This window comes from Hemiscyllium ocellatum, chromosome 19 (genome assembly GCF_020745735.1).
Source record: "Hemiscyllium ocellatum isolate sHemOce1 chromosome 19, sHemOce1.pat.X.cur, whole genome shotgun sequence".
In the NCBI taxonomy this organism is placed as follows: Eukaryota; Metazoa; Chordata; class Chondrichthyes; order Orectolobiformes; family Hemiscylliidae; genus Hemiscyllium; species Hemiscyllium ocellatum.
The window spans coordinates 54,335,978-54,480,156 of NC_083419.1; the positions used below are offsets into that span (position 1 = coordinate 54,335,978).

The 144,179-nt window shown below is 41.8% G+C and overlaps 2 protein-coding genes across 2 annotated transcripts; one reads left to right on the forward strand and one right to left on the reverse strand.

The window, feature by feature from the left end:
* Positions 1-19,611: 19,611 nt before the first annotated feature.
* On the forward strand, positions 19,612-110,352 carry LOC132824766 (ADP-ribosylation factor-like protein 8B-A). Its single transcript, XM_060839481.1, has 7 exons — positions 19,612-19,772; positions 35,239-35,319; positions 62,963-63,036; positions 63,172-63,265; positions 96,206-96,273; positions 97,300-97,370; positions 110,007-110,352. The coding sequence occupies exons 1-7, from the start codon at positions 19,644-19,646 to the stop codon at positions 110,054-110,056; spliced, it is 567 nt and encodes a 188-aa protein (XP_060695464.1). The 5' UTR covers positions 19,612-19,643; the 3' UTR covers positions 110,057-110,352.
* A 4,959-nt stretch (positions 110,353-115,311) lies between these two features.
* Positions 115,312-116,459, reverse strand: tmem229a (transmembrane protein 229A). The gene has a single exon (XM_060839550.1). It carries the CDS (start codon positions 116,457-116,459, stop codon positions 115,386-115,388), a length of 1,074 nt encoding a protein of 357 aa, XP_060695533.1. The 3' UTR covers positions 115,312-115,385.
* Between the last annotated feature and the right edge of the window lie 27,720 nt (positions 116,460-144,179).

Here is a 144,179-nt window from a genome sequence, read left to right on the forward strand (position 1 = left end):
CACCATTCCAATGTGAAACCATTTCCTCTCTGCATGACAATAATATGATTAGATTAGATTACTTACAGCATGGAAACAGGCCCTTTGGCCCAACAAGTCCACACCGACCCGCTGAAGCACATCCACTCATACCCCTGTATTTACCCCTTACCTAACACTACGGGCAATTTGGCATGGCCAATTCACCTGACCCGCACATCTTTGGACTGTGGGAGGAAACCGGAGCACCCGGAGGAAACCCACGCAGACACGGGGAGAACATGCAAACTCCACACAGTCAGTCGCCTGAGTCGGGAATTGAACCCGGGTCTCAGGCGATGTGAGACAGCAGAGCTAACCACTGTGCCACCATGCCACCCATGAATATGATGTGGAGGTGCTGGTGTTGGACTGGGGCGGACAACATTAAACATCAGGTTGTAGTCCAACAGTTTTATTTGGAAATACCAGTTTAAAAGTTGTGTGGTATTTAACTTTGACAATAAAATGACAACACAACAGTTTTGTGGAAATTTCACTTGGTTTGTCTGCATGTGGTAACATGAGGATCAAATTCATCATTTTAACAGTGTGGTGTTAAATTTTGTCTGATGACCACCTTTTGAAGTGCCATGTGACATAGTAATTGGTTAGACATGCTACATAAATGCAAATTAGTTTTGTTAATATGTTAGTCTGGTTTGAGCAGTTGGACTTCTGTGTGGGTATCTTGATAGCTCCATCTTGTGGCCCAAATAAAGACTGGCAGAGATGTCTGCTGAGGACAAGAGATGTCAATGACAAGTGGTGGAATTCTGGGCTGTGGATCCAAAATGTGCCTTTGCAGAAGGGAAATAACTGTCTGCCAGAGAAAAAGGAGGACTATGCAGGTACTGTAGGAATCCCCTGAGTGTATTCTTGTCTCCATGCAACATTCAGCTTTAAATAACTAGTGACAATGATGGCTTTTGTGGCAAGTCCATCCAGAGTCCACTCTGATATGCCCTAGGTACCTCAGCCATAACATGGTGGGAGAATGAAGGTTAGAAGTGCAATCATTAGGAGAAAAGACAAACATTTCTGCTGACAGCATTCTGGTATGTTGCCTCTCTGATGATACCAGGATGCTATGTTGCCAGGGTCACTGATTATCTGCAGAACATTTTGAAGGGAAGGGTGAACAAGCAATGGTCTTGGCCCATATTGTTACCATATTGAAGGAGTGATGAGATCTCACAGGCAGATTTTACTGAACCACGAAAGGAATCATAAGCAGGAGCTTAAATACAGTAATCAGAAATATTCCCAGTGCTATGCATCAATGAATGGCTGAGTGGAGAGATTTTGCAGGAGGACGTCCTATGGATTTCCAAGACCACTGGGATTGATTCTGCTGGAGATGCAACTTGCTTGAGTTGGACTGGTTGGATCCTAATAAGACTGGGTCCAATATTGTCATGGGCAGGTTCACCAGTGATGTTGAGAAGAGTTTAAACTAGTATAGCAGGTAAATGAAAATATGAGTATAGATTCAAGCTGGAAATGGAAGGTCAAAAAACAGTAAAGAGAAGTATATGGAAAGAAGAAGAAACCAAGGCTAGAAAATAGATAACAAAGGAGTTTGGTAATACAGGTGTACAGTATATAGCAATGTAAGGATTCTAGTGAACAGATGGATGAGCTGAGAACACTGACAGACACTTGAATACATGATAATATTTCTAAAACATGAGTTAAAGAAGGCCAGACATGGCAGGTCAGTTTTCCAGTTTTCAGACTAGATACAAAAGGTAATATAAAGGGGACAGGGGTTGCAATATTGGTTAAATAAACAATTGTGGTTGCGTAAAGGGAACAGATACAATCCATCACGACTAGTGGCATACCATGTAGGAAACAAAGCATCCTTTCCCAGAGCCATTACAGAAATTAAAAATTTTCTTAAAGATGCAAAATTCTCCAATGTATGTGTCTTCTAGACCCAGGCTGACAGAAAGCCTGAACTAGGTTTCTGTACTTAACAAAAATTATGATTGATTTACAAGTAGTTAGACTTTAGCCATGGATAAACATCTATGAAGTGTTGGCAATTCTATTAATTAAAACTCTAATCCCATTATAAGCTCCCCCTTATGCACACACAAAGAGAAAGACAACACTTAGAATGCAGATGCAGGTTTCAATTGATTAATATGTAAATCCCAGAATTTCTTTCAAGTCACAGTCCCGAGATAACATGAGGTTTTGTGAAAAAAAAAGCCGACATCTCAGCTCAGACAATGTATTAAAGGGGTGAGGTTAGAGTCTGTCTGTATCCCAAACTTGAGTCAGACCGGTTCTATTTCCAAAGTAGCAAATTGATAAAATGTCACATGGCCTGATTGCCTACAGATTGTGTGCCTTTTGATCAAAAGAGAATGTATCTGCAAATACAAGTCTGCAAATACAAATTCATCCCGTAGACTTATATGTGTCTGTGTGCTTTTGTGTGTGTGTGTATATTTGGTAACGTATATTTGAGTGTGACTGAGAATATACCTGTGAGAGGGTGTGCATGTGACTGTGAGTGTGTTGGTGTATGTCTGTGTGTCTGAGAGAGTGTGTGTATGAGAGAGGGTCTTTGTGAGTGTGATTGTGTGATTGTGTGTAAGAGTGTGTGTACGTGTGCTTGTGTGTGAATCTGCGTGTGAGAGTGTATAGTGTAGAGGGGTCACCTGTAATGTGACATGAACCCAAGAACTCAGCTGAGGTCTGTTATGAAAGTGAAGGCATGTACTGTACCTTTAAGAGAGAGTGAATGTTCTGCACTGAGAGCTCATAAGAGCAGTCTCAGAGTGCACTGGAAAATTGAAAATATATAATATTTGGCTGTGAAATAAGTACCTGTTTTGACAACAATTCAAATATAACCAATCAGTTTGAATTATGCCCCAGAATACTAAAAGCCAATTGAGTTTGAAATTTTTTTTTTGCCAGCATTAAAGCAATGAGATGATCTGATGTTGGGAATATAAAAAAAAGCAGGGATTTCGAAAAAATCAGGCAGAATAACTACCATTGAAACAGACCCAAGAAATAAGGAAACACGCTTTACCAAAGGTACCTTTTCATATGAAACATATTTGCAGTAAAAGGAAACAAGACAACCCAGAAACATCTTCAGCTAGTAGAAGACAGACACTGAAGACGGCAGCCACTGTGTGGTTTTGAAATGCAATATTGCATGCAATTCTGGTCTCCTTCCTATCGGAAAGATGTTGTGAAACTTGAAAGGGTTCAGAAAAGATTTACAAGGATGTTGCCAGGATTGGAGGATTTGAGCTATAGGGAGAGGCTAAACAGGCTGGGGCTGTTTTCCCTGGAACATCGGAGGCTGAGGGGTGACCTTATAGAGGTTTACAAAATTATGAGGGGCATGGATAGGATAAATAGACAAAGTCTTTTCCCTGGGGTCGGGGAGTCCAGAACTAGAGGGCATTAGTTTAAGGTGAGAGGGGAAATATATAAAAGAGGACTAAGGGGCAACGTTTTCACACAGAGGGTGATACGGGTATGGAATGAGCTGCCAGAGGAAGTGGTGGAGGCTGGTACAATTGCAACATTTAAGAGGCATTTGGATGGGTATATGAATAGGTATGGTTTGGAGGGATATGGGCCGGGTGCTGGCAGGTGGGACTAGATTGGGTTGGGATATCTGTTCGGCATGGACAGGTTGGACTGAAGGGTCTGTTTCCATGCTATACGTCTCTATGACTCTATGATATAATTTTAATCAGTGTTTTATTGGAACAGTATATTGTTATAGAGTTGGAGGCAGGTAATAAGCAGTTAAGTGAAAGGGGGACTTAGAGTTGTGAATAGTTGTTGTTTAATGTTCACTTTTAGAGTTTCTTTAAATGATGGAATTTGGGAGTTCGCTGTCACACATATTTTAACAGATTATGAGACAAGGTGAGCTTTTCTGGGTGTTTAGTTTGATTAACAGAGGGGTTCACCACCATGTCATGATGGGCCATACTCATGGGCATCGAACTTGGCTATCAGCCTCTGTTCAGTGACTGTGTTGTTGCTTATCTTGAAGTCTGCCTTGGAGGATGATCACCTGAAGATCTGAGGCTGAATATCCTTGACTGCTGAAGTGTTCCCTGACTGGGAACATCCCTGTCTGGCGATTGTTGTGCGGTGTCCATTCATCCATTGTTGTCGTGTCTGCTTGCTGTCACCAATGTACCATGCCTCTGGGCATTCTTCCCTGCAGCATATGAAATAGACAAGGTTAGCCAAGTCACATGAGTACCTGCCATGCTGTGTTGGGTGGTGTCCCCATGTGTAATGTTGGTATCCATGTCAACACTCTGACACGTCTTGCAGTGGCTGCCATGACAGGGGTGTATGATGTTGTGGTTGATGTTGTCTTGAAGGGTGGGCAGTTTGCTGTGAACAATGGTCTGTTTAAGGTTTGACAGTTGTTTAAAGCTGAGAATTGGAGGCATTGGGAAGATTTTGGCAAGTTGCTCATCCTCTTCGATAATGAGGCTGTGAAGAAGATAGTGCCATTTCTCTGCTCCCACCACACTCAAACACATTTACCAAGCATGCAAAAACTCACACACACACACTCTCAAACACTCTCTCCTTCTCTCCTACTCACATAATTCCTCTCACTTTCCAGATTTGTATTTGCAGATCATTGTACTTTGTTCGAAAAGCACACAATCTGTAGGCAGTCAGTCCATGTGACATTTTATAAATTACTATTTTGGAAATAGGACCGGTCTGACTCAAGGTTGGGATACAGACAGACTCTAACCTCACACCTTTAATGCATTGTCTGAGTTGGGATGTCACTTTTTTTAATACATCCTTAAGTTATCTCGGACTGTGACTTGAAAGAAGTCACATGTTAATGAACTGAAACCTGCAATCCATTCTAAGTGATTAAGACTTAACAGCAATGTAGGTTTGTTCAATACATTGCATCAGTTGTATGACACTTTGATCTCTGTCCTATGATCCTGCCCCACTAGCTACCTGACTAAGGAATAGGTTGTTAAGATTATATTCCCTACAATATGGAAACAGGCCCTTTGGCCCAACACATCCACACCGACCCTCTGAAGAGTAACCCACCCAGACCCATTCCCCTACCCTATAATTACTCCTGACTAATGCACCTAATATGATGGGCACTTTAGCATGGTCAATTCACCTGACCCGCACATTTTTGGATTGTGGGAGGAAACCCACACAGACACAGGGAGAATGTGCAAACTCCACACAGACAGTCACCTGAGTCAGGAATCAAACCTGGATCCCTGGCATTGTGAGGCAGCTGTGCTAACAGCTGAGCCACCGAGCTGCCCATTACTTCTAAATAAATCTGTTCAATGATAACATGTTGTTGTGTCATTCTTCAGCTGTGGCATTCTTAATTACAGCCAAACAATTTACACACAGCTAGAAGCTCACAACAGCAGTGACCCCCTAATTTGTTTTAGAGTTGCTAGTTTTAGTGACGAACATGTTATGAATTACTGCCTTTCTCCCTTCAAGAATCTAACTCCAAAATTCTTCCCAGACCTTTCTGCAATTTACTCAACTTAATTTGCCAAATTAACTAGTAATGGGACAATGCATTGCCCCTCTAAAATTGCTCATGAAAAGCAACTCATTATTAAATTGCATTAGTTATGTCTGAAGACACATCCTCTTCCAGTGCCTCTGTACTGTCCTCCAGCTGAGTGCAACAGTACTCCTCAGGTTCCATTCTTATTTATTTAATTGTGGCCAGAAAATCACTGGCCGTGGCTCTCTTCTTACTCCTATGCAGTTAGATCTGAGTACCCAAGCATGTATGGAAGCATCATCCTCAGTGACACCATTTGAGGACCAGTCACTTTCCACAGGTACATTGATGACTATCCACTCCATCTCATTCTATCTCTTTCAAAGCCTCCACTAGACTGTCACACTGTTTGATGCAGTACTGGATGAGCAGGAATATCCTTCTTTTGTCATTGTCCCTGCAACAAATTCCATTCCCTAGCCATTGTCTCCATCTCTCTCATTGTCAAATGTCTTTGGCAAAACCAGACAGCTCATAATATTGGTGTCATATTTGACACTGTGATGACATTCCAGCCACATGTTCATGCCATCACCAGCTAGCTACATACCAATACATTGCCTCTGTCTCAAATCCCATTTGGTGCCTGTGAAATGTAGGTAAAGCAGTGTTTCTTATGCAGCTATAATTGCTTCTGCAAGGTGATAAACTAACTTACACAATTGCGTAATTGTTTCATCAAAGAGCTGAAGTTACAAAGAGCTGAGTTAGCTAAAACTTGCATGCAAACATTAAGATTAGGATGAACAACAATGGAATATGTTATGGACAAGTAAATAAGGAGGAAAAAGAACACTGAGCCATGCCAGCTCAGCAGATTACCCTCACGTAGGCACAAGAATGAACCGTGTTAGTTGCAAATAAGGGATAAAACAAACAAGAGTGAGGGGTGCCAGGCTTAGAATAGTGGGAGAAGTAAACAAGAGCGGAGTGCAGCTGGACAGGGGCAGAACACAATAAGGAATAGTGATAGGTTTGACACGCAATATGCTAGGCCAATGACTAAAATGAGGAAGTACTGAGAGAGACTCAATTAAACTGTATAAATTGTGAAGTAATCTTTGGATCGGCGTGCCTACTTGTTAGACACCCATCTTGCAAGAACATTTCAATAAAATTCGCTGCTTCAGAATTTGACTTGGACTGAAATTTATTGATATGTGAGCTTTGTTTCTCATAATTTGGGGGCTCGTCCCCATGATCCATGCATTTGTTTTGCTCGAGATTTGTCTATTCTAACATAATTTTGGACAACCATTAGTACGGTTGTCTATAACATGGTTTTCATTTCCGAACATGTACCAAATTCCATGCATCCCTGTGGTGATTAAGATACATTTGTTTCTGGTTAAGTTTTAAATTTCCAGCCTTCCTTTCAATACCACCCATGGTACTGGTCCTGTCTACCTCTGTAGTTTCCCCTAGACCTGCAATCCTCTGTGATATCTGCTCCAATTCTGTTGTTTTTCCTCCAGGTGCAGTTTATTCTGTTATGGATTAAGCCAGACCACTCAAAACATTCTAAAGCAGGCAGCTCAGCCCATAACTTTGCAATTTATTTCGGTAAGTGTACAGTGAAAATTCCCCAGATTAAGTTAGCTAGGTTGACGACTAGATTTTGAAACAGGCAAAACTTCATTCACAAAATTACACAATGAAACACAAAGAACAGAATAAATAACCCTTACGCAACTCAGCCTATCCAACCTGACTTAATTTTTCTGTTCCGAATATACACAACAGTCCTAAAAGCAAACTCCCTTTAAAGACCTATAAATGGAACACATGTTTACAGGTTGAAGTTGAAGGGCATGAGAGAGAGAGAGAGAGAGAGAGAGTTTCCACACAGCTCCCTGTTGACCTTCCAACCAGTTCAAGACTGAACTAAAACTGCCCAGCTAGAGAGCTGACCTTGCCCCTTTCATTATACAGGTCACTTGTAAAACATGACCACCTTGGCCTGAAGTCTCATCTGTCTACATATAAACAAAAGGCCTCTCAAAATCTTTTTCATCTCAGTACCAAACCAGACTGATTGGAGCCCGGCCCTGTTTCTTACTCCTCTAAAGAAAATGAAGGACAAAATCTCCTTGAGCCAAGGAACAACTTTTACAAAAAAAAGGGACTAGCTTTGTGACAGCTCTCCCATTAAAAAAATGAACCAGCAATACCAAAAGATGGCTTCATTTTTAACCCTTCAAAACCCAGTTAGTAGTCTAAACACACATATACCCTATACTAACTATAAACATGCAAACATGCACAACCACATGCGAATTCAAATCGTGGTACACCCACCACCAAACGCCTCCATATCTCATTTGAGTCTCGATAATGCATTGGCAATCATGTTTTCGCGACCTGCCACATGCACAATTGTCAAACTGAATGGCTGCAACAACAAACTCTATCTAAACAGTCTGGCATTTTTGTCCTTACATTTTTCTACAAATGTCAATGGATTTTGATCAGCGCATACTATTGTCTCAGATGCATCGCTGGTAATATAAACATTGAAATGTTGTAAGGCCAACACCAAGCTTAAAGTCTCTTTCTCCACCATTGAATATTTCTGTTGATGAACGTTTAACTTCCTGAAAAAATACCCAATGGGTTTTTCTATTCCCATGTCATCTTCCTGCAGGCGCACCGCACCAACATCCACATCACTGGCATTGTTAGCCACCTTGAAAGGCTTCATGTAATCCGGTGTGGCTAATACTGGGGCAGTGGTTAACACAGTTTTTAGGCTGTCAAATGCCTTTTGACAGTCCACTGTCCACCATCTTGCCCTTTTTTAACAATTCGGTGAGTGGAGCAGCCACACTGCTAAAGTTCGGCACAAACTTTCGGTAAAATCCACTCAATCCCAGGAACCATAGTACTACTTTTTTTGTCGACAGCAATTTCCCAATTACTTCCATTTTCACATCCCATGGGGCCATTTGCCCATGTCCAATAGCATGGCCCAGGAAGGTGATTGGGCTTTGGCAAATTCACGTTTACCTAGGTTTACCACCAAACCTGCCTTCCGAAGTCAATTCAACAAGTCCGATAAATGCTGTAAATGTTGCTTCCATGAGTGACTAAAAATCACCAGGTCATCAATATACACCACACAGTTGAGTAATCCGGCAATGACCATATTAGTCCGTCTCTGAAATGTGGCTGGAGTGTTCTTCATACCAAATGGCATAACTTTGAACTGGTATAGTCCATTTGATGTTACAAAAGCTGAAATTGCCTTTGCTCTGTCTTGCCAGTAGCCTCTGAGCAAATTCAACTTAGAAATGTAAGTTACCTGTCCCACTTTTTCGACACAGTCCTCCAACTGTGGAATTGGATATGCATAAGTCTTTGTAACGGCGTTAACTTTGCAATAGTCCACACATGACCATTGGGTACCATCTAGTTTTGATGCCATGACTATGGGTGAGCTCCAGTCACTGCAACTCACTTTGATTATGCCACCTTGGAGCATGCGTTCTATCACCTTCTGAACTTTAGAGGGTTATACCTATAAGAATGTTGCTTAATCGGAACAGCATCTCCTATACAGTATCTACATCATGCACAATTATTTCCGCATATCTCCCTATATGATAGTAATAACTCTTTCAGGTCACTTTGATTTTCTTGTGGAAGGTAACTCAATAACTTATCCCAATATTTGACAACTTTCTCATTGTCCAGTTTGACTTGAGGATTGTCCAATTCAGAATCCTCTGAACTTGGTTCTTCCTTCTGTGCTGTAATTATTAATAGCTTCTCCTCTTGCTTTCCTTCCCTATCAAAATACCTTTTGAGCATATTCACATGACACACTCTGTGAGATTTCTTCCTGTCTGGAGTCCTTATCAAGTAGTTCACCTCACTCAATTTCTCAATTTGATACGGTCCACTAAACCTGGCTTTTAAAGGCTCACCTGTCACTGGAAGTAACACCAAAATCTTATACCCAAATGCAAAATTGCGAATGTGTGATTTCTTATTTGCTTCTTGCTTCATTGTTTGCTGTGATACATTTAAATGCTGTCTAGCTCTATTTAACTCTGTCTAACTCTCCAGCTCTTTTTAATCGTTCTCTAAAATTTGATACATAATCCAAATGGGTGGTCTCTGAATTCTGACTTATTAATTTCTCCTTAATCGACCTCTGATCATCTTGTACACTCTGAGGCAGTTGTCTAACTTCCTTTGTGCTTTTTGTTACTATTCCAACAAAACTTCCAGGCTTGTCTGGTTTTCCTACATCTGGCTTTCTCCTAACCCACCAACACTGTGACTTTGTGTGGCCCACTTTATTACTGGAGCTTTTCAACTTCTTTGTCCCCCTCAAGGGTTTGTTTTGTTACCCTGTGGTAAGTTACCCTTATGATTTTCACTGAGATCTACCTTTCCCTTTCCACATGAGGATTACTCTTTGCCCCAATTTCTATCCCTCATGGACTGAGATTGATCCTGGAAGCCAAACTGTGTTTTATGAACCAGCTCGTAATCATCAGCCACTTCAGCTGCTAACCTTGCTGTTTTAACTCTTTGCTCTTCGACATGACTTTGCACTACTTCCTCACTGAGTCTACCCTCAGCTTTTATCTTCAGCCTTTTTAATTGATTTTCCTTTTATAGTGTCAATTTTTGAAGTTCAAAAGCTCTCTCTTTTTCATTCGCTTGACTCTCTTTTTCCCTCTCTTATGCTTTTAATCATGACTCAAATTGTTTCATTCTGCTGCCCTTTCCTTATCTCTCACCTCTAACTCAAGCCGCTTTATTTGCAATTGAATTCTTGTCATCTCTATAGATTCTGATGGTTTCTCCAGCAAGTTTAAATGCTGAGCTACTGTAATAATTATCTCTCCTTTCCTCACAGAAGCAGACAGTTCCAATTCCAGCTTCTCTGCTAATTCCTGCAACTTAGTTTTATTCATTTCTTGCAAAACTTCCAAAGTCACTGCATTCACATCCAGAAAACTTTTGGTAACTGAAAGAGCCATTCCTAGCCCAAGCTTTGTCTACCCAAACAAACCAACACCAAAATAAAGGCACTAGCATCTACCACTTGCTGTTTAAAATCCCGCAAAGAGCCCCCAATCTGTTGTGGGCTAAGCCAGACCACTCAAAACATTCTTAAGCATGCAGCACAGACCATAACTTTGCAATTCATTTTGATAAGTGTACAGTGAAAATTACCCTGATTAAGTTAGCTAGATTGACTACTAGATTTTAAAACAGACAAAAATTTATTCACAAAATTACACAATGAATCACAAACAACAGAATAAAGAGTCCCTACACAACTCAGCCTATCCAACTAGACTTAATTATGCTGTTCTGAATATACACAACAGTCCGAATAAGCAAACTCCCTTTAAAAATCAGTATAAATGCTGATAGGTTGAAGTTGAAGAGCAGAAAGAGCTCCCTGTGGAACTTGCAACCAGTTCAAGACTGAGCCAAAACTGCCCAGCTGGAGAGCTAACCACCCCCCCTTTCATTATACAGGTCACTTCTAAAACCCAACCACCTTGGCCTGAAATCTCATCTGTTTACATATAAACAAAAGGCCTCTCAAGATACTTTTCATCTCTGTACCAAACCAGACTGATTGGAGTCTGGCCCGGTTTATTACCCCTCTGAAAAAAATCAAGAACAGAGTCTCCTCGAGCCAAGGAACAGTTTTTCAGAAAAAATGGGACTAGCTTTGTGACAGTTGTGGATTATTTATACTAATTATTCTCCCCTTAATGGTTGTGATTTAGGTTAACTGGGATTTGGATTTTCCTTTCTCTCAGTTTCTTGACCTCACTTTCCGACAATAAGGTATTCCTTAGAACACAGCTCTTTGACCAAGCTTTTAAATATTTGGTTCAACATTCCCTTATTTGGCTTGATGTCACAGTTTGTTTTTCGTTCTCTTGTGAAAATACATTGGGTCCTTTTGTTGAAGGTGCCATATGAATATCAGTTATTGTTGTTTTTGACAGCTTCACCCTTTTATGACTTCAAGGCATTTGGTTATTGGGATTGCACTGAATGACACATAAACCTGTGCAATTGAATTTCCTGGGCCATTGAAACTGCTGTACTATTAAGTGCTGAAATGGCATTTGACATTAAAGACTGATTTTTGATGAAATGTTCTTTCTCCAGCATGTGGGTTTTGATTCCAAAGCTGATCAGGAAGCCTGCTCTATATATTTAAATTAAGTCACTGCTGTGAACATAATTGACAAGATCAACATTTATTGCCAATCCCTGAATGTCTTCAACACGGTGATGATGATTTTCTTTATTTAACACTGCAGTTCGCATGATGTAGATACATTCACAGTGGAATTAGGGATATTGACCAGTAAAATAATACCTGATTCGCAAAAAGCCATTATCTTTACTGCCCAGCAGTAAGCAGGTAGTGTTTACTCACTAAACTGGTCAGGGAGCTCATTATCTGATTTCAACTGTACAGTTTCCCCTTTGAATGTGGAACTTTCACCTGCAATGATAAGGGACACAGATGAGTAAAATATTATTCTGATTTGACATGTCTTTCAGCTATAGTCACAGAGTAATGATGTGGAGCTGGGACCCTTGCTGGTTTATCCCATTTCTAGCCCAGTGGACATGCCTAACACCTCAGTGGAAATGAAATTAAAACCCAGCATCTTCAAGGTCATTATTTTGCCATATTTGACTCGGTATCATATCCCATTCAAAACTGTGTCAATGGGGAGGTCTCATTTTCTGAGGTCTACCAGATAAGTAAAATCATTGTTAAGAAGTGCAAATACTTTGGCAGTAAGTATCTAACATAAAGGGGAAAATGGTACCCTGAATCCTAATTATGTATTGATAAGGTGACAAGAAATGTACTGATGTTTGGTCCATTTTTATAAAATATTTTAACTAATACTACTTGCTGGGTTATGAAAATACCATGACTAACTCTCAAAAAAAATGTGATTTTAGAGATACCCTGAGACAAACAATCTAAAATGTTGAGATTATTTTAAAAAATATAACCTATGAGATGTATCTCAATTTAAAAAAATTAGATTTCACTTGGAGCGGTTTTTTTTCTGTATTGTGCTTTTGTTGAGAATTTTCTCAATTTACCGTGCTCCTCCCTTGTTATTGGGACGGACTGGCTATGTGGGAAATCAAGACATTTCGCATATATTCCTGTGTATAGTCCCCCACAATTCTTCTGAATGCCTTCTTTTTCATGAAAATCCTAAATATCGCTGTGTCTTTTTAAGGAAGCTTATCCCACTAATGCTTCTCACTGAAATGCAGTTCAGTAAGCACCGACATCTTCGAATGTTTGAGGTATTTAAAAGCAAAATATAAAAGCCTACATTGTTTTCCTAAACTGACATAGAATGTTAGTCCAGCCTCAGCTGAAGTATTGCAAGAAGGATATGAAGCCCTTGGACAGGAAACAGAAGAGAATTACTACGACGGTTTCAAAGATAAGGCTTAGCAAATACATGAAGATTGGCGATAGTGTGGTTGTTCCCTTTAATATAAGGTTAGGAGGAAATTGGAGAGAGTTCTTTAACATCGTGGGTGGCACGGTGGCACAGTGGTTAGCACTGCTGCCTCACAGCGCCTGTAGACCCGGGTTCAATTCCCGACTCAGGCGACTGACTGTGTGGAGTTTGCACGTTCTCCCCGTGTCTGCGTGGGTTTCCTCCGGGTGCTCCGGTTTCCTCCCACAGTCACAAAGATGTGCGGGTCAGGTGAATTGGCCATGCTAAATTGCCCATAGTGTTAGGTAAGGGGTAAATGTAGGGGTATGGGTGGGTTGCGCTTTGGCGGGTCGGTGTGGACTTGTTGGGCCGAAGGGCCTGTTTCCACACTGTAAGTCTAATCTAATCATGAAGGGTGTAAGTAGAGTAAGTCAAGAAAAACTGTTTACAACGATAGCAAGAGTGGCACAGATTTATGGTGCATGGCATAAAAAAAACAAAAAAAAATGACCTGAGGAAAAGTTTAAATGTTAAAAATCACACAATACCAGGCTATAGTCCAACAGATTTAATTGGAAGCACTAGCTTTCAGAGCGCTGCTCCTTCATCAGGTGTTTTTTAACAATGAATGGTTGGAATTTGGAATGCATTACCAGGTAGGGTGATTGATACAGATTCAGTAGTAGCTTTCAAAACAGAATTGGATAAGTTGTTGAGGGGGTGAAAATGCGGGGAAGTGGAAAGTGGGTGAGTGCTATTGCATGTGCAGACAAGCACACTACATTACACAAGCTGCTGATCATGAAGAAACTTGCTGACACCATCCTCTTTCAGTTTCAATAAATGGCAGGGGCTGCTGGTGGTTTTTGGTGGTCTATAGAATCGTAGAATTGTAGAGTACAGAATAGGCCCTTCAGCCCATCAAGTCTGTACTGCCAAACATATACTATTACCTACATTAGTTCCATCTTCCCACACTAGGCCCAGAGCCGTGATTGTTATGACATTTCAAGTGCTCATCCAAGTACTTTTTCAAGATTGTGAGTTTTCCCACCTCAACCACCCTCGCAGGCAATGCATTCCAGAACCTCACCACCCTTTGGGTAAGAATGTCATCCTCAAATCTCTTCTCCACCTCCTGCCTTCCACTTTACATGCCTCTGGTGTAGGTGGGTCGTGAACCCAAGCCACTGAGATTCAGAGGTAAGGACACTACCACTGCACTACAAGAGCCCTACTGCCCCCCTTGGATTGACCCTTTGACAAAGGGGAATAGCTGCTTTCTATTTACTTTAGGCCCTTCATATTTGTATATACCTCTATCAGGTCTCCATTCAATCTTCTCTGCTCCAAAGAAAATGATCCAAGCTTATCCAGTCTCTCTTCATAGCTGAAATGCTCCACCCCAGCAACATCATGGTGAACCTCCTTTGCAACACCTCCTTCCAATAGTGCAGTGAACAGGACTGCACACTGTGCTCCAGCTGTGGCCCAAGTGAAGTTCTGTACAGCTCCAACATGACCTCCCTGCACTTAGAATCTATACGAGGACAGATGAAGGCAAGCCTCCTATTTGCCTTTCTAACAACCCTGTTAACCAATCCCACCACCTTTAAGGTTCTGTGTTAAGCAGCACAAGATCCCTCTGTTCCTTTGACCTTCCTCGTGTCTTCCCATTCATTGAGTACTGTTTAACTCTAAGAGTCTGATTTAGTTAACAAGATCCAGTTTATTGCAAGTTAGCAACTAGTACTGAGAATTGAGGTGGACCAGATGTTAAGTTCAACTCCTTCGAGATTCTAAGCTGACAAGTCAACGTGATATCCTCATGGTGGGTGGTGCTGATGGCATTCCTCACTCCTTGACAAATCTCAACAGACTGATTCAATTTTATTTTAGCCCTTTCAGACATATTTGCACCTCTTTCCAAACTTCTTTTCATTATTAATTTACACATTTGTATATAAAATTTCATTTACTGCTGCCTCCACACCCCCACACCCCTCCAACCATAATGTTACAAATTCAGGCAATTGGAGGTTTCACTATCCACCCAGAACCCATTCTCATTGGATTTGGAAGACTGGTAGTTTGCTGGGTGCAGGACCATTGATTTTGATTCTATTCCTGATAGACTAAGACTTTTGGGTCAGCTCATTGTTGCATTCCCCATTGGATTTGTCTAATCAGTTAGTGGTAGACAATTAACCTGCAGTGGAACAAGGTTCTTACAGTTCCTTTATGCATTCCTTTTGTTACTATAAACTAGAGACATAGTCATAGAGAAAACAGCACGGAAACAGATCCTTCGCTCTAACCTGTATATGCTGATCAGATATCCCAACCCAATCTAGTCCCACCTGCCAGCACCCGGCCCATATCCCTCCAAACCCTTCCTATTCATATACTCATCCAAATGCCTTTTAAATGTTGCAATTGTATCAGCCTCTACCACTTCCTCTGGCAGCTCATTCCACACACGTACCACCCTCTGCGTGAAAACATTGTCCCTTAAGCCTCTTTTATATCTTTTCCCCTCTCACCCTAAACCTATGTCCTCTAGTTCTGGATTTCCCCCACCCCAGAGAAGAGACTTTGCCTATTTATCCTATCCATGCCCCTCATAATTTTGTAAACCTCTATAAGGTCACCCCTCAGCCTCTGATGTTCCAGGGAAAACAGCCCTAGCCTGTTCAGCCTCTCCCTATAGCTCAAATCCTCCAACCCTGGCAACATCCTTGTAAATCTTTTCTGAACCCTTTCAAGTTTCACAACATCTTTCCGATAGGAAGGAGACCAGAATTGCACACAATACTCCAACAGTGGTCTAATCAACGTCCTGTAAAGCCGCAACATGACCTCCCAACTCCTGTACTCAATACTCTGACCAATAAAGGAAAGCATACCAAATGCCTTCTTCACTATCCCATCTACCTGCGACTCCACTTTCAAGGAGCTATGAACCTGCGCTCCAAGGTCTCTTTGTTCAGCAACACTCCTCGGCCCTTACCATTAAGTGTATAACTATGTATTATCTTTTCTGGCCTACAGCTCCTTGGATGGCCGTATCTGTTCTATTCTGATCCATGATTCTCACCGGTCATCCCTGTTCTAAATGTGTTAATTGTCTTGCATAGCAGCTCCTATTGAGTGGTTTATACTGCATTCAGGACCACTCCTCATTCGATATGTGTCAATAGTTCAGTAGGCAAAGTATGCAGTTAACTTGCTTGATAGAATGGGGAGTTGGGTCTTCAGTTTCTATCCCATCAGCAACACTGGTGTTACTAGATCACATTTAGCAGTGTCAAATGGAAGTGGGTACACAAGTGAGTGACTGAACTGCTATGCTCCTGTATATGGATTTCCAATTTGCTTTAAATTACACCAAGTTCCTCTCTTGCATTAACCTCCAGATTTATGGGTATTATTGGGATTTTTTTTGTGTTGCCTATAGTGAAGATAGAAGAAAAATATTTATAAACTTCATCCACAATTTGTTTATTATTCATTAGCTTCAAATGCTGTAAGCCAATACAGACACAAGCACACACAAACATACATAAAAGCTTTGTAAATTGATGCATTTATTTTTATTCTTGCATTGTGTTAATAACTTTAAATCCTGTAACTGTGCATTTATTTCTTTTCTATTACCGGGTGCACACTGGCTGTGGTGGTGTTGTATTGCTTGGTTTGTCTCATGGCAGAAGAAATGGCTCAACGTTTTGACAGTAGGAAAGCATAATGTGAAAAAGCACGAGTTTTAGCCAAATTTTTGTTTGTGACGTTAAAAAGAAACACTGATGGAAAACTGCGCCCCATTGTTTCTGTGACCATGAAGATGCTAGAGGTGGATAATCCAGTAACTGAAATGGAACAGTGGACAAAAGGTCCACTTATACACCAATCCCCATATAGACAGGCACATGAATAGGAATGATTTAGAGGGATATGTACCCCAAACGCAGGCTAATGGGACTAGTTCAGTTTGGGAGACCTGATCGATATGGATGAACTGGACTGAAGGGTCTGATTCTGTGTTGTGTGACTTTATGACTCTATAAGACTGTGGAGAAATGAAATTTAGGAGTCAGGGAAGGGTCATAAGAATTGGGAACACCAAGTAATCTAGACTGTTGTTGAAAAAAAAGAAGACAGGGAAATTACTTATATGTAAGTCTCAGCTTTGTGTTTTTCTAGAGGACTGTCCTGTTCTTTGTGTGTCTGCTTTTGAGAGCCAGCAGAATGTATTAGTCCTCAGTGGTTTGGTCTTATTTATTTTAAAGCTGTTGAGTGTTTAATGTGTGTGAACTATCTCTATCCAAACTACAGGAAAATTGGTCCAATTATAATTCACAATAAAATATATTTTTCAGTTGTTGAACTCAATTGCTTTGCTTGATCTGGATGGAATTTCTAGGAGGATCACTATGGGATGAGGTCGTAAAAAAGTCCAAACTGAACAAGTAAGAAAGTTATGTTCATCCAACAAAAACTTGGAGACATTGTTTTCTTTCCCCCTGAGGCTGTAGGAGACTAATGTTAGTTACCAGTTTGAAAAATCTTTCTTAGAGGAAAAAATGTTGTTAATTTGAATGAGTGCTATGGAGATTGTGTGGTATGTGTAAGGAAGTTTCCAGCAGTAATTAGTTTTTGGCATCAGAAAGTCACCTAATGTTCTGGGGACCTGGGTTCGAATCCTGACATGGCAGGTGAAGGAATTTAAATTCAATTAAAATATCTGGAATTGAGAATCTAATGATGACCATGTAACCATTATCAACTGTTGGTAAAACCTATTTGGCTCACTTCATTCGTGGTGAGAAATGTAACCTCATTTCTCGGCATATCCCCCATTCATTCATGATGAAGGGCTTTTGCCCGAAATGTCGATTTTCCTGCTCTCAGATGCTCCTGACCTGCTGTGCTTTTCCAGCACCACTCTAATCTAGACTATTAAGAGAGGGGATCAACCCTGATTCAATGGAGAGTACAGGATGGCATGCTAGGAGCAGCACCAAGCATATGTAAAAATGAGGTGTCAACCTGGTGAAGCTACCAAACAGGAGTACCTGCATGCCCCAAACAGAATCGTCAGCAAGTGATGGATAGAGCTATGCTATCCATTATCAATAGATAGAATAGCTCTGTCCATTTCCAATGGGTCAGATCTGAGCTCTACAGTCCTGCCACATCCAGTCATGAATGGTGGTGGACAATTAAACAACTCACTGGAGGAGAAGGCTCTACAAACATCCTCATCCTCAATGATGGAGGATCCCAGCACATCAGTGCAAAGGATAAGGTTGAAGTTTTCACAGCAATCTTCAGGTACAGAATACATTGAAAAAGATAGTCATTGTTCCAGAGAATTTGAGGAGGACCCGACATTAGGTTCAACTCCTTTATCCTTCTAAACTATTCTGTCCACAAATCTGTTTGATACCATCGTAGTGGGTAGTGTTTATGGCACTCCTCAGAATGAACCCTTTCAGACCCATATGCAAAGTTCAATCACCTAGATTGGTCTTTGAAAAGGTCAGTGCAAATAGAATTAGATTAGATTCCCTACAGTATGGAAACAGGCCCTTTGGCCCAACCAACCTGAAGAGTAACCCACCAAGACCTATTTCCCTCTGACTAATGCACCTAGCACTATGGGAAATTTAGCATGGCCAATTTACCTGACCTGCAGAGCACCCGGAGGAAACCCGAACAGACACGGGGAGAACGTGAAACTTCACACAGTCACCTGAGGCTGGAATCGAACCCGGGACCCTATTGCTGTGAGGCAGCAGTACTAACCACTGAGCCACCGTGCTACCCTCGGATTGGTTGATGGGCTTCCCCTTCTGAATTATTCCACAACATCTAAAACATGTACAGCTAATTAGATACTTAATTAGGTAGACCTTGCAACGTAGGATAGATGGTATGCACTGCACACACATTGATGCCCCATAGTCAACGATGAGGCAAATCAATCTGTTTTTGATGTTGTTTGAATGATAAATAATGGCCAGCACATGGGGGAGAAGTCCAATGCTTTTTAAAATCTGATGTTAGTGGAATCTGTGATTGAGCTGAGGGAGCAGACTGCACCTTGGCTTAGCACCTCCCAAGAAGGTAGCATCTCTGACAGTGCAGCACTTCCTCAGATCTGCAGTTGGAATCTCAATCTAAGCTACGTGCTCAATCTCTTGAATAGTACAACCTTCCAGCTGAGGTTGACAGTTGGAACATTTACAAATAAATGAATTTAAGAATCCTTCGTTTTAAAAGAAATACATGGATTACATTTTCCATTGTTTCATGATTTTAATAAAAAATATGTGCACCTGCTTTCAGTTGTTTAGAGTCTCTTTTTGCATTTATTTGTCTTCTGGAGTGTGCCTAAAGCCGTTGACACTTGGACACATTCTCCTCCCTTTAACTGGGCGCAGCTGATGTTACGCTTCTCTCTTGCTCAGATGTCATATGATCACTGGCTGCGGAGCTGCAGACATAAGGCAAGCTGAAGCTGACTTGGGAGAGCAGCAGAAAGTAGAGAGCTGGAACAAGGGAAGATGAGCATGCTGGTGCTGATTAATAAGTTGCTGGACTGGTTTAAGTCCCTGTTCTGGAAGGAGGAGATGGAGCTGACCCTGGTCGGGCTGCAGTACTCGGGCAAGACGACGTTTGTGAATGTGATCGCGGTAATAGTCAATCTACTTAATCGTGAAGCAGTGCCTAACTGTTTCATTGTGTGTTTGTTAATTATTATTGTTATCATTACTCATCACTTGTCAGTCACCTTTGACCACCAGGAGGGGAAGGAGGCCCTGACTCTAGAGCACAGCCTCTCTTTCTCTCTCTCTTTTCACCTCCCCCTCTACCCTTTACCATTGAAACCACTTCGTGTTCAAACGGAAAGCTTGCAGAGAGCTGGCGCTTTTCTGGATGGGAAGCAAGCACTGGACTGGGTTTCTGTTCTGTGCGGCCTTCCAGGGTTTAGTACCTTGCTCAGGCGTCAGTGAAGAAGAACAGCCCAATTCCCCTCAATTATATATGCCCCTACTAAATCTGTCCTGGAAACAATGTTATCATTTCCACTCTGATTGCATAGTGTAGTGCTTTTGCTGTTTATTCCCGTGCCAAAATTTTACAGCTTTTAGTGGATGTAGATGTACATTTTCCTAGCAGTGTACCCCACCCATCGCTAATGTGATGAGCATCATTTTGTTTGTGTGTACACACATGCACATTATGCTGTCATGTGTGGTCCAATTGATGAGTCACCTGATATTACACAAGCCCTTCCCGGGAAATATGAACAAATCCTGTCAATCATTCACATGTATAACTGATTAGCAACATTGCCAATAATTTTCACTTGGAAATTTGGGGTTGATACTTTTGAGAAGTTAATATTTGCTGCTTGTCCTTTTTCAATATTTAAAAGTCTGCTCTGGCTGTTCAGTGATTTAATTTTTCATAAGTTATGGGAAGAACAATCAGCTTAACAGCAAAAAAAATCCTCTGCTTCCTCAGGAACTTGGAGATTTCTGATATTCTTTATAAAATTTCAGCTGGATGTCAGGGAGAGAATGAATAACGTTCTTTGTACCGCAATGGAAAATTTTTAAATCCATTTTGGAGCAAATTACTTGATGTAACTCATTGTTATTTGCCAAGCAGGTTATGAGAAAGCTCACCTCTGTGTTAAGTATAGGTTGTCATTGGGCAGAATAGTTATTGTAAAACTCTGAATATGATGTTCTGAAAATGCTCCAAAATCCATATTTGCCTGCAGATGCAAAACTTCTTTTCATTTTGGCATACCTTTTTTAGTTCTGTATTTTAAAAAGAGCATATATTTTAAAATATGAAGCTGTGTTGGTGACTGGTTTTTAAAGTTTCAATAAAAATGATGCAATAAGTTTGTCACCTCTCAGTCTGGTTGAAAAAATAAGTCAGAAGGCCTAAAGCATTCTTCCTATTATCTTTGCTTTTGGTTGCGACCTGATCTCCAAATGCTTCCAGGATTTATTTCCAAATCACAATAGCACATTCTATCTTTGTTTTCATAGGCCAGTCCTTTGCTTTTCACCTGCCTCTTGTGGAGATGCTGACTCGGCAGCTAAAAGAAAGATAACCATTTGGTCATTATTCCATATGAGTATGAGTATGACTGTGACTATGGTAAATCTGTTCCTTCTCATTGTGTGCTGCCTTGTTACATAGTTAACCACACACCATTCTCTTACAATATCTTGTCTGTGTCATCCAACTGTGCGGCATTGCCATCACCTGGTTCCACTTCTAATTATTCAGTCTTCGCTGGAGAATGATCAACATTGATTTCCCTCCCATGTCAGGCTCCACCCTTCTGCTGCCCTTCTGTCCAACTTCTCATTTACATGGTGCTTTTCAGTAATTAGATTAGATTCCCTACAGTATGGAAATAGGCCCTTTGGCCCAACAAGTCCACAGAGACCCTCCAAAGAGTAACCCACCTAGATCCATTCCCCTACCCTATATTTACCCCTGACTAATGCACCTAACACCATGGGCAATGTAGCATGGCCAATTCACCTGACTTGCGCATCTTTGAATTTTGGGAGGAAACCAGAGACCCAGAGGAAACCCATGCAGACACAGGGAGAATGTGCAAACTCCACACAGTCTTCTGAGGTGGAAATCAACCCCAGGTCCCTAAAGCTGTGAGGCAGCAGTGCTAACCATTGAGCCACCATGCTGCCCAATACTTAATAATACTTAACACCAATGTTTCCCTGTTGGATGAACAGAATTTCCTGTTAACTGAACCCTGGATATTTGGGGTCAAACACAGACTTGACTCCCTAGTCATTGACTCCACCCCTTTCCTTGGGAGCTCTGTGAGCTTGGACCATGTTGTACACAAACACCTACTTCTGCCTCTAATTTTGACCATCTTCAATCTTTCCTCAGGCTATCTTCTGCAGAAACCCTCATCCACATTTTATTACCTTTTTTTAATTCAACTATTCTAATGCTTGATGGCTGTCTTCCCACTTTGCACCCTTTGTAAATGTGAGGTCATCCGAAATTCAGATACCTATTTCTAAATTAAAGCAAGTGACGTGCCCTGACAAACATACCTGGGCTCCTTGATAAGCCACGTGTTTATTTTCATATCCCTTTCTACTTGTGTGGGGCAGATGTCGTTGTGGTGATAATTTCATTTGGCTTGTCACCTGGTGCTTCTGGTAAATGATCTGGGCCCACTATTGGAAATAGTGAAATTTGGAATTTAAAAGCTAATGTAATGGCGACTACAAAACTTGTTGATGTGTCTCATGTCATAAGAATTGGCTAATGGGCAGGAAACAGTGAGCGGGGATTAGGGGTTTGTCCTCATGCTGGTGACTTGTGACTAGTGGGGTACCACAGGGATCAGGAGAAAGTGAGGACTGCAGATGCTGGAGAGTCATAGTTGAAAAGTGTGGCACTGGAAAACTACAGGAGATCAGGCAACATCCAAGGAGCAGGAGAGTCGACATTTTGGGCACATGCCCTTCTTGATGAAGGGCTTATACCCAAAAATGTCATCTCTCCTGCTCCTTGGATGCTGCCTGACCTGCTGTGCTTTTCCAGCACCACAGGGATCAGTACTGGGACCCCAACTGTTTACAATATATATTAATGACTTGAAGAAGGAAGTGAATGAATGTCCTGTTAAGTATGAGGGTAAAAAAAATTGGCAAATGGCGTATAATGTGGGACAAATGAAGTTCTTCATTTCAGAAGGCAAGACAAAAGAACACTACTATTTAAATAGAGGAAAAACTGCAGAAAATTGCAACACAAAGGGACATAGCGATACTTGTACGTGAAACATAGAAAGCTAGCATGCAGATGAAGAAGGTCATCATGAAAGCTAATGGAATGTTAGCCCTTATTTTAAGGGGGTTGGAGTATAAGAGTCAAAGTTGTACTGCAACTGTACAAGGTATGGGTGAGACCACATCTGGAGTATTGTGAGCAGTTTTAGTCTACTTTGTTAAGGAAAGATAGTTCACTGGAGGCAGTTCAGTGAAGGTTCACTGGGATGATCCCTGTTGTATAAGCAAAGCTTAAGTGGGTTGGGATACTGTTCTGGAGTTTAGAAGAAGGGGAAGTCACCTCGTGGAAACTTACAGGATCCTTTAAAGGGCTTGACCGAGTGAATGTTGAGATGATGTTTCCCCTCATGATAGAATCGAGGGCCAGAGGGGATACTAGTTTAATACTGAGATGAAGAGGAGTTTCTTCTGAGGATTGAGAACCTTTGGAGCTCCAGAGAAACCACAGAGATCTGTGGGGGCAGAGTCCTTGTGTATATTTAAGGATGAGATTGATAAATTCTTGATCAGTAGGGGGAATGAGGGTAATGGGAAAGGGCAGAAAAGTGGGGAATGTTGGATCAGCCATTCTATTAAATGGTGGAGAAAGCTCGAGGGGCTGAATGGCCTACTCCTGTTCCTATTTCTTATGGTCCTTGAGAAAAGAAGCTCTGTTTGTATTTATCTGCTCTGGCCATGTGACTCCATACCAATGCCCTCTGAAACAGTCAAGCAAATCATTCAATTGTATAAGGAAAAGGAACAAAGCCAGATGGAGGAATTAGCATAATCCTAGGATCCAGAAGTGACCGTGGCACGTGAAAGATGTCGAAGGAACAAATACGGTCATAAATTGACAACATATTTTTGTTTCTGTGCATTATATACGCCCTAAATAGTGAATATGACTCCATCCAAATCTATTGCAATGATATGTTATTGTAACAATGCTGCTCCTTTAACAATGTTATGTTGTCCTTTTGATTTTCTTCAGAAGGGGTAGTAAAAGGCCAAGGTGCTATCACGGCAGCCAGCGACTGCTGAAGTCAACAATTGGGAAAGGCTTTTAGGGTTTTTTTAAACAGTTGTACAATGAAAGGGAAGTAGCCAGTTCTTCTAGTTCAGGGATTTTTTTTTTACAGTTTAATTTTAGCAGTTAGAAGTTGCTGAGGATAGAGAAGCAGCTATAGTGAAAAGAGGTTCCATGCTTCAGCAGATGATCCCTGGCTGATCCTCTCTCTGACATCTCTCCTGTAAGAACCTAGGTTTGAACTTACTTTCTCTGCCAAGTGATGTGTTTATAGGGATGTAGCAGGAAATTGGAACAACATCATTAAGTGTCAGTTGGGTTTTCATGGAACATAGAATAATGTATCTTGTGTTATCTTTGTGATTCATTCGGTAGTCTGTAAATACATTCTGTTTATGTTTAAAACTGAGTGGTTTGACTAGCTGCATTGCTCCTGGAATATCTACCTTGCATCTGCCTAAAACAACTAAAAAAAATTAGGATCTGAGCTATCTTCTGAAAATATGAGTGATGAAGGGCTTTTGCCCGAAACGTCGATTTCGCTGCACTTTGGATGCTGCCTGAACTGCTGTGCTCTTCCAGCACCACTGATCCAGAACAAGTATAGTCTGATCAAATGCTTAATAATGCTAAAGGGTTCTGTCTCATATTTTCTTGCTTTATAAACTGATCAGCACTTTGTCTTTTACCTTTTTTTATTTGAAGTATATTGCTAAATGTTGATTTTGAAATTATTTAATTTTTCTTGTGAAATATCGTCTTGTGAAAAACATCCATCAAATTTACGAGCAGAATTATGAATTCTTTTTCTTTTTGAAGGCTTATTTTGGATCTAATTTGTTGATAATAAGTTTGCAATTCTGGCTCACTTTTTGTCATTTGTCATTTTGATTTTCTCTTGATTACTTTTCCCACAATAGCTGATCTACTGTTCTTCCAAGGGTTTCATGGAGACTCATAATGGTCGTATCTAGTCTGATTCTTCAATGTAGGACTGAGAGAGTACTGCTTTGCTTGAGGTAGCTTTTTAGATCAGATGCTAAATGTGGATTCTGTATTCTTGCTTGGCAACTTATGACACTATATACATATACAGTATCTCAGTAGGGGATTTGGCTGTACTGGCCATCTTCAGCTAACCTCATTTTAAGGTACGTTTGAATGATGTTAATTGAACTTTGTCAAGTGTAATTTGACTGTGTAAAACAAGTGGAGAATTGGTACTTTTCTGCTCCCTGCTTGGCCAATTGGCTGCTTATCCGTTCACTTTGACAGGATTGGCTTTTGCATCAATTCCTGATCAAAGATTAAATCATCATAAAATATGGTTGGATAAGCCATTACCTGGCAAGGCCAACGTTTGTTGCCTATCCATTGTTCTTGGACTGAATAGCTTGCTTGGCCATTTCAGAGTGCTGTTAAAAGTAAGCTACGTTGCTGTAGGCCTGACGAGATGAGGATTTCCTTCTCTAAAACACACTAATGACCCAGATGGGCTTTTACAACAATTGATGGTAGTTTCATGGTCACCATTAGCTCTATATTCCAGTTTTTCTTTTCCTTATGAATTGAATTTGAATTCCATTTGCTGCAGGTATGGGATTTGAACTTGTGTTCCCCCCAGAGTATTAAACTGGATTACTAGTCCAATAATTGTAAACACAGGTGATTTTATGAAAGCCTTACTTTGAGAAAGATTACAGATGTGTAACAGCTGTATTATCTATCTGGTCAATGTTGCCTCTCCATGTATAAATGAAGAAGAAGCGACAATGATGGATTTGATTTACTCTGGAAGTGAGTGGGAGAGTCTAAAGAGAGGAGAAGTTAGAAAAAGTCTTTGGGTGTTAGGCTTAGCGGTAGCACTTTCACGTGTCAGAAGGTTGGAAGTTCAAATCACAAATAGGATCTTGTGTGTGTTCTGAGCTGCTATGACAGTGCAACACCCTCTCAGCACTGCACTGCCTGAAGTGCCATCTTTAAGATTGAGGTGTTCAACTGAGCGACAACATCCTCTCTCCAGGTGAACATGAGATATCATGGTGCTGCTTGAAGACAAAGCGTTCTCTCTGGTGTCCTGGCCAATGTTTTGTCTTCAATCCACATCACTAGAATTGATTATATGGCTTTATTGCCTGGGGATTTAAACACCCAGGGGATACTATTTCTTGATATTGCATGGGATAACTCAAATTGATTGAAGGCTGGCATTAGTGATTCTGGGGACCTCTGAGTGAGGCCAAGATGGATCATCCACTCAGCTCTTTTCACCCAAAGACTGTTGCTAATGCTTCCTCTTTTATCTTTTGCACAGCTATGCTGGGGCTCTCCTGTCATGTCAGCATGAGGATACTTGACCTCTAGTGTCCACCATCATTCATAATTGAATTAATAGGACTGCTGAACTATTTGTTGTGGAATAATTTTAGCTCTATCACTTACTGTTAATATTCTTTAGCGCACAAGTGGTACTGAGGTGCCATTTGTAAAAGCCGCAACAAAGTTTAGATGTGCCTGCTCCCTCCAGTACTCTTCTTTGAACCAGTGTTGATTTTCTGGCTTGATGGTAATGGTAGATTAGCAGAGATTTCAGGAAATAAGGTTGCAAACTGTGCAAATTATGAAATAGCCCTAAAGTGTTTTGAGCTCAGTGTTTGTTTATTTTATTTTAAGTTGCTCTAGTGTTTTTGTTTGATTTTCTTCTGAATCTTTCTCCTTCATTGTGGAAGTTTGTCATGTATGAGTCCTGGCAGGGATCTGCTACACTGCTCGTGACGTCATGTTTTTCTGTGTGAGCCTGTTATGTTTGGAGCATTTGTTTAGTGTGCTGAAACAAACTCCTGATTTTCCTCTACTTTCGAGTATTAAGTTTTAATTTGTGCCTGGAAGCCCTTTTGCTTTTGAGCCACTATCACTGCCTACTTGCAGCAATGGATATGCCTTCAGAAAGGATCATTTTGTCTAATTCTTGTGATGTGTACACAATGACTTTTCTTTCTTTGGCTATTTCCACGGTCATGAATGTGAAGATTAATGACTGTGTGTGGTTCAGCAAGCTTTTGATGGACAGACTATATTTACACAGTGAATGACTCTTGTATGGCTGAGAGCAAATGTAGCTATTTTGTACATCACAACCAACTATGCCTCAGGTGGTTCAACATCTATGTACCCCAGTACCAAGGTTACAATCTTTTTGTACTCTGCATTATGTAAAATGCAATCTAGGTGTGGAACTGAAATTTGACTTGGGGACATTTTGAATATTTGCGGTAGAAAAATATTTTGCCCCGAGTTTCCTCAAACACTTGCACCCAAATGTCAATTTTGTTGGTTTTGGGGTCCATTGACTTGAAGCTTTCTCCATCCTTTAAACTCCAGGTTCGAATGTAATGTTTCTGCTGACTGTGACCCCCCCCCCTGGCGGGGGGTAGGGAATCATCATCCAATCCTCTAGGAGACTGACACCTACGACCATAGATGTCCAACATTAATCACTGAACCTGCAGTGACCACTGACCTGTTTCTACTCTTGCTACACTTACTTTAGATATTGTAAATAAACCTGTTCTGAAATATGATGATCTGCCACTGGGAGTTTTGCCTGGGCCTCCTGGCTCAGATAAGGTCATAAGCAACCCTCTTGTAATTTATTTTAAGCTAATATTAACATTCAGCCAGTTGACCAAGTTGGGATGGACCTGTGATCAATAGTATTTGAAGCCAGTTCATTTAGGCCACAGATTACTCATGGTCTCGCTGAATGGTCTTGAGGGGCTCCTGTACCTGTCTCTAAATGTATCCTTATTGATGTAGTGTTAGTTAATTAGCATTAATTTGTTAATCAACTCTCCGCTTTTGCCATAGGATATGAAGAAAAGGGTCTTTCCTTGTAACCTTCAGTCTTACTATCAAGGCAAAATGTTTTTTCTTTATGGACCAGTGTAGCCTTCACCTCAGGAAAACTGGCATATCCAGTGGCTTCTGAATATATGTTTCTGTTGGCATCTTTGGAAGAGACACAAAACACAGTAAGGATCACGAGAGGATTCTTCACTGGCTAACTGTACCTCACACAAGGGAAGATGTGGTTGTTGGGAGGTGATCAGGACAGCCTGAGACTCCATGCAGTAGTTCCTCAGTTGTTTCACAAGTCCAACCAAATTCTCTTGTTTCATCAATGACCGTCTCTCCAAGATATGGTCAGACACTGGGATGTTCGATCATTCCAGTGTACAGTGTTATTTGCCATCTTCCAATAATGCAACAGACATTATCCATTTCAAGCAAGACTGGAGTTGATCAGTCACAATGTTTGTACCAAAAGTGCCAAGTAACTAACATCTCCAGCAAGAACAAATCTGCTTGTTGCACTGAAATTCAATATTGTTGACTCCTTCACTATCAATATTGTTGGGTTACCATTTGAGATGAAACCTAACTGGACCAGCCATAAATAATAACGTGGCTAGAAAAGCAGGTCAGAAGCTAGGAATTCTGTCGAGATTAACTCAACGCCTGAGTCCCCAAAGACTGTCCACCACGTAAAAGGCACAAGTCAAGATTGTGATGAAATACTAGCTACATACCTGGATGAGTGCAAATGGAATTTTGTCCTTCATTGCTATAGGGATTGAGATTAAAAGCAGAGAGGTTATGCTGCAGTTGTATATGGTGCTGGTGAGGCCACACCTGCAGTACTGTGTGCAGTTTTGAGAAAGGATATACAGGCACTAGAGGGGGTGCTGAAGAGGTTCACTAGATTGATTCCAGAGTTGAGGGGGTTGGCTGATGAGGAGGGACTGAGTAGACTGTGATTATATTCACTGGAAAGTGGAGAAATCTTTATCAAAGCAGATAAAAGTTTGAAGAAAATAGGTGAGATAGAAGTTGAGAGGATGTTTCCACTGGTGGGTGAAACTAGGATGAGTAGGCAGAACCTCAAAATTAGGGAGAGCAGATTTGGGACCAAGCTGAGAAGGAACTTCTTTACCTAGCAGCTTGTGAATCCATGGAATTCCCTGCCCACTGAAGTAGTTGAGGCTTTCTCAGTAAGTGTTTTTAAAGCTAATGGATGAGACCTTTTTTTTTGGAGAGTAGGCCACGAAAAGATCAGCCATAATCTTATTGAATGGTGGAACAGGCTCGAAGGGCCGGATGGCCTCCTCTGATTCCTGACTCTTCTATTCTTCTGTTTAGTCTGGTGTGAGGCATAGAGGAGTCTGGTAATATGCCTAAACCTTTTTAATATTTTCTAAGGCTTTTAATTATTTGATTGGAGGCTTTCTTATTGTGTTATAAAAATAATATTTCTGTTTGGAAAAAATTATACAAATAAATATTCTTATGCTTTACTTACTTGAGGAGCAAAATAGAGCCAATATCTTCAGTGTTTGAAAATAGCCATTTGCAACCTGTTGTACTGGGTCAGACAAAATTTGACCCCATACACAACTGAGTTGGTTGTTGGAACTACCTGAGGTGTTTAGAATTCCTTTCCTCCAAAAAGCTGGGTGCAAAGTCTTTTTAAGGTTGAAGTGGGTAAATTCTTGATTACCAAAGGTGAAAGATTATCAGGGGTGGGGTATGCAGAGATGTAGAGTTCAGGTTAAAATCCGATCAGGCATGACCTTACTGAATCCCATGGCAGGCTCAGAGGGCTGAGTGACCTCCTGTTGCTCCTTGTTCATCTATTCATATGTTACTGATTTCCTGCTGTGACAGGATGTGAAAGATGTTTGGAAACTCCATTGTGATCAGTGTCCAACATATCTACAATACCCATTCCACAATGGCATTTATCATGTTTTCCCTTTGATACTACCTTAGCCCCTCAAAATAATGCATTTTCTAACTACTGAGTATCGAATGAAAAGTTGGACTCTTCAGCACCTTTTCCAACATAATGACTTGGTTTTATTTTCCACACCTGGACTTTTTATGTTTAAAAATGCTTTGGGTTTATTTTAATTTCAAAACAAGTCTAATCTTGAATCTCCTTGTTGTGTTACATTTCAATCCTCTCAGTTGGATGCTGTTTGAGTCTGAGGCTTCAGAATACGCCCACTCCCTCTGTTCTCCCATCTCCCACTGATTGCGAGGCCCTGCTTTGTATCAAAATGATGCCAAATTTCTCCCCTCAGCCCGTCTTCACGTCTGCTCTTTCCAGTGGGAGGGAGTGGGCAGTAGCTCATTGAATTCAAACTGGGAGAGAAAACCTCCCACCCTTAATTTCCATTTCCCCAAAGAGGCAAATCCAATTGCGCTGCCCACATTTCACGTTATCAGTACCATTTGCAGGGGTTCCATTGGCAAAGGACCAGCTTTACCACATCAGCATGGTACATCTCGGACTTGCTTAGTACAGGTCAGTTGTTGTGTATTTTGGAGCTCATTGACACCTTACATGGCAATCTTGTTGCCAGGTCACATTGCACTCTCGGACAGGCCATCTCATGTATTGGAATAGGGTGTATCTCCAGGCTCTTCACGTGCTTGCTTGGAGACTCGCACATCTCTCCCTTTTTGCACATTGCTGCTTTGTTTAGAAATGAAAGGCACATCATAGTTCTGTCCTGTCTTGCCTTTTGGTGCAGACAGAAAGCCAGGCTGATAGTCATGTTTACCAATATTGATTAGTCGAAGGGGGTTGATATGTTGTTTTGGCACTAGGATGTCATATCAGTATCATACCTCCAATCTGTAGCAGCTCCTTTTTCAAACAAATGTCCATGTTTGAAAGTTAAAGAGAGGTAGTCCTGATTCCAGTCACAGGGGACAATAGTGAATGAGGGGGTGTTGTCACAGTTATTGAAGGGCAGCATCTGATCTCAGTGCACCAGGTTGGCCCAAGGCCAGTCAGCCACTTGGCATGATCAGGACTGGGGACTTGTACCATTACAGTCCAAGGTCATCTTCTACCTTGCAGGCCGAGTCTGTCAGGATGTGTAGAGTTCAGTCAGGGCTCAACCTCCAGTGATGGCCTGACAGCTTCCTAATGCAAAGGTCACAGCTGCGAGTCTACTTGGGATGCAGAGCAAGTTCAGGAGACCACAATCTTCTGACCCAAATGTCATTTCCACTGGACAAACTGTGTGACCCTGGAGGAGCAAGGGCCAGGCATCTCTATAGTGCCTTGTGTGTGTGGTTCCTCCTCTGGTTGGATACGTACAGTCCCTACCCTGTCCCTTGAGACAAAGGGGTACCTAGAGTGAGGTTAGTGTCCCTCCATCATCCTGTTGTCTCGCTGACGGTACCGATCAGCAGTGGTTAACTGGATGAATTGCAAATCTGAGAGCATCTCCCACACCCGATATGCATTCTATTGGACCTGGCTCTCCATGATGACTGGAAATTTGTCCATGGAGGCCGCCAGACCATGCATACACAGACCAGAGCCAGCACAATACTGATGAACTCATCCATCCCTTAATCCAGTTTACCAAGTGGCTCTGTCAAACCTACTTGCTGTTCCAGCAGTTTGTTGCATTTTTACAAAACGGACAAATGGACAACACCATGGGGTCCTCTTCTGCCTAGGTCTGAGAGGATGTCTGGCTTTCAGCAATCCTCTGAGGGTCAGTGGCCTGGGGCACAACTTCCTTGGCCAGCTGTGGAGATGTGGCATTGATATACTTGCCAGAACGTGTCTGCAAGTCTCATTGAGCTCAAGTACCCACTAAGATGACAGCATCTGAGCTGGTGGCAGGTTCAGGAGATAGCTCTCTCAGTAGGAAGCAACAGCAAGGCTGTGACTTCTTTGTATGAGGTAGTGGAGGAGCTGATGAACAGAGGAGATTGTCTTCCCACAAGACACTTTGGTTGCCACAGGTGCCTGGACAAGACCAGAAATGGGATGAGTTGCACAATTGGGGGTGGAAGTTTGAGTTTAAGAGCATCCACAGTGGTGGTAATGGGACAGTAGCACAGTGGAACACCATGAAGCTGACTAGGTTGCTGGAAATTGGAAATCACTGCATGACCCGGCTTAAGCCTCCCAATAATTTAAAGGTCCTCACCTCATAATGGGTGAGAAGAAGATAATGCCGACCAGACCCCCACACTTTAGTGTGGGCTAATTTTCTCCTGCAGTGAGACAAAGGGAGGGATTGTGTTGCTGGTTAAAGCACAGCAGGTCAGGCAGCATCCAAGGAATAGGAAATTCGACGTTTCGGGCATAAGCCCTTCATCAGGGCTTATGCCCGAAACGTCGAATTTCCTATTCCTTGGATGCTGCCTGACCTGCTGTGCTTTAACCAGCAACACATTTTCAACTGTGATCTCCAGCATCTGCAGACCTCATTTTTTTTACCCTAAAGGGAGGGATTGATTGATTTGGAAATAGTTGCTACATGGAGGAAAGATGGGTGAATTAGTAGAAAGTGCAGAGGGTAGGAAGGATAAGTAGTCTGGGGAATGCAGTGGGTGCGAGGTGCAGCATGCAGTCGTGAGAGCTGCAGACTATTAGTCTCAATGGGTGGTGGGTGCAGTGGCTGATTTTTGAGTGAGTGTGAATCAGCAGAGAGAAGATGATGGCACCAACTGCACCTTCCTATTCTCCGTGGAAACAGCACAGGCCTGGATGGCAACTTCACAGCAGTCTGGCAGGGTCGGGCAGCATGGTTTTCAGGAGAAAGGATGATTCTCCTCCCCAATAGGACCGCCAGGTTCCCATCTGCGAAGCAGGGTTCCAATTGGCTTCTGTAAGACATCCTCTTCACAATTTCTGAGGTACGAACAATGAAGAGCAGTTCCTGGCTCTGTTTGAAGTAGTGCTCAGCTGGAGTTTAAACATTGCCACCAGTGATATGAATGTTGGAAGTTGCTGGCATCTGGGAGCCATCCTTATTCTAGCAAGCAGTTCTACTGTTTGGCTGCTGAGTGCAAGAGACCATGTGACAGCCCTATGGTGCTTACTTAAAGAGGTGAGCAGTGTAAAATTACATGAGAAATGTTGCCTGGACTTTTGTGGAGGGGAACACTTCATAAACTCACATTTTGGCCTCCATTTTAGGAAAATCTTTAACCATTGAATCACTCGTGTCATAAAAGGAAGCTGTTCATCCCATTCGGTTTGTGCCAGCTCCCTGTACAGAAATTCCATTAGTCGCACTCCCTCACTCTATCCCTGTAGCCCTGTGAGTTAATTTCCTTCAAGTGTCCATTCAATTTGCTATTGAAACATGCTGATTGCCGTAGTTTGTAATCTTAGGCAGCGAGTTCCAGATCATGAGCATTAACTGTTTTAAAAACAAATAAGCCTTGCATGAATCCACCCGCACCCATGCCCCACCCTGTTATTTACCCTAAACTTACATCTGCTAGCCTTTGTACTGAGGTCCATAGGAAGAGGTGTGTGTCTGCCTATTGTTTTTGGGCTGGTGAAACACAAATTTGTCTTGGTAATAAATTGTGGCCTTATTTTCATTGGAAATAATTACCACAAATTCTTTGCAGCTGAAGATACCTTGTACAGGAAAGCTAGTGCTAGTTTCTTTGGAATCCTTCAAATGGCAACATTACTTGGGAGTCCATTTGGCTTATCACTGCTGTATGGCTGCTTGCACCACATTAGAATGGTTCAACTTAATCCAGCCCTGCTTTATCAGTGTTTAATATTTTTCTTTTCCCACAAAATGTTGATCTAATTTTCTTCTCAGCCCTGATTTCAGTTTCGCTCCTTACTCATTTCGAAGCGGTTGCTCTTTCGTGGATGAGGGTATCGCTCGCTAGCCCAACACTTATTGACCATTCCTAATTGCCCAAGAGTCAACAAAATTGCTGTGATTCTGGAGTCATGTGACAAGGATCACAATTTCCTTCCCTGAAGGACAGATGGGTTTTTTCCAACAATCAACAATGGTTTTGTGGTCATTATCAGACTCTTTAATCGCAGATTTTTATTTAAGTCCAATTCTACCATCTTAATTTTATTCATTCATGGGTTGTGGGCATTGCTGGCTAGGCCAGCGTTTACTGCCCATCCCTAATTGCCCAGAGGGCAGTTAAGAGTCAGCCCCAGTACTGTGGGTCTAGAGTCGCATGTCGGCCACAAAAGATGAGGATGGCAGTTTCCTTCCCTAAAGGACATTAGTGAACCAGGTGGGTTTTTCTGACAATCAGCAATGGATTCATAGTCATCATTAGATCCCTAATTCCAGAATTATATTTTTGTTTAATTCAAATTCTACAATCTCCTGTGGTGGGATTTGGACATAGGTCCTCAGAACGTTATCTGGATCTCTGAATTAGCAGTCCACCGATCATCCCACTAGGCCATCGCTTCCCCTAACTTGAATAATCCCTTGAACAAAGTTCTTTCAGCTGACTCTTTTTTTTTTGCGTCTTTATTGTATTCGTTGCTCCCGATGCGGTCTCCTCTACATTGGGGAGACTGGACGCCTCCTAGCAGAGCGGTTTAGGGAACATCTCCAAGACACCCGCACCAATCAACCACACTGCCCCGTGGCCCAACATTTCAACTCCCCCTCCCACTCTGCCGAGGACATGGAGGTCCTGGGCCTCCTTCACCGCCACTCCCTCACCACCAGACGCCTGGAGGAAGAACACCTCATCTTCCACCTCGGAACACTTCAACCCCAGGGTATCAATGTGGACTTCAACAGCTTCCTCATTTCCCTTTTTTCCCGCACCTCATCCTAGTTTCAAACTTCCAGTTCAGCACTGTCCCCATGACTTATCCGACCTGCCTATCTCCTTTTCCACCTATCCACTCCTCCCTGACCTATCATCTTCATCTTCTCCCCCATTGTACTCTATGCTACTCTCTTCCCCACCCCCAACCCCCCCCAAGTTTATCCCTCCATGCTTCAGGCTCTCTGCCTTTATTCCTGATGAAGGGCTTTTGCCCGAAACGTCGATTTTACTGCTCCTCGGATGCTGCCTGAACTGCTGTGCTCTTCCAGCACCACTAATCCAGAATCTGGTTTCCAGCATCTGCAGTCATTGTTTTTACCTCTTTTGCGTCTGTTGCCTATCTCAAACGAATGTTTGTGTGTAAAATAACCACTCGTGTCTTTTTCAGATCATCTGACCGGTTTAAGCTTGATGCTGGCATTAGAATGCCTGAGAGGGGAGATATTCTCTTTCCTAACATTAATACTGTGGTTATGCACAAAAAGAGCCTTTGATTTTCTTTGAAGAATCGAGCTGAAGACAGCACAAATATCCATCCTTTTTCTAAAATGTTTGACTAGATATGTACTAGTGGTCTTGCCTTAATATAAATATGAATATTGAGACTGATATTTCTTTTTTTTTGTGTAGTCTGGTCAGTTCACTGAAGATATGATTCCAACTGTGGGTTTCAATATGAGAAAACTAACAAAAGGAAATGTCACCATTAAGGTAAGCTGCAGGATCAATGTCTACAAATGACAGCAGCTATTTCTGTGTATATAAACATCATAGGATTTTACTAATATACTGTAATGATCTTTAACTCTCTATCTTTTCCACCAATGGTTCACTTCATTTCAAGAAATGTAATCTGTTCTTGTTCTTATGGTTTCCAAAAAGAATTTAGTGAGTGCTTAATTGGGTAACCAAAGCTGTAGGATGTGTTCAGGTGAAATTAATCTTGTCTTCACAGGATTCACATTCTGGAAAGCGTCTGCTTATTGAAAATCCCATACCTGTAAAATATGCTTCGTGTGTTTATTTGCAGTTACCTGGGGGCCTGAGGATAGTGTGACTCTTGTCACTTGGATTGTTTTTTGTGTGTTTGTTTTATAATTTCAGTCTCTTCCATTTTGTACCTCTGCAATACTTGGAACTGAACTAGTGGAGCGCGAGCAACATATTTGCTTTGTTTGTAGTGCAGATGCAGAGGCATGTTCCTCATGACACCAGTGAGAGTGGCATTGGATCATCTGGTGACATGTCTAATCCATTCTGATAAGTTAAATAGCATCTGAAGTGAACTTTGTGCAGCCAGATGCATTTTACAAAGCCAAGTGTAACAGCTGGGTGACTGCACAATTGAAAGACACCTCTGTTTCGGGAAGATTTAATTTGCTTGAAATTTGAGAAAATTGCTGAAACAGAACTGCTTTGTAAGAACATGTATAAATTGGAATAGCATTTGGGCATAATAACTTTAAATTGTATAAAGATGAGTGCTTATCTTTCAATCCTGAATTCTAAAGATGATATCATTTCAGCAAACACAAAATTGAAGCTTGGAATTTTTTTTGCTGTAATGTATTGCTGTCTCTTACACCAGCACATTGTCCTGCGTGGTTACAAGGTCATGGAGCATCATCAGTTTTCCGATACAGTTACAATTTTCAGAATGTTAAAGAATTTTAAAGACATTTCCTGTCACTGCTTCTGGATTTCTTGGTGTTTTACCTTACACTTTTCAGTTTTGATGTTGTCATTCTCCATGCCTTTTCATGAGGATTTCTCATTAATATTTAATGCCAGCCTTCACATGAAGTGAAATCTTTAGTGTTGGCATAAAATGGCAGCAACATCAGCTCATGGTAGTGTCGGTTCAGACCGAGAAGCCACAGTATAAGAAATTTGAATGAAGCGCCCTGTACAGACATGTGAGCCACACCACACCCCCCTCAACTTTTAACTGCTTCAATGAACTTGGAAGGAATGGAGAATGGAGACTAGTCTAAATCCAGTCCAGCACAGGAGAGAAGTGGCAGGCCGGAGCCCGGAGTGGGATGCAGTTCAAGCTTGGTTCAGCCTGGGAGCTGTGTCCAGGAGAAGGGTCCCGGAGACAAGTGCCTGGAGCCAGTGAGGCCTCATGTTCTGTAACTTGCTGAGCACAGTCTTCGTGAAAAGGATGATAATTTGAGTACTTTTTAAAGATACTACTTATTCTGAACTTTCAGTAAGTCAAGTACTCTTTAAAACCTTGTACTCCTATGCTAAACATTTTTATTTTACTTTAAGTGTTTGTCACAGAATTGAAAAGAGTATCTGTACCTAGGTACCCAGTACCTAAAATGGAACCAAGGCAGTGACATTACAAACTTTTGACTGCACTCATTCATGTGCATGTGACAATAAAGGGTATTCTATTCTTTAGTAATTCTCGTACAGCTACAGGGAGGGGGAGAAGTTAATGATAGCTGAAATGGAGATCTGAAAACCACACTCAGAACATTAGACATAACAATTGAATAAGCGGAAATGAAGATTGATCAGCTGGGAGAGAGTAAAACTGTTTAGATCCAATTATATATTGATTGTGTGCAAGTACTATGACCAGGAAATGTTGATTTTTGTATCCGCCAACTATTCGCAATAGGTAGAGGATAAACTCTATTTTTAATTGTATTGACTTGGACATTTTTACATGTTTGCAAATGAGATGTCTATGGGATGATTGTACCAGATGAAATGCATCCCTTTCACTTAAAAAAACAAAGGGATAATAATACTAATTGCATCTTTCTTAAAGAGCAGTGCATAAGGGGTAGAAAATGGCGAGCTTTATTGTGATCAAATGATCACTTTAGTTTTCAGAAATCAGTAGCAATGTCTTAATAGAGAACACCAGCCTTGCTTATTGTCAGTGAGTTAAGGAATCGGAGATTGACACTTTATCAGCAATGTAAGGTAGTCTGTCCACTTGCTTTCTCGACCCATATTCCAGTTCCCCTCCTCACTTTCTGCTGGATCCCAGCAGGATCTATAAACCAAAATAATCTTATTGAACACTCTCAAAATTGAGAAATTACCAACAAGATTCCACTTTTTGTAGTTTTTACTTTAATGTGTCTTGGACCCAATGAGAATTAAACATGAATGAACAGGCAAATGACACTTCAGCTAAAAGCATAAATTTCACTCTAAATAGTTGATTCAACAACTATGCCTGTGTTGCACAAAACATTCTCCTACAGCATGTATTCTACCACAGTGCTCCACAAAATGCTGTTTCATGGGGGGGTAAGTCAGGAGTTCTAGGAGAAAGTGAGGACTGCAGATGCTGGAGATCAGAGCTGAAAATGTGTTGCTGGAAAAGCGCAGCAGGTCAGGCAGCATCCAAGGTGCAGGAGAGTCGACGTTTCGGGCATGAGCCCTTCATTCCTGAAGAAGGGCTCATGCCTGAAACGTCAACTTTCCTGCACCTTGGATGCTGCTTGACCTGCTGCGCTTTTCCAGCAACACATTTTTCAGTTAAGTCAGGAGTTCTGTTTGACATCCTTCACCTCCTGAGTTTCACAGGTACGTTAATTGTCAGAATGGCACACTTCATTTCACCATCCTCCTTTTCCCTTTGGTCATGTCTGTCCTGATGGCATAGCTCTCCAGAGTTCCTTGTTAACTAGCCAACCAATGATGCCCTGGTTTATGGTTTAGCTATTCCTGGGAAGCACCCATCTCTTCAACGTCTGAGCTATTGACATAGCTTTCCAGGTCTTTAAGTTTCTGAGCCAGCTTGCACAGTGCTTCTAAGAGCTCTTGTTTCCCTTTCAAACAATATCCTTCAGCTGCTCAGCTTGTAGCTATCCTTTGCTTCTGTTTGTCAGATGCAAAAAAAACTGCAGTTGCTGGAATCCAAAGTCGTCGAGCAGGAGGCTGGAAGAACAAAGCAAGCCGGGCATCATCAGGAGGTGGAGAGATCAATGTTTCCTGAATGGTTATACCCAAAACTTTGACTTCACCAACTCCTGATGCTGCCTGGCTTGCTGTATTCTTCCAGTCTCCTGCTTGTCTACTGTTTTGCTTGTCCGATGGCTTATTTTTCAACTTGTGTCCTGTTGTAGGTCAGAAATCCCCATGTCTTATGAAAGACCTTCTGGTGCTAATGTTTTTTTTGATATTTGAAGGTTCTGCGAAAGGACTGAGGAAGGTATGCATTTATTTTTGTTAAAAGGTCACTAAAAGAGCATGGACGTACCGCTAAGGACGTTGGAAGTCACATGACAAGCTGACTGCTCCGAATTGTTTACTGGAAATCATATATCGGAGTTATGATTGTATGGAATTGTTTCTTTATTTTTGAGATTTTAAGAGTTCGATTTGGTGTGTAGTCTGCTGTAAGAAGTCACCCAAACCATCCTCTTCCACATACTTTGGAAAGACTGCTCTGAATCCAGTGAGAGAGCTAGAAGCTGAAACATCTGCTACTTCTGAGAATCCTCCAGAAAGCTCCCTCTCAACATCTCCTGAATGACTGGCATCTGTAGAAATATTAGATGTAATCTCATGTGTCTGGTGACTAGCATCTATGGGTCAGTGACACCAGTCTACATGGACAGGAATGCCAGACTGAAAGTTGTCTGGAACCTTCAATATCTATCTTTCACTTCAAGAACCAACCACTATTTGGCCACAGTTTTTTTTTCTCTAGACCTAATCTCTGCAGAGGGTGTGTGTGTGTCATGTATTTTACACGGTACATTCCAAAACAGTGTTAATAAATTTTGCATCTTAATTGAATAGGCTTCCTTTTTTTTTCTAAAATGATACAAAGAGAACTTCTTAAGATTGCAAACAAACTGCTGAGTTCATTATGTTCAAGATTGTTAATTATAGGGTATATGTGAAAGTTCTCATGGTGCAAATTAGGCAGAGGATGAAGAACGTCTAATGCTTCACAGGGGAGGGTAGAGGGAAGGAGAGGAGATGTAGTGTGGTGACTGGCTGAATTGCCTTTAGATAAAATGTTGGTTTCAACTCCGACTCTGTTGTGTAATCCACATTTGTTTTTCATGAAACCTGGCCAACATGCAAAGGTCAGGTTATGTCTGCCATTTTAAGTAAGTGCTTTTGTTTTTTTGTGTATGAAAGGTATTGGATCAGCAGATGGAATTCTAAATAAATAGTTCATACTTTGAATTATTGTGGCACAAATTATTTCAGTCAAAAGTAACAAGTATTGGAATTTACAGTCCTATATTAGAGTTCAAAACCACTTGTAGCTGTCAAACAAATTATAAAATGGAAGGCACCCCACTATGGTAATGGATGATTGTGACACTAATCATGCAGCACTAATCCAGTCATAAATCTTCAAACTTTTTTTTTAGTTTTAATACCTCTAGGTATTGTTGACAAAATTTAAACAGCCGCACATCTAACTATCTTGACACTTCTAACCGGTCCTTTTATCCACATCCTTCAGACACGTTTTGACAGGTACTTCTGCCAATTTTGAGAGTTGATTTTGAAAGATCGGACACTTGCAATTAGCTCATTGTTTATGTACACTTTTTTATGCTTGCTTTTATCAATCACCAAGGACACCGCAAAAAGATTTTGTATGGAGCTAGTTCATGATTTAACTAACTTGCAAACTCCACAACTTGAAGATCTGTGAAACTCAACTCATCCTGCCTCCAATCCTACCAATTAGTGATGCCAACTTTGGGGACAGGATGTCCGGTTTCTAATTACTTTCAGCAACTTTAATGATCAAGCCTGCCTTTGTGTGGAACCATAGGAGATACTAAATGAGTATTATACGTAAGTGTTCACTGTGCAGAAGGATATAGAAGATGGAGAATGTGTGGAAATAACTAGCAACATCTTGTAAAATGTCCATGTTGCAGAGGAGCTGGTGCTGAATGTCTTAAAATGTGTAAAGGTAGATAAATCTCTAAGATCTGATCAGGGGTACCCTAGAACTCTGGGAAGCTAGGGAAGTGATTGCTGGGCCCCTTGCTGAGATATTTGTATCCTCAATAGTCACAGATGAGGTGCTGGAAGACTGGAGGTTGGCAAACATAGTGGCACTATTTTTAAGAAAGGTGGTTAGGAAAAGCCAGAAAGCTATAGATCAGTTAGCCTGACGTCAGTGGTGGGTAAGTCGTTGGAGGGGATCCTAAGGAACTGGATTTACATGTATTTGGAAAGGCAAGAACTGATTAGGGTTTGTTGACATGGATTTGTGCATGGGAAATCCTGCCTCTCAAACTTCTTTGAGATTTTAAAGATGTAATGAAGAGGACTGATGGTGGAGCAGAGGACATGATCTATATGGATATCAGTAAGACATTCAATAAGGTTGACTGGTTAACAAGGTTAGATCTCATGGAATACAGGGAGAACTAGCCATTTGAAGATAGAACTGGCTGAAAAGTAGAAGACAGAGGGTAGTGGAGCAGGGTTGTTTTGCAGACTGGAGGCCTGTGACCTGTGGAGTGCCACAAGGATCGGTGCTGGGTCCACTTCTTTTCCTCATTTATATAAATGATTTGGATGTGAGCATAAGAAGTATAGTTAGTAAGTTTGCAGATGACCCCAAAATTGAAGGTGTAATGGACAGCAAAGAGTTACCTCCGAGTACAACAGGACTTTGATCAGATGAGCAAATGGGCTAAGGATTGGCAGATGGAGTTTACTTTAGATAAATGTGAGGTGTGTGTGTTTTGGAAAGACCAATCCGGTCAGGACTATTTACACTTAATGGTAAGGTCCTAGGGAGTGTTGCTGACCAAAGAGACCTTGGACTGCAAATTCATGGTTCCTTGATAGTGGAATCGCAGGTAGATAGGATAGTGAAGGCATTTGGTATGCTTTCCTTTCTTGGTCAGTGTGTTGAGTAGAGGAGTTGGGCTGCACAGGGCATTGGTTAGGCCACTTTTAGAAAACTGTTCAGTTCTGATCCACCTACTATTCGAAGGATATTATAAAACTTGAAAGGGTTCAGAAAAGATTTGCAAAGAGATTGGAGTTATAGGGAGAAGCTGAATACACTGGGGTTATTTTCCCTGCAGCGTTGGAGGCTAAGGGATGACCTTTTTATAGAAGAGTAAAAAATCATGAGGGACATGAATAGGATAAATAGACAAGGTCTTTTCCCCAGGATGGGGGAGTCCAAAACTAGACAATATAGGCTTAAATTGAGAGGGGAAAGATTTTAAAAAGGGTCTAAGGGGCAACTTTTTCATGCAGAGGGATGGCGCTTGTATGGAATGAGCCGCCAGAGGAAATGGTGGAGGCTGGTACAATTACAACATTTTAAAAGGCATCTGGATGGGTATACGAATAGGAAGAGTTGAGAGAGATTTGGCCCAAGTGCTGACAAGTTGGACTAGAGTAGATTAGGATATCTGGTCAGCATAGGCGAGTTAGACCAAAGGTTCTGTGTCCATGCTGTAGAGGTCTATAACTCTATTTGTTTCCTATTGGAAAGAGTCTCAAATTAACAATAATCTGAGCCTTTTAAAACATTTAATGACTAATTAAGTTCTGGACACCTCTCCATCATTTAAGACCATTTATGTTCACTTCCCTAATAGCACTCAGTTCTGACCTTCCCTCAGTTTATCTGCTCCTGAAAGCCTCTTTGATACCCATTGCTACTTAGAGACTTGGCTATTCCAAAGTGCTCTGTGCTGACTTCCCATCCTGTTATGTGTGAAGTTGTGATCAAAATCTCTGCTGAATGTACCCTTACTCATACCATGTCCCATTCATCAAAGATCCTACTGCTTGCTGACCTCACTTGGCCTATGGTCAGGCAACCCCTCCAATTTAAAATGTTTCATCCTTGTTTTCAAATTCATTCAGGATTTTGCCCCTCCCTATTTCTATAATACTTCAGCTGAAGTCTTCAAGTTTTCTGAATTACTAGCTTGTGGGACATTGATTTTAAAATTTGCCTGCTAAGGGTCTCCGTCCTAAGATTTTAGAATTATTTCCCAAAACCTTCACTCCACTTCACCAGATCTCTCAGTAGGTTTCAAAGGAGCATCTTAAAAGATACACCTTTGAAACCTACTGCTTTTACCAAGTTTTTAATCATCTGTCCTGACTGCTTCTGTGTTAAACCCCGTGCTTGATGTTAAACCTTGATTATTGACATTCTTAACTCATTGGGATATTCTACTGAGTTAGAGGAACTAAATAATTGCAAATTGTTGTTACTGAATTGTGAAAAACGATGTTAATACTACAGAGGTACCTTTAATTATCCGAAGGACACAGGTGGGTCGTATTTCGTTTGGTTAACTGAATTCCAGATAATCGAATGCCGATAACCTAGTTTAGCTGAACTTCGGGATCTTGCTGGATAATTTGATATTTGAATGCCAGATAATCCAAGTTCCTCTGTAAATAGTGATAGCTTGGCCAGGGATCTGTGTATTTGTAGCCTAAGGATTGCAAGTTGGTAGGTACTATATAATCATCTTGAAAAGTTAAATGTTATTCGTTTAGTGTCACAGTTAGATTGCTTTGTACTGTGCTTCATTATATTTATGTGGACGATCAGGCATTTGAATTGAACTGATCGGTTTTAATTTTCTAAATCCAATAACGGGTAAAACCTTTCAATCCACGTGGGGAGGATACAAACCATTAATAATGGTCTAGTTAGGATTTTTTTTCCATAATCCAGCACTGACATAATCCAGGCAAGAAGTGGCATTGTGCTGTGGGAGCTAGTTGGAAGAAGGCCTTTGTAGTGATTGGAACAGGGCCAGATGGATCTCGTGAACTGAGATTTTTGATTGGCTGAGATTAACAATGCCAAACATGGAGCCTTGGCTGACAGACAGCTATAAACAGGAGATTTACATTAGAGCCTGGGTGTCCTCGGAGAAGGAGCATGCGGTGTCCGCCAACACCCTGGACTAGTTCAGGGAGAGGTGGGCACCGCAGGGAGTGGAGTGCATTATTTTCCTCCCCAACTCTATTTTGATTTAACTCCTGCCCTGCCCTTCATTGTTTGATCATGCAGTCTTGCCCTTTTGCTGTGAAAGGGCACTGCTTGTCACTGGCCACTCTGGTTTCCTTTCTTCCTGGTGGTGGAAACTCAAAGATTCGTGCACCTCGTGTCTTTCACGGTGTCTCATATCTGCGCACACACAATGTGGGTGCTGGGGAAAAAAATAAGCACTACCGCAGTTAGGCGGTAGTGTGGGGGTAATAGAAAGAAAAAGAAAACCAACCTGAGGAACTCTTGAACTTGAAAATGACATCAGCCAGTGAAGGAGAAAAAAATAATCCAATAGGAGCTTCAGAGAGTCCCTGATTCTAAGGATCAGCTCTGAGCTGGCTGGACAGAGCCCATGCACTGTACACATGTAAATAAAGTGATCTGGTGATGGGATACCAGCCTATGTGTAGTTATTTCCCCTTGAATTTCCAGGCATTTAATGAAATGCTTTATCTCTCATATGCGACAAAGAGGGAATCAACAGTGAGTTGGCCACGATCTGAGTTTCTGGTTGAGCACATGCAAGCGTTGTCTTCATGTCGCAGGTCGATGGCGGAGTTTGGAATGAGTTTTTTTTTTGTTTTAAACTGAAAACAGCAATGGTTGAGCAGTTGTTCCTCTGTCCAGTAGATTATTCCATGCCTATGGGTAATTTTGCTAGGGCGCGGTGCAGTATTACCAAACTTTACCATCCAAAACAGAGAAGAGAGCTGGCACAAGAAGCATTTTTGCAGAAGTCCAGCATCTTTGTCGACTCTTGGAAGACCCTGACGAGTGACCGACCAAAATGGAGAAAGGTTACTCAGACTGGCACTGAATGGATCGAGAGACTTAATCAGAAACATGCAAAGGAGGTCAAAGTTTAGGAAAGAGTGTATAAAACTGAGCTACTGATCTAGCTGACCCTTCAAGTGCTGCATACCCTATGCCTGACAGAGTTGCAGATCACGCATTGAACTTCTCAGACACCTGAGAGTTTATTGGACTGGAATGGAAGCAAATCATCCTCCATCCTGAGGGATTGCCTGTGAAGTGGGTTGTTCTCAAAAGATTTCCTATTAAATGGATTGTTTATGTCATCCCTTATGTACCAATCACTGTATTCTACATTCTAATGAGCACCCCATGGGATCAATGCTTCCTGCCTGCTATTGCTGTAGGAAACTAGGTGTTACAGCTTTGTGGACAGAAATGCTGCACCCATCTTGTGAAGCCAGGTATTTTCTCCTGGACACTGTTTATTTCCTGAAGTGAGATTGAGTTTAGGGACAAAGCAAATCAGGAAATAGCATTAAACTTGGAAGATGGCTGAATTGGAGGCAGAAAGCCTGTTACAATGAAAGAAAGCAGAAAGATGGCAGCGTGAATTGGGGGAGAAGAGTTTCGTGGGCAGTGGAGGGGCAGATAAGTCAATGTGACTGACAGCAGGAGGGAATGAAGTGTCAACTGAGGGAAGATCACTTCAAGAGAGGAAGGACAAAAATATTCTCCTTCCCGATTTTGGTCGTGTTGAAAGGATAGCTAAATAGCATGTGTCAATGCAGTTTGACAGTTTTTCTGATGGAAATGAGCATTTCTGCAGTGCGGGTGTTGCAGGATTAGCATACCTATGAGTTAAATTTTAACTCGTCCAGGTCTTGCTGTATTTTCAGGATAATTGCACAACATAGGTTCCTCTTCAAGGCTATTTTAGTTTTGTCTTTGAAGAAATCAGCTTTGCTAAACTTTCTAGCTTGGCCTGAAAGTAAATCTATATGCTTCACTATATGCATTAGTGAGACATTAGAAATCCGATACAAGACATTGTAAACCTGTGTAGGAGCAAAATGTGGGCAGGATAATCAATTGGTGTCCATGGTAATGTAGTGTTTTGTCTTTTGTTGATGCCCTTAATCTAATTCAGGGGATACATGAACTAAAAAGCAAGTGACTGGTGGTGGTTGAACCTGAAGGTCACCAAACCGTAGATGAGGGGAGCGGTTGAACTGAAGCCTGTTGCCTCCAAAAGCATATTAAAAACTCACCGAGTTCATGAGTGTACTGCACTTTTAAATCTGCTGGACAGAAGGTCTACCAACTGTCTCCTAGATCTTTTCTGGGTCAATGAATGAAAGACTAGAATCTAGATCTAGCAATATTCCTGGTGTTGTCTTCCTGGAGTACTTGGTCATGTTTATCTGTACTTACCCTGCAATCCCATGCCTACCAGATGCAATTAGATATTTATGCAGTTTTGGAGGTAGAGTTAACCAGCAATTTGTTGATTTATCTTTGTCATATTGCTACTTACCAGTGGGGATGGTGGTCGGTGAATTAAATTTGAACTTTGTGCAATGGTCTGCACAGATGAATTCTGCCATTTTCATCACTTGCTTTTAAGACAAGTGTAACCTTACTCTGCACATCATTCAGTACCAAAATGGGGAAGAAAGCGGTTCATGAGTATCTTGGTATGAATATTTCCTGTAGCTTAACTATAAACCCATACATGCAATTTAAATTATTAAAATCTACTTGCAGTTATTAGAAGAGAACTAAAATATATTAAAGCTGTCAGAATTGAGGAATGTGGTATGAATGCAAAGATAGAAATGTGGAATGTTGTGACTGAAATTGAATCAAACAATATTAAAAAAACAACAAATGATCACTTATTGTCAGACAAGTACCACACTATTTTTCAGAATCCTATCAGTGCTATTCTTTTAAAAAGTACATGACCACTAAAGGTGTCCAGCATAGTTTTTAAAAATTGTGGCCTTGCTTTGAGAAGGCACAATAATTCCTTGAGCACAGAAATAAATTAGTAGATATTATCCATGATAACCTGAACTTTCAGAAGCATTCTTAGTTCCAAATGAGCAGCTTTTAAAAAAAGCTTAAGTCAGGTTCAGTGAATTACATTTTTTTGAAATGTAATGAACAGGCAAATGCAGCAACAAATTGAGAAAGATTTGGAGGGGTGCAAACAATGCAGTTCCTTTTGTATCGTTAGTATTCTCTGCCATCTGTATTATGCAGGGCATATAAGAATTTGATAATATTTATGTAATATCTTTGCTGGGCAGAGTAAACCAGTGTGCAGAACAGGAAAGTCATTGAACAAAAAATGGTTTATTCTGATATATACAAATGTATGAATGACTGACTGACTGCAGGAGGGTGTTAATATATTCCTCCCTCCTTAAGAAGTTTGGACACATTGTTCAAAGTGCCAAACAACTTTGGCACCATAGATTGATCTCTCATGAGAGAGGGATGACTGGTGGTTTCTCCTGAAAGTCAGTATATGCCAGGCGAAGAGAGACATTTTTGAATGTGTCTCTTTCATGGTAATTGACTCCTAAACAATTTGCGTACATCTCTTGTTGGAGAATTCAGCATGCTGTGGATTTGGAATAAGAGATCAGTTACTCGGTGTGGATAATGGAGAGCTTATTGTGACTTTGAAAAAGTTGCTCATTCACTGCAACTTTGGAGAAGTTTAAGACCATATTAGGCCTGTGCATGTTAATCATGCCTTAATGTCCAGGCTTTAGGAAGGGAAAGGGAACTGGGAAGAATCTTGAGTCTGATGTATTGGAGAACTGGCATACAGGTAGTCTGCCAATCATTGTTTTAATGGGTTGTGTCTGAAGCTAGTTTAGATCCATGGCAGAGCCTTATGGAGACGTCTGACAAATGGGGAAAATTCAATTAAAAGTCAAGAGCAAAATCCCTCCTTGCTGGAGAAAACATCTTAGACTTGGGCCAAAACCGGTCAAGGTCATACTCAAAATTCTGAAAGCTCAAATCAAGAAATAAAACATCCACTTAGGGCTATGAATTCAGCAATAAAATTTAAATTTGAAAATAAATGGGAACACAAGCAACTTGTATACAATGGTTTGGACTGGTGGTGCTGCTCAAGCCTTGATAACAGCATGTTCTTTTGACTTAGCAAAGTCAAGGCCTTGGGTGTTTCACAGATTCTTGGGCCTGCTTCAATTGTAATTATCACCCTTTTCCTTTCCCATGTAGTCTGATTTAATTGCTCATTATCAGAAAAATCCAGGATGTTATCATTAACTGTTAATATCTCAAGCCATTCCATTTCATGGTGTTTGAAGATACCGATTACATAGCCTGGGCAATGCCAGGGGTATTGCATAGTCAGTATTTACAGCTTGTATTTACAAATTAAGAAGCAAAACTTTCAAAGGTCATAATTTCTGTATTTTTACCTAAGCCATGTGCAAGTTGGCTTGGGGAAGACCACAGTAGAGAGATGAATGTGTGGCTCAAAGGCTGATGTGGAAGAAGTGAGTTCTGGTTCCCGAAGCACTGGATTCAGTCTTGGAAAAATATTTCAGGTGATTTGTACAGCAGGGACGGTCTTCACTTGTATTGGGGTCTGATATTTTTGCTAAATGCATGACTAGAGAAGCAGAGAGGATTTTCATATGAAGAACAGGGGCAAGGGATCAAGTTTCGCTAAGATGTGGTCAGCCAAAGATTAGAGTCCAGGCCAAAGAGCAAGGTACTAACTCTGGAAAAGATAAACGGACCATACAACAAAGGACAAGCAGTAAACCAACAGTTAAGACTAGAATTTACCAACTGAGTAAAAGGTTATAAATAAAGTCTTTTGTACCTACATTCAGATGGACTAACAGTGCAACGTAAATGAATAAGTAAGAGCTCATAGCCATTACAGAGATATAGCTGCAGAGTGATATGGATTAGGACCTGAGTTTAGAAAAGGTACAGGATATAGAAATCTAGAAACAAGGATCAGAAGCAGGCCATTTGTCCCTTCAGACTTTCTCCGCTAGTCATTGTGATTAGTGGATGATTATCCAAGTCAGTAGTCTGTTCTTGCTTGTCTCCTATCCTTTGATCCCTTTTCGGCCCAAATGCAATGTCCAACACCTTCTTGAAATCCTACAGCGTTTGGCCTTGACTGCTTCCTGTGGTAACAAATTCCACAGGCTCATGACTTTCCAGGTGAAGAACTTTCCCCTGACCTCCCCTGATAAATGGTTTATTATGTTTTCTTAAACTGTGACCCCTGGAACCATCTTCCACATCTACCCTGTCTAATCCTTTTAGAATTTTTGAAGGTTTCTATGCAATGCCATTCATTCTTGTGAACCCCAATGAATATAATCCTAAGCGATTCGATCCCTCTCTTCATAGATCAGTCGCATCTTTTGAGGAATCAGGCTGGTGCACTGCCTCTATGAACAAGAACACTTATTTTTATTTTTTATCCTGATGATATCGGAAATGCCCAGAATATTCCAGATGTGGCCTCTTCAAGGCCATGTATAATTGCGGTCAGACATCCCTGCCCCTGTATTTGAATCTTCTCATTATGAAAGCCAATATACCATTTTGCCGCCTTCATCATCTGCTGCACTGCATTCTTATCTTCAGTGACTGGCCTATGATGACACTCCGGTCTAGTTGAACATTTCCCCCTCCATTTATAGCCATTCCGATAACAAACTGCTTCCTGTTTATGCCCATAAGATGGATAACCTCACATTGATCCACATTATACGACATCTGTTATGCATCTGCAGACTCGGTCAACTTATCCAAATCACACTCCACGTTTAGGAATGACAAGAAGGTAGGAAGAGGTGAAGGGAAGGGTCTATTACTTGATGATGGTATTAGTACAAATGAGAGGGAAGATGTCAGTCCAGGAAACTGTGTAGAAATGAGAAATGATCAAAGCAAGAAGTCGCTTCTGGGAGTGGTGTACAAACTCCTAAGGGTAACCATCCAGTTGGGTGAAGTATTAAAGGAGAAATAATGAGCTCCTGTCAGATGGGTACAGCAATAATCATGAGACATTTAAATTGACATATTGACTGGAAAAGTTAGATGAGCAAAGGTAGTTTAATCAGGAATTTTAATGTTTTCAGGATATTTTCTTAAAACACAATGTTCTAGAGCTGACTCGACAGCAGTCTATATTAGACCTCATTTTTGCAATGAAGTGGGATTAATTAATGATTAGTAAGGATGCCTTCTGGTAGGAGCAACTATAATGTGATTAATTTTTTTTCCATTCTGTTTGAGGAAGAGAGGACTGGATTGGAGACTTTTTAAAAATATAATAAGGTGAATTACAAAGGCGTAAAGCCGACCTAGCTGAAGTGAACTGTTAAATCATGTTAAAGGATGAGTCCATTCAGCTGCAGTGGCAGACATTTAAGAAGGTATTATAGATTGGAAGCATTCCAACAATAAGAAAAATTCCAAAGGAAGGACCCACTATCCATGCTTAATGAAAAACTTTAAAACCAGTATCAAACCAAATGGAAAAAGCACATAATTAATAAAAGTAATGGGCACGGTAGCTCAGTGGTTCGTTCTGCTGCCTCACAATGCCAGGGACCCAGGTTCAATTCCAACCTCAAGTGGAGTTTGCACATTCACCTAGTGTCTGTGTGGGTTTCCTCTGGGTGCTTTTGGTTTCCTCCCACTGTCCAAAGATGTGCAGGTCAGGTGAATTGGCCATGCTCATCTGCCCATACTGTGTAGGGGTGCGTAGGTTAGGTGCATTAATCTGGGGTAAATATAGGATAGTATGGTCGGGGAATGGGTCTGGGTCTGGATGGGTTGCTCTTTGGAGGGTGTATATGGACTTGTTTGGGCTGAAAGGCCTGTTTCCATCCTATGGGGATTCTATATTTCTCTAGGCAGCAAGTCAGAAGATTGGGAAAAATATAAAGTGATAAAAAATAATGAAGAGGGAAAAATTTAAAGTTCTAGAGAAAGCCATTCAGAAATATAAGATAATAGGAGATTCTAATAAATATATAAAAAATGAGAAGGATTAACAAAGTCATGTGTTGATCATGTGGGAAGTGATATGGAGAATTAGCAATGGAAAATAAGGGAATGCCAAATAAATTGAACAGATATTTTGCATTCACTATAGAAGACACAAATAATATCGGAGAAGCAATGATAAATCAGGAAATAGAAGGGTGGAAGCAGCTCCGGAAAATGAAACAGCAACAAAGTGATTCTCTGTCAATTGTGGGAGCTATGGGCTGACAAGTGTCCAGGTCAGGATAAACATCATCCTTGGGTCTGAAAAGAAGTAGTTAATGAGAGAGTTGATTAACTACTTTAATCTTGCAAAATGCCCTAGGGTTATTTATGGTCCTATTAGCTTGGAAGACAGTGAATATACCTCCTTTTTTATTCAAAAAGGGAGTAGTATAGAAAGCAGCAAATACAGTTTAGTAATCCATGTGTTATCTTTCTCAGAATTGAGAAAAGGCAGTTTTTTTTTTCAAAAAATGTCTTGAGTCTTTGGAATGCGCTGTCCAAAAAGGTGGGGGAAGTAGAATCTTTGAATATTTTTAAGGCAGAGGGAGATTGGTTCTTGGTAAGTAAGGGCGGAAAGGTTAATGAGTAGGCAGGAATGTGGATTTGAGTTTGCAATCGGATCAGCCATAAGCTTATTGGATGGTGGAGAGGAATTTGAGGGGCTGAATGGCTGCCTTCTCCCAGTAGTATTCACTGATAGACCCTCCATCAACACTGTACTTTTCACAGCCTCTCAATAATGCTTCTTAATAAAGCCATCTTTGAAGGTCAGGCCATCTGTGTTTATAAACAGTCTTCCCACAAAAACTGGAAATTTGAAATTATTTCTAAGAAAGAAAGATCTTTTCGTTCCTCTGTTGGTTTGCTGGATGCTTATCAAACCCAAATTTGTTTGGCTGGAGTATTCCACTATCCTATCTTGTCATCAAAGTGTGATATATGACACTATTACAAATGATAAAGCTGACCTTTGATGAAAGTAAAGTAGACTTTAGATCTGAGTACTTTTAAATGGATGTGGAAAATGAAAGCAAGGGAACTTTGGCAAGAGTAAAATGCTGGTAAAATATATTAGTACATCAAATAATTGGAACCCATTAGACAGGTATCTGGAAAATGTACAGTGGTAACTAATTTGTACAACTTCTTATAAGAATCTGATTGGATTTGCATCTTATCAGTTTCTTGTGTTCAGCTAATTATACCTGATTGTGTGATTTTTATTTTTGGTGCTAACAAGATCAGTCGAATTCTATTTTGTCATTATCTGTAATAAGACATTGCAGATAATAGTGTCTACCTCATGCAGTGATTTTTTAAAAAAAAAATAATTACAAATTGAATCTTTACCCCTATCCCCAACTGTGTTCATCACTTGATGAAAAATGTGCTCTTACATTGATTCTTGCATCTTATAGATTATAACCTCTGAAATATAGGAATCTGTATGCAATCGTATGACCTTTTTTTTTCTATGTTAAAGGTAAGGGTCAGTCTTGATTCAGTTGGTAAGAGGAGACTTTATTGAAACATCTTGGTACACCTAGTCATATAGCCATAGAGATGTATAGCGTGGAAACAGACCCTTCGGTCCAAGTATTAAAATTTAAGATATATATCCTTCCACTTAGAAAATATAGTTTAAAAATTAATATTACTACTATAGAATGACAAATGAATAGGAGTATATTAGCACAGTTCAACTCAATCCGATTTAAACCCATCTTTGCGTTAGACTGGGTCCCATTTTGAATATCTATTTCATGAAGAAAGTCAAAGCCATGGTTAAGGAACAAAAGGCAAAATAAGGGAGTGGGCCCTGGATTTAAAAAGAGAAAATTAAGCTGAGCAGGTGGAAGGAGTGTCAGAGGTGGAGCACTTTGGTAGAAGTTACCATATTCAAGATGGATTTAAGCTAGTTTTGGAAAAGGACAAATATAGACCATGAATAAAAGTTCTCAACTTGGAAGAATTTAATTGAACTGAAGTGTGATTTACAGCTCCTTGATTTACCTTCAATGTTAAGTCGGTAGGTGGCTTTCAATGAAATACATACACGCTCTAATCGTTCAGGGTATCCTTTTTAAAATAAAAAGTGTGGAACTAACAAATCCAGAGCTTGCTGAAAGGTTTAAATGAGAGGATAAAGATAAAAGGGAACCTTGTGGTACATACCAGAGGTTTAATCCTGCAGGAAACTGGGAGAAGTATATAAAGTATCAGGATAAGAGGAAATTAGGAAAGCAAAGAGAGCACATGAACGTATTTTGGTAATTAAAATCAAAGAAAATTTTTGTTCATACAGATACCTAAAGAGCAAGAGACCAACTAGAGAGTATAGCCTATTAAGAACCATATGAATAAGCTGTGTGTATGGAGAGGAATGATAGATTAGATTAGATTACTTAGTGTGGAAACAGGCCCTTCGGGCCAACAAGTCCACACTGACCCGCCGAAGCGCAACCCACCCATACATTTACTCCTTACCTAACACTACGGGCAATTTAGCATGGCCAATTCACCTGGCTCGCGCATCTTTGGACTGTGGGAGGAAACCGGAGCACCCGGAGAAAACCCACGCAGACACGGGGAAAATGTGCAAACTCCACACAGTCAGTTGCCTGAGTCGGGAATTGAACCCGGGTCTCAGGCGCTGTGAGGCAGCAGTGCTAACCACTGTGCCACCCACAAATACTGGCGCTGCAAATATTGAGGAGTGTAAAATAGCTGGTAGATTTTAACAGGGGGTGGGAGGAAGTATTGTGAAGCTTAATATCAATGTTAATGTATAAATCCTTAGCCCAGGATGAACTGTATCCTAGTCTCTAAAGGAAGCAGGAGAAGTATAGTGGAGATTCAGAACATCATTTTGTAATCTTCTCTGCCAGTGGACTGCAGGTCAGCTAACATGGTATCATTGTTTAGTGCAGTGAAAGGAATAGAAATGAATGATTACTGAGTAGTCACCCTTTCCTCTGTGGTGAAGAATTATTGTAACAACTTTGAGGGACAGGATATAAATTAATTTAGAGAGACACTGATTAATGATAGATGGTCCCTATGAATTTATTAAGAGATCAGGTCTAAACAAAATAATAGAATTTTCAAGGAAGAACAAGAAACATAAACTAGGTTAATGCATTTGTAGTCCATTTACATTTTAACAAGGTTTGCAATTAGATCTCACCATTAGTGAACTGGTTATGAAAGTAAAAGACGACAGACAAGGTGACGATATAGGTCCAAACTTGGATCAGAAACTGGAATAGTTCTTCCTGATGAAGAGTTTATGCTCAAAACATCGATTCTCCTGACTGGCTGTGCTTTTCTAGCACCACAGCCTCGACTCTAATCTGCAGCCCTCAGTTTCTCCTCCAAAGCTGGAATACAAGAGTAATGACCAATAGGTGTGTTTCATGACGAGAAGGCTGTTTCCACTGGGTCACCACAGGAATTGATGCTAACACCCTTGCTTTTTGTGATATTGTAGTGATTGGAACCAGGTTCACCTCGTTGACTGAGGTCATTGGTCCTGGTTAACAACCCCAATCAATCAGGAAAGCAGCTGGAAGGGACTAGGGACGGGCTGCCTTAGAGTGGCCAGAAGGTGGGAGGGACAGGTGGCTTGCTGAGAGATGGGGGTCTGTATTCCATGCTCTGTTTTCTTTATCTAATTGGACTGTATTATATTTATTTGTTACTGTTACTGTTTTGTGGTGACTGCAAGTGGGATTTGAGATTTGTCCTCATTTCCTGAAAACTGGTTGAACGGTGGGGTTTATGGCCTGACTTTGCCACTCCTCTCCCTTGTAAATTGCTGTTTCTCTGTGTATAGCTGTTAATATTGATTGATTGATTTGTAAACTGTATTGATTAAAAATAAATCAGGAAAGCCCTGGCTGACCAAAATAAGCAGGAGATGAGAATCTCCTCCGTTGAGGTGACTCTCTGACTCTCAGCCAGTGTACTGTGTACAAGTAAATAAGGGGTGACTTGGTGATGGGATACCGGCCTCTATGCAGTTATTTCAGGGGTGACGAGAGTTGGATTTTTGGATTAATGCTGAATGAGATGCTGAGTGACCATTTGGAATGTTGGATTAATGACGTAACCATGCAGAAGTGCCTACTATCTGAAGCCCGACTTGATTTCAAACAGGCACTGCGGTTGGCATTGTCAATAGAAAAATGCGGCAAGTGGAGCTTTGGGACTACAGGAGCATTCCAATGGAAGTGGACTCCCTCACCTGAGCTGGGGGATCACCATGTGAATGTAGGTAATTGCAGAGCCTCACACAGGGCATGCCCTGAGCAGAAGAACCCTGGGTCAGCCCATAGCAGAGCCCCACAACAAAGTTGAGTTTTGGCCAAGTGAGTAAAATGTTCTTTTAGGATCTGGGCCAAGAAGCCATTGTGGTTGTTGCTGGTATGTGGATTCAAGGCAGCAAAGGAGTCCTAAGAGGCCTGACCGAAGTAAGAAAACTTGTAGGCCAGTACTCAGGGTGCATACTCCAGGAAGTCTTCCTATGTGTGGGGTTTGGAATAATTTAAATTATCTCTCTTGCTTAGAGGTGGTGTATGGCCAGCATTAGCGTTCCTACTGCCTTTTCATCCCCACCTCCAATTCATGGGAATGGCCAGGAAAACTCTGGATTCGGTTGCACGTCAACTATGAATGTCCTTTTTCATGGGCTCAATGTTCCTGGTCATTGTGGGCGCCCAGTTAAAGTGGTTGGACATGCAGTCGATTTGGCAAACTCAGGGATGATTGAGCAACTGAGAGCATCATTTGCAATACATGGAGTCCAGGAAGTGTTGGACATTAGGAATTATTCAAATTTTCTGCTGGTAAATAAAGTCCTCTGGCACTTGGCACTGAAAGGCAGCTCCACACTGTCCATTGTCCAATGGTCTAGCAGAAAGAGTGGTCCGAATGTTGAAGGCAGGCTTGAAGCAGCCAATGGTATCAATTGATACCAAACTGTCCCACTTCCTGTTCAATTATAGGGTCACACCCCCCCCCCCCCCCCCCCCAATGCAACAACAGGGCGAGCTCCAGCCAATTTGCTGATGGGGAGAATACTGCACACCAGGTTAAAGCTAACATTCCCAGACCTGGGGGAAGAGTGTGAAATGGCAGCAGGAACACTAATACTGGCAACATGCCTCCTCTAAGCAAGAGAAAATTTAATTCAGGAGATTGAGTCCACTCCGTGGTTTCATGGGCCGAATGGCCTTACTTCCACTCCTATGTCTTATGGTCTTATGGAACCACGGAAATTGCCTTATATGGGTACAAGGTGAGATTGACGCAAGGTCAGGATCCTACGTGACTTACAAAGTTCAGGTCGGTGTTGCAGTCCTGAACAAACACGTGGATCGCCTGAAAGCTGTTGCCTTGCATATGGTACAGGGGCAAAACATACCTGGCTCCTCAGAACAGTGATGATACTGTTCCTTTCACAAGGTTCTATTCTCCTTGTTTTCTTTCAAGAGAGGTCGTAAAAGACACAGACTCAAAGTTTAAGCTTAGATCAGAGTGGTGCTGGAAAAGCACAGCAGATGAGGTAGCATCCAAGGAGCAGGAAAATCGACGTTTCAGGCATCACTCTGATCTAAACTCTGCTTTCCAGCATCTGCAGTCCTCACTTTTTGCCTCCGAAAAGCCTAAGTTGAAGGGTTTTCGGGCGAGTTTGATAGTAGTGTGTTTTCGGAGAGGTTAAATTATCTGGTATTCTGTTCTCTTTTGTTCGTTTCGTTCGATAATCTTGTAAATAAATTCTGTTTTGCTTAAAACTAAGTGGTTTGACCAACTGTATCTCTCCTGGAATATTTGTGTTTCACCTGCTGAAAACAACTAACAAAGTTCAGGTCTGGGCCACTTTCTTGAACTGTTTTGAGGGGGTCTGGCCTTGTTCATCAACAATTTTTAAGGCAGCCTGTTGGAAGCCATAGGTTCTCCCCCTCCATCTACTGTTCAGCAAACCTGAGTCCGAGGTAGACACCGCCTTGATACCCTCGCCGCCAGAAGAAAAGGAGGAAACTCTCCCAAGCTGCTCTAGACACAAGAGGCGGGCTATGGTCCAGCACATGCTGCCGGTGTCAGAGTCCAAATCAGAGGAACCGGACCTTTGATTAAAAATGTCACAAGAAAGGCTACAAAAGAAAGACCAGGCCGACATCCCTGGACTTGGGAGGGGGAGGGTTGTAGTGATTGGAACCAGGTTGACCTCATTGACTACGAGGTCATTGGTCCAGGTTAACAACCCCAATCAATCAGGAAAGCCTGAGCTGACTAATATAACCAGGAGACCAATACATAGTGCGGCTGGAATCCGGAAGGCTGCCAACCGGCTCATAGGAGAGCGGCCCCGAGGTAGTCTGGTCAGAAAGCAGGGTGACTGGGAGCTGGGTGGTCGAGGACCAGCCTGGAGGAAAGCAGGCCTGGGAGGGTCAGTCAGTTCGCATGGCTCCCACAGACTGGAAGGCCAATGACTGACTGACTGTCCTGCAGGAAGGCTAGCCAAGGACGATCTGGTCAGTGTGTGGTGTGGACTGGTGTCAGGAGGTGTATAGTGTGCCCAGGGACACAACAGTCGAGTTATGTACTCAGTGGTTTTCATTGTTAAATGTTGTTTTCAGCTATGTTGTGTTTTGTAAACTGTATTCTTGTGTGCCTGGGTGCAGGCGATGTGTAAAATGTTTGCGATAGTGTATTGTGGGTGTTTGCCTACTGTAAACATCGCCCTTAGGGGCTGAAATGGACTCTTTTTTTCTTCTGGATTTCTGTCATTGTGGTATCTTTGAAAAGAACAGTGTGGGGAAAAAAAATAACTGGGAGGTAAGAATATCGTCAGAAAAAAGTATAACTGGGAATTTAGAGTCTCCTCACAATAGGCGAATGACTCCAAGCTGTCTGAGCACAGCCAGTGTACTGTGCACAAGTAAATAAAGGATGACTTGGTGACGGGATACTGGCTTCTGTGAAATTATTTCAGGCACCTATCAATGATGTGGACGGGAATGTAGGTAAGTGTGTTGAAGTTTTTCAGCTAATAAAAAAATTTAAGCTGAGGGCTTAATAAGGAAAGAGAAAGCTGAACACTATAGGAGATTATCACCAGACTAGTAAAATTGTTGAAACAGTGGCTAATAGAGTTCAGTCTGGAGAAAAGAGGATTAGAATTAGCTTTCTTGTTGCATGTACTCACATGAGTACAGTGAAAAGTTTACAAGTCACACTTACGGTGCCATCATAGAGACCAAGGTATCTAAGTACGGATTCTTAAGTACAAATTCTCAGCGGAAAGAAAATTGAGAAAAAAAGTCCAGCAATAACTTAAATAAATAAAGAAAGAAATAAGAGTTCAGAATAACAGTCCTTCCAACTCCAGACCGTGTTGGGCTTCACCTCAAGGTTGGGACCCTGAGGCTGGAAGTCTGCATTGGCTTCCACTTTGGACATTGATGCTGCCCAAGGATGGGAAGTAAAAAGAAAAAGAAAAGAAAAGCAAAAGAAGAGAGGCCAAAGAAAAATGGGACAGCGTAGAGGAGATCCGACTCAGAAATCCTGCTGTATTGCCATCTTGGAGGTTGAGAGGTAACGCATTTGGGGAAGGCAAACAGACAAGAGAATGTACAGAAAAATGGAAGAATACGACAATTGCATCGAACAGCAGAAGGACTTGGAGTCAATGTTCATAGATCCCTGAAGGTAGCTTGGTAGGCAGGTAAGGTGTCACAGAATTTGTTCAGGGTACTTAACTTCATTAGCTGAAGCATAGAGTATAGGAGCTGGGAGATTATACAATTTTGATGTAATGTATTAATTAGGCCACAATTGGAGTTCTGTGCACCGTTCTGGCCACTGCCCTAGAAAAAAAAGACCTATTTCTAAGGATATTGAAGAACTGCAGTTACAAAATTGGATGGGATAGGGTTTTCGTTTTCCCTTGAAACCAAGGAAGTTGAGGCAAGACCTGATTGACGTATACATAATTTGGAGGGGTCCAGCTAAAGTTGGTAGAGCAGCTCCACCCCTCTTGACTGAGAAGATTGTAACTGGGGACATAGATGTAATAAGAAGAGGATTTAAGAGGAAAGCTTTTGCCAACTGGTTGGGATGTGACACTATCTATGGTAAAAATGGTAGGTTAAAAATCCTTTTATATTTTAAGATGTAAATGGCTATGCACTGAAGTGGCATAGTGATGGAAAGTGAGATTAGATTGGATAGCTATTCATAAACTGATCTATGAACCTTTTTTGAAGAATATTTGTGGCTCAGGTTGTGGATCAGGTTTTAAATTTGCTCACTGAGCTGGTAGGTTTGATCTCAAACATTTCTTTACCATACTAGATAACATCGGTGAGCCTCTGGTAAAGCGTTGGTGTTCTGTCCCTCTTGCTATTTATCTGTCTCAGTTTGTTGCAGTGGATGGTATCACTTTAGGTGCTGTTTCTGAGAGCTTGGTAACTGGGGTCCAAATCTATATGTTTGTTAGTGGAGTTCCGGTTTGAATGCCGGAGGCTCACCGGTAATGTTATCCAGCATGGTGATGAACCATCTGAGAACAAACCTACCAGCTCAGCGAGCAAATTTACAACCTGATCCACAACCTAAGCTACAAATCTTCTCCAAAATCTCAAACACCTATGGGTGCAATACGTTCAAATTTAGCCGAAGGTGGGAAACCAATGCCATCCGACTGAGCGCCACCCACCGTATTTCCTAAGGAATGCCTCTGGAAACTAGTGTTTCCATGATGTGTCAAATGCAAACAACCTCTCATCACCCCACAAGCCAGGAGAACAGAACAGAGTGGCCGCAGGATGCTATGAGAAATGATGATGCCAATAACTGACTCTACAAAAATGAACGCGAAATTTCACACCAAAAATCTCTACGCTAACATGACTGATCACTAATGGACAAGTATGCTTAAACGAGTCATCAACACAAAGCAACAGCAGACCAAGACAGTAGTCCTACAAGAAAAGCTGGCCAAACTGTCTCACACAAATAACACAGACAATTCCGAGACTTGGATAAAGAACCTGTCTGACTGAACACATTTGGACACAGAAAAAGCCATCCTAATACGAGGGATGAACTTCAACCACAGGGACATGGACTAAAAGACTTCCTAGCAGCACTGGAATCAACCCTGAAAGCCAATGGAATTGCAGAAGAAATCCAGCAGGCCTTCATACAGGCAGTAATACCAGCACTAAGCAGAAAGCAAGAAGGGAGCACCCTCAACACACTGGAAAGAAAAGCCTCAGAAGGACTCAGAAAAGACAGAAATATTGTAATCCTGCCAGCAGACAAAGGGCGAATGATCATCCTCCTGAAAGAATACAATACATTGAAAAAACAAACACGCTACTCCCAGATGCCGTCACCTACCAGCAGCTAGCAATGGACCTGACTCCACAGCTGGAAAACCATATTACAGCATCCCTGATGAAACTTCACAAGACAAGTGAAATTTAGAATACAGACCTCCAAAGAATGAAACCTGAAGGATCCAACACACACCCAGTTTCTCTGGATTGCCAAAGGTACATTAAACAAGGGGCCCCCCTCAGACCAATAGTCTCACTTCCCGGTACACTTACATACAGACTAAGAAAGGAACTGCAACGTAAACTGAAACACCAAGTAGAAGACTCCATCCACTCCATCACTGCATCCAGGAATTCCCTAACATCATTAAAGGTAGAGGATGATGAGTTCATGGTCTCCTTTTGACATGGCGGCCCTATTCACATCAATAAACATCAGCTTCGCCAAAGAAACACTGGCCTCACCTTTTGACAAACCAAAGACACCAACACCTGACAGCACCGACTCCATCAGCAAGGACAGCATCCTCAAACTAGTAGACCTGTACCTCTCAACCCACTTCACCTTCAACAACAAGATCTACAAACAAATCAATAAGACACTTATGGGATGACCAATATCGGGACTTTTTAGTAGAAGCAGTTATGCAGAGGTTAGAACGAACAGCCCTTCCCACGATCCAGCCCAAGCTTTGGGTGTGCTATGTGTATGGTATCCTTGTCATCACGAAATGCAACAAAAAAAAACCACAAACACATAAAAAAAACAACATCCTGACCAGAATAAAATTCACCAAAGAGAAAGAGAACAATAACAGACTCCTTCCTGGATGTCACAGTAGAACAAAAAGCCAATAGAGAGCTGCAGACCAGCGTCTACAGGAAAGCCACATTCACTGAACTACAGGAGCAATCCTCTCAACATCCACAATTGGAGTTGCATCAGGACATTATTTAAATGAGCCACAACACACTGCAACGCCCAGGAACTATGAGAAGCCAAAGAAAAACGCCTATACAACAATGGTTACCCGATAAGCACAGTCTGCCATTCCTACACCACAGACCCAAACAAGAAGACCCAACACGCCCAAAGACTCTAGCCACCCTGCCATAACATGAATGATGTCTCTGAGATAACAACCAGATTACTCTGGCCCCAAGGCATCATGGTAGCCCACACACCTACCACCACACTGAAACAGCTCCTGATGAATTTAAAAGACCCCATATCAACAACCAGCAGAATGAACATCATATACAAAATCCCCTGCAAGGACTGAAACAAACATTTATATTGGACAAATAGGCAGAAAACTAGCCAACAGGATACATAAGCACCAACTAGCCACCAAAAGACATGACCAAACATCACTGATATCCATTCGCACAGACAAAGAGACACCAGTTCAACTGTGACAATACATCCATCCTGGGACAGGCTAAAGAAAGACATGCACAGGAATTCCTTGAGGTCTGGCAATCAAACCAGCATTTCATTAACACACCAGTCGATTTGGACCCCATTTGCCAACCTCTCAGAAACCGCACCGGAAGTGATATCACCCACTGCAACAAACCGAGACAAATAAATAGCAAGTGGGCCAGAGCACCAATGCTTCACCAGAGACTCACCGACGATGTTATCTAGCATGGTGATGAAACGTCTTAGAACAAATTACTAACTCAGCAAGCAAACTTACAACTTGATATATGAACATCTTTTGGTTGATGTGGCCTCTTTCAATGCTAGACATTTCTCTGATTCTATTATCTTTGTGAATATAATATTGGGGACTGAGAGACTTCAGCAATGAGATATTCAAGAAAAGTAGTCTTTTCCACTAGAGTAGAGAAGACCGGATGATTGAGGTAAGTAGTAAAAAAATGTATTCTCATTGGTTACCATTTACAATGAGTAGGTACATATTTAATTAATGAAAGAAGAGATTAGGAGACTTTCGGTACACACGGAACATTATTAGGAAAACGAATATTCTGAGACTCATTGTGAGAGGAATTCGTAGTGAGGAAATTGATAAATAGAAGAAAACAGATGTAGGGAAAAGTAAAAGAAATTGGTGTAGAAATGATTGTGTTTGAGAGAAAGAGAGGATGCACAGAGAAAAGGGAAACATTCCAGGATTAATCACCTTTAGGTTGGCATTTCATGTAATGAAACTAACAACAAAATCAGTTTGATTCATTACAGTTGTCTTTTGAATTGTCTTTTCACATGTTTTCTGTTTTTCCACCTTTTTCAAATCCCTTTTGTGGCCTGACTTATATCTTGACTATCGCTGAAAATGTGTTGCTGGTTAAAGCACAGCAGGTCAGGCAGCATCCAAGGAACAGGAAATTCGACGTTTTGGGCCAGAGCCCCTCATCAGGAATGAGGAGAGTGTGCCAGGCAAGCTAAGATAAAAGGTAGGGAGGAGGGACTTGGGGGAGGGGCGATGGAGATGGGATAGGTGGAAGGAGGTCAAGGTGAAGGTGATAGGCCGGAGTGGGGTGGGGGCGGAGAGGTCAGGAAGAAGATTGTAGGTTAGGAGGGTGGTGCTGAGTTCGAGGGAATCGACTGAGACAAGGTGGGGGGAGGGGAAATGAGGAAACTGGAGAAATCTGAGTTCATCCCTTGTGGTTGGAGGGTTCCCAGGCGGAAGATGAGGCGCTCTTCCTCCAACCGTCGTGTTGTTATGATCTGGCGATGGAGGAGTCCAAGGACCTGCATGTCTTCGGTGGAGTGGGAGGGAGAGTTGAAGTGTTGAGCCATGGGGTGGTTGGGTCGGTTGGTCCGGGCGTCCCAGAGATGTTCCCTGAAGCGTTCCGCAAGTAGGCGGCCCGTCTCCCCAATATAGAGGAGGCTGCATCGGGTGCAGCGGATGCTTATATCTTGACTATCCCTGGGTTTACTGCCTCATGTGGAGCACCTTTTTCACCCTTCTTTCACTTATTCTGCCCTTACTATCTGCCTCAGCAGCCTGAGATATTTTAGGTTATAACACCGTCAACCAAGGTATTGTTCTAATCTTGACTGAACTTCTTGTGTGCTTGTGTGTCCCTTTCTCAGACAGTAAACTGGATTAAGTATCAGTAAACTTTACTGTCCACTTATAAATGCGATTTGTATTCTGTTTAATGAAGTGCTGCACAACTGTGTGTGTTTTCCTGACAGATCTGGGATATTGGTGGACAGCCAAGATTCCGAAGCATGTGGGAGCGTTACTGCAGAGGAGTTAATGCTATTGTGTAAGTTTTCAATGATAAGTTGTGATCTTTTCACTAGTTTGAATGTCACATGTCTTACTTTCCTTCCTCCTGCCAACTAACTCCATTCCTTTTATTTGAGTTATTTTCATGGTTCAATGTTTGTCTTTCTTTTAGCTACATGGTGGACGCTGCAGACTTTGAAAAGATTGAAGCTTCAAAGAACGAACTTCACAACTTATTAGATAAACCACAGTTGCAAGGAATTCCAGTAAGTCTAACTTCTTAATCCTTTGTTCAAGTTGTCTTGCAAAGTTCCTACATATTCAAATAGGACAATCTTATTCTTTAAGTTTTCTACACCCTTTGCATTTAACTATGGAATTTATATTTTCTATGTGCCAATGCCCTTTTTAAAGCAAAATGGTTTTTTTTGTGCATCCTTCCAACTCAGTTTTTTAAAAAAATAATTCAAGCAATACAACCTCCATTGGTGTCTTGCTTGAGAGCAGCTCTGTTTTGGATGAAAGTGCTCTTGAGAATTGCAGGATGCCAGTTTTGACATATGGCACAAAACAATGAGCTTCATCTTTCAGTTGTGTCCCCTGTGCCATTTTTGAAATGGAGTCAGACTCTTACACATAGAGCACAAAACTACAACGTTAATATGTTGTACAGCAAACCTTTTGTTAACCAGAATGAATACGAGCTGGACTGTACCAGTTAATCAAGAGATTCACGCTAATCAATATAAATACAAGGACTAAATAATAGAAGCTTAATGCAGGGATATATACATCACTTTTAAACCTTATTTACAGCTTAAATCACTTTCATGCAGAGGGTATTGCGTGTATGGAAAGAGCAACCAGAGGAAATGGTGGAAGCAGGTACAATTACATTTAAAAGGCATCTGGATGGATAGTTGAATAGGAAGAGTTTGGAGGGATAAGGGCCAAATGCTGACAAATGAGATTAGATTAATTTAGGATATCTAGTTGGCATGGATGAGTTGGACCGAAGCATCTGTTTCTGTGCTGTACATCTCTTTGACTTAAATATTCACGGCAAATTTTGTTATTAATTTAACGGGAGACAGCCTCTCGCTTACAACCTCCCACCCTCCACTGATTACTCTGACATCAAGAAGATGATGATACGATAAATGTTGCGTATTTGAGATAGAGTTTTTTTGCCTTCATTGAGAGTGCTGGTTCAGAAGATGCTGGTTAAAACAATTTTTTTTTAGGAAAGCTCTTTCTGTTGTTCTGTGGAAACTGAGGAAAGATTACCTCCAACAATTTTCTCATGCCTGCTCTCTTTGGAGAGAGGATTCAAAGACAATGTAGTAATACTGAATATTAACCTTTTTAACATCTCTCTATTGCTGAGCTATCCATGAATGCAGTCCTGAGCTATGTGATTCTATTAAGCGCCAGAGAAATAAAGACATGCATTCTATGTTTTAAAACCTCAGGATGTCCCAAAGGGATGTATAGGAAAGGAATGCCTATTTTGTACCAGTATTTTAAGTAGAACAGAAATGATTTGTTTTGTGTTCAACTTCATAAGAAGGACAAAAGATAATTGGAAGGGATCTTTGCCTCAACTTTGGGTCTGCTGTTAGGGATTATTCAGGACAACGCAACTTGTTTAACAAACCATTTATAACTTCAACATTTACTTCCTTCACCATGAAAGCATAGTGGCAGCAGGATGTACCATCGACAAAATGTACTGTAGCAACTCAACGGTGCTCTCTAAGGAGCTCTTTCCAAACCTATGACCTTTTACTATCTTGAAGGACATGGGCTGCAGATTCATGGGATTGCATGAATGATGGCAGATGATTAAGTAACTCAATGGAGGAGAACGCTCCACAAACACTCCTCTTCAATGATGGGGCTGTCCAACACATCAATGTAAAAGATAAGGCTGAAGCATTTGCAACAGTCTTCAGTGTGAAATGCTGAGTGGGTTTTCCACCTTGGCCTCTCTCTCTATCATAACAGATGCCAGTCTTTAGCCAATTTGATTCACTCCATGAGATAACAAGAAATGAGAGATGCAGTAGACTCTGTAAAGGCCGTGGGCCCCTGATAATATTCCAGCGATAGTACTGAAGATTTATCCTTGCTATTCCCCTTAAAAAGCTGTTCCAGGACAGCTACAAATATGGTATCCACCTGACAATGTGCAAAATTGCCCAGGTATCGAAAGAAATCAGGACAAATCTAAACTACCGAGTTATTGTCTCATCAGTCAACTCTCAATCATCAGTAAATCGATACAAGGAATCATCAACTAGCATTTACTTCACAATAACCTGCTCACTGGCATTCTGCTTGGCTTCCATTTGGGCCATTCAGGGTCATGACCTCATTACAACCTTGTTCAAACATGGATAAAAAAACATGGAGGTGAGAAGAGTGACTGACTGACTGCTTTTGACATCAACACCATATTTGACCGAGTGTGGCATCAAGGAGCCCCAGCAAAACTGGAATCATAGGAATCGAGAGAAAGCTCTCAACTGGTTGAAGTCAAACCTAGCACAAAGGAGGATGGTTGTGGTTGTTGGAAATCAATCAGTCTAGTTATACGACATCTCTGCAGTAGTCCTTCCTTCTTTTTCCCCCTTTTTTTTTCCACCCCCCTTCCCCCTTTTTTCCCCTTTCCCTCCATCATGGAGAGGTACAGCACGAATTCAGACCCTTCAGTCCCAGTCCTAGCACCTTTTTTAGGATTTAAATTTAATTTATTCCAAAACTTTAAAAAGTACAAGTTGCCAGTGTTATACTGAGAGAAAACAACTAAGACCTGAGTCAACAGAGCATGTAACTCCTTAAGTATCAGATGGAAGGATTGTGAAAATAGAAGTGCATGTTTTGAGTGAGTAAATTCAATACCACATCAGATACATAAAGAGAATTAAACAGAAAAAGAAGGATTGGATGACAGAGAGAGAAAAAAGTAAAGGATATGTATAACAAAATGAATTTGAAATTTATACATTTTGAAGAGCAACAACAATTAATTTGAATGGATGAAATTCCATACTTTTAATGGTTTTCAGTGCTGGGAAGTTAATTTGAAAGAGTACTTAGCCAGGAACTAACACAACACTCTGTAGTGAGCTTAAGTTTGTATTTGCTGCATGTATACAGCAAATTTATACCTCTTCACTACTTTTTAATTGTGATGTACCATTTTGCTGAAGCTAACAGCAGATGGTAATTTGTCAGACAGTGACATTTGAACAGCTGTCTTGCCAAAAGTTGCTGTGGCCTTTCTACACAATTAATTATTAGTGCCATTAGCCTCACAGTTGATATGGCAAGATATGGAGCATTATTTTATGGATTTATAACAATTCAAACATCCAAAGTTAGTGCGCACACACAATAAAGAATATTAAAACATTTCTAATAGCTGTAGACATCCAATGTACAATACAGAGACAGGGTTGCCTCATAAGGGAAGTTGGTATGATGCAGTTGCCTGACTCTGCATTCAACTCAAGACTCTGGTTCGGATCTATACCAATTTGAGAATGTGAAAGTGTCCTTTACTTTCCCTAAATTATTATTATGCCAAAATCATTTAAAGATGGTTGCTGTAGAAAATGACTATTTGTTAGGTCTTTTTGACTGCTACCCTCTTGGAGTTCTGTAAGCTGGCCAACGCAAGTACTGGATTTGCTGTAAACATCTGTTGCTTGTTGTCAGAGTTTGCAGAATGAGTCCGAGTCAAGGCATATTCCTTCTTCCTTGCGAACATTAAGAGTGAACCGTGGAGTATGAAAGTCACAAAGTAGGACAGACCCTGTAAGCATAAAGTATTCTCTCATGTTTTCCTGGTGCTAGCCCACAAAGTTATTGAGTTCATTTTCACGACAATGATGATGGAATTTATCACCACCATCCCCCAGGTCACCACCTGAGTACTATAACAACGTCACTTTGTAGCGTCTCACACTCGGCACGTACTCAGGTTATTGTATGTGCAGAACTCTGAGACTAAGAATGAGGATTTTTCTTGAATATTTTAAGCACTAAAAAGCACTCTGAGGTGATTAGATATGGTTTTATGCTGAAGTGCATGTTTAACACAACATGCCATTTTGATCAAGGAGTTGAAGCTCACTCTCCGAATGAGTTTCTGGAGAATTATTAGGAGCTGATTTCCATTTAAATTCCTGGGCTACCACAAGATATAGGCTGTAGGTCATTTTGGTTGATAATACTTGACCTAATAATGTCTCATAACTGCGAAAAGCTGATACCCAGTAATCTAGATGGTGCTGTAGATTGAATTTCTGTTTGTAAAAGACAAATACTCTTAAAGTGTTCATTTATACTGCTGGAGGATTGAAGAGAAGATTTTTCTAGCACAGTGTTTTCATCCACACTGATAAAATTTATTGTGGAAATTTAATAGAGCATAGAACAGTATAGGCCCTTTGGCCCTCAATGTTGTGCCAGCCTTTTATTCTACACTAAGATCAGACTAACCCACACACCCTTCATTGTATTAACTTCCATACCAGGGCAGGGTATCCAAGAGTCGCTTAAATGTCCCTCATGTATCTTGACTCTACTAACACTGCTGGCAGTGTATTTCATGTACGCACCTCTGAGTAAAAAGACTGCATTTAAAAAGAGTTAGTACTGTGCTACTCTGTCTTATTTGGACTTCCTTTCTTCTGCTGGTTCTGGTGAGGAGTGCTTCTTTATTCACATCTTGCGAGGGGTTTCCTTTACAAAAGTTACTCCATGAAAGATGAGTGCATGCCTGCATGCAAGTTTAAATTATAATAATCAGCAACTAAAAGCATAATTGCATGGTAAATCGAGATTTGCAAACAGACAGTAACCAGTGTCACGATCCTAATGGGAAGATTGCAAGTCATGACCCATGATTTGAGTCATCACAAATGTAAAATGATCAATTTAATTTCGAAGATGGTTGATTTGACTGAAAGAGACCACTATCTTTAAAAAAAAAACAACTTGCACCTAGTTTCATCATTAAACAAGTAAAGCAAACTTATTTAATACAACAAATGTATCCTGTAAAGTGGCAAAATTAATTACTCCTAAGGAAATATAAGCTAGGTCACTTTAAAATCAAACATGTCAATGTATATCACATTTGTGAATTAATAAGACAGGGCGCTTTACAGAAATATCATGGGTGGAAACCATAGGTAAACAGGAAGACATTTTGTGGATTAAGTACCCAAGCTATAAGGTTGGAATATGGCAACTTGCTACAGTCTGGTCTTTTGCAAGGAAAATGTCTGCAATGTTTGCAGTGATCCTCAATTCAGTAGCTGGACCTAGCTTTTTTGCTTGAGTTGAAAGTACTTCTCTTCAGAAATTTTGTTTTTACTGTTTTTCTTCCACTCTCACATGGAGGGGGAGGGAGAGAGAAAGGGAGAGATCTGCCTTGGTTGTCGGCTTTGGAAGATCCTAGTGCACTTGTTTCAGTCCATTAGCAAGTTATAACTTAACTAATCAAAAGCTGTTGTTGGCCAGTTTTTATTGCAAAGATACCTTTTGAAACATGCTGACATAAGGTATCAAATCCAGGATGATCTGTTAAATCCCACTTTCCAAAAGTTACATGACCTTGTGTAACCAGTTGATAGGATTGAACACCTTCAACATTCACTCCGATGTACAGTGTCAGCACTTTATACTGTCAACACTAAACATCTGTTTGTACTAGATGCACTGCAGCAACTTACTAAGGCTCCTTAAGCAACACCTTCCAAATCCGTGACCTCTGTCACGTAGATGGACAAATGAGAGTATTGCTGCCTGCAGGACACACACAATTCTGACTTTGAGCTTAATTACGCTTCCTTCACTGTGGCTGGGTTAAAGTGTTGGAACTCCCTTCCTAATGGTACCGTGGGTCTACCTATATCACATGGACTGTAGTGGTTTAAGAAGACAGCTCATCACCATAATCTTGAGGGAAATTAGGGATGGGTAACAAATGCCGCAGGCCCAACCAGTGAAACTCTCATCCTGTGAATGAATATAAAAGATATGCATTCTGTGAGCGTACTGCTCTTTAAATCTGGTGATCTGGCTCCAGCATTCTAAACCTAACTTTTGGTCGTCGTAAATCTATAAAAGTAAACTTGTTAATGTCCCTGCTAAAACTGAATTGAAACAAAATTCAATTTAAATGTGTTAAATATTCAAACACCCGTCAGAAGTGTTTACTAAGATGCCATACCAGGGGTTAGTTAAATAAATTTTGAATGCACAGAACTGGGAAAATATATGGATTAAGAATTGGTTAACTGATAGAAGGTAGGATCTCACTGACCAATCTTGGGCTGGCAGGCTGTTACTAGTGAGATACTGCAAGGTTCAATGCTTAGTCCACAACTATTTGCAATCTTTCTCAATGATTTGAATGTGGAAACCAATTATAATGTTTCCATATTTGTTGATAACCCCAAACAGTGTGGGAATGTGTGGACATTGGAAAGAGGCTTCACGAAGGCATAGACTAGATATGTTTTAACATTTTGAGATGGAATTTAATGCAAATAAATGTGAAGTTGTTCACTGCAGTAGAAAAAATAGAGAATATTTCTTAAACAGAGAGAGGTTGGCAAGTGCAGGTATGCCAACTATGCTGGGTGTCCTTTTTTTTTGCAAGTCATTAAAAGTCAGCATCTATATGAGGCAAATAATTTAGGGGCCTTCATTGCAAGAGGTTTTCAGTACAGCTGTAAAGAGATGTTACTGCCATTGTACTGAGCCTTGGTGACATCCCCCCCCTCCAACCCAGGGTATTGCAGAATTTTGGATTCCTTCTTTAAGGAGGAGTATCCTTGCCCGTGGAAGGAGTGCAGTGGAGATTTATCGGATTAATCCCTGGGGTGGTGGACTTGTCTCCTCAATTTCTTCATAGACTGCATCTGTATTTTTGAGTTTCATAGAATAAGGGGTGGTTTCAGTGAAACTCTCAAGATCCTCACAGCGTGGCTTTGAATAATATATCCCCTGGCTGGTGAGTCTAAAACCATGATAAGGCTGTTTAAGACTGAGATGAAGAGGAATTTCTTCACTCTTGGGATGGTGGAACTTTTGAACTTTTGTGGCCCAGAGGGCTGTGGAAGCTCAATCATTTTAGCAGGACAAAGATGCTAATGACATTAGGGGATATCGTGCTAAGACAGGCTAGTGATATTGAGAAAGGTAATCTAATTGACTGGTGAATCAGGCTTGACTGGCTAAATGGCCTGTTTCTATCTCTACGATATGATGCTCCTCATGTCTGTCTGCCAGAATCCACAGTCGTTTGTAGCCAAGATTATAAGAAGCTGAAATTCATAAGAAATTAAAGAAATATTTCTGATTGCTGGTAACTTGTGAAGATCAGTTATATTTTCACATTGCCAGGCTGTTTCAGGTAAATATAGCTTCAGCTTTAGTGACTGAGAACTGAAACTGCTAAATGCCTTGAAGTGAAAGTATGCAAATAAAATAGTGATTTGTTTACTTATTGGTTTTGTTAGCTGTGATGCTTAACAAATTCAAATGTGATAGCACTGAATGTAATTAAACAACACCTGTTGCTTCTAATACAGGCGTGTTTGTCTTGTTCGCTCATTAACATGCTATCTTTTTGTAGCCAGTGTTCAATATACTCGTGAGTAATTGCATTTCTCAGCAGGGTGGTGGGATAGCAAGATTTGCTAGAGCCACTTCAAGTTTGCCTGCACTACCTAAAACCAGTGTGCAGTGGAATTGCAATCAGTCTGGCAAGGAACTGCAACTGATTGAAGAAGAGACGTGGGCAAGAAAAAGACTGAATTATGGGGCAAAAAGGCAGATAGAATGCTTCCATATTTCTCCGATGCTCTACATGCTTTCGGGAGAAGTTGATCGGAGGAGAGGAGCCCTCTACCCATAGCAGATGGGAAGCCCTGTGAAGGCAGTGGGAGAAGATAGCTATGGGTGTGAATGCCCGCAGTCTAACTCTGCAAATGTTTTTGCTTGTCTAATTTCCCATCTCCCTTCCCATTGCACACCCCTCATCCTGCAAATTGTCTTCTGATTTACATGCTGCAGATAATGTAGACCATAAGACATAGGAGTGGAAGTAAGGCCATTTGGCCCATCGAGTCCACTCCGCCATTCAATCATGGCTGATGGGCATTTGAACTCCACTTACCCGCATTCTCCCCATAGCTCTTAATTCCTTGTGACATCAAGAATTTATCAATCTCTGCCTTGAAGACATTTAGCGTCCTGGCCTCCATTGCACTCTGCGGCAATGAATTCCACAGGCCCACCACTCTCTCTGGCTGAAGAAATGTCTCTGCATTTCTGTTCTGAATATATCCCCTCTAATTCTAAGGCTGTGTCCACGAGTCCTAGTCTCCTCGCCTAACGGAAACCATTTCCTAGCATCCACCCTTTTCAAGCCATGTAAACATTTACCTATTGCTTTTTCTCAGCTTCCCTCAGCACCAGCCCACCATTGTGCCACCTCCTTCCAAATACTCAAACATTGCAACCCTAGGTAGGCAGTGATTTGAAATAAAAAAAACTTCCTCTCTCTCAGTAACAGCCATCAGCTCAGATTCTTGCAGTCTGCGCACTTCAAAGGAGAGCTTGCTGGTGAGATCTGTACATGGTTAGACATGGATCCCTTGTCTCCATTTCTGGTGACCAGCTCAACACCAACCCACCAACTCCCACAGCTACCTAGACTACACCACCTCCCACTCCTGTAAAAATACGATCCCTTACTCCCAATTCTTCTATCTCTGCCATATCTGCTCTCAGGAGGAGCAACTCCACCCCAGAACTTCCCAGTTCGTCTGCTATTTCACGGACCGCAATTTCCCCTCCCACGTGGTCAACAATACCCTCCAGCGCATCTCCTCCACTTCTCGCACCTTTGCCCTTGAACTGCAACAAGGTTAGAACCCCCGCGGTCCTCATCTTCCACCCTACTCATCTCTATATACAACTCCTTATCCTTCACCATTTCTGCCACCTACAGTCAGACCCCACCACCAAGGATATATTTCCTTCCCCACCCCTCTCTGCAAAATGCTGATACCATTCCCTCTGTGACTCTCTGTGTGGAGTTTGCACATTCTCCCCATGTCTGTGTGGGTTTCCACGGGGTGCTCCGGTTTCCTCCACAATCCATAACAATGTGCAGGTTTGTTGAATTGCCCGTAGTGTTAGGTGAAAGGGTAAAAGGTCTGGGTGGGTTGCGCTTCGGTGGCTCGGTGTGTGTGGACTTTTTGGGCCAAAGGGACTGTTTCCACACTGTAAGTAATCTAATCTCTCATTAGGTCCACGCACCCCACCAATCCACCCTCCACTCCCGGCATCTTTCCTTGCCACTGTAAGAGGTGTAAAACCTGCTCCCATACCGCCCCATCATCTCCATCAAGGCTCCAAAGGATCCTTCCACATCCGGCAGAGATTTTCCTGTACATCCAAACACCTCAGCTACTGTGTCCTTGATGTGGTCTCCTCTATGTTACAGAGACAGACCGCCAACTTGCAGAATGTTTCAGGGAACATCTCTGGGACTCATGAACTAAGCAGCCTCACCACCCTGTGACCACCACTTCAACTCTCCCTCCCACTCCACCAAGGACATGCAAACCCTGGGCCTTCTCCACCACAAAATCCTAGCCAGCTGCTGACTGGAGAAAGAACGCCTCCTCTTCTGCCTTGGGACCCTCCAACCACACAGGATCAATATGGATTTCACCAGCTTCCTCATCTCCCTTCCTCCCCACCTTTTATCCCAGATCCAACACATCAACTTGGCACCGCCATCTTGAACTGTCCCATCTACCCATTGTACCCTCCACTCTCTGATCTATCACCAGCACCCCCCCACCTGCTTCTACCTATTGCCTTCCAAGCTACCTTCCACCTCAGCTACATTCCCATCCCCACCCCCTTTCTCCTATTTATCTTCCCCCCCCCCCCCCCCCCCCCCCCCCAAACATTCCTGAAAAAGTGCTTATGCTCGAAATGAAATGTTGACTTTCCTGCTCCTCGGATACTGCCTTGATCGGCTGTGCTTTTCCTGCACCACACTCTGGGCTCTGATACTTCAGTATCTGCAACTCACTTTCTCCATGATTAGACTTTGCACAGGAGTGATTTACAGTGAGGGTAGGGGCAAGAGTTAAAAAGGTAATAGCTTGCCAGAGGGAAAGGTCAAGAATGAATTCTACTGCAAAGGCCTCAGATGAAATTTTTGGGGGTGGGGTTGCTGGTGATGAAATACTTGGCCAGCCATAAAGTCTGCACTGTCCATGAGATGTCCAACACCAATGTGGCACAAAGTCATAAAGGTCGAGAGATGTGCATCACAGAAACAAACCCTTCCATCCAACTCCTCCATGGCAACCAGATATCCTAAATTAATCTAGTCCCATTTGCCAGCAACCTTCCTATTCATATACCCACCCAGAAGCCTTTTAAATGTTGCAATTGTACCAGCCTCTGGCAGCTCATTCCATACGCGTACCACCCTCTGTGACAAAGTTGCCCCTTGCGTCCCTTTTATATCTTTCCCCTCTCACCTTAAACCTATGCCCTCTAGTTCTGGACTCTCTCACCCCAGGGAAAAGACGTTACCAATTCACCCTATCATACCTTGCATGATTTTATAAATCTCTATAAAGGTCACTCCTCCGCCTCTGCCACTCCAGGGAAGATAGCCCCAGCCTCTCCCTGCAGCTCAAATCCTTCAAACCTGGCAGCATCCTTGTAAATCTTTTTTGCTCTGTTTCAAGTTTCACAACATCCTTCCTGTAGGATGGAGACCAGAATTGCATGCAATATTCCAAAAGTGACCGAACCAATGTCCTGTACAGCCGCAACATGACCTCCCAACTTCTGTACTCAGTATCCTGACCAATAAAGGAAAGCAGACCAAACACCTTTTTCACTGTCCTATCTAGCTATGACTCTACTTTCAAGGAGCTAAGGAACAAGGAACGTTTTCACGCAGAGGGCGGTGTGTGTATAGAATGAGCTGCCAGGGGAAGTGGTGGAGGCTGGTACACTTACAACATTTAAAAGGCATCCGGATGGGTATGTGAGTAGGAAGGGTTGAGAGGGATATGGGCCAAGTGCTGGCAAATGTGACTGGATTAATTTAGGATATCTGGTTGGCCTGGACAAGTTGGACCAAAGGGTCTGTTTCCATGTTGTGTATCTCTATGACTCTATGAAATTTAGTTCCTAAGAAGAGTCTTATTGACTCAATGTTAATTCTGTTTCTCTCTCCTCAGCTGCTGTCAGACCTGCATTTCTGTTTTAAGTTCAGATTTCCAGTACTTGCAGTATTTTAATTTTATATTTCTGTAATTTGATGATAAGGTTACTTTTGTATGCATGATTTTTTAAAAAAAGGACATTAAGACTTCCTGAGTATGATAGATCTGTACATTGATATGAACTCTTTTATCATGCGTTACATGTATTTAGCAAAAGAGCTGTTGTACTTTAAAATGCATCTAGATGGGTATACGAATAGGAAAGGTTGAGAGGGATTTGGTCCACATGTTGGCAAATGGGAATAAATTAATTTAGGATATCTGATTGGCATGGATGAGTTGGACAGAAAGGTCTGTTTCTGTGCTGTTAATCTCTATGATTCTAAGTGCATTTGTGTTTAGAGAGTGGTGATTTACTTCCTTCCAGATAATGGGTACACATCCCCTGCAATCTTGTTTCTAAGCAGGTTTTACACCGATGACCCATGCTAGCCTTGCATTAAAATTGAAATGTCAGGAGCACACGATTTCACTCTTCTGATTACAGCAGTTGTTAGTAATCACAAGGTGTCATGCTGATGAACGATTAGTATATATAAAAGAAAAGGCTGTTTTAATCATACATTTGTACTTATTCTGATTTCAGATGTAATCCACTACATGTCACGCCCAATTTAGGTTTGATTGCTTTTCTTTGTTTTGTAACAAACCTGTTATTGCCATCTTATTTTTTTAAGGTGGAACTCTAAAGGGCAGGAGGTTAAAAACTCTGGATCCTTCCTTTTTATGCAGTGGTTCCTGACCCCAGAAATGGGTCAGCCAAGTAAGCAAAACAAGCGTAAAGCCTGAATATCTGCCTCATCAGCCTATACCTTCTTACGCCCCAGTTTCATGTATTTTTACTTCTTTAAGTCTGTGCTTCCCATCATATTCCATACTGTTTTTGAGGGCAGAGATGTCTGTACCTGGGCCTGTCTCTCAAACTGTCTTTTGAACTCTTCCACTATCTTTTTTTAAATCATGGTTTTGATTACCTCTCCTAACTCTGCCACAATTTCTTGAAATTTGTTTCTCTCTCTTTATTTGTGAAGTTGTTTTTCTAGTACTTGTGATATTGAAGGTGATGTAGAATTAATGGAAGACTTGAAGTAGTTGATGAAAGTGTCTCTTGTAAAGAAGGTTGCAAAATTCTACAATGCAACTTTAACCCACAGCATCTAAGCAGAACCTCCCCGTGTCTGTGTGGGTTTCCTCTGGGTGCTCTGGTTTCCTCCCACAGTCCAAAAATGCAGGTCAGGGAATTGGCCATGCTAAATTGCCCCTAGTGTTAGGTGAAGGGGTAAATGTAAGGGAATGGGTCTGGGTACGTTGTGCTTTGGTGGGTCGGTGGGGACTTGTTCGGCCGAAGGGCCTGTTTCCACACTAAGTAATCTAATCTAAAGGAAAAACCTCATGTAGGTCTAAGTGACGTGTGCTGTGACAAGTAGTCTGGAAAGTCCTATCGCAAAGTCGGAGGCAACTTGCATCTCTTTTGCAATGGCTGTATGGCAAGGCCAGATTCTCACTAGGCATCGATGAGTTTTCAATCGAGGGGAAATATAACTTATTAAGTATTTCATTCATACCACAACTTGCCTCATTAATACCCAGCTTCCCATTTACTAAACACACTGAACAAGCTCGATGTCAAGAGTTCTCAACACCGAAGTCAGAGTGGAATCCTTGCAACTTCAGCACACTGCTGGCTGTGAGATGATGGCTCTGTGTTGTTCATCACCAAATAGCATCTCGGGGCACCGTCCATGGTCATCAGCCAATCTGCATCTCTATGGACTTTAGTAATTGACATTAACCAAGTCCACGTGACCATTAATGACACCTTTCTGATTCTCTTGGCCACTCAGGAAGTGCAAAGGTATGTTGCAGGCCACATCAAAAACTCGCATTACAAGGCTGCGGCAAGGACGCTTTAATGCGGAGACCGACCCCTCCCCCTCTACCTCCCCGGATTAGAGCAGGCCACAGTTTGGGGCTGTTCACTTATTCTTCTGGTGCTTGCTCACTTAGTGCTTAGCTGCATGTGCACAGCATTCCTGCCTTGCCTTGCAGTGTCAATTCGCCCAGTCACAATAACCGAGCAGTTTACTTGCTGGTCAGCAGTCCTCACTCACTTAATGAGGTGTACGTCTTGCTGTGTGCTGTGTCAATATAACATTCCCTCCATATGCAGACAGCTTGTGTGGTAAGCATAGTGCAAGTGCAGCTAGCAGGCAGCCTTGTCTCAACATCTTTGGCGAATTGTCCTCACTAAAGACCATGGAAGTACCTGTTAACACCATAAGGCAGAGGGGCCTCCTGCATCTGGTCAGGGGGTTGTCCACAGTCAACAGCACCCTGGCTTCAAGTGGGGATGGAATCAGTGTGTGCCCACACCAGCCATGGTTATCTCTCATACACCAGGGGCAGGTGGGAAAGTTGAAGAGGCTTCCGCAGAAAGGTTGGGGTGGGAACATGAGACAGCACAAAGCCTGAGGTTTATGGGAACAACAATCGAGAAAAAAATCTCACCAGCACATCAGGGGGAGGTCAGAATCCATTTGCCAAAGAGCGCTCACAATCATCTTCCAGCTTTCTAGTAATCAGAATGACGCATGGGATAGCAATTGCAGCCACACCTGGAATGTTCAGGGTAAGTGACTTTACTGGTGAGGGAGGGGGCTACAGGTGCGACAGGTGTGAGGTATTTTGAAGGGAAACGCCATTACACACAGACCTGTGCCCCATAAGGACACCGACCTGCAGGGCTTCCTAAAAGCTAGTGATCCTAATGCTTCCTGTGTGCCATTCACCACCTCCTGCCCCAGACACTACAGATCAATTCATTCATACCAATACCTTTTATACACCATCACCAGGGAAATTATAGGGGATCTTACATGGTGCCGACAGGACAGACAAACGCATGTTTATAAAAATGCCAATTCATGCTCAGCAGAGGGTTCTTAGAATCCTAGAAATGTACAGCACAGAAACAGACCCTTCCTTCAAACTTGTCCATGCTGACCGCAGATATCTTAAATTAATTTAATCCCATTTACCAGCATTTGGCTTATATCCCTTTAAATGCCCCGATTGACACACCCATTCGGATGCCCAGCCTTCATGACTTCCTCTGGCAGCTCATTCCATACACACACCATCCCCTGTGTGAAAACCTTGCCCCTTTAGTCCCTTTTAAATATTTACCCCCTCACCTTAAACCTATGCCCTCTAGTTTTGGACTCCTGTGCCCTGGGGAAAAGACCTTGGCTATTCACCCCTCAGGATTTTATAAACTTCTATTCAGAACTTCAGAAAAGGTTGACCAGGATGTAGCTGGGACTGGAGGGTACATAGAACATAGAAAAATACAGCGCAGTACAGACCCTTTGGCCCTCGATGTTGCGCCGATCCAAGCCCACCTAACCTACACTAGCCCACTATCCTCCATATGCCTATCCAATGCCCGTTTAAATGCCCATAAAGAGGGAGAGTCTACCACTGTTACTGGCAGGGCATTCCATGAACTCAAAACTCGCTGAGTAAAGAATCTACCCCTAACATCTGTCCTACACCTACCACCCCTTAATTTAAGGCTATGCCCCCTCGTATTAGCTGACTCCATACGTGGAAAAAGGTTCTTATGGTCAACCCTATCTAAACCCCTAATCATCTTGTACACCTCTATCAAGTCACCCCTAAACCTACCTTCCTTTTCTCCAATAAAAACAGTCCCAAGTGCCTCAGCCTTTCCTCATACGATCTTCCTACCAAGCCAGGCAACACCCTGGTAAACCTCCTCTGCCTCCATATAGTATGGCGACCAAAACTGCGCACAATACTCCAGATGCAGCCGCACCAGTCTTATACAACTGCAACATGACCTCAGGACTCCGAAACTCAATTCCTCTACCAATAAAAGCAGTACGCCATATGCCTTCTTCACAGCACTATTTACCTGGCTGGCAACTTTCAGAGATCTGTGTACATGGACACCAAGATCCCTCTGCTCATCCACACTACCAAGTATCCAACCATTAGTCCAGTATCCCATCTTCTTGTTACTCTTACCAAATTGTATCACTTCACACTTACCTACATTGAACTCCATTGGCCACTTTCTGCCCAGCTCTGCAGCTTATCTATATCCCGCTGTAACCTGCCACATCCTTCCTCACTGTCAACAACTCCACCGACTTTTGTATCATCCGCAAACTTGCTCACCCAACCTTCTAGCCCCTCCTCCAGGTCATTTATGAAAATGACAAACAGCAATAGTCCCAAAAGAGATCCTTGCGGAACACCGCTAGTAGCTGCACTCCAAGATGAACCTTTACCATCAACTACTACCCTCTGTCTTCTTCCAGCCAGCCAATTCCTAATCCAAACCTCCAACACGCCCTCAATGCCATACCTCCGTATTTTTTGCAGTAGCCTACTATGGGGAACCTTATCAAACGCCTTACTAAAATCCATATACACCACATCTACCGCTTCACCCTTGTCCACCTCCTTAGTCACCTCAACGAATTCAATAAGGTTTGTGAGGCACAACCTGCCCTTCACAAAACCATGCTGACTATCCAGATGTTCATAAATCTTATCCCTTACAATTCTCTCTAAGACTTTGCCCACAACAGAAGTGAGACTCACTGGTCTATAGTTACTAGGGTTATCCCTACTCCCCTTCTTGAACAAGGGAACCACATTTGCTATCCTCCAGTCTTCTGGCACTATTCCTGTGGACAATGAGGACATAAAAATCAAGCCAATGGCTCTGCAATCTCCTCCCTTGCTTCCCAGAGAATTCTAGGATAAATGCCATCAGGTCCAGGGGATTTATCTATTTTCACCCTTTCCAGAATTTCCAACACTTCTTCCCTACATACCTCAAAGCCATCCATTCTAATTAATTGTGACTCAACATTCACATCGGCAACAATGTCCTGTTCCTGAGTGAATACTGACAAAAAGTATTCATTCAGTGTCTCCCCAATCTCTTCAGCCTCCACACGCAACTTCCCACTACTATCCTTGACTGGACCTATTCCTACCCTAGTCATTCTTTTATTCCTGGCATACCTATAGAAAGCTTTTGGGTTTTCCCTAATCCTACCAACCAAGGACTTTTCATGTTCCCTCCTTGTTGCTCTTAGCTCTCTTTAGATCCTTCCTGGCTACCTTATAACTCCTCTCAATTGCCCCAATTGAACCTTCACGCCTCACCTTTACATAGGCTGCCCTCTTCCCTTTAACAAGGGATTCCAATTCCTTTTTAAACCACGGCTCCCTCACATGACCCTTTCCTCCCTGCCAGACAGGTACATACTTAACAAGGACACTCAATAGTTGCTCCTTGAACAAGGTCCACATATCAATTGCGCCCTTCCCTTGAAGCCTACTTTTCCAAGCCACGCATCCTAAGTCATGCCTCTCCGCATCATAATTTCCCTGCCCCCAGCTATAACTCTTGTCCTGCAGTGCACACTTATCCCTCTCCATCACTAGAGTAAAAGTCACCAAATTGTGGTCACTGTCCCCAAAGTGCTAACCTACCTCCAATTCTAACACCTGGCCTGGTTACCCAGAACCAAATCCAGTATGGCCTCACCTCTTGTTGGCCTGTCTACATATTGTGTCAGGAAACCCTCTTGCACACATTGGACAAACACCGACCTAACGTATTCGAGCTATAGCTTTCCCAGTCAATATCTGGAAAGTTAAAGTCCCCCATAACAACCACCCTATTACTTTCACTCTTCTCCTGAATCATCCTCGCAATCCTTTCTTCTACTTCTCTAGGACTATTAGGAGGCCTGTAGAAAACTCCTAACAGGGTGACCTCACCTTTTCCTATTTCTAACCTCAGCCCAAACTACCTCTGATGGTGAGTCTTCATCCATCGTTCTTTCCACCGCTGTAATACTATCTTTGACAAGCAATGCCACACCTCCCCCTCTTTTACCCCCACCTCTGACCCTACTAAAACATTTTAAACCCTGGAACCTGCAGCAGCCAATCCTGTCCCTGTTCTAAAAAGTTTCCTGATGAAGGGCTTATGCCCGAAACGTCGAATTTCCTATTCCTTGGATGCTGCCTGACCTGCTGCGTTTTTCCAGCAACACATTTTCAGCTCTGATCTCCAGCATCTGCAGACCTCACTTTCTCCTGTCCCTGTTCTACCCATGTCTCCGTAATAGCCACAAGGTTTAGTTACAAGGGGAGGCTGATAGACTGGGACTCTTTTTACTGGAACATGCCAGGTTGAATGGTGACTTTATAGAGGTTTATACAATCATGAGGGGTATAGATAAGGTGAATAGCAAAGGTCTATTCCCCAGGGCGGGGGGAGTTCAAAACTAGGGGGCATATTTTTAAGGTGAGAGGTGAAAGATTTAAAAGGGGCAATTTTGTTCACCTACAAGGTTGGTTCATATGTGGAATGAACCATCAGCGGAATTGGTAGGTGAAGGTGCAGATATGACAGTCAAAAGACTTTTGGATAAGTACATGAATAGGAAGGGTTTGGAGAGATATGGGCCAAATGCAGGGAAGTGGAACTAGTTTAGTTTGGGAAACTTGGTTGGCGAGTTGGACTGAAGGGTCTGTTTCCATGCTGTATGAGACCGTCTTACTAAAGCACCCTCAGTAGATTTTCGTCTTTTCCTCATTCCCACTTGTTATGGACCAGGCCAGAACCCCTCAAAAAGGGCAGCATCGACACACACTACATCCTGTAGTACCTGCTTCCTCACTTTGGCTGACAGGAGATCCACTGGCCCTGGAGGTTTGGTTGGGTGACCCCTGGCCATTTGTATCTGCATAGTCCTGACATGGTGAGGGTCTTGTTGCCTCAGACAAGCGAGCCCTCATGAGCCTCCAAATGTTGGAGAGGTGAGGCAGAATGTGGTGCAGGGCCTGGCCACCTCCAGGTCTATCCTGAGGTGACTGTTCCAAGGGACTGCACATGATCCCTCATCTGCCTAGATGCCTCCTGGCATCATCCTGCATCACTGCGAGCTACAGCCAACTGGAGTGTCATAGAATCACAGAAGTCTACAAAAGGCTCTTCAAAGTTCCAGTCAAAATCAATTGCTGAAATCTTCTCCCATTTTCCAGCATTTGGCCAGTAGCTTTTTATGTGTTGCCATCATAACTATGTATCCAAATACTTTCTAAATGTTATGAAGATTCCTGCCTCTACCACCCTTACGAACAGTGAGTTCTAGAGAACAGCAACCCTTTGGGTGAAAAATATCTTCCACGCAACCTCTCTATATCTCTTGCCCCTTTATCTTAACTCTATGCCTCCTGGTGATTAATTCCTCCATCAAGCGGAAAGGTTTCTTCCTGTTTACCCTATCTATGTGTTGGCAGAATGCAGGTGAGTGGCATTTGTGGGGATGGAAGTGGTGGTGAACACGGCAGTAGAGGGGGTGGAAGTTGATTAACATGTGACGTCAGTGATGACGTCGGGAGCGGAAGTGATGTCACGTGTGGTGCATGAGGAATCGTGAGGGACGGAGATGGCCATGATGGGGGCGGAAGTGATATCATTGATCACTGTGAGGATATGGTAGCTGTACCAGCCACACGGCTAATGGCGTCCGAGCAGTTCCAAAGGCCGGGGGAATCTTCTGGAATGTGTGAGGAGCGCTGGTTATGGAGGTGGGTGTATAAAAGTTTGTTGTACTTACAATTTTTGATGTTTGAGATGGTGTTGAAATACTGTTTGTTGAGCGTTTGAATTCTTCTTGGAATATAGTACAGAGTGGGTCCTTTCCAGTTCTGGGAGAGTGTGGCCCTCAGCTGAGGCAGGGCTTAACTTTGGAGAGGTTAGATGCCGGCACATGGCTGCAAGTGTGGAGCGGAGGATCCTGAAGGAGAACCGTTGCTGGTGGTTTTGAATCTGTAGTCTGTACTGGCTATTCTGTTTGATTCCGAACTGCGCTGGGTTGAATGTAGTCTGGAGTCCATGTGGGATCAGTTGGTTATGGAGGCAGGCACTGAGAAAGCAAATGTGGCTGTGGTAGTGAGTCTGTTTCAGTACATGGCTGAAGAGCTCCAGGGCAGAGGAGATGACCTGGTGGTTGCAGTGAGAGAGAGACTCACTGAGATTCTTGTGGAGAGGGGAGGAGAACTTCTTCAAGGTAGGCATTCCATTCACCTATTTTACTCTTTGCTACCTTCTCCCCAGCTACCCCCCATTTACCTGGAGGCTTCCTGCCTCTATTCCTGATGAAGAAGGGCTTTTGCCCGAAACGTCAATTTTCCTGCTCCTTGGATGCTGCCTGACCTGCTGTGCTTTTCCATCACCACTCTCTGACCTAAACTCCTCACTTTTGCCTATATTCTCATGTAGTCCAAGGCTATCCTCCTCAACTATTTACCACCCGACCAATTTTCCTATCATCTGTGAATTCCTGATCAGTCCTCCCACATTTCAAGCTAAATCATTTATAACTCCCATAATCATCAAGAGCCCCAACGGTCACCGGTTTCCAGCCACAAAAACATCCCTTGACCAACATCCTCTGCTTCCTGTCACTCAGCCATTTTTGGACCCAATTAGCCAAATGTCCTTGGATTCCCTGGGCTCTACCTTTGCTACCAGTCTCCCATGCAGCACCTGCTCAAACACCTTGCTGAAGTCCAAGTAGATTATAACAATACATTGCCCTCATCTGCGCACCTGGTCAACTCTTCAAAACATTCAATCAACTTGGTCAGGTATGACTTCCCCTTAATAAAACCATTCTTGATTAATCCCTGCCTCTCAAAACGCAGATCAATTCTGTCCCTCAGAATTGCATCCAATAGTTTCCCCACAACTGAGGTTACTCTAAATAAAACCTGAAAGAACTGCAGCTGCTGTAAATCAGAAACAATAACAGAAATTGCTGGAAAAACTCAGCAGGTCTGGCAGCATCTCTGGAGAGAAATCAGTTACTATTTCTGGTCATGTGATTTTTTTTCCTCAGAACTGAGGTTAGATTGACTGCCCTGTATTTGCCAGCTTTATCCATTCCTGTCTTCTTGAATAATGGCCACTTTGGCTATCCTTCAGTCCTCTGGCATCTCTCCTGTTGCCAGAGAGGAATTACAAATTATTGCCAGCACCCCTGTTATTTCTTCCATTGCTTCACACAACAGCCTGGGATATGTTTCATATGTCACTAGTGATTTATCTATATGGAAGGCCATTCAGAATCTCTTGTCTGTCTGTGCAAATTCCTTTAATGATATCGCAGTCCTTTTCCCTGACTTCTATAATCACATCATCCCCTGGCACTCGGAGGGCTGCCAGAGACCGAGTACCTGAACAACCCCAGGCAGGAGAGGACCCATTGCTGTTTGCAATCAGAGACTTCATCCAAATGCGCAATGGAGGAACACGAGCAGCAGTGTGGGAGGCATTGCCCAAAGGTTCCTGGTCCCCCTTTTGCCATGCCTTCTATCCTGATCACCAATAGCTGGGGCAATGGAATGCATGTGTCTGTATCTCTCCAGCAGACCCTGAAGGAGTTGGACCTGGCTCTCCAGCGCAGCTGCCAACCTATACATGGAAGCAGCCAGATCGTTATACTCCTGCAGCCTCTGGGCAAAGCCTCCCATACTGCTGCTCCTGTTGCTCCATTGTGCATTTGGATGAAGTCTCTGATGACCAACCGCGGTGAGTCCTCTCCTGCCTGGAGTTGACCAACTACTTGGTTTCTGGCAGCTGTCTGAGTGCCAGGGGCCTGGGAAGATTCTTCCTTAGCCAACTATGGAGCAGTCACAGTGAGGTGCTCACTATCTCCTGTCCTACCTAACTTCCTAGCACTAATGTTCCCACTGAGGTGACAGTGTCTCGACTGATGGAGGAGGGGTGCGGGGTGGTGGGAAGGGAGTTACTGGAGCCAGTTTTGCTGATGCTTCCCCTCATTACTTGGTATCGTCATCCTCCGAGTTCAGGGAGATGGTTTCTGAAGGGAGTTGACCGTTTCTCTGCGGCGTTAGTGGACATCCTGCTGATACTTGCAAAAACAAGGAAGAGAAGGCATTATGGCCAATGATTAGAAGTGATGCGCAATGAGCGAGTCAGAGCCCGGTTACAGTGAGAGTCACTGTTGAATAAAGAGTGAGACTTATTCGGTTGGTGGGAAATATGTATCTCAGCATCCCAATAGCTCTTTATATGCATAAACTGGGATTCTCTCCTCATGGGGAGCTGAATATTGTGCACTTTTCACCAGTTCAGGCCCTTTAAGCCCAATTGTTATTTTTTTTTTCCGTTATTCATTCACGGGATGACAGCATCACTGGCCTGGCAGTATTTATTGCCCATCCCTAAACACCCAGAGGGCAGTTAAGTGTCAACCACTTTGCTGTGAGTCAGGAGTCACATTCAGGCCAGACCAGGTAAGGATAGCAGTTTCTTTCCCTAAACGACATTACTGAACCAGAAGGGTTTTTCTGACATTCAACAATGGATTCATGGCCATCATTTGGCTCTTGGTTCCAGTCGTTATTGAATTCGTTATTAGGCGGCACGGTGGCACAGTGGTTAGCACTGCTGCCTCACAGCGCCAGGGACCTGGGTTCAATTCCCGCCTCAGGCGACTGTCTGTGTGGAGTTTGCATGTTCTCCCCGTGTGTGCGTGGGTTTCCTCCGGGTGCTCCGGTTTCCTCCCACAGTCCAAAGATGTGCGGGTCAGGTGAATTGGCCATGCTAAATTGCCCGTAGTGTTAGGTAAGGGGTATGGGTGGGTTGCGCTTTGGCGGGTCGGTGTGGACTTGTTGGGCCGAAGGGCCTGTTTCCACACTGTAAGTAATCTAATCTAATCAAACTCAACCAGCGTGTTGTGGCAGGATTTGAACCTGGGTCCCCAGAACATTAACTGGGTCTCTGGGTTAACAGCCCAGCGATAATACCATGGGGCATTGCCTCCACCTCGGGGCTGTGAGGGAAAGGGAAGGATTAATTGAGCTACAAGTGAGTAGCACTGCTGTTAGTGCTGGTGCAGGTGGGTACAAGATGGTGAGGTGTCCCAGGTGAGTGAGTAGGCAGTGCAGAGTCTTGTAGGGTTCGTGGTATAGGAGTTTGGGGAGGTTGGAGGTGTTGGGTTGAGAGCAAATGAGGGAAGATGTTGCAGACCACAGTGAGAGTGGCAGGGCATGTGACTTGATGGGAAGTGGGTGCAAGAGCAGAATGGGTCGTAGTCAAGAGAACAGTAATGGCAGAGTGAAGAAAGGAATTTACTTCCTTGTGGCACTGTTGACTTTCTTACCATTTGAGACCTGGCTCTGATCTGCATGGCAACCTTAAACTAGGATTCCCCAGTCCTCTGGAAAGAGATCATCTCTCGTATGCATTATATTCTCTACCAGGACACCTCCCAATCTCAGTCGGAGACCTGTGGTGCCATTTCCCCCTCTCCAACATATTCAGTTACAGTCTATCAATAAGTGGAGCAGTATTGGAATGCCAGTGCTCATTTAGCAGCACTGTGGCACAGGCTTCAGGATGCTGGTCTTTTGGTAGATGAGTGGTGAGTTGTTGTGGGAATGCTGATGGGGATAAGATTGGTACCTGAATGCATGCCATTAGGTCGTTAATGAGCCATTTTTGGTAAGAGTCATGTTTGCTGGGCCTCCTGGCAATCACTGCCCGTTCGCTCCATCCATTTCATTTCTTTTTTTCTCTTTTTTTTGTGCATGTGTTTTTTAAAAACGTTTTTACTGCCTGTCCTTGGGCAGCCTTGGATTGAAAGCCAGTTAGACTGCTGGCCTCAACATGGATTTGAACTCGCAATCTCAGTGTTTATTCGACTCTCGTCCTCCAGGTGAAGCCTGGTGCGGTCTGTGTTGGAGGCGCTGTTATTCTGAACTTTTTATCTTCTATTTTTTAAAATTCATTTATGGATTTCTTATTTCTTTACTTTTCTAATGTTTTTCCCCTAAGAATTTGTACTTCAGAATCTGTATCTTGGTACCTAAGATGGCATTGTAAGTGGCAACTTGTAAACTCATGTGAGTACATGTGACGATAAAGCTAATTCTTGTAATTCCTTTTAAAAAATACTCGAAGCAAGTTCCAGTTAGCCTTCTGACTTGGGGGCATAATTGTGATCTTTGAGCTGAGCTGACATTCATAAGCTTCACAGTCTGTTTTAGCTTTATTTAGCTTTTACAGATGTGTAGTCCTTCATGTTAGCATGCATCACTATTTTGGAATTCAGATAAAATTGAAAAATAGCCTGGCCATATCTGATATAAAGAGGTAGGTTGCATAATCATTTTCTGTGTGTTTTTTAGATGTCTCCATAATTTGTCTGATATTTGGCAAGCTAATGAGTCTTCATAGATCTGAGAAGTGTTTATCCATCTGGTTGGATTTTAGTCCTTCATTCACAATTTTACACTTTTTTCATTAAACCTCTCTGTGCTGTCAAGAATGTGCATCACCCTTCTCAACTTGTACTCTACATTCATTAAGAAAGTCTGTCTGGATTACATGAAATTCAAATGCAAGATCGATGGGAAATTGCTAACTAGTTCAGTGGGCTTCCGGTGATTATTGATTACAGGACAATAAAATTAGAATTTCACCAGCCATGTTCAAGTCTTCTGGTATTCTAACGAGAACTGAGAAACCTTCAGTGTCACTCTTGTTAGCTTGAGTTCAGAATAAATAAATTGTTCTTGTCTTAGTAAATCCCATTCCTTGATGTAATTTCTCATTTGGATAATGGCTGTGGTTAGAAGTGATCGAAATAGTTTAAACTATTTTCAGGGACAAAGTTTAATGATAGAGGGAACTATTTCTGAGATTGAACAGTAACAATAGTCATTGAAAAAGAATCTCAAAGTTCACAAAGTTTCTAAAGAATTTGATCAACAGGTTTTGTTCCTGTTAAAGTTGAAGATTTTAGCTAATTATTATAAACCAATTATTCCCCTAACTGACTTTTGTGGTATAGATCATTAGGTTTAATTTCAACAGTATTGTTGAATCACTGTGACCTTCAATACAGCTTGTCAGCAGACACTAACATGGCTCCTTCTGATAAGTGGTGCCATCGCAAACCACCTACCTTCTCTTGGAGTTTGATAGACATAGACATAGACAATGTATTAACAGCATTCTTTTCTCTCCGATCATTAAACTTGCTGAAAGCTTGTCTGTGTTTTGCTTATTCTCCTAGGTAAACAGATTCTTTTCTCCCACTTCATTTTTTGAACAATTACATATTGTCTGTAGACGTCAATTCTCTCGTGAGCTTATTTGTTTCAGCCTGAGTACACTACAGTTATACGGTTTGTATTATTTAAACATTCCTCCAATGAAGGGAACGTGAATAATCAAAATGATGCGATGAATGAGACGTTCACTGGCCAGTTAAAATTTTTACAGTAATTATCTGAGTGCAAATAGAGTTAAGGTTTATAAAGATCAAAGTAGAATGCAGTGTGAAACGTAATTGTCTCTGAGTTGGTGTTAACATGAAAAATGCATTGAAATAATCAGAATTTTCACTATTCAAGCAAGATACAGCTCCATAGATCAAACAATAAACATCCATTTACCACCTAGTGATCATGATTAAAAAGCCAGTTTGCCAAATGTATTGTATTGTAAGGCTGAATTTCTCCAGAAAAACTCCCACAATTTTCCCCACGACAATACAGGCAATGGGAGCCAGTTGACAAGATCAGAAAAATTAGATTTTGTAATGTTGGTTTTCCACTCGAGAGTAGAAGGACATTATAAACATATTGCTGGCGAGCACTGACAGATCTATTTACATGCATTTTAATCTCATTTGTACTTAATCTTTATTCGTTTATTCACAATTTCCTATTCTGGCAGGTGGTGGAGAGAAACTAGATTGGGGCAGTCCCCAAAATGGAACACTGTATGTGTGTCTGCTCCAGCTCACCACTTGCCCCTTCATGCCTCCATCTTGGTCAGCAGTTGCAACCACTTGAAAGATATGCTCCACATATCAAAACCTTTCATTAAAATGTGCTGCTGCCACCAGGCTGTGGATGCAAACACATCATGTTGGCTTCAAGCTTCTCCTATCCCTCTCCTACAGCCTGGAATTAAATATGTTGACCCCTCTCCTGTTTATCATGTGTAAATATCAAAGACAATGATTTCAATGCACTTGTTTTTGTGTATTTTCTTGCCCTCAACCTTGCTATCTCTGAATCCATAAATGCTCTATCTTAACAATTAATGATTATGTTGCCAAAAAAACCTTTAAGTGGTGAGAGGTAATATGGTAAATTGTTCATTTGTTTTAAAGGGAGAGAGTTCGGCCTGAAGTCAGGGTGTTATGGTTGAAGGATTGAAAAGACCTAGATGCTAATGTTAATAAATTACTGAAGATTAACATGTATATGCAGCAAGTAGCTAGTAAGGTTAATAGTATTACAAGTGGATTTGAGCACAGGAGTAGTTATGTATCAAACCTTGTTTAAATGGTGCCTGTAATGCAGTTTTGGTCTTCTCACCTTTAAGAAAGATATTATTCCTGTAGGGAGAGTGCAACAAAAGTCCAACAGCTCTATGAGGTGAGATTAGGAAATGAAGGCCTGTGTTCTCTACAGTTTTGAAGAATGAGAGGTGACCTCATTGTAACCTACAAAATACGTCCAAGGCCAGACACGAGAGAGCTGAGATTGTATTGAAAGCGCAGCAGGTCAGGCAGCATCCAAGAAGCAGGAGAATCTACTTTTCGGGTATGAGCCCTTCTTGAGGAATGAGGAAAGTGTGCCAAGTGGGCTAAGATAAAGGGTAGGGAGGAGGGACTTGGGGGAGGGGTGGTGGAAATGCGATAGGTGGAAGGAGGTTAAGGTGAGGGTGATAGGCCGGAGTGGGAGTGGGGGCGGAGAGGTCAGGAAGAAAATTGCAGGTTAGGAAGGCGGTGCTGAGTTTGAGGGTTGGGACTGAGATAAGGTGGGGGGAGGGGAAATGAGAAAACTGGAGAAATCTGAGTTCATCCCTTGTGGTTGGAGGGTTCGTAGTCGGAAGACGAGGTGCTTTTCCTCCAGCCGTCGTGTTGCTATGGTCTGGCGATGGAGGAGTCCAAGGACCTGCATGTCCTTGGTGGATTGGGAGGGGGAGTTGAAGTGTTGCACCACAGAGTGGTTGGGTTGATCGGTCCGGGTGTCCCAGAGTTGTTCTCTGAAATGTTCCGCAAGTAGGCGGCCTGTCTCCCCAATATAGAGGAGGCCACATCGGTTGCAGCGGATGCAGTAAATGATATGTGTGGAGGTGCAGGTGAATTTGTGGTGGATATAGAAGGATCACTTGGGGCCTTGGAGGGAAGTAAGGAGGGAGGTGTGGGTGCAAGTTTTGTATTTCTTGCGGTTGCAGGGGAAGGTGCCGGGAGTGGAGGTTAGGTTGGTGGGGGGTGTGGACCTGACGAGGGAGTCAAGGAGGAAGTGGTCTTTTCGGAAAGCTTCAGACAACACTTCTGGGCCACCCGGACCAACCAACCCAACCACTTTGTGGCTTAACACTTCAACTCCCCCTCCCACACCACCAAGGACATGCAGGTCCTTGGACTCCTCCATCACCAGACCATAGCAACACGACGGCTAGAGGAAGAGCGCCTCATCTTCCGCCTAGGAACCCTCCAGCCACAAGGGATGAAATCAGATTTCTCCAGTTTCCTCATTTCCCCTCCCCCTACCTTGTCTCAGTCCCAACTCTCGAACTCAGCACCATCTTCTTAACCTGCAATCTTCTTCCTGACCTCTCTGCGCCCATCCCCCACTCCGGCTATCATCCTCTCTTTAACCTCCTTCCACCTATTGCATTTCCAACCCCCCTCCCCCAAGTCCCTCCTCCCTACCTTTAATCTTAACTTGTTTGGCACACTCTCCTCATTCCTGAAGAAGGGCTCATGCCCGAAACGTCGATTCTCCTGCTCCTTGGCTGCTGCCTGACCTGCTGCGCTTTTCCAGTAACACATTTTCAGCTCTGATCTCCAGCATCTGCAGTCCTCACTTTCTCCCAGACAGGAGAGATGCAAGTAAGACTTTTCTTCTGATTTACGAGTCTAGAACTAGGGGACACAATTTCAAAATAAAGAGAGGAAGCCATTTAAGACTGGGTTGAAGAGAAACATTTTAATCAAGGATAGTGTATGTTTGGTCCCTGGTTGTTTGATGTGGGCTTTTCCAATTGAAGGAAATATTTCAGCAACTATGAAAAGAGGACATTAAGTGGTCATCAGTGGACAATGTAAGCATTTTGGTCAACCCATTAGTGAGTGAATAGGTTGTGCAAAGCTAATTTTTAAAATTCATTCATGGGATGTGGGTGTCACTGACTAAGCCAACATTAACTATCGAGTGCTAATTGCTTAGAAGGCAGTTATGGTGCTCATGTTGCAACAATATTATCTGTTGTGGAATATTAGCAAAAATGATAATTATATAAATCCTAAGGAGGAAGCTATTGATCGAGATGAGGTGTAAATTAGAATTCTGTAGTCGTCCAATAGCAGCATCCCTGCAACTCGGCTCGAAAAAAGTCACCTTGCATCATTTAGTTGCAATTAAAAATGTTCAGTACAGCAGGTATAAGATGAAGGTCTTTGCACAGTTATTGTGGGATTAGCCCTGTTCCTGCGTTTATGTTCTTCAGGAAATACCGAAATGGGTTGGGGGCAGGGAAAAGTTGTGGAGGACGAGGGCGAGGTTTTTAACTTCAGCCCAAATTGGTCCACGGTGATTGGCACACCCATTACAACCATCAAGAACCATGGCTGGGAGGCCCAAAGCTGTATTCAGATAGATTGGTGTGGAATGTATTGATTCACTCAGCTCCTGACCTCATTATAGTCTTGGTTCAAAAATGGCCAAAAGTGTTGAATTCCAGAGGTGAGGTGAGGGTATAGACTTTTACATCAAGGCCACAATCGACTGCGTGTGCCATCAAGGAGCTCTAGTAAAACTAGAATTAGTGCGTATCAAGGGGCAAACTCTCCACGAGTTAGATTCATACCCGATACATTGGAAGATGGTTGTGGTTGTTGGGGGTCAGTCATCTCAGCTTCAGTACATCTCTGCAGGAGTTCCTCAGGGTAGTGTCCTTGGCCCAACCATCTCCAGCTGCTTAATCAATAACTTTCCCTCCATCATAAGATTAGAAGTGGGATGTTCATTGGTGATTGTGCAATGTTTAGCACCATTCACAATTCCTCAGGTACTGCAGCAGTCCATGTTCAAATGGAACAAAACCTGGACAATATGCAAGCTTGGACTGAGAACTTTCAAGTGACATTTGCACCACATAAATGCCAGTTAATGACCATCTCCAGTAAGAGACAATCTAACTACCAACTCTTGACATTAAATGGTGTTTACTGAATCCTCCATATCCACATCCTTGGCATTACCATTGACCAGAAATTCAACTGAACTCACCACATAAACACAATGGCTACAAGAGCAGCTCAGAGGCTAGGAATACTGCGGCGAGTAACTCACCTCCTGACTTCCAAAAGTCTGTCCATCATCTACAGGGCACTATACTTCCCGCTTGCCTGAATGGTACTGCTCCAACAGCATTCAAGAAGCTAGAACTCTCAAGGACAACTGAGTCCGCTTGATTGACACCATTTCCACTAGTATCTACTCCTTCCACCGCTGACACTTAGTACACACTGCTGCTTCTATCAAAAGTTGCCCTCCAGAAATTCGCCAAAGCTCCTTAGATAGCATCTTCCAAACTCACGAACACTTGCTTCTAAAAGGACAAGGGCAGCAGGTACACCACCTGCAAGTTTCCCTCCAAGCCACTCATGATCCTGACTTGGAAATATATCACTGTCCCTTCATTGCCACTGGGTCAAAATCCTGGAATTCCCTGCCTAATGTAGACTGAAGTGGTTCAAGAAAACAGCTCATCACTACCTTCTCAAGCTAACTTAAGGATGGGTCATAACTGCTGGCCAGCCAGAGCTGTCTATGTTCCATAACTGAATAAAAGGAAGTAGCATGAATTGTAGAGTATTCTAATTACAGCATGTATTCAGACACCTCTGTCTAATTCATCCGTGCAGACCAGATATCGTCGATTTAGTCCTATTTGCCAGCATTTGGCCAATTTCCCTGTAAACCTTTCCTATTCATGTACCCATCCAAATACTTCCACCACCACCACCTCTGGCTGCTTGTTCTATGCACACACCACCCTCTCTGAAAAGATTGCACCTCGGGTCCCTTTCAAATCTGTTCCCTCTCATCTTAAACCTATGCCCTCTAATTTTTGTTCCCCATCCCTGATAAAAAGACTTTGAATGTTCACCCTATCCATGCCCCCCATGATATTATAAACCTCTATAAGGTCACCCCTCAGCCTCAGACATTCTGGGGAAGAAAGCCTCAGCCTATTCAGTCTCTCGCTATAGCTCCAACCCTGCAGTTTCAGCAACACCCTTGTAAAGCTTTTCTGAACCTTTTCAAATTTAACAATATTTTTCCTACAGCAGGAGACCAGAATTTAATGCAGTGTTCTAAAAGGAGCTTCACCAGCATCTTGTAGAGCCATAACATGAAATCCTCGATGCATTGACCAATAAAGGCAAGTGTGTGGATGCCTTCTTCATCACTTGTCTGCTGCAACTCTACTTTCAAGGAACTACGCACTTGCACCCCTAGGTCTCTTTGTCTGCAACACTCCCCAGGGCCCTACCATTAAGTGTATTTGCCCTGGTTTGTCTTACCAAAATGCAACACTTCACCTTTATCTAAATTAAACACTTATCTGCCACTCATCGGCCCATTGGTCAAGGAGTGATCAAGGTCCTGTTGTACTCTAAGGTGATGTTCTTCGCTGTCTACTACATCTTTATTTTGGTGTCATCTGCAAATGTACAAACCATAACCAACTATATTCACATGTAAATCATTTATACTTGTTATGAAGATGTGGGCGTGCTGTACCTTTTAAGAGAATTAAAAACTAGCAGAACTACCTGACACACCAAGTGTTCTGATAAGATGCGATGTAACATGTGGTCCAGCAACTAGGGTAGCTGGTTGCCTGGAGACAAAAACAAATTTGAATTAGGCCAGTCAGTTTAAATTATACCCAAAACAAATGTTCTCCCCGTGTCTGCGTGGGTTTCCTCTGGGTACTGTGGTTTCCTCCCACAGTCCAAAGTTGTGCAGGTCAGGTGAATTGGCCATGCTAAATTGCCCATAGTGTTCGATGCATTAGTCAGAGGGAAATGGGTCTGGGTGGATGACTCTTTGGAAGATCGGTGTGGACTTGTTGGGCTAAAGGGCCTGTTTCCACACTATAGGGAACCTCATCTAATCTAATCAAAAACCAAACTCCAATCCAGTTTGAATTTAGTATATTGACAATATTAAAAGCCAATGACATAATCCGATGCTTTGGGGGTATAAGACCGGGGAAAATGAATACTTGGTGGAGAACTGCCAAAAGACCAACAGGTGTAGGCTGCTAGTTAGAACTCACTGTGAGGTACCTGCCTCGAGAAGGAGTTTGCACAGAGAAAAACATAACACTGACCTGGAGAGCAAATCTACGGAGGAAGCTATAAAAAGAAGATTCAACTGCTGGCTGGTTTTGAAATTTGAATTTTTGGTAAATTGTAATCGGGTGTTTTATCAGACTAGTATTGTAGAAGGGGATGGTAAAAGATAGGTTAGAGAAGGGAGTTGGATGTAGTTATTATTTCATTATTCTCTCTTATACTTTAAGAAATAAACTTGTTAATTTTTACTTTAAATAGTGGCCTTTGGGATAGTTCTTGGCCTCTCAAATTTTCACAGATTCCTGCATGGGGTAAATCTTTTCTGTGCTACACATTTAAATTGGGGGGTTACCCCTGTTTTAATATACTGATGACAAAAATCAGTGGGATCCAGCACCAATCCATGCAGCACACTGCTGGTCACAGGCCTCCAGTCCAATAAACATCCCTCTACTTCTGCCCTCTGTCTCCTACCTTCAAGCCAATTTTGTATCCAGTTGGCTAGCTCCCCCTGGATTTCATGTGATCAAACCTTGTTAGCCACTCTACCATGCGGAACCTGGTTGAACGCGTTGCTGAAGTCCATATAGACAATGTCTATCATTCTGCCTTTTTCAATCGTCTTTGTCACCTCTTCAAATAACTCAGTCAAGTAAATGAGGTATGATTTCCCACTCACAAAACCATTTTGACTATCCCTAATCAGTCCTTGTCTTTCCAAATATGTGTAAATCTGTCTCTCAAAATCACTTCCAACAACTTACCCACCACTGAAGTCAGGTTCACTGATCTTTTCCTTCCCACCTTTCTTAAATATTGGCACCACATTAGATGCCCTCCAGTCGTCTTCTCATCTGTGGCTATCAATGATTCAAATATCACAGCAAGGGGCGCAGCAATCTCCTCCCTAGCTTCCCACACAGTTCTGGGATACATCAGATCATGTCCCAGGGATTTGCCTAATTTTATGCACTTTCAGACCTCCAGCACCTCCTCTTCTGTAATATGGACACTTTTCAAGACATCGCTATTTATTTTCCCAGTTTCCTAGTTTGTATGTCCTTCTCCAGAGTAAGTATACTGACTTGAAATATTTGTTTAGTATCTCATCCATCTCCTGTGGTTCCACACATAGACAGCCTCATTGATTTTTAAGGGGCCCTATTCTCTACCTGTTACTTTTTTGTCCTTAATATATTATTGGAATCTCTTTGAATTCTCCTTAATGCTATTTGCCAAAGCCACCTCATGTCTCTTTTTTGCCCTCCTGATTTGTTTGAATTATTTTAAAGGCTATTGAATAGAACTTGGCTTTGGAATTTTACAATTGTCCATTCGACCTGGAACTGCTGACCTCAATAATGACATTGGCACCGAAAGAGACTTGTATTCCAATTAATTTTCTTTCTACCAGAATTGAAAGATAGTGTTCTGGTGCATTGTGTCACCTACTTTCTTTTCTGGTACATTTAAGGTTATAAAATAAGTCTCTAATAGTAGAGATAGCAATGAAAAGATAAATATTATTATTCAGTTGACAATTGGACAAAATACTAAATGCACTTTTAGCAAAATTATTATAGAATTTCATTTTGAATTGTGTAAAGGATTTTAATTTTCCGTGAATAAATTGCTACGCAGCTTCTGTACTGTAAGTGTGTTGTGCAGCAACTTTCAACAATTGACCTCTGATGCTGAATGTAGGTTCATGATAATTTAATCAATTAAAACATGTAGAGAGTCTTTTCAATCTAAATAGTAGAAGGGTTCTGAGAAATATGGAGAGAAATTCAGTGCTGTTAAGCGATGTTGGTCACATGTGCATCTTCACTATCCAAATTCAAATCTTGCTTCATACAAAGATGAACAGATGTCCATTCTAAGTCATAGGTTTATGTTGTTAATATTTACTTTAACCGGTTAAAGATCATTTAATTTTATGGTGGTCTGCCCCAATTCTTATCAGTGGCTGTCACTTTCTAAACCCCATTTGACTTTGAATGTTTTGTTAATGCTAACTTCTTGTTTTGTACAAGGCTTGCTTACAGATTCCTACTGATACTAACTTCTAGGGATAAATGGTTCACTTGGGAATTTGCTGACTGCTACAGAAGAATAACTGTTTATCCTTTACATCTTACTCCCTCTAACAAGAGCTATAATAACCTTCTTCGATACCACCTTTCATACCTAATTTTGCTGTTCTGCTTATTTATTTGATTAAATCAGAACCACTCTTAAAAGGCCTCGGATGTAAAGAAAGGTTTGGACTTCAAAACATATTTGGAAAGGACAAACAATAATGCCTTGATTCTGGTTAAAAAGTCCTTCATTCAACTTAATCAACTTGTGCTTTCTTTTAATATAGGTGTTAGTCTTGGGAAATAAGAGAGACCTTCCTAATGCGTTGGATGAGAAACAGCTAATTGAAAAAATGTAAGCCTTTGTTTTTTTCTTTTCAGAATATTTTGAAATACAGAGTATTAGTGATGATAAATTGATTAGATTTGCATAGGAATAATCTCATACATTCCTTACAGAGAGACTAGAATTTTCCATTTTGGCAGATTTCAGGGATATCTTGGTCAGGACAAAAGTTCTATCCCTGTAGATTTTTCTGGGGTCAAGCCATATATTTTAAATAAGATTCCTAGTCTCCAAAAAAGTTTTTAAAAATTTAATCTTTTTCTTCTAATCAACCTGTTCAGAGATATTATTACACCTCCCAGTCCAGGGCTAGGGACATTACCACTGTGCCACAAGAGGGTGTCTGGTCTCCATTGGGCACTGTGTCTCCTGATATCTTCATGTCACTGAATGTGTTGCAGATAGTCCATTTTAAATTGAAATCAAGTCTAATTATGCAGCAAATCAAGTCTATGTAAACAAAGCACCACAGCAAGTAATCTTCTGGGTGACAGAAGAAAAACTTTATTGAACTATAGTAAATAGAACTTAAAACTGAAATAGTACCAATGTATACTGATAAAAGCAGGATCATCTCTTCAACAAAGTACATGTATGAACAATGAGAATATACACAAAATAATTTCCTTTTTTTAGCAATGTTGCCCCCAGGCTTGATCAATAGAACAATGTCCCAGTCTCAACTATCCTAGTTGTGTAGAATGATGTCACAATATTCTTGGGGAGTGCATTGGGATTTAGATTGAGCTTAGTTGAAGAGAGCCTTGGGATCTGTCATAGTGCAGAGTGTTGGGCAGTATGCAGGTTGGACACACAAAGATATAATCAGAATTTTAAAAATCCTAACAAGGCAAGCAGTCCGAGAGCATAGTTCCCATAGAAAGTCTGGACCTTAATATCCATGGCAGCAGTCTGTCCAATTTTTTTTCCAAAATAACCTTAATGGATTATCTCACACTTGTGTGACTTAGAAGGCATTATAGCTGGTATTGAAGTACATTTTCCTGGATTTATACTGCATACCTTTATTCTTAGGAATCTATCTGCTATCCAGGATCGAGAAATCTGTTGTTATTCAGTGTCCTGCAAAGAGAAGGATAACATCGGTAAGTGCATCTGGTTCTATTTAGCTTTGTATTTCGCATTGAATTCAAACTTCAGCACCATAGACAGCTCTGGCTAGGATAATGGTCCCTCAAACAGGATCACAGTTGTAATTAAAGATACATTCGTTCTTAACTGTTAAACCCATCCGATACTGGATTATTTAGAAAAGACAGGTTAACCTCTGCTTTTATGCTTCACTTCCTCCATTGATAATTCATTAAACTTCTCTGTTTTTATACTTATCTACAAGTGTGAGGAGCTCATGGATTTCACAATGTTTGTGGTAATATGTTCAATTATCATTGGTGCCTTAACTTCTGTCCACTTTGCCACCAGGTTGAGCCTCTGTCAAGGTGCTGCTTCATCTGACTCTAGTCCCGAACCCATACCCTTCACTAATTTCTCCAATATCTTCCTTAATGCCTGTATTCCTTCATGCCATCTCCAGCTCATTCTGGTTAAACATAGGGAGACCTGAACAATAATGGTTCTTGTATCAAGTGCCACACTTCTTCCTTTGAATTCCTGCTTCCTCACTTTTGTTTTCTTAGTACTCTGTCAGAAAGACTGCTCAGTTCATTATATTTCCTGTCTCTGACCTTGCATCAACACAACTGCTAGTAAAACTATAATCTAGATCTTGGTTACCTCAACATTCCATTATGCCATTTTTCTCTTAGCCATTCTTCTGTTATTTAGCTTCTGGAAATGTTGCCATGTCCAAACCGTTCCTGCCCATGTTCTCATCTATATTAGGTCGTTTAAGCTTATCACCATAGTTCTTGATTATCCTCATTGCCTCTTGATCCTCACAACTGTAATTTAAAACCTTGCTGCTCCCCTAAACCTTTTTATTTATACTGACCCTTTTTGTGCATTTCCCTTCACTGCACCATTGACAGCTATATCTTCAGCCATCTAAGTGCCATGTGTCTCTAGTTCCTCCCGTAAAACTCTCCATCTCTGTCTGTCTGGCTGGCTCTCTGTCTCTGTCTCTGTCTCTGTCTCTGTCTCTCTCTCTCTTTCCCCCCACCCCTAAAGACAATCCCTACAACCCACCTCTATAACAAATCTCTTGATCACTCTTTGTAATTTCCCCTTCACCTTAGTATCACTTGTAGCTGATTACCTTTGGGAGGCATATTTGTAGCAATAGTGCTGTTTAAATGTTTGCTTTTGTTGCTCAATAATGATTTCCACATTAAATGTCAGCTAATTGTAGTGGTTAAGTATCAGTAAACATTTTCAAAAGCATATAATTAATGCAATGGCCAGGATTGTTGCATTTTATTCTATCTGTTTCCTAGCTTAATTTCCACTGATTCTGCTGTTTATAGGAAACGTGAAATACCATGTAATGCTTATGTTTGCCTTTCACTGTTACATTTTTAAGAGGAACTAACTTTTTAAAAAAACTGACATCTTTCCCCAACTTGTACTAAAATGAACAATTTGTTACAATGTTTGTAAATATTTCCTTTTGTCAGGATTATTCCTACATACATTTTCATAAAATCTTTCAACAGGCTGTAAAGTATTGAGAGGTTGTCTCAATGAAAATGGACACCAATTATAATCATGAGAAATAATCATGCAAAATATATAATTTAAAGCTTGAATCCTTTATTTTGCTCAGCCTGTGTGATGCAGGCTTGTATATATACATCTTTGCTTTTAGTAGTTTGAAGAAGGGCAGCTGTTTGCGCGGAGTTTGCACATTCTCCCTGTGTCTGCGTGGGTTTCCTCTGGGTGCTCCGGTTTCCTTCCACAATCCAAAGATGTGCAGATTAGGTGAATTGACCATGCTACATTGCCCATAGTGTTAGGTGCAGGGGTAAATGTAAGGGAATGGGTCTGGGTGGGTTGCTCTTCGGAGTGTCAGTGTGGACTTGTTGGGCTGAAGGACCTGTTTCCACACTGTAGGGAATCTAAGAATCTAAGGATTGAACTGAACCTAAGGAAAAAGCTCATAATTGAATCGCCAATATATTACATGTAATACCCAGCATTTCATTAATCAGTAACATTGCACAGAGACTTTTGTTTCTACCCTTTGAGTGAACAATGGTATTTTGAATAGGTACTTTACTTTTCTTCCTCTCTTTTTTTCTCCTTTTAAATTCTCTTTGACGTAGCCGTCCTTTCCTGACTGTGAGCAGGGCAGTGAGTAGCAGCAGTGTAATTGCCGAGTAGGAAATGTGAGAGTAGCCCTTTACTCTCTTGTATGGAATGATATAGTCATCTTGCTGTCCCATCCCCATCTTCAAAACAAAGACATAGCAAGCGAGAGAAACAGCAGCATCTGTGCAGAGAGAAACAGTGTTAACATTTCGAGCCCGATATGACTATTGTCTCAAAATGTATAAGCGTCAGAATATACTTTTTTTTTAGATTAGATTAGATTACTTACAGTGTGGAAACAGGCCCTTCGGCCCAACAAGTCCACACCGACCCTCAACCCACCCATTCCCCTACATTTACCCCTTTACCTAACGCTGTGGGCAATTTAGCATGGCCAATTCACCTGACATGCACATCTTTGGACTGTAGGAGGAAACCGGAGCACCCGGAGGAAACCCACGCAGACACGGGGAGAACATGCAAACTCCACACAGTCCTGAGGCGGGAATTGAACCTGGGTCTCTGGCGCTGTGAGGCAGCAGTGCTAACCACTGTGCCACCCACTGTTGGGAAATTGCTATTGTATCCTCTGAAATTATTTAGTTCTGCTCTTCCTGATATTGTTGTAAAAGCTACTGAGCTAGGCCTAAGATTTATATTATGTTGAAGTTAACAGCAGTGCACTGCTGCGCAACAGGATAAAGTGCCATTCCTTGTTGTCAATTGGATATTTGTGGTATTTTATGTTTAAATGCTGTGTTTACATTTTGATATGCCTGTGGAGGAAATAGCCACACAAAATCATGCCAATTTAAGCTGTCTTCTTTTTTGTTTCTTTCTCCTTTCCGATATTTCCCATGAATAGAATAAACCTGTTCAATTTTTGGACAGGACATTAAAGCTCCCTGCATCCAGTAGTAAACTAATTAAATGGAAACTTTGTAAAGCTTCAGTTGTTGTATTAATTCACTTGGGCTGAAGCCCATAACACTTGTGCAGCCTCAGCAAAGAGTAAAGGCCTCTTCAGTTCAGCGACTTGGTGCCTGAAATGAAATCCCGCTAGGCAACCAATGACAATGCTCAGCAAAGAGCAGTGAACAAGACGTTGGCTTTGAATGATCATATTCATAAATGGTTGGAAACGTTTTTGCCAAGTCATTGCATTTCATCTGAAAGGGGGAGAACATGACGTACAACAAGTATGGTGAATGACCTCTAAGAACAGCACTTCAATTTAGTGAACTGTGAGAATACAAAGACCAAACCACACAGAGACCTAAGTGAATGCTGAAATGCGTCAATAGATTTGCAGCATTGTATCTTAATCTGTAGTGTGTAGATTCTGCACATTCTAGCAATACTATTTAACTTGTTCAGACATGTTATGACACACCTTCAGAGCAGGTGAGACTTGAAGCCAGGTCTCTGGCCCTGAGGTAGGCAGACTACCACTGCAGCACAATGTGCAGCCTTTTCTGTATGTTCTAAAACGTCACTGAGGCATTTAGTAGAAATCTTAGAGTTAGATCTTAAGGTCATAGAAAGTTAAGTATGTTAATACAAAAGGAAATTACTGCAGATGCTGGAAGTCTGGAGTTAAAGCAGAAAATGTTGGATATACTCAGTAGACCAAACAGCATCTGTAAGGAAGACAGTTAACATTTTGGGTGGATGATGACCATTCATCAGACAAGGGAAAGATTGATTTATAACAGGTTTTGAGTAAGTAAAGTGGGCGAGAGGAATAGAAGAACAGAATGGAAAGTCTGTGACATACTGGGTGGCAAGGGAGGCAAATGACAAAATGTTTTGTGGGAGTGGGCAAAGAAATGGAAGGTGAACCGTCTGAATGAGGTTTGAATGGCTGGATGTCAACCATCTGAGTGCTGGAGGGATGATGATACCCAAAGATTGATGAAGCTGGCTATAGAGTTATCAAAAGGAAGATAAAAAGCTTTTGATTAAAATGCCAACTGAGGTGAACGATGGATTGAAATTGTGGGCCAGTCCAGCTTTGAGATTGAGAGAGTTTGACCTGCTTAAGAGAGTGCATGTACAGCATGTGGTGTTGACAGAGGATCTTCAGATACAGTGCGAACAGCAGTTCAAGGAATTCTGAATGTGTAGGAGATAACTGTGATTCTACTTCTTTCACTTGCTAAAAGCACAGATGTATCTATCTTAATAAAAACCACAAAGAGCTGCAGATGCTGTAAATCAGAACCAAAAACACAAATCGCTGGCAAAGTTTCATGTCAAGTTCTGAGGAAGGGTCACTCGATCTGAAACGTTAACTCTGATTTCTGTCCACAGGTGCTGCCAGACTTGCTGAGCTTTTCCAGCAATTTCTGATTTTGTTTCTACCTTTTGTTCAGTTCAGCTGAAGAATCATTATTAACCTGGCTAATTAACATCATTTCTTTCCTCTGTTTCTACCTGACCTCCTGAGTATTTCTACCTTCATAAGTTTATATTTCAAACTGAAGTATGATTTGTGCGTAGCACTGGCTGCATAGATGTGGGCATACTTTTGCAACTTGCATAAAGCCTTATATCCTGAGCACCAAGATATGTTACTGAGCTACTCAGCTAAAAGTCAGATTTAGTTCTTGTTGTGTCCTGAACTCAATGGCGTCAATAGGGGCAGTAGTTAGATGTCCCATTTTACTTTTGTACACACCAGTGTCAGGTAGTATTGAGGTATACAAGCTGTTGATTAGCCTGGCTAACAATCGCTTTCAGGGTGTGTGTGTCTGAACAAAATCCATTTAGGTCAAATATTAGGTGACTGTAAACGTCAATTTGAAGTTTTCTTCAGCAGCAGTGATCAGTTGTAGAAAACCAAGACTACAAAATTTGGGGGTGGGTTTGTTCAATTTAAAAGTAAATTATTAAGTTTTGATTTCTCTGGTTGGTTTTGGGAGAAAAAAAATACAAAACTGTGAGCAAAATACAATTGCTCATTTACAAAGTTGGATGTGATTATTACAAGGAATAGTATTCAACAAGAGAGTTGGGTTTCTGGTCTCCCTGGTTGTGTGGTCAGTAATCAACAAAAAGTCTTCAAAATCTTTATTGCCCTTTCTTCATTTTGTTGACATAAGTTGGTTTGTACTTTTCAAAAATTGTATTTTTCAGGATCTTATTTTAACATTTAGGGGGTAGATTTTCATCTTAGGTAGCGTCTGAAAACAAACATCTTTTCATAGGTCATCCATCAGACTCCTTGCCCCATATTCAACTCCATTCACTTTACTGTCAGGACGAACAGATAGTTGGCCAGTCTGACATAATGTGAAATTGAACTCAAAGCTTCAAAAACTCATATTTCAGTTGGGTTTCAAACACGCTCTTACATCCTGATCAGTACAGAAATGTCCGTTGATGAGCTTTCCAGAATTTCCCTGCATCTTGGCAGCTGCAAGCATGTTGCATTGACAGCTTAAGTTTAAATTCAGCTTGGTTCAATCAGAAGGATTTTTTCGTCTGAATCAGAGAGTTGCCAGCTAACCTAACTTGTCACCAGCTCCATCAGAGTAACTGCTTGGAGTGTAATAAGAAACCCGATTAAGAAGGGTTATGCCCAGGGGTTTGGAGATGGAGAGGGACCCTAGAAGCCAGAAGGGGAATGAAGTACCAGGTTCTGTTGGGCTGGAAGAAGGTGGAGGTAGTTTCATGTGGAAAATGGGACACCCCCAAAGTATACAGGGCATCTCCTGGTGAAGAGGTGTCCCCTTCCTTTCCATGATTTCTTATGTTGGCCTATCCTTTAAAATATTTAAAGCCTGTCCACTCCTGTCTGACTGCCTCCATCATCAATATTTTGGCAAGGTCTGTATTGTTCAGATCAATAGACTTGCTACCATTCCTAAATGTCCCTTAATTATTTATTTAAATATGGGTGGGCAGGGCTACTAATGCCAGTGCCTGCCCACTAGCACACTGCGAGGGTAGTTTGGGGGTTGGGTTGGAAGGCAATGGGCCTATTGCATGTAACCTATTTGTCCCATCCATCAAAAACACACACTGCTTGTAACATCCTGGCCCCTGTTACAGATTCTAGAAAGTCATAATATTGCCTGAAGTTTCAAAGACAATGCATTTGTTCAGAATTTAGGAATGATAAAGGAACTATTTGTCTACTGAGTATACCTTAAACACCATCAAATAATACACAGGAGATGGTGGAGCAAGTTCTCCCGCCAAGTACCAAACAGTGCAAAGATTACAGAGTCAGGATAATATGGGACCTCAGTTATCCCAATATTGATTCAGAAATCAATAATGAAAAGGTCAGAGAGAGAGAAGTTCATGATCTGCATACAACAGAGCTTCTCAACATCAGTATAGTTCCAGATCAATGAGGAAGGATGTCGCGAAACTTGAACGGTTCTGAAAAGATTTACAAGGATGTTGCCAAGTTTGGAGGGTTTGAGCTATAGGGAGAGGCTGAACAGGCTGGGGCTGTTTTCCCTGGAGCGTCGGAGGCTGATGGGTGACCTTGTAGAAGTTTGTAAAATCTTGAGGGGCATGGATAGGGTAAATAGACGAGGTCTTTTCCCTTGGGTGGGGGAGTCCAGAACTAGGGGGCTTAGATTGGAGGTGAGAGGGGAAAAGCTTAAAAGGGACCTAAGGGGCAACCTTTTCATGCAGAGAGCAATGCGTGTGTGAAATGAGCTGCTAGAGGAAGTGGTCGAGGCTGGTACAATTACAACATTTAAAAGGCAAATGGATGGGTATATGAATAGGAGGGGTTTTGAGGGATATGGGCCAAATGCTGGCAAATGGGACAAAATTTAGGATATCTGTTTTAGAAATTGGCTAGCTAAAAGAAGACAGAGCTTGGTGGTTGATGCGAAATGTTCATCCTGGAGTTCAATTACTAGTCGTGTACCACAAGGATCTGTTTTGGGTCCATTGCTTTTTGACATTTTTATAGGCGTCCTAGATGAAGGCATAGAAGGGTGGGTTAGTAAATTTGCGGATGACACTAAGGTTGGTACAGTTGTGGATAGGGCCGAAGGATGTTGCAGGATACAGAGGGACATAGATAAGCTGCAGAGCTGGGCTGAGAGGTGGCAAATGGAGTTTAATGCAGAAAAGTGTGAGGTGATTCACTTTAGAAGGAGTAACAAGAATGCAGAGTACTGGGCGAATGGTAATATTCTTGGTAGTGTGGATGAGCAGAAAGATCTCAGTGTTCACGTACATAGATCTCTCAAAGTTGCAACCCAGATTGATAGGGCTGTTAAGAAGCCATACGTGTGTTAGCTTTTATTAGTAGAGAGATCGCGTTTCGGAACTATGAGGTCATGCTGCAGTTGTACAAAGCTCTGGTGTGGACGCACTTGGGGTATTGTGTGCAGTTCTGGTCAGTGCATTCTAGGAAGGATGTGGAAGCTTTGGAAAGGGTTCAGAGGAGATTTACCAGGATTTGGGTGTAGCTTTGCTCGCTGAGCTGTAGGTTTGATATCCAGACGCTTCATTACCTGGCTAGGTAACATCATCAGTGGTGACCTCCAAGTGAAGCGAAGCTGTTGTCTCCTACTTTCTATTTATATGTTTGTCCTGGATGGAGTTCCTGGGGTTTGTGGTGATGTCATTTCCTGTTCATTTTCTGACGGGTTGATAGATGGTATCTAGATCTTTGTGTTTGTTTATGACGTTGTGGTTGGAGGCCAGGCCTCTAGGAATTCTCTGGCATGCCTTTGCTTAGCCTATCCCAGAACAGATGTGTTGTCCCAGTCAAAATGGTGGTTTTTGTTTTCCTCCGTGTGTAGGGCTACGAGAGAGAGAGGGTTGTGTCTTTTGTGGCTAGCTGGTGTTTGTGTATCCTAGTGGCTAACTTTCTGTCAAGGACTGCCACAAACACTACGTAGGACAAGCAGGAGGGATCAGAGTAAAAACAGGGTGCCTTTAAAAAAATTTGTACCACTCAAACTGAAGAGTCATGTATCTATGATGGCCTGCATCCTAGATTGCTGAAGGAAGTAAAGTGGGAAATTGTGAAAGTTCTGACTGTAGTCTTCCAAACTGCAGTGATGCTGGAGGACTGCAAATGTTACACATCAGAAAATGAGAGATGACAAACTCAACAATTGCAGTCTGGCTAATTAAACCTTGGTGGCAGAAACATTTCTAAAGGCAATAGTCTGAAAGAAATTTAATTGGCATTTGGAAAAATAATAACTGAATGCCAATATTGATTTGGATAGATTCATAAGAGATGTACAGCATGGAAACAGACCCTTCAGTCCAACTCGTTAATGCGGACCAGATATTCGAAATAAATCTAGCCCCATTTGCCATCATTTTGCCCATATTCCTCTAAACCCTTCCTATTCATATACCCATCCAGTTGCTTTTAACTTTTAGATCTGGTCTATCCTTTTCCATCATCACTTTAAAATGAATAGAATTATGGTCACTAGCCCCAAAGTGCTCCCCCACACACACCTCAGTCACCTGCCCTGCCTTATTCCCCAAGAGTTGGTCACACTTTGCACCTTCTTTAGTAAGTACATACTGAATCAGAAAATTTTCTTGTACTCACTTAACAAATTCCTCTCCATCCAAGTGAGGGAAGTAATATTTGACTTTCTTGGCTGTGTAACTTTGTAAAGTAACAAAGTGACGATGAGACAGATCTGGTTGATGCATGTATGGGCTTTCAAACCTCATTTGATAAAGCACAATGTATTAAAATTGAAGCCTATGACTTGAAAGATAAAATGTCTGGTGTGGGTACATAACTAGCTAAAGAACAGAAAGCACCAACTTGTGGTGAGTGATTATTTTGCAGATTAAAGACATCTTGAGCTCTGATTTTACTCTAAAGTTGTGCCTCAGCCTTAGACAATTGCTGCAAAGAGAGACAGAGTCTGTAATTAGCGAGTGGAGTTTAGTACAGTCTGAAGATAATAATGTATTCAATATTGTGTTCAGAGCTTATTAATGCAAGGTTTGGAGCTGGTATAATTGGTCTCCCTATTATATATTGTGTGTATACCTTAGGTATACAGGATATACAGAACAGCATTATGAGATCAGCCAATCACATTGAATGGTAGAACAGACTTGATGGGTTAAATGGCCTACTTCTCTCCTGCATCTTACAGACATTATTTTAAAGTTTGCATATGTTGTGAGATCTGGAGATATATAGTGCAGTGAGAGGGCAGATAACAGACTCTAGGAAGGCATAGACAGATTGGTGAAATGCAATTTAATGCAAATAAGTGTGAAGTGATTCATTTTGATTGGGAGAGTGAAGAAAAGCAATGCAAAGTAAATGATACAATTTAAAATTCACTTTTGTGAGAATGTATGAGTCAGAGCAACTAGGAATTTACGTACAGAAGTCTTTAAAGGTGGAAGACAAGTTTAGGAATCTGTTTAAAAGGTACATTTGATCCTTAGTTTGATGAGTGGAGACATGGAGTCTAAAAGGAAGAAATACTAATTTTTTTGAGCGGAGATTAGTTCCCAGCTGGAACATTGTGGTAAATTGTCAGCATAACATATTAGGAAGGATATACAAGCCTTGGAAAGGATGAAGAGGGGTTTTACAAGTTTGGAATGATGGTCTTCAGTTACATGGGGAAATGAGAGAACCTGGGGTGGTTCCTTTGGAGCAGAGAAGGTTATGGAGAGAATTGAGAAGGGGAATTCAAACCCTTGAAGGATTTTGAAAAAGTAACTAAAGAGGAATTATTTCCAATGACAGATGGGTGGATACCATGAAATAGAGATTTAAGACAGTTGGCTGCATGCCAGGAATGACATAAGGAAAATAAAAATGTGAAGCAAGTTGTTTTAATCTGAGATATACTGCCTAAAAATGCTTCCTCTGAATAAGTGTTTGGAGCAGATTAAATGGTAAATTTCAAAAGGGAATTGGGTGAATACTTGTAGGAGAAAAGTTTGCTGCGACATAACGAATGTGAGAAGGATTTCAACAAGCTGGTGCAGGCATGATGGGCTGAATAGTCTTTTTTATGTTGTATCAATTGTGTTCTTGCTTTGCTTCTTTAAAAATTAGAGCAAATTGTATGTATATTGAAATATGCTTGTGTATCTTTTGACTTGTATCAGTGTTTCCCATAGAATCTCAACTGGACTTTTTCTTCACTGTACAATTTTTTAACATGTTCATTAGCTGTTCTATGCAGTTTGAATTTTCTGCAGATTTGACAAGGTCACCCGATATTTTGTTCTCTTTGTATAATGTTCGCTTGTATTTATATAGCTTATTTGCTGTTACAAAACATTCCAAGGCATTTCTCAGGAGTATTATCAAACCACGTAGAGAGATATTAGGGCTGATGACTAAAAGATTAATCAGGCGGGTAGCTTTTAAATAAGAGTCTCAAAGGAGGAAATACAGGAAGAGAGGCAAGAAATTCAAGGCAGGCATTCCAGAACTTACTGACTTGGCATCTGATGGTGTAATCGTCAAAGGTCAAGTGATAAAAATCAGAGATGCCTAAGAGGCTACAATTGAACTGGCACAGATATCTTGGACATTGCAAGGCTGGAAGATATTATAGAAATAAAAAGACATGAGGTCAAATACAGAGAGGACAGAAAGGATGAGAATTTAAAATTGAAGCATTGCTTAACCAGGTGTCAAAGTAGGTCAGAGAGTAGAGAGGGGATGGATGATTGGGAAATGGTGAGAATTAGGACATCTCAGATAACTGAGATAATGAAGGTAGAATCTAGGAAGCTAGTGAGGCTTTGAGAAGTGAATTGAGAAGTAACAAAGGCACCATTGAGGGTTTCACCAGCAGTTGAGCTATGAAACAGATAGAGTTGGGCAATGTTACCGAGAGAGGAGTCAGTGGTCTGACTGATGGTGAGGCTGTATGATCAAATTCTTATCTTGAGCTCTGATTTTACTCTAAAGTTGTGCCTCAGCCTAAGACAATTGCTGCAAAGAGAGACAGAGTCTGTAATTAGCGAGTGGAGTTTAGTACAGTCTGAAGATAATAATCTTCCCAATATCTTACTGGAGAAAATTTCCATTGATCTAATGTTGTATGCTGGACAAACAGTCTGATGATTTAGAAACTCTATAAAAATACTGGTGAGGTAAAGTAGAATCTCTTCAGCATGCATGCAGAAACTAATATTGTGAGACATCAATTGCTCTTATACTCCAAGGATGTCAGTGAGGGGATTTATGTAGATGAGGAAGATGAGAGGACCAGGAAATATTCGTGGCAGTCATCAGAAATGATGGTACAGGGCAGGAAGGGACGTCATTGCAGCTGTTTCTCTGTCCAAGTCAATGTCTCCCTCTGAAAAATCATATTTAGCCTTTTTCTAGTTTGCGTTTGCTTCCTGTTATAACAATGCAGAATAGCTTGAGAACTCAGCAGAGCAGAGGAAGAGAAAATATAACCCCTTCCACCAGGCTCCAATTCAGTTGTGTCACATGATGGTCCTCAAGTGGATTCTACTCCTGTTTCTCTGAAGGAAGACTTTAAATTGCTCATTTTCTCGTAGAGTAAACAGCTGTAGAATGACAGATCTTGCATTAAGTAGTTTATACAGCCAACAAACTCTCTTAAATCTTTACATTCAGGCATGTCTCTGAAAACACTCTGAGCACAAATGGGGGATTAAATCTCCAGATTCTTGTTCGGTTATCCGTCAGATGACAGTTAGCATCACTTTTTTTTGTGATAGTTTTATTTGTTGCGGCTGGACAATTAAGGTCTTGTGCATTTGATGGAAAATTTTGTCTGTAATCTTTATCATTTGATTTGTCCACCTTATTAAAATGAAATTCTAACATATATATTTATTTCAGTGAAGTAAATTTTGTTTAAGATGTATTTTTATTAAACTGTTTAGTAGCAACCTCCTTGGATTGAATTGACATGCTGTTGACTTTGAGCCAAAGCTGTGTTGAGCTCCAAAGGTGGGTCCATGGGCAGGTATTTGTTCTGTTTTCCCACTTGTAAATTATAAATTAAACCTGTTTTGCGTTTCTCTTCACAGCCATCATAAAATATTGAAAATGCAGAAGTAACTGTGTGAAATTATTCACTGGCTTGAACATATAATGGTAGAGTTGAATCATATAGATAATAATTCACAAATTAGAACTTGAGCAGGAGCTGCTGTATGTGACTACTTGTGTGAGTTTCATTGTACACACATACTGCATTAAATGGAGATTCACGCTACAAACCATCATTAAGCCAACTCGACTTTCCACTGAGACTTAAAATGGTTACAATGATTGTTTCAAAGAATAAATTAAACTCTTTAAAGAAAGGCACCTTCAGCTATTTAATAAGCAGTTTGATTTTCACAGCTACTTTTCTCTTTGGATAAATGAAACACTTGAAACATTGTGTAGTGTAAAATGAAGGTACTTCAGTAGTTCTCCAGGTAATTTGTGTGTTTTGAGGAATTTCAAGGACAAGCAGTTATGCTAATCTTTTATTTATGCAATATGAATAGTGACAAAATGCTATAATTCATATCTTGTCTCCTTGCAGACATCACACTACAGTGGCTTATTCAGCACTCCAAATCCAGGCACTGCTGAGGTTGGTCTCCTGTTGTAGAAGATGGTGAACTGCTTGTCCATCCTATGTACCTTGGAAGGATGTATGGAAGAACAAAACCTAACTCAGCTGGGCCTGAGTCTTTCAATCCCAGTTCTTGTTAATATGGACTTCTAAGATTTCTTCTTTGCGTTCCTTTGACTTCAGGTCATTTTCTACGTTTAAAGAAAATTGTGCCATTCAACAGTAATACTGAGTAATCATAAATTATTTCTGTAAGCCTTGGGCACATGGCTTCTTTAATTAAGAGATGCCTTCGGAAAAAAAAACACAGATAATGGCTATGCCCTTTTTAATAGGATGATATCCTGATTGTATGTTTCTCATTTTGCATGCGATGTATTAATATAAAACAGTATTTCAATGTATGATTACTGATCAAAAATAACTGAGCCCTATGTATAACAGGAATGGTTTGCTTGACCAGTGAAGACATGCTCCTGCTAAATTATAAGTACAGTAGTTATGTGGATGGAAGAGCAGGGCAGCAACATTTTGTCGATTGATAGGGATGCTTTCATCTTCCTATTTTGACACCATCATGGATTGCACTTTTATACTAACATCAATATAATCTGTCAAATTGTTTTCCATCCACCTCAATGGCTATCTACATCCACAGGGTAGCAGGGAAATTCAACCGACATTACCTTCATAGCTTAATTGCTCTTTTAAATTATTTGCATTCATCAAGACGTAAGCCATCAATATAATCTAATGATTTGATGCTAACTTGAAAGAAGACTGCAAATTGATTTTATTGTGTGGAAGTGGTGTGCACCATTCCAAGTTTCATCTTTCATTTCATGAATCTCAATGTGAGAACAGCACAAGATAAGCCTACTATCAATGTTTTAGTAGACATGGAATATCAGACACTGCCAAATGGAGGTTAGTAGTATCTGAAACGTACCACAATAAGAGCAAATTTGAAATGCATCCAACAATTGCTTGAAAGTGCAGTCTGATGGTCACAAGCCTGTTCCAAATTGGCACATTACATTGTGAGAAGCAGGTTTTAGTCCAGTTTTATGTCCTAATTGTCTTTATATTATAGCACTTAAACAAGACTGAAATCAAGATCTTTTGAAACCAGCTGTTTTCTTTTACAGTACCAGAGACTTTGCCATCTCCTTCACATTTCAGTTCCTTTCTATATTTGTTCTTTGATGAAGTTAATTTGCAAACTCATGAGCTGCATGTCACATTATCTTAATCTTTTTTTAAAAATGACATTATGCAAAGAAGCATGAGTACATTGACACAAAAATAAGACTTGTCGTCAGTGAGAATGAATTTGTGTTCATCAGTACTGTAAGTGAATTGTGTAAATTCTAAACCTTTGTTTCTATCCAACCTATCCTCTTGCTGTTAGACCCTTAATGTATTTTGATGATATTAATTGAGGAATAAGAATTGGCCCAGTACAGAAGGATAATTTGCTCCACTTTTATTTTCATATCTTCATTTTAGATTTCATGTATTTTACGTCCCATAATTAGCAAGACACTTCTTTAAAAAAAATAAAGTTGCAGTTTATTATAAAGGATAGAACCTCTGAAAATTTTTACAAAACCTGTAGTGATCATTTAAATAATACCAGCCAAAATTCACAATAAGTTTTCAGTTAGAAGCCAGTCCCTATAATCCAAGTAGAATCTTGGGGCTAGTGCCATTTTATAAGTTCCAGAGGATGGAATATCTTCCACACTTCCCGTGAAATTTATTTTACACAATAGGTCAATTACATTTTTGTTTCTATGGCAGTTAAGTAACATTTGGTGATGCAATGACTTGGGCATCATGAAGTTGCTCTTTTCCTGAAGCAACATCAATTACAATAGAACCTGAAATTTAAACTTGACTACTACTTTATGATGTAACATGTTCTTTAAAATGAATGTATTTGTCAGACACTGGATTTATTACTCATTAGTTATGAACTTTGTCTGCATGTTGCTTGAGCAGAAAAAATACACATCCCACATTTTCTCTTTGTATTATTTATGTACAATATATTTTAAATTGCTTCTTCCATGAGACATGTACATTAACTATATAAAGTGGAAAAATGAGACATAGCTCTAAAGCTTTGATCCCTTGTTCAGTTTTTTTAAAAAAACTGGCAATTGGTCATTTGCATTGCAGCTGTTGTGCTGTCATAATTGTATTCAATTTAGGAATGTGGATTTTAACAATGTATTGAAGCAGTTTTGGTCAATAGAATCATAAGCATTTAATCCAGTCTACCATATTGGTGTGGTAGCTCACATTGTTCTACTGTATAGAATGGAACAGATACAGCATATGCCTTCTTTCAAATTTACAATCACTAAAGACTGGTCAGAAACTGTTCTATTGTGTGATTAATTCTACTGGAGTTTCTAAATAATGAATTCATACTCAGAGTCGCTGTATGCCAACTGAGGAATCACAATATTTCTAAGCAAAAGCAGCATTTGATGAGGGAATGATGAGAAGAGGTATTATGTAGATTGCATTAGAAGAGGCTCATGTGAAGTACAAACACTGGCATCAAAGGCATTAGGCTAAATAGCCTATTTCTGGACCTTAATTCTGTGTAAACGCCCTGCTCAGACCTGAGTCCTGGGACTAACTGTACAGTTCTTTCAAACAACTGGCACAGACACAATGGGCTGAATTTCTATGCTGTATGATTCAAAACCAAGTGTCCAACATAGTTTAAAAAACCGATAGATCTTTTCTTTATCAGTTTTTATTTTGAAAAACTGTTCTGGTTCTTGATCAGTATTCCAAATAATTTTTAGGTGTATGTACAACAGCATCCCAAGTAGATATTTCAGATCGGTGCTAACTGAAGCAACCTGATCTTTGCAAGTATAGTAATTTTTTTCTTCTATTTCCTAGAGGTAGATACATATTAGTAGATGTTAGTGTGTATGCCTGCAAACTAAACTTTAAAAATTCTATATATTCATGAAATGTAATGTTATTGAAGTTTGAGATAAATCTCATTATTTTAACTGTCCAACTGTAATTCAAATGGGTTTCACAAACCTCAAATGTGTAGTTTAATTGCTTAATTTAAAAAAAACTCTGGAATTTCGCTTAATGTCTCAGACACATCAGTTAAATTGTGCATTAGGCAAGAATTTAGGAGCAAAACAATTTGATATGTTATGTGCCACTGAATGTACCTACTACCATGATTGTTGTTTAACACCAGAGAGTCACTGTCCAGTTACTGTAAACACGTGTTGGCTGTTCAATTACAATGCAATGATACTGTCTCAGAGCTCAGATAACCTAAATCACTCTTACTGTTGTTCATGTCATCTAAATCTTTGTCATCTGAACCTTTGTCTTGTAATTTAAGAGCAGGTACCTAAGATCCTGAAAATATATCAGCAGTGGTTAGCAAAATTACATCTCTAATTGGTACCTTGAAACTTTGTTAAATTTGTAGCTCGTCACAAATATTTTTGTTTTGTGCCCACTTTAAAAATGAAACAATTCCTAGAGGATGCTGCGTTAATCTAAAACAACTGGTTATATTAGTTTGCAGTGTATGTTGATATCATCCACACACTTCAGTAATCCATTGTTAGATTTTCTTCTTTAATTTTGTTCTTTAGAATTAAAATAACATCTTTCTGACACACATTATATGCTTCTTCCCTTTGGTTGCTTCAGTATTTGCCCCAGTTGATCTCTTTTTTGAATATGGGAAAAGGAAGGGAGGAGAGGGAATATAGCAAGCCACAATTCCAAAGCAATGTTGCCTCTTGTAAAACATGAATCTCTAATTAATCCATTATAATTCCCAAATCAGCAGAATATGGAAGCAATGAAAAGCGTGGCAGCACGAGTACAATGCAGTCCTCACACTACTTCTTATAAGTCTAATGTTTTTAATGTAATGTATGAATTAATTTTTGCTTAAGCTGCCTGATACAGAAGTGTACAGATTTAAACTGTGGCCTTAGCTTAGCATGTTTACAGTCTTTACCAATAATTACTACTTTTGTTCATTGTACTGTACTAAATGCAAAGGTGAAGCCAAATTGTAGAGTTTTTTTTAAAAGCAAATTATTGTAGTATCCCAATATATCAGTGACACATGGCTGTTATCAAACAATGTCAACAAAATGATACATATTTCAAATAAAACACAACCGTACAGCATTAAAATTGAACCTGTGTGATTAACATGTCCATTGCCAGAACAGTGTCCGTGATCTTAGAGATTTGAACTCTGCCCTTGTACCTCTGTGTTCAAGGAGTTACATAGCTCTAGTGCAATCTTTACAATCCACATTGTATATGTTTTAATGAAGTTAATTTAGTGCCTACATACTGAGAACAATTGATTTTTTTTAAAAAGTAGTATCTATTCAGCTCTTCCAATTAGAATTATGAACTTTAATATCCAATGTATTAAAGTGAGTGCAAGGTCTGTCACAGATTAGGAAAAACAATTGTCTGTTCTTTTAACCAGAACATTTGGCTAAAAAACCCCTAAAAATACTGTGAAGTACATACAATACACGCTGCAGTACAGTAGTAAGAAACCAGTTCTATTATTCATTTAAGAAATTTCTGAATTCAGATAATGGTGCAAATGGTTAGTACCATACCAGTCATTTGATCCTAAAGGGACTCACTATCACCAAATTAATGACATGTCTTTTTAAAAAGTCCACCGCAGCTGCCTTTTTCATTGACTAAATACTGGTCAGTATTGTTTTTTAAATAGAAATTGATCTTTTAAAAATTGTTCGAGCTGCTAATCTTATCGATCAGAAGTAAGTGATTTCTGAACTGAGTTTGCATTGTAGCAGCAGCTGGGTTGGCAGTGATGTACCTGCACAGGCTCATAACAAGCCATTTTTAAAACTGACCCACAGAGCAGAAGAGGTTCACAATGCCACAACAAGCAGCATTTGTTGCTGAATCTACCATTTTATGTTTAAACGACAAGCACGTTAAAAGTGAGAGCTGAAATGGATTCTGAAATTGCTTCATAATCTCGGTCTTCAGAATGTAGTCTTCTGGTCACAGATGAGCTCCAGTTAATAGGCCTTTTTCTTTGCAAAGTGGAATGAGTTACTAGCAGCTAATCAAGTCCTCACAATTTGAAGATTGTTACAAATGGAAACATGCATTGACTGGATATTGTCAATTTGTTAGTGGTTATTGTATACAACACATATCCAAAATTAAAACATACAGCGGTAACTCTGTATCGTGTATCTAAAAAAGTCTCTCCATGGTAAATTGAAATCTCCTAGTTTCAGGTATATTAAAAAGAGAAGCTTGGTGCTCTAGTTAAGTTGTTCTGTTTTTCCCGTTAGCACAAGCAGTCTTGGAGTCTTTGGTCGTGGTGTAGTGGACTCGTAGTAAGACATTGGACAGCACATCCTGGTAATAGCTGAGCAGCAACCAGCCGGGCAAGTACATCAATGTGATGAGACCCATGAAGTTGAGCGGGTAGTGAGAGTAATCCCAGGAGCAGGCGTTGTACAGGCGGAGCCCGAGTCCCCAGGTGAGCTCCCAGGTGTAGATGCAGAGGATGTAGACGGGCAGCCTCTGCCAGGTGCTCCAGCCCCAGCGGTAGTGCAGCTGCAGGTAGAGCTTCTCCACCGCGAAGCTGCAGCTGCCGTACATGAGGAAGGACCAGAGCGAGGTGTGGCCCAGCAGCCGGCCGTCCGCCGCCTCCACCAGGTTGAAGACGGAAGTGAAGACGATCTCGTCCAGGAAGCCGTGCATGCCGTAGAAGACGAAGCGCAGGGCTCCGGGCAGGCGCTGGGCGGCGGTGGGCTGCAGCTGCCCGCCCGGGGCCGGGGCTGGGGCTGGGGCCGGGGCCGGGGCTGAGCGCTCGCACTGCAGCCGCAGGAAGCGCTTGAGGAAGAGCTGCGAGTGGTACAGGGCGAGCGGGTAGTGCAAGAGCAGGAGATGGGGGGGCGGCGGCAGCAGCAGCTCCTCCCCGGCCGCCAGCACCGCCAGCACCGCCTGCAGGCTCACGTACACCGCGGGGTAGAGCAGCAGGTGGAAGAGCAGCGGGCGCCCGGCGAGCAGCCCCCGCTGCAGGTACAGCCGCTCCAGGGCCCAGTGGGCGAGTGAGTGCAGCACGCCCAGCACCGGCGAGGAGAAGCCCAGCATCTTCGGCTCGCCGGTGCGGGCGAAGCGCCGCGCCGAGGACAGCACCACGTCCAGGGCGATGCCGTGCATCCCGTAGAAGTACAGGCGCATCCATGTGGGGAGGCGGCGGCCGCTTTCAGCACCGGACAGATCCTGGGGGCGGCCCGCACCCGGGGCAGCCAGCGGCCGGCTCCTCCCGCTGCCGGCAGCCCGGCGCTCCGCCGACGGCAGCCGCTGAGCGTCGCCCCGTTTGCCGTGCATGCTCCTCGGCTTGCTGTCAAACGTGAGCTTCCAGCACCGCCAGCAAACCGTGCACTCACTCCCCCCCACCCTCCTCACCTCACCTCACCCTCCCTGTCCTCCTCAGAGGGACACAAGGACGCTCTGCCGTTCGGAGAGAAATAAACACTCATGTAGGAAAACAAACAACCGGCTCATGTTGCTCTTCGCTGAAACATTGGAGCACTGCTTACCTGACAGCAGCACAGGCTCCAACTCTCGCTGGCTTCTTGCAACAAGCCTCAGCTAATACAGACGTAACATTTGCACTCGACACGTCGCACCTCAGACGCAGTTATCTCCCTCCCTCCTTCCGCCCCCCCCCCTCCGCCTAAATGTCTCTCGACCCCCAGGAAAACCTACAGTGCAATATACTCCTCCCCCCCCCCCCCGAGTTTTTGCACCGTTTCCGTGAACATTTTAGTTTTATTTTTGTTCAGTAAATCCCATGTAAATCTATCTTTCAAGAAACTATTCCCCCCCCCCCCCCCGACATCCTGCTCGGAAATTGTCACCAAAGGGGCATCTGAAGTTGTGTTTGCAATTTTAAACAGAAGCCCTCAAGAAGGGGATCTCACGCCCAGGTTCAGATTGTGTGCAGGACAGGGTCATCCCAAGGGTTGTGGGGAATGCATCTTTTATGTTGTTAACATCCACCTTTTCACACATCCACCTGTTCGTTCTATCCGCCAGAGATTGTTGCTTCTCCGGTTATGACTCAGAGCAGGCAAAACCGCCAAAGTGCCTGACTTCCCCTCAGGCAGGTCACTGAGAAAGGCAGAGATTTAAAAAAGATCTATTTGTATTCTGACGATGGAATACGTCGGCGCGAAGTGCTGCTGGCGACATCAATCCATGGGTTTTGTGTAATCTTCCAACAGCTTGAGCTGTTTCTCCTCAAAGGGACTAGCACCTTGGTTAAAATAGTGTCAAGCAAATACGTGGAGCCTTGGCACGCAAATTTCCAATGCTTTACTAATCTGAGCACAATTGATAGAATTGAAACACGGAGAAAATGCTTTCGACACAAAAAAACCCCACAAAAACAAAAGTTGCTGGAATAACTCTGCAGAACCTGCAGCACCTGTGGAGTTAAAGTATTCTTGACCCTTAAAAGGTCAGTGGACCCGAAACTCTAACTCCGCTCTTCACAGATGCTTCTAAACCTGCTGAGGTCTGGGAACATCTCAGGACGCAGCTGTGGAGAGTGGAGTTAAAGTTTCGGGTTCCCTCGACCCTTCAAGGGTCAAGAATACTTTAACTCCACGGGTGCTGCCCACTCTGCTGAATTTCACCAGCAATTTTTGTTTTCTGTTTTTTGAAAATGCTTAACGATGTTTTGGCAGCTCTGTCAAATGAGCAAATGCTAAGTAAAAACACTTATCTTTTACTATAAATTCTGTGTCCTATGATCCTGTTCCACCGTTACCTGGTGAAGGAGCAGCACACTGAAAGCAAGTGGAGTACTGTGGAACACTCTGAAAGCAGGTGGAGTACCATACCTGGTGTACTGTGTGCAGTTCTGGTCTCCAAATTTGAGGAAAGACATTCTGGCTATTGAGGGAATGCAGCGTAGGTTCACAAGGTCAATTCCTGGAATGGCGGGATTACCTTACACTGAAAGACTGGAGCTGCTGGGCTTGTATACCCTTGAGTTTAGAAGACTGAGAGGGGATCTGATTGAAACATATAAGATTATGAAAGGATTGGACACTCTGGCAGCAGGAAACATGTTTCCGCTGATGGGTAAGTGCCGAACCAGAGGACACAGCTTAGAAATACGGGGTAGACCATTTAGGACAGAGATGAGGAGAAACTTCTTCACCCAGAGAGTGGTGGCTGTGTGGAATGCTCTGCCCCAGAGAGCAGTGGAGGTCCAGTCTCTGGATTCATTTAAGAAAGAGTTGGATAGACCTCTCAAGGATAGTGGAATCAAGGGTTATGGAGATAAGGCAGGAACAGGATACTGATTAAGGATGATCAGCCAATATCATATTGAATGGTGGTACATGCTCGAAAGGCAGAATGGCCTACTTCTGCACCTATTGTCTATTGTCTAAGTGCTTCCAAATAAACCTATTGAACTCTAACTTAGTGTTGTGTGATTTTTAACTTTGTACACCCCAGTCCAACACTGGCACTTTCACGTCATAAACAAAAAGTGGAAGAACTGCAGATGCTGGAAATCAGAAACAAAAGCAGGATTTGCTGGAAAAGCTCAGCAGGTCTGGTAGTATCTGTGAGGAGAAATCAGAGTTAACCTTTCAGGTGCAGTGACCCTTCTTCATGATTCCACAGTAGTTCTGAGAAAGGGTCACTGGACCTGAAAAGTTAACTCTTGATTTCTCTCCACAGATGCTGCTGGACCTGCTGAATTTTTCCAGCAATTTCTGTTTGTTTCTGAGAAATGAGTAGTTTGCTGTGCAAAGCTTTTAGTTTGGTTCCGAGTGACAAACACCATGTAGTAGTAAAATAGCTTCATTGAGATGACTTTACTGGTATTCTGTACACATTGAAATTGCTCCTTTTAATCTATTTGTAAAAGTTGTTACAAAATAGAGTTGAGTTACTTTGTTGGACACTGAAGATGTGAGGAGAAATTCAGCAATATTTGGTAGGTGGCCAGGCTTTGTTGCTTCTCTTTGATGTCAAGCCTCTGCTGGGATTCATTAGAACACTGCCCTGGATATGTATCAAGACACTGAAAGCTTTGTATATGTTGGATGGTTAAACACCATTATGAGCAACTCACTTACTCATCAAGAATGGCCACCTGGACTCCTTTACCATGCTTGTTGAAACCTGCAATTTGTAATGAGAGTTATATCATTTAGGGATTAAGGAGGTTTTAGCAATCAGACATCATTTCATAATGTCAAAGCCCTGATGCCAAATTGACTCATGCATCAAGCTGAAATGTGAGTTCGTTTTCTCTTCCTATAAGTGCTGCTGGCTGACCTGCTTTCATTTATTTCAGAAACTTTCTGGGTTCACCCAGGAAGAGTAAGAAGGTTGTTACAGAAGCAAATGTTTCTCAAAGCTCAAGCACGCGAGCCATAATTAGGACAGGTCGATATGAGAGCAGGGTGCTACTCCCCATTCACTCTGAAAAAGTACAGAGGATCAGAGGAATCTTGATGAGCATACCTGTAGGTCCTTGAAGGCAGCAAGACAGTAGATAAGGTTGTTACAAAGGCCTGTTCAAGATATTGAATACAAGAACAAGAAGATTTTGATGGAGCTGTATACAACGTTAGCGAAGGCACAGCTGGAATATTGCGTGCAGTTCTGTTTGCCACGTCATTGGAAGGGTGTGGTTACACTCAAAAGGGTGCAGAAGCAATTCCCCAGGATGTTGCCTGGGTGGAGCAACTCAGCTATGAAGAGAGACTTGATAAACTGAAGTTGTTTTCCTTATAGCAGAGAAGGCTAAATGGTTGATCTGATTGAGGCATAGGAAGTTCTGAAGTGCATAGACAGGGTAAATAGGGAGAAATTTTACCCACGAGTAGAGGGATCAATAACTGGAGGCAGAGGTTTAAAGTAAGGAGAAAGAGGTTTAGAGGTGAGTTGAGGAAAAAAATTATTTACTCAGAGGATATCTGGAACTCACTGCCTAAAAGGGTGGTAGAGATAGGAACCCTAAAACAAGAACTGTTTAGGTGAGCACTTGAAATGTAATAGCATTCAAGACCATGGGCTAGGTGCTGGAAAATGGGATCAGAATACACGGACATTTGATGACCGCCTGGATGTGGTGGGTTGATCGCCCCCTTTCTAACCTGCAAAAACTTTATGACTCTGTGACTCTATCGTGCCAATTATAAGAATGGGTGTTGTTCCAAAAAATACTTCTAAATGTATCTGAGGTTCAGGATAACATTCGTTTCACAGTCAGCATCCTCCCAAACAAATTATCATCTTATATTTATGTTAATATTTGCAGTCAGCATGTAAGTATTGCCGACAAGACAAACATTTATTGCCCATTCCACAATGCCTTCAAGAGGTGGTGGTTAACAAGCTTCTTGAACAGCTGCAGTCCATGTGGTGTAGGTATATCCAGTGCTGTTAGAGGATGGGGTTTAGGATTTTGACCCAGTGAAGGAATGGTGATATCATTCCAGGTCTTGATGGTTTATGGCTGGGAAGGTAACTTACGTATGGCAGAGTTCCCCTTTGTCAGCTGCCTTTTTATTGTAAATAGGAGAAGTCATAGTCTCAGAAGGTGCTGTCAAAGGTGCTGTAAGTTGATGCAGCACATCTTGTGGAAGGTATACACTGTTGCAATATATGTTGGTGGTGAAGGGAGTGGTGATGATCAAATTGGCTACTTTATCCTGGATGGCGTCAAACTTCTTGAGCGTTGTTGAAGATACACTCATCCAGGCAATGGAGATTGTTCCTTCACAATCCTGACATGTACCTTGAAGATGGGGGACAGGCTTTGGGGAGTCAGAAAGTGAGTTACCCACTACAGAATTCCCAGTCTCTGACCTGCTGTAATCCTGTTCAGTCTCTGATAAACATTAAACCCAATAATATTGACAGTGGGAGATTCAGTAATGCTGATTTTGATAGTATCGAGGAGAAATGGTTAGATTCATTCTTGTTGGGGATAGTCTGGCTTTTGTGTGATTGAATGTTATCCAAGTCTTGCTGCATATGAACATTGACCGCTTCAGTATTTGAGCAGTTACAAATGTTATTGAATACCTAGCAACCATCAACAAACATCCCCTCTTCTGACCCTATAGTGAAAGGAAGGTCACGGATGAAGTAGCTGAAGATAGGACACTATGATGAGGAAGTCCTGCGGTGATGTCATGAGGCCATGATGATTGACCTTCAACAACATAATGCCAGACACTGAATTCAATACTTTCTCTTGGGTGCATCAATGTAATATTAACAGTGCTACTGTCTCAAACAAATAATTAAATGTGAAGAAATCTGGGATATTTTTGAATCAATAATATACTATTCTTCATGTACATTATTTGATTCCTTTAATCTTTTACTTTAATCATTTTATTTATAGCCAACATATGTTAACCTGTGTCATCTGCATTTCTGTTAAAGCCCTTAATTTAACACTTCCCACTGCCATTCATTTTGATTGGTGGGAAATTGGATCGTCAGACAGATTTATTTTTGAGCAAGCCAATGATAGAGAAGATTGGCACGGCTATTGGAGAGCAGCTGAGCCCTTGATCTATTGTGAAATGATTAGATTACTTTAGGTTCCATACAGTTGGAAACAGGCCCTTTGGCGCAACCAGTCCACACTGAACCTTCGAAGAGTAACCCACCCAGACTCATTTCCCTTTGACTAATGCACCTAACACTATGGGTAATTTAGCATGGCCAATTCACCTGACCTGCATACCTGTGGGAGGAAACCGGAGCACCCAGAGGAAACCCATGCAGGCACAGGGAGAATGTGCAAACTCCACACAGACAGTTGCCTGAGGCTGGAATCGAACCTGGGATCCTGGTGTTGTGAGACAGCAGTGCTAACCACTGAAAACTTGTAATGAGCAAACAGGCTTACTGCTCTCCCTAACCTATGAGCAAGCTTCTCAAGGGGCTTACAGGAAATTGACAAGCTTGTGTCATTTCATTAGTGCACATGCATTGAAATCTGCAATCAAGACTGCAACAAGACATGCCAGGAGCAGTACCAGGCATACCTAAACATCTCGTGTCACCCTGGTGCAGTCATAAAACAGGATTACTTGCATCCAGAACTAAGCTCTGCAGTCCTGCCACATGCAGCCACGAACAACTCAGTGGATGAGGAGGCTCAACAAATATTCCATCGGTGAGAGACAGTGCAGAAGACAAGGCTGAAGCATTTGCAACAATCTTCAGCCAGATGTGTTAAGTGGATGAACTAAGTTGGTTGAGGTTGCAAGCATCACAATGCCAGTTCTCAGCCATTCCAATTCATTCCATTAGACATCACAAAATGGCTGGAGATGCTCAACACTGCAAAGGCTATGGGGCCTGACAACATTCCAGCAATATTACTGAAAACTTGTGCTAAAGAATGTGCCTGGTCTCTAGCCAAGCTGTTCCAGTACAGCTACAACACTGGCATCGACCTGACAATGTGATAACTTGCCCAGGCATGTCCGATGCACAAAAAAGAGGGACAAATCTAAACCTGGCCAATTATCACCTATATGTCTACGCTCAGTCATCTGTAAAATGATGGAAGGTGCCTTTAACAGTGCTGTCAAGCAGTTCACGAAGGCAACTCACCATCACCTTCTCAAGGGAGAGTGAGGTTGACCCAGGAAGTGATGCTCACACACCATCAATTAATTAAAAAAGTAAAATCCCAGCACACCCAGAGATGTCAGGATACTGAGATACCAACCAGCACCCCAATCTCATCTCCAAAGGCGATTGAAAATCTCAGCCTTGGTACCACATGAAGGAAACTGTATAACCATGTTAGTGCAAGCTTCAGCTTCTAACTTCCTGCTGATAAACTTGCAACTGCATTTCTCCAAAGAAAAATAGCAGCTGATTGGACACACAAGAACTGGAGTGAAAAATTATGTATATGTTCACTATTACACTTTACTTTTGCTGTCTAGAGATATATGTCAGCAACGCTTAAATTTTCTTTCAATATTCATTATTTAAAAATTCAGAGGGTTTACCATTTTTGTCAATACATTCCCATGTTACTGATTATTTTCACTGTGTATTTCAAGCTGTTCCAATAATATCATTTTTGTCAAGTCCCTTCCAAGATTTGGGGCTAGAAGATCTTGTGTGGATTCAGTCACTAACATTCACAAAAAGCGTCAGTATAAATTGTGATTCAGTGCTTCCAAGCCAGGAGATCATTGGCTCAAATTCCACCAGAGGTGTGAGCACTAAATCTAGGTTAATGCTCAGTTACAGTACTGAAGTACAAGTTTTCCTTTTATTTTCACCAAATCACAAGTCAAAGAACATTAGTTGCTAGGAGAAGCATTTCAAAGCAGAATGTGTCACATCCTAACTTCTGGGTCCCAATTCGCAGTACAAAGTCCGGAGAATCTGTTGTAAGAACCAAAGAGGAAGCATTTTTCTTGCAGACTACTGTTACTTGGTGTGATCACTTATCAAACAATGTATTATAGTTGTTTCACATTACTTCAGCACTAGTAACTGGGGAACAACAAAATGAAAATGCAAAAGGCCATTATGAGCTGGGAGAGTCCTTTCTGGCAAACGTGAGAATTCAGAAACACAAAAGCAAGAACTGAGCCTTGTTGCTTATGTGTTTGGGCCACAGCCATTTTGAATGCTTACCCTGCCCAGCCCCTTCAAAGACAAAATCCTGAAAAGCTTTGCAATTGGAATTCTTCCAGCTTCTTAGAATAAATCCTTAGAAAGGCACTTTCTGTCAAACGCTTGTGGAACTAAGATGTGTTGGAATTCTACTTTTAATGACCAGAAATATTTAAATGCCAAGTGTTACGAAGAATTTCCCTCTACTGAATGGGTTGACTTTTGTAATATTAAACGCATAAATATCTTAAAAATTTCAAATTGGTCTACATGCAGTTTGATGCCCTACTTTAAATTGCTCCACAGTTTATTAATTGCATCAATCTCTTTGTTGCTGTTAATCTGACTGCAAGCAACAAGTTTAGTGCTGATGGTCAAGTCCAACTTATTCATTGCTATGGCAACAGCTCAGTTTAACTAAGCTGCTACCTTAATCACACTGACTGACTCTAACTCCTCTTCTCAGTGTGAGGCAAAGGACAGAAGGGCCATTCATTGATTGGTGTGGCTTAATGGAAAAGCATCATGCAAGATATTTGGAAGAGGTCATTGAGCACAAAGCAAAAATAGTTAACTAGTTTTTGGCTGTTTGGACAGTTTGCTTCAGACCTTTTAATATCTCCAATGGAAACATAGCTTTCAGCAAAACATAAAGTCCTTCATTTCACTGAGATCCTGTGACTGCGCTTTGTGCTCTATACTGTCAGGAGGATGTTCATAAATGGTACAAACGCACCAAGAACAACTTGTGTCCGGTTATCTGAATATTGTAGAAATAATGTTTTACCTGAAGTTTTTTTCCATAAATTGCAAATTTGAAGAATTACTGTGAAATAATAATTGAAAAACTTCAAAGAATGCTTTATGTCATTTAGTCCACAAAGGTTTGATATTAAAGATAAGAACAGAACTGCATATGTTGAATATCAGAGATGAAAACAGAAATTGCTGGGAAAACTCAGCAGGTCTGGCAGCATCTGTGGAGAGAAAGCAGAGTTAATGTTTTGGGTCCAGTCACCCTTCTTCATTGGGAAAGCATTTCAAAATATGAGAGTGAAATTCATTCTAAGTATAGAAATGGTGAGCAAGTAGCCTTCCGCTGTTGGTGCACTCAGGTGGGCCTCCAGTGTCCATTTTATTGTCTTAGCCATTTGCGAGCAATGAAAGATAGATGGTAGGGTTTGGGAGCGTCAGGTAAAGGCTTAGCCTCAGAGCAGTGAGGAAGTGGTCATGGAGTCATCGAGATATATTGCACGGAAACAGATCCTTTGGTCCAACTCATCCATGCTGATCAAGTTTCCCAATCTAAAGTAATCCCACTTTTGTTCATATTTCTCAAAAACCTTCTTATTCAAGTAGCTATCCAAATGTCTTTTAAGTGTTCCAACTGTACCTGTATCTACCACTTCCTCTGGCAATTCGTTCACATATGAACCACTCTCTATGTGAAAATGTTGCCCTTCAGGTCCCTTTCAAATCTTTCCCTTCTCACCTTAAAAATATATCCCTCAATTTTGAATTCCCCATCCTGGGGAAAGGACCTTTGCTATTCACTTTATCTATGCCCCTCATGATTTTATAAACCTCTTTAAGGTCACCTCTCAACCTCCGACACTCCAGTGAAAGAGCCCCAGCCTATCCAGCCTCTCCTTTTTTTACTCAAGGTCTCCAGTCCCAGCAACATCCTGGTAAATCTTTTCCGAATCTTCTCCAATTCAATATCATTTCTATAGCAGGAAGATCAAAACTGTACTCAGTACTCCAAAAGTGGCCTCACCAACATTCTGTACAATCTCAACACGACATCCCAACTCCTATACTCAATGTTCTGAGCAATGACGGAAAGCATGATAAATGCCTTCTTACCCACCCTGTCTACCTGTGAGGCAACTTTCAACGAACTACGTATCTGAACTCCTAAGTCTGTCTGTTCAATAACACTACCCAGGAGTAAAAAATGAGGTCTGCAGATGCTGGAGATCACAGCTGCAAATGTGTTGCTGGTCAAAGCACAGCAGGCCAGGCAGCATCTCAGGAATAGAGATGCTGCCTGGCCTGCTGTGCTTTGACCAGCAACACATTTGCAACACTACCCAGGACCCTACCATTGTCCTTGTTCATTTTACCAAAATGCAATATCCAAATTGAACTCCATCTGCTACTCTTCAGCCCATTGGCCAAATTGGTCAAAGTTCCCTTATAATCTTAGATAACCTTCTTCACTGGGCTAAGGTGGGCCTTTCTGCTCCTCAATCTCTCACTCTTCTCCCTTAAACCATTCCTTAAAACCTATCATTTTTGACCAAGCTTTTGTTCACCTGTCCTAATGTCTCCCTTTGTGAATCTTATTGGATAAAATATGCATGATGTGTCTTCAGATGTCTTCCCACACTAGAGATGCTACATAAATACAAATCATTGTAGTAAATTTATAGACAAGTGATTGGTGGAGAATATTTTGTTCATTTATATCAAAACTCAGGTCAGTTTACAACTGTGAAGTTTTTAGTTTTATGAAGTTTACTAGTTGTAATAAAGCTGAATGGGAGCTGTAGGCTTCAATAATTCTAAGGTAAGCTAAAACAAAACTAATTATCACATAAGAAGAATTGTAGGGGTAGGACAATGTTCTGATGTCATCACGGGCATATCAGAATCTGAGGCTGTAGGAACGTAAGCTCAGAGTCTGAGTTGGAAACCAAGCAGTAGACACTCACAATGGGAGGGGAAAACATTCTCTAAACACACTATTCCAGGAATGACCACCCTCTTAGAAAGGTCAGGAGTCAGGAACTGGGAAGTGTGGCTGCAGCTGAGGCAGGGCAGAGAACCCAGATGGCAGGAGTTTCAGCCTTTACAATTGTTCATTAGGTGCAAGATTCTTTCACTATGCTTGGGGCTGCAGAACATGTGAGCCAACTGTCTGTGGCACCATGGTACAAGAAGCCATTCACAAATGGGGGATGCAAAAAGCAACATAGTGATAGTAAGGGATGTCATTGTTATCAGCAATCACTCACTAATGACTATGATTGGCCACATAGGAAATTGTGTGTCGCTGATCATGGGTTCTGTGGGTCCTTGTCTGGCTGACGAACCCAATCCTATAGCCACATCTCCAACCACGCATTTGGCAGGTTTTCTTGGAAGGTAGATTTGGTTCTTGGTCTTAAGGTTGCTGTTCTTCCTTTCTCCATATTTCCTCCTGTTGACAAGTGTTCTCAAAAGATTGCATCTCTATATCCAGGAGGTTCCTCCAAATTGGTTTCATTTGATTGAAGGTTTTCCATACATTGACATCTACGTTGCATTTCTTCAGGGAGACTTTGAACACTTCCTTTATCCTTTTGTCTGATTGGCTTCCTTGAGCTGGGCGAAGATGATTTGCTTTGGTAGTTGGAATTCACACATCCTAAGCATGTGGCTAACCCAGCGGTGTAGGTTTCACATGATCATGACCTTGATACTCCTGCTAGTGATTACTTCAAGGATTCTGATGTTATTATGTCTGTCTTCCCAACTGAAGGAGAATCCTTTTCAAATAGTATCGATGCTGTTTCTTGTGGTTGTATCTATATGTAGTCCAAATTTCAGAGTAATATAGAGGAGTCGTAAAATGTCTGCCTAATACAGAAGGACCTTGCTATCATTATGGATGTCATGGTTGTCAAATATTCTCATCCTTCAGTGCCTGAAGGCAATGCTCGCAGGTTGGATATGATATTGAATCTCTACATCAATATCAGTCTTAGGTGAGAGGTAGCTTTCCAGGTATGGGAAACATTCCACATTTTGGAGGATTTCTCCATTGATCTTAATGGAGGGATTCCATGGGTCACTAAAGGATTGGAGTCTTCTTGAGGTTGAGGCTGAGACCAATTATTTGGTATGCTTCTGGTAAGCAAGGCAATGAGGGGAATAACACTGTTCTCTGCAGCAAAGATCACGAGTCCCGAAGACCATATTGTATGCCCAGTGCGAGGGTTCAGGATGTTTGCTGGAACTTATAGTGGGAAGGATCCAATGGGCATGGACCATGTCAGTATCAGCATATAAAGACAAAGAATGAGGTTCTGTTTATTCAGGCACCCAATTAAGCAGCAGAAACCTAAAGTTAACAATCTATTATTACTCAAATTTTGACCTGAGCCACCTGCAAATGCAATTACAGATATCAATGTGTTGCTCATAGTCTGCAATGAGATAAATGAGTTCTGGTTTGTGATGCACTGGCGCAGTACTAGGAACATTTTTTGGGGGGAGGGGAAGTGGTAGGCTGTACCATGAGGACGAGTTCGCTATTTTCCTAGTATTTTCTGGAAATTTCTAGAAACAAAAGAACTTGCCATTCTACATTCTTTAGCAGCTGTCTTTGTAGGGTTATTTTAATGTTCAGATTGAATGTAGTCTCTAAATATAGACATAACTAAGTTTTAAGTTGCTTTATAATCCATTTGTGACAAGGCACACAACTAAAGATCATTACTCAGGATAACAAAACTATTTGTGTTCTAAATGTTTGTCCTACTCACTCTCTCAATTTGTTTCCAGAGAGCTGTCTTGAAAATTATTTAAATTTGTGGTGGAAATATTCATAAAACAGCAGGGTATTTTCAGCACTACTTCCATTTTAAAACTAAGGTGTACTTGAAGTTAAAACTGACTCCTTGCTTCTTCTGACCTCAAGTATCTAAACTTAGTGGATACAGAACTGGCTCAAAGGTAGAAGACAGAGGTGGTGGTGGAGGGTTGTTTTTCAGAGTGGAGGCCTGTGACCAGTGGAGTGCCACAAGGATCAGTGCTGGGCCCTCTACTTTTTGTCATTTACATAAATGATTTGGATGTGAGCATAAGAGGTACAGTTAGTAAGTTTGCAGATGACACCAAAATTGGAGGTGTAGTGGACAGCGAAGAGAGTTACCTCAGATTACAACAGGCTCTTGACCAGATGGGCCAATGGGCTGAGAAGTGGCAGATGGAGTTTAATTCAGATAAGTGCGAGGTGCTGCATTTTGGGAAAGCAAATCTTAGCAGAACTTATACACTTAATGGTAAGGTCCCAGAGAGTGTTGCTGAACAAAGAGACCTTGGAATGCAGGTTCATAGCTCCTTGAAAGTGGAGTCCCAGATAGATAGGATAGTGAAGAAGGCATTTGGTATGCTTTCCTTTATTGTTTAGAGTATTGAGTACAGGAGTTGGGAGGTCATGTTGCGGCTGTACAAGACATTGGTTAGGCCACTGTTGGAATATTGCATGCAATTCTGGTCTCCTTCCTATCGGAAGGATGTTGTGAAACTTGAAAGGGTTCAGAAAAGATTTACAAGGATGTTGCTAGGTTGGAGGATCTGAGATACAGAGAGAGGCTGAACAGGCTGGGTCTGTTTTCCCTAGAACGTCGGAGGCTGAGGAGTGACCTTATAGAGGTTTACAAAATTATGAGGGGCATGGATAGGATAAATAGACAAAGTCTTTTCCCTGGGGTTGGGGAGTCCAGAACTAGAGGGCATAGGTTTAGGGTGAGAGGGGAAAGATATAAAAGAGACCTAAGGGGCAACTTTTTCACGTAGAGGGTGGTACGTGTATGGAATGAGGTGCCAGAGGATGTGGTGGCGGCTGGTACAATTGCAACATTTAAGAGGCATTTGGATGAGTATATGAATAGGAAGGGTTTGGAGGGATATGGACTGGGTGATGGCAGGTGGGACTAGATTGGGTTGGGATACCTGGACGGGTTGGACTGAAGGGTCTGTTTCCATGCTGTACATCTCTATGACTCTATGACTCTATGTTCCATTGCCCTCAGAAATGCACTTGGCTGGGATGGACATTGTTTGTGTGGAATAATAGGGTTCCCATCTGATTCAGACAGCTACTTAGCTCACACAGGAACTGTAACATCAGAGAGAATCCAAAAGGGAATGGGACGGTCGATACAGTGCAGTTATTTTAGACTCACAAAAGATCCATTTACAACTCGGCTTGTCAAGTTAAAACTGGCCCTACTATGTTTAACATTAAGTATAATCGAAGTGAATTTGATTATTAAAGTACCATTGGCATTTCCAAAACTTATACTAATTCCAGGTAGAATGAAATCATTGAATGTTTGGACTATCAGGTGTCAGCTGTTCCTTTGCAAAAAAGTTAATTAGTGTTATGAGGAAATATTTAATTTTCTGCATATATCTGGGCTTTACTGGAAAGTAATTTCTCAATGTTCTTTAATTCCATAAAACATTTTTTTGATTGGATTGTGTTAAGTAGTGGGATTTTGTTACATTGAAGACAAACAATGATGAACTACTGTTACCAAAGAAAATAAGTGCCACTATAATCCTGCACAGATCGTTTCACCAGACCTATGATATTGTATGTAAAGGCCTGAATGTTTTATTCAGCTATTCTGTGATGAATTGCAATACCTCGGGGTGAAGGGCATGTTTCTATACAGAGCTGTTGGTAAATGCTTTTAGTTTGGTGATTATCTTCTGACATTTTGCAATGCAACAGCTGAAGCTGGTGAAACTTGATAGATGTTCGAGAGCCAATGCTCACATTGATAAGTTTGTGCAGAACAATAACAGGATTCATGTCTGCTTTCTACCCACTGAGGTGTACTGTGGGTAATTGCAAACATATCTCATCTCCATATTAGAATCAAACAAATGGATAGTATTACTGTTATTTATGAAAACTGGTGTCATGATTACACTAGCATGTACTGACTACATCAGTGAACTGTGCATTAGATAATTCGTTTAGTCCTGTTTTAGATATTTTTGGGGTGTTTCAAGTTAAACGTAAACAGTATCAAATCTTTAATTTTAAACAAGATCAAAAGTTGGTTCATTATATGAATATTGATGAAAGTTACTGAGTAAAAGTGATACAGTTATCAAATATTAATCAGATACAAAGGTTAAAAGTAGATACAGACCATATGTATTACTTATTGAGGTGGTTAGGTCTGAAGGGATATTGCTACAAGACAGGGTCCAGCAGTTGGTGAAGGAAGCTGTGAGTGAAAAAGTATACTTGATTTCATCCTTACCAATCTGCCTGCTGCAGCTATATCTATCACTGGTAGTATTGGAAAGAATGACCACCACACAGTCTTAGTAGAGAAAATTTCCTGGCTTCACATTGTGAACATCTTATATTGAGTTGGGGTGACACTGTTACCATACTATGGGGCGGACTAGCAACAAAAGATGGGCATCCCTAAGGCACTGTGGGCCATCAACAACAGCAGAATCATACTCCAACACAATCTCTAGTCTCATGGCCTGGCATATCTCCCACTTTATCATTATCATCGAGACAGGTTCACACTCTAGTTGAATGGAGAGTGCGGGGGGCATGCAGGAGCAGTACCAGACATATCTAAAACTGAGGAGAAGGAGGCACCACAAAGATCCCCATCCTCAATGTTGGGAGAGCTTAGCACCTCAGTGCAAATGATAAGGCTGAATTTCTTTGTGAGAAACTTCAGCCAGAAGTACTCAGTCGATGATCCATCTTGGCCTCCTCCATGGATCCCCAACATCAGCGATAGCAGTCTTCAGCCAATTTGATTCATTCCATGAAATATCAAGAAATGCCTGGAGGTGCTGAACTTTGCAAAGGCTATCAGGCCCAACAACATTCCAGCAATTGTACTGAATGTGCTGCAGAATTTGTCTTGTCTCTAGTCAAGCTCTTCCAGTACAGTTACAACAATAGTATCTACCAGACAATGTGGTAGATTGCCTAGGTATATCCTGTACACACAAAGCAGAACAAATCCGACCTGGCCAATTATTGCCCCATCAGTTTACTCTTGATCATCAGTAAATTGATGGAAGGTGTCATCAAGAAATGATACTTGTCACTTTCCAGCCAAAACACAGATATTGTCCAGTGGAGAAGTTTGCCAATGTTTAGTACCATTGGTGACTCCTCAGATGCTGAAGTAGCCTATGTCCAAATGCAGCAAAGCTTGGGTATTGTTCAGATCTTGTTGCGTCTGAACATGGACTTCTCAGTGTCTGAGGAATCATGAGTGACACTGAACATTGTACAATCAACAGCAAACATCCACACTTCTGACCTTATGATGGAGGAAGGTCTTTGACGAAACAACTAACGATATGGGGACTAGGACACTACCTGAGGAACTCCTACAGAAATATCTTGAAGCTGTGTTGACTGATAACCAACAAATGCAATCATTTTCCATTGTGCCAGGTATGATTCCAACCTGATACTCATTAATTATAGACAATAGACAATAGACAATAGGTGCAGGAGTAGGCCGTTCAACCCTTGGAGCATGCACCGCTGATCATTCTAATCAGTATCCGCTTCCTGCCTTATCTCCATAACCCTGGATTCCACTATCCTTGAGAGCTCTATCCAATTCTTTCTTAAATGAATCCAGAGACTGGGCCTCCACTGCTCCCTGCGGCAGAGCATTCCACACAGCCACCACTCTCTGGGTGAAGACGTTTCTCCTCATCTCTGTCCTAAATGGTATACCCTGTATTTTAAGCTGTGTCCTCTGGCTTGGCACTCACCCATCAGCGGAAACATGTTTCCTGCTGCCAGAGTGACCAATCCTTTCATAATCTTATATGTCTCAATCAGATCCCCTCTCAGTCTTCTAAACTCAAGGGTATACAAGCCCAGTGGCTTCAGTCTTTCAGTGTAAGGTAATCCTTCCATTCCAGGAATTGACCTCGTGAACCTACGCTGCATTCCCTCAATAGCCAGAATGTCTTTCCTCAAATTTGGAGACCAGAATTGCACACAGTACTCCAGGTGTGGTCTCACCAGGGCCCTGTACAGCTGCAGAAGCACCTCTTTGCTTCTATACTCAATTCCTCTTGTTATGAAGGCCAGCATGCTATTAGCATTCGTCACTACCTGCTGTACCTGCATGCTTACCTTCATTGACTGGTGTACAAGAACACCCAGATCTCTCTGTACTGTCCCTTTACCTAAATTAATTCCATTGAGGTAGTAATCTGCCTTCCTGTTCTTGCCACCAAAGTGGATAACCATACATTTATCCACATTAAACTGCATCTGCCACACATTTGTCCACTCACCTAACTTGTCCAGGTCACCCTGTAATCTCCTAACATCCTCATCACATTTCACCCTGCCATCCAACTTTGTATCATCAGCAAATTTGCTAATGTTATTGCTGATACCATCTTCTATATCATTAACATATATTGTAAAAAGCTACGGTCCCAGCACGGATCCCTGCGGTACCCCACTGATCACTGCCTGCCATTCCGAAATGGAGCCGTTTATCACTATCCTTTGTTTCCTATCAGCCAACCAATTTTCAATCCAATCTAGTACTTTGCCTCCAATACCATGCACCCTAAGTTTACTCACTAACCTCCTGTGTGGGACTTTATCAAAAGCTTTCTGAAAGTCCAGGTACACTACATCTACTGGATCTCCCTCATCCATCTTCAGAGTTACATCCTCAAAAAATTCAAGAAAATTAGTCAAGCATGATTTCCCCTTCATAAATCCATGCTGACTCTGTCCTATCCTGTTACTACTATCCAGATGTGCCGTAATTTTCATCCTTTACAATAGACTCCAGCATCTTTCCCACCACTGAGGTCAGACTAACTGGTCTATAGTTTCCTGCTTTCTCTCTCCCACCTTTCTTAAAAAGTGGTATAACATTAGCCACCCTCCAATCCTCAGGAACCGACCCCGAATCTATCGAACTCTGGAAAATAATCACCAACGCATCCACGATTTCCCGAGCCACCTCCTTCAGTCACCTGGGATGTAGACCATCAGGCCCCGGAGACTTATCAACCTTCAGACCTAACAGTCTCTCCAACACCAGATCCTGGCAAATATAAATTCCCTTAAGTTCAGGTCCTTCAGCCACTGTTACCTCAGGGAGATTGCTTGTGTCCTCCCCAGTGAACACAAATCTGAAGTACCCATTTAATTCTTCTGCCATTTCTTTGTTCCCCATAATATATTCCCCTGTTTCTGTCTTCAAGGGCCCAATTTTAGTCCTAACCATTTTTTTGCCTTGCACATACTTATAAAATCTTTTACTCTCATCCTTTATATTATTGGCCAGTTTACCTTCGTACCTCATTTTCCCTCTGTGTATTTCCTTCTTAGTAATCCCCTGTTGTTCTTAAAAAGCTTCCCAGTCCTCTGTTTTCCCACTTATCTTTGCTATGCTATACGTTTTCTCTTTTAACTTTATATGTTTCTTAACTTCCCTCGTCAGCCACGGCCACCCATGCCTCCTCCTGGGATCTTTCTTCCTCTTAGGAATGAACTGATCCTGTAACTTCTGCATTATACACAGAAATATCCGCCATTGTTCCTCCACAGTCATCCCTGCTAAGATATTGCACCATTGAACTTTGGCCAGCTCCTCCCTCATAGCTCCATAGTTCCCTTTATTCAACAGAAGTACTGTCACTTCCGACTGTACCCTCTCCCTTTCAAATTGCAGATTGAAGCTTAATGTATTATGGTCACTACTTCCCAATGGAGAAAGTGAGGTTTGCAGATGCTGGAGATCAGAGCTGAAAATGTGTTGCTGGAAAAGCGCAGCAGGTCAGGCAGCATCCATTCCTGAAGAAGGGCTTATGCCCAAAATGTCAAATCTCCTGTTCCTTGGGTGCTGCCTGACCTGCTGCGCGTTTCCAGCAACACATTTTCAGCTCATTACTTCCCAATGGCTCCTTCACTTCGAGGTCTCTGACCAATTCTGGTTCGTTACACAATACTAGATCTAGAATTGCCTTTTCCCTGGTCGGCTCCAGCACCAGCTGCTCTAAGAATCCATCTCTGAGGCACTCCACAAAGTCTTTTTCTTGAGGTCCAATACCATCCTGATTCTCTCAGTCTACCTGCATGTTAAAATCCCTCATAACAACTGTAGTAACATCTTTACCACAGGGCAATTTCAGCTCCTGATTCACTTTACATCCGACATCCAGACTACTGTTTGGGGGCCTGTAGATGACTCCCAAGAGGGTATTTTTATCCTTAGTATTTCACAGCTCTATCCACACTGACTCTACATCCCCTGACTCTAGGCCCCCCCCGCGCAAGGGACTGAATATCCTCCCTTACCAACAAGGCCACCCCACCCCCTCTGCCCGTCAGTCTGTCCTTACGATAGCACGTGTAGCCTTGAATATTCATTTCCCAAGCCCTGTCCACTTGAAGCCACGTCTCAGTTATCCCCACAATATCGTATCTGCCAATTTCCAAAAGAGTCTCAAGCTCATCCATCTTATGTCTAATGCTTCGTGCATTCATATACAGTATTTTTAATTTGTTACTGCTCTTACCCTTCCCATCAACCCCTATTTCACTCAACCTTACAGCACAATCCCTTTCCGAGTTTTCTGCCTCATTGATACAGTTGTCTTTCTTGACTTCCCTTGTTCTAACTTTCCCTTCAATTTCCTTTTTATACATCCAGTTTGTCCCCTCCCCCCGCTACTTAGTTTAAATGTAGCGGTGTAGCAGTAGAAAACCTGCCTGCCAGAATGCTGGTCCATAACCTATTAAGGTGCAAACTGTCTCTCTTGTAGAATTTATGCTTACCACAAAATATACCCCAGTGATTCAAGAACTTAAATCCTTGCTTCCTGCACCAGTTCCCCAACCACACATTCAAGTCCATTATCTCTCTGTTTCTGGCCTCACCAGCCCGAGGAACTGGGAGCAAACCGGAGATAACCACCTTGGACGTCCTGCTTTTCAGCCTTCTTCCTAGTTTTCCGAAGTCACGCTGTAGAATATTCCTCCTCTTCTTCCAGACTTCATTTGTGCCGACATGTCCCACCACCTCTGGCTCTTCACCCTCGTCCTTGAGGATTTCCTGCACTCTGTCCACGATGTCTTTCACCCTGGCACCAGGAAGGCAACACACCATCCTTAAATCCTATCTGCTGCCACAAAAACCCCGGTCAGTTCCTCTCACTATGGAGTGCCCTATTAACACGACTCTGTGCGATGTCCGACTCTTCCGCTCTGCCTCTGCGCCAACTTTTGATTGACAGACCTGGCCGCCTTGCGGACTGGCAGTGTCATCTGTCTCTACTGTTTCCAAAAGCTTCAACTTGTTCCTGACAGGTACTTCCCCCGGGGTCTCTTGCGCGTGTCTCCTCTCTGCCTTCCTCATCGTCCGCTCTCTTCTGGTACGATTGGTGTAATAACCTCACTGAAGGTCTTATCCAGAGAGATCTCATTCTCTCGGATGAGCTTAAGGTCCTCGAGTTCTTTCATCAGCACTGTAATATGCTCTGTCAGTAGCTGAATGTGCACACACTTTCCACACATATACGAGGCAGACACACCAGAGTCGTTGACCTCCCACATCAAGCACGTAGCACACTGAACCAGCTGTGCAATCATGTCTTCACCCTCTTCAACTGTGGTGTGATCACTTCACTCAACCTCCTTGTCAAAGACTCCTGAGCTGAAGCCTCACTCTTCGATCCAAACTTCCTTAGACCCTCTTTTTGTGGCAAGTCTCGGGACTCTTAATTTAGGTTAGAGGAGCAGGGAGGGAGAGAGACCCTACTTTGTAGGGCTTGGGACCTGTAGAACACACCCACTCAAATAGCAATCATTTACCTTCCCGACTAGCTTTGCGCTCCGCCTGAACTTCCGCCCAGCTCCCGCCGCTCTCTGCTGCGAAAAAAAATTCTAGTTTGCTAGGGCTCCCTGATGCCCCATTTGGTCAAACACAGTCTTGATGTCAAGGGCTGTCACTCTTACCTCACCTCTGGAATTCAGCTCTTTTGTCCACGTTTGAACTAATGAGTTTAGGAGCTGAATGACCCTAACTGGGCATCACTGAGCAGGTTATTGCCAAGAAGGTGGGCGGCACTTTGGCACAGTGGTTAGCACTGCTGCCTCACAGCGCCTGAGACTTGGGTTCAATTCCCGATTCAGGCGACTGACTGTGTGGAGTTTGCACGTTCTCCCCGTGTCTGCGTGGGTTTCCTCCGGGTGCTCCGGTTTCCTCCCACAGTCCAAAGATGTGCGGGTCAGGTGAATTGGCCTTGCTAAATTTGCCAGTAGTGTTAGGTAAGGGGTAAATGTAGGGGTATGGGTGGGTTGCGCTTCGGCGGGTCGGTGTGGACTTGTTGGGCCGAAGGGCCTGTTTCCACACTGTAAGTAATCTAATCTAATCTAATTTAAAAAAAAGGTGCTACTTGATAGCACTGTTAATGGCACCTTCCATCACTTTGCTGATGTTCGAGAGTAGATTGATGAGGCAGTAATTGGCCAGTGTTGGATTTTGTGTAGAGGTCGTACCCAGGCAATTTTCCACATTATTGGGTGGATACCAGTATTGCAACTGCACTGGAAGAGCTCGGATTGGCATATTCTGGAGCACTAGACTTCAGTACTCTTGCCGGAGTGTTGTCAGGGCCCATAGTTATTGCATTATCCAGTGCTCGCAGTTGTTTCTTGATATCATGTGGAGTGAATCGAATTGGCTGAAGTATGATATCAACATTGCTAGGAACCACGAGAGGAGGCCAATGTGGATCGGTTATTTCTACCTCAATAAATAGTGACAAAACTGTGAGGAGTTTGGTTGGTATGCTTGTTTATCTTTCAGGACTTTTGCATGTGCCCAGTCCCTTATGATTACACAACATTATTTTAAAAATACCTACTGATGCTTTAATACATTTTGAATACATTGGCAAGTATCTAATATTCTGCATTCCATTCAATTACTATCCTTTTACCCAGAGCTGGCTGCATCTGAGCCAACTGCTGAGGGGAAATTTGCTGCCTTTTGTGAAATAAGAAGTGCTGCTTAGTATCAGCATTTGAGTGATGGTTAATGCCTGACTATACTTTTCTCCAGAAATTATTGTGCTTTATGCATCTTTCTTCACAAACTTACAAACATTTAGCAAATTCTTCTAAATTCACGAAAAGGGCACCTACACCCAACAATACATGTATGCAGATATATAAACATGTAAAACACACACATATCTAGTCTATACATGATTCTAAACTGTCCGTGTAATGGTTTAGACTTATCACCATCATCTTCTCGGTAACCATTAGAAATAGGAATTGCGGTGTGGTCAGCACAGTGAGTGAATAAATAGAAGTCACTCAGCTGTCTTTCTAAAGGACCTTCTAAGAATCATGTTGAGAGTGAACTGGGGAATGGTGGAACGTTTGAAAGTCAGCCCTGATGAGCAAAATGGAAACCAAGAAAGGGTTGAGAAAATCAACCCAAGCACTCGGAAATCAGATATTTTCAAACAAAGCTTTGGGACTCCTTAGGTTTCCCAGATTTCTCACTTCTTCCTGATGAGAGAACAGCTGAGCCTGTTCTTTATCGCCAAGTGGCACTCCTAAGAGTAAATAAACAAAGTGGGCATTGGATGCAATTTATCTTTAATTAACCAACATCCCGCACTGAAGCTGATTTGTTGTCTATGATCACAATGTTAAATGTGTCAGGCATTTCTGCAGTTCCGTTCGACTCCCATGTTTTTCATTTTAAAAAATAAGTGACTACACTTTAAAAAGAATTCTATTAATCGCTTTGCCATATGCTGAGGAAATGAAAGATGCTTTATAAATGTAAATTCTTTCCTTAGGATAAATTCTCACATAAGCGTCCATTGGAAAGCTCCTATTCTATTGTAGTCCTGATGACCTTTTATGGAGATAATTTGTTTCATTTGATACATTACGACAGACCATAACTTTTTATGTTCTGTTCTCCTGATACAAGGAGAATTGCAGCTTTTGTGACACCTTGAGTTGGGCTGATTTGAAATTGTGTGCTTTGGGATAAATTGCTGAATTTGGGTTTGGTTAACTTCAGTTTTAGTGGTAAATGCCAGTGCAATGCGAGCATTGTAATCAGTGGATCAAGTTCCCTGTCGGAGTTTTCTCCTTGCCTGAAGTGATTTACATCTTCTTCACCAGAATTATAAGTCATAGAGTCATAGAGATGTACAACTTGGAAACAGACCCTTTGGTCCAACCCGTCCTTGCCAGATATCCCAACCCAATCTAGTCCCACCTGCCAGCACCCGGCCATAGCCCTCCAAACCCTTCCTATTCAGTTTGCAAACGTTTCCCTAGTCACAGTCACTGCCCATTCACAACCTACCACCTATCCTTCTAAGAAGCTTTCAGGGGTTAACAGGCACTGTTGATCCTCAAAACACGAATGTACCAGATTAGAATTTGTTCATTAGGACCAGTAACTTCCTGAGTCAACCCCAAGGACACTGAAATTGATTACAATGCTCTGGGAATGACTCAGCTACTCGACCTGGATCATGAAATGAACATGGGATCTAAATGGCTCAGCTGTTCGCTACTTGATATATTTACTTACATTTACTCCACAGTGCAATAGCAGCTGTTATTAGCACGAGATTCACCTCAGTGTCAAAAAGACCCAGGTGTTCTCATACCCAGGAGAAATATTTACCAACATGTTCATCACTATTTCCACGTACCAGGCTCTGGCCGCTAATAGGCTCTGAATTTCACCAGCTGCTGATTACTGGATAGTCACTGGTTCAAAGTAAAATGCTCTCTCAGGATGGCATTGAGGGGCAATTCTGAATCAAGCTTTGTTTTGCATTATCTGAAGACAGCCACCAGATGGCAATGTTGGCAGAGATGCTGTTTGAAGCACCTGCTCCTATTCTACACTTACTGACACCAAAGAGCATGTGAATATCTCACAAATACGAGGTAATGATGCTATTTTAATAAACCAATATATTGTGGTCATGTCTGTGATCACTGTAACATATTATTACTACAATATGTTGCACCACTATAATTGATATTTGCAATAATACATTATCGATTATTCCAGAATGTGCATAACATTAAGGTGATTATAGAAAACTAAATGTTGTACATTGTTCAACAGTTTACTTTTGTAATTCAATATAACACTTCATTAAAATAGAAACATAAAAAATGGAGCAAGAGTAGTCCATTTGATTCTTTGAGATTGCTCCGCCATTTAATAAGATCATGATTGCTTATCCAACTCAGTATCCTGTCCCATTATTTCCCGAGGCCCAATGATCCCTTTAGTCCTAAAAAGAAATCCAACTCCTTCTTACAGAGTCATAGAGTCGTTCATCATTGAAGCAGACCCTTCAGTCCAAACAATCCATTATGACCATGTTCCCAAACTAAACCAGTCCCATCTGCCTGCATTTGACCAATATCACTCCAATCCTTTCCAATTCATGTACTTATCGAAATGCATTTTAAATATTGTAACTGTACCTGCATCCACCACTTCCTCTGGCAGCTCATTCCACACATGAACAACTCTATGTGTAAAAAAGTTGGCCCTCGTGTCCTTTATAGATCTTTCTCCTCTCACATTAAAAGTATGCCTCTCTATTTTTGAACTCCCCACATAGGAAAAAGACACTTGTCATTCATTTTTTCTATGCCCCTCACGATTTTATAAACCTCAATAAGGTCAGCCCTCAACCTCCTACACTGCAGTGAAAAAGTCCCAGCCTATCCAGTCTATTTTTATATCTCAAACTCTTCATTTCTAGCAACATCCTGGTAAATCTTTTCGGAACCCTGTCCAGTTTAATAATATCCTTCCAATAACCAGGTGACCGGAATTGCACACAATACTCCAGAAGAGGCCTCAGAACATCCTTTATAACTCAACATGATGTCCCAATTACGATACTGTACTCAAAGGTCTGAGCAATGAAGACAGGGCGTGCTAAATGCCTCCTTAACTACCCTATTTACCTATGATGTAAATTTTAAAGAATTATGTACCCGATCCTCTAGGTCTCTATGTTCTACAACACTACACAGAGCCCTACCATTAACTCTATAAGTCCTGTCTTTGTTTGTTTTATCAAAATGGAATACCTCACATTTATCCAAATAAAACTCATTGACCTAATTGATCAAAATCTCTTTAATAACCTTTGATACTCGCAGATAATCAAAGTTTGGGAGAAGATTTGTAGCTCGGGTGCTCGTTGTTGTGGTTCTGTTCGCCGAGCTGGGAGGTTGTGTTGCAAACGTTTCGTCCCCTGTCTAGGTGACGTCCTCAGTGCTTGGGAGCCTCCTGTGAAGCTTTCAGGGATTAACAGGCACTGTTGATCCTCAAAACACGAATGTACCAGATTCTGTGATGTTTCCTCCGGCATTTATAGTGTTTGTACCTGCCGCTTCCGGTTGTCAGATCTAGCTGTCCGCTGCAGTGGCCGGTATATTGGGTCCAGGTCGATGTGTTTGTTGATAGAATCTGATAGAATGGCACTCATCCACAGATTCTATCAACGAACACGTCAACCTGGACCCAATATACCGACCACTGCAATGGAAAGCTGGAACTGACAACCGGAAGCGGCAGATTCAAACTACTATAAATGCCGGAGAAAACATCACAGAAGCACTTCACAGGAGGCTCCCAAGCACTGAGGATGTCACCTAGACAGGGGACGAAACATTTGCAACACAACCTCCCAGCTCGGCGAACAGAACCACAACAACTCGTAGATAATCTTCTTTACTGTTCACTCTACCACCAATTTTGGTGTCATATATAAACTTACTAACCATGCCTCCTATATTCTCATCCAAATCATTTAGAGAAATGATTAACTAAAGTGGACCCAGTACCGGTTCCTGTGAAAGACCACTGCTCACAGGCCTCCATTCCAAAAAACAACCTCTCACCACCACCCTCTGTCTCCTACCATAAAGCCAATTTTGTATCCAGTTGACAAACTCACCCTGAATCCCATGATCTAACTTTGCTAATTATTTTTCACACAAAGGCTATACTAAAGTGCAAGTAAACAACATCTACTGCTCTACCCTCATCAATCTTTTTGGTTACTTCAGTAAAAAACTCAATCAAGTTGTGAGCCACAATTTCCCACACACAAAGCCATGTTGACTATCCTTAATCATAGAACATAGAACATAGAACAATACAGCGCAAAACAGGCCCTTCGGCCCTTGATGTTGCACCGACCTGTGAACTATTCTCAGTTTATTCCTCCTACCCTAATCCATCATCATCCATGTGCTTATCCAAGGATTGTTTAAATCTCCCTAATGTGGTTAAGTTAACTACATTGGCAGGCAGGGCATTCCACACCTTTACCACTCTCTGAGTATAGAACCTGCCTCTGACATCTGCCTTAAATCTATCACCCCTCAATTTGTAGTTATGCCCCCTCGTATAAGCTGACGTCATCATCCTAGGAAAAAGACTTTCACTGTCTACCTTATCTAATCCTCTGATCATCTTTCATGTCTCTATCAAATCCCCTCTTAGCCTTCTTCTTTCCAATGAGAACAGACCTAAGTCTCTCAACCTTTCCTCATAAGACCTTCTCTCCAGACCAGGCAACATCCTGGTAAATCTCCTCTGCACCTATTCCAATGCTTACACATCCTTCCTGAAGGATGGGGACCAGAAAACTGTTCACAATATTCCAAGTGTGGCCGCACTAGCATTTTGTATAGTTGCTGCATGCTATTGCGGCTCTGGAACTCAATCCCTCTACGAATGAAACCTAACACACTGTATACCTTCTTAACAGCACTATCAATCTGGGTGGCAACTTTCAGGGATCTATGTACATGGACTCCAAGGTCCCTCTGTACATCCACACGACCGAGAATCTTTCCCTTGACCCAGTACTTTGCCTTCCTGTTATTCTTCCCAAAGTACATCATCTCACATTTAGCTGCATTGAACTCCATTTGCCACTTGTCAGCCCAGTTCTGCAGTTTATCCAAGTCCCCCTGCAACCTGTAACATTCTTCCAAACTGTCCACTACTCCACTGACTTTAGCGTCATCTGCAAAATTACTAATCCATCCATCTATGCCTGCATCTAAGTCATTTATAAAAATGGCAAACAGCAGTGGTTCCAAAACAGATCCTTGTAGCACACCACTAGTAACTGGGCTCCAGGCTGAATATCTTCCATCAACCACAACTCACTGCCTTCTTTCATAAAGCCAGTTTCTAATCCAAATTGCTAAATCACCCTCAATTCCATGCCTCTTCATTTTCTCCAACAGCCTACCATGTGGAACCTTATGAAAGGCTTTACTGACATCCATGTACACCACACCAACTGCCCTACCCTCATCTACATGCTTGGTCACCTTCTCAAAAAACTCAGTGAGGTTTGTGAGGCATGACCTGCCCTTGATGAAATCAAGTTGACTATCTGAAATCAAATTGTTGCTTGTGTATCTCTTATAATCCTTTCCAAAACCTTTCCTACAACAGAAGTAAGGCTCACTGGTCTACAATTACCTTGGTCATTTCTACTGCCCTTCTTGAACAAGGGCACAACATCCGCAATCCTCCAATCCTCTGGTACTAAACCTGTAGACAATGACAACTCAAATATCAAAGCCAAAGGCTCTGCTATCTCCTCCCTAGCTTCCCAGAGAATCTTTGGATAAATCCCATCCAGACCAGGGGACTTGTCTACTTTCACTCCTTCTAGAATTGATAACACCTGTTCGTAACTAACTTCGATCTTTTCTAGTATAATATCTCGTACCGCATTCTTCTCCTCCACAATATTCTCCTTTTCCTGAGTGAAAACCAATAAGAAATGTTCATTTAGCACCTCTCCAATCTCCACAGGGTCCACACTCAACTTCCCATTTCTGTCTTTGACTGGCCCTATTCCTACCCTAGTCATCCTTTTATTCCTCACATACCTATAGAAAGCTTTGGGGTTCTCCCTTATTCTACTTGCTAAAGACTGCTCGTGTCCTCTCTTTGCTCTTCTTAACTCTCTCTTTAAATCCTTCCTAGCTGATCTGTAACTCTCCATTGCCTCACCTGAACTATCTTGCCTCATCAACCCATAAGCCTCCTTCTGCTTAACAAGCAATGCAATTTCTGTAGTAAACCACAGTTCCCTTACCTTATCACTTCCACCCTGCCTGACAGGGACATACCTATCATGGACACACAATATCTGTTCCTTAAACCAGCTCCACATTTCCATTGTCTGCATCCCCTGCATTTTTCTACCCCATTCTATGCATCCGAATTCTTGCCTAATTGCATTATAATTGCCCCATTGATCATTCTTGACCTGTGGCATAAACGTATCCCTTTCCATTGCTAAACTAGACGTAACTGAATTATGGCCGCTCTCTCCAAAGTGCTCACCTACACTAAATCAAACACCTGGCCTGGTTCATTACTAAGCACCAGATACAATGTGGCCTCCCCTCTTGTTGGCCCTTCTACATACTGTGTTAGGAAACCCTCTTGTATGCATTGGACAAAAACTGATCCATCTACTGTACTAGAGTGATAGCATTTCCAGTCAATGTTGGGGAAGTTAAAATCCCCC

Coding starts and splice junctions, on each gene's coding strand:
- LOC132824766 (XM_060839481.1), top strand. CDS start 19,644: ATGAGCATGCTGGTGCTGATTAATAAGTTGCTGGACTGGTTTAAGTCC. Junction 63,266..96,205: donor CACAGTTGCAAGGAATTCCA/GTAAGTCTAACT, acceptor CTTTTAATATAG/GTGTTAGTCTTGGGAAATAA. Junction 96,274..97,299: donor AAACAGCTAATTGAAAAAAT/GTAAGCCTTTGT, acceptor CTTTATTCTTAG/GAATCTATCTGCTATCCAGG.
- tmem229a (XM_060839550.1), bottom strand. CDS start 116,459: ATGCACGGCAAACGGGGCGACGCTCAGCGGCTGCCGTCGGCGGAGCGC.